This window comes from Condylostylus longicornis, unplaced genomic scaffold, assembly GCF_029603195.1.
Source record: "Condylostylus longicornis isolate FDR11 unplaced genomic scaffold, ASM2960319v2 ptg000049l, whole genome shotgun sequence".
Lineage (NCBI taxonomy): Eukaryota > Metazoa > Arthropoda > Insecta > Diptera > Dolichopodidae > Condylostylus > Condylostylus longicornis.
In genome coordinates, this window is record NW_026578018.1 from 5,985,375 (window position 1) to 6,129,553 (window position 144,179).

At 22.1% G+C, this 144,179-nt stretch overlaps 1 long non-coding RNA gene across 1 annotated transcript; it reads left to right on the forward strand.

The window, feature by feature from the left end:
* The first annotated feature begins 42,946 nt into the window (after positions 1 to 42,946).
* Positions 42,947 to 118,269, forward strand: LOC129611410 (uncharacterized). The gene is made up of 2 exons (XR_008697159.1): positions 42,947 to 43,085; positions 117,710 to 118,269. It is a non-coding gene; the product is annotated as an uncharacterized LOC129611410 (long non-coding RNA).
* The last annotated feature ends 25,910 nt before the right edge of the window (positions 118,270 to 144,179 follow it).

Here is a 144,179-nt window from a genome sequence, read left to right on the forward strand (position 1 = left end):
ATCATTCATATGCGACCAAGTTAGAAGAATGAGCAGTTGAACACGTTATTTATACTTATAATATATGTACATATGTATGTGTATATCGAGAAATATATGAAGCACACATACTCGTTCGCCTCACACTTTAAAAAAAAAAATATTGTTTTGTTATAATATACGTCGTACATAATATTTAATATGAAAAGACGATGGGAGTGAGTGGAAAAAAAAAATTATATATTAAAAGCTGTGCTGAATAGTCTGGCACAATGGCACAGTGGCCGCTTTATTATTGATAACTTTTTCCATGTTCTCTCAGTTTTTCTATTTTCTTTTTTTTTTTAATAAAAACCAATACGTGAATGAAAGAAAAGTGAGTAACTATATATAGAATAAAAAAAATTGGAGAGGGGAGAAAAGAGTGCAAAATAAATAAATTGGCAGAAAAGAAAGAAAGAAAGAAAGAAAGAAAAAAAAGGAGGGCAATAACTCAACTTAAAGGATTATAAAAATTATGATGACACAGTGCCTTACTTGGTGTTTGCATACCGCAATATAATATTTTTTTGCTAGATTTACAAAAAAAAATTAAATAGAAAAAAATTTTTTTTTTGTTTTTATTACTTTAAACATAGATTTTCGTTTTAGAAGAACAAAAAAAACGAAAAAACAAATAGAATAATATTAAAGAAAAAGTCAAACTAAGGTCAGAAAGCATTTACTTTTTAGGGTAGATGCGTTATTTATCTGTTTTCATGCATATACATACATATATAGTTATTTTTTAGTAAATCATAAAAAATTAAAATGTCGAAATAGATAAATAAAAAAAACAAAAAACCCTCTTACATAGGTACATTACGTGTCTATTTAAAAAGAAAAATCAAAGAGGTAAAAAAGAATATTTCTAGGCTCTTTATGATTTTTTTTCCCTCTTCCAATTTTATGTTCTTTTTTATTTTCAATTTTATTTTTTGTTATTTTAATGCGTTTAATTTTTTTTGTGTTTTCCTCAAAGTATTTAGTATTAAATTAAAGTTATGAATGGCACACATACATAAACGTACATTATATGTTTACATAATAAGTACAGTTTTATAATTATATTGAATTAGATTTTACTTAGATTGTAGATTATTGAGGAGAGGTATGGGCAAAGGAATCTTCGACTATCGCAGATGGTCATGATTTAATATAGCCCTCTATTTGAAATTATTTAGGTATTTGAACGCTAGCTCATTAAGAAAGCCTCATCCAAACCATTTACACCTTCTGGTGGCCAAAGCATTAAGGTCACAAAAATATTTTTGGCAGTCTCTTCATCGCCCTTGCAAAACCTACACAAAACACGAACAATATCCAATGAAGAAACCTGTAATAGCATGCTCTGACGAGAAATTCTTTGAGCAAGATAGAAGAAACAAGTTCACATGATAACAGTAGCCTCCCAGCGAAGATTCGATTCTTCCTCAAGCAGAGAACGAAGTCTGCTCCTAGTGGAAGATATTGACAGCCTACTAATGAAAACGGGTCAAACGAAAGGAATCTCAAATCCCCTCCGCAAAAACTCGCCAGAAATCTTGTTGCGTCAATGCACGTTGTGCTCGGGTACTTAAATGAGCGTCACTCTATTTGGCGGTTTTAATTAATAATAAATTAATTTTTTCCCGCTTTCTTTATAAAATAAGAAGATTATTATTAGAAGCTTTAAAAATAAATAATTATATATTGAATATTTTTAACAATTCTATAGGAATAAGTATTAAAGTGTGTGTGTATTAAAGAAACACACTCGTGTGTATAGGAATAAGTATTAGTGTGTATTAAAGAAACAAAATATAAATTGCAATATTATTATTTAAGGTCAAAAAAATTCAGGGCAATTTTTTATTTTTTAACTTGAACAGCTTTCAATTTATAAATTTTAATTGCATTGAGTTAATGCACATAAAATATACTCTAAATGCTATAAAAAAAATGTTCAGATTACTTCGTTTTGGATTTAGACCACCACTCGTTTGTCAATTTAAAAAAAAACGAATATAGTTTATAGACTGTTGAATAATACCGGCTAATTAATTTTTGTACCAGGTGGAATAGAAATGAGTAAATATATAATTTCATTCGTACAATGTTTTTTATATGCGCATATGTAAAATTAATAGAATTTGTTTTGCGAAATGAGCAGATAAAACTATATTTCAAAACTGCTATTTGATGCAAGAAATATTAGAAATGATAAATAGTATTACGAAATAAGAGAGAAATAAAATGTTGATCAGTACTTCTGTCTTACATTTTACAAATATAAAATCAAATTCACATAAAATATACAGAATGTCGATAAAGTAATGTTAAATGCATATACAGGATATTTTTAGCTTTCCATTAACAAGATTGCATTATGTTATTTGTTCAATTATTTGTGTAGGACATATGTGTATTTAGCATTTTTCCTTTAAACATTTAACTTTATTATCATTATAATAATGTTAACTAATATAAAACCAAAAAAATCAAAAGTAGGCTCCTTAATTAGAACAAAAACTCAAATAAATACTGAACACCAATAAAAAATGGAAAGGAAAATTGAAAATATTTCGAAAAATTCAAAGTGATTAAATATGGCACATAATAGCCGAAATAAGGCACAAAAAAAAACAAACAGCATAAAACAAATTGTCCTGTTTTTACTCTTATCATTTTTTTATCATTATTATATTGGACAAACATGGTAGTCAATTTTTCTTTTTTTCTTTTACTTATACCTAGCCTTATGTATTTATATATGAATTATATTTTTGTAAATATACATACATAATATACAAAAATTTAATGACAGATTATACACAAATATCATAGTCGAATGAATTTTTCATAAACGATAGCAATTTTTTTTTTAAATATATTTTTCGCTTCTATAAAATTAATGTAGCACATATATCTACCGCACATATAGAAAAAATCTTATAACGTTAATGACCGATAATTAACGACACGGTGCAAATTATTATTATTATAACGGTGAATGGAATTGTATAAAAATTTTACTTTTTGTTTTTGAGTTAATTTTTGCGCTTTCATTTCTTTTCTTCAGATTTCACACAGTTTATATTTTGAGTAATTGAGTAACCTCATTTGAAGTAACCATGATAATTGTAAATTTTTTTAGTAGAATCAAAAGGTTATAATATATGTTTGTGTATATAGTAATACAAAATTTGCTCTTATATAATCATTATTATTAAAAAGGACACATATTTCAAAATCAAAAAAAAAAAAAAAGAAAAAGAAAAATTAAAACGAAAATTGATGGTTATAATTTTTGTTTTTAAGAAAAAAAAGAAAAAAACACAAACGGTCACGTATGATATGAGCTGAGCTGATATTTCTGTGAACACTTAAATGGTGGTGGTGGTGTATGTCCAATTAGCGTGAAAGTCGATTTATATTTTGTTTTCCTTGTTTGTTTGTTTTTGGTATGTTTTTTTTTTTTTTGGATTTTTCATTATTATTTTTTGGTCAAACCATATTATTCTTTTTCATTTTGAAGAATTACTGTCACAAAAAAAATTATTTTAAGTTGTGTTTCTTCTTATATTTTTTATAATTTGTATTATTTTCGGGTAATCAGGAAATGCGTGAAGAAGTTTACGGAAATTCCGTATGTTATACTCGATTTATGGACACAAAAATTTTAATATTCAATTATATTGTTTTTGAGTAGCTATTCATTTAGCTACTCAGAAACATTATAATTATATCACTTTAAAAATATTATATTAATTTTAGCTCATCTTTTGCATTTTAGTTTTGCTATTATGAATGTATGATGATAATACTATTTAGTATCAGGATCATTTATGATAAACGCTGATAAATTTTTGAATCATAGATTTATTTAATGTTTTGTTTCAAAAACGAAATCAATTAAAAATATTATAAAGTTGGTATAAAAATTTGCCAATTTATTATTTTATTAAAACTTGATGAGTGGTTTGGAGCTTAATGAGAGTGTTTTGTATCTTAATATCGGTTAAGTGTCGGGTATTGAATTTCTCGACGATGCGTTATTCTGGGAGTGGTAAGGTTTGATTACAGGCTAAATAGACTGAATACTGAATAGGATTGATTAAATTTCTGATCTACATGTAATATTGGACTGTGGGCTCGATTTTAAAACCCGGTTCAATTTAATGGTTAATATGGTAAATTCTACTGTGAGATTTGTCATTAAATAGTGTAGAGAATTTAATAATCCTTTTGTGGTGAAACATCTTTGTATTGTTTTCGTGAATCATGTCTTTTAGTTCGCATGGCAAGTTTGGTTGCCTTTTCGCAATATTGATATAAATCGTATTGAGGCTGTGCAGATGGTTTTCTTTTGTTTTGCTCTTTGGCATAGATTGATCGTATCCGTTTAGATTGCCCCCTTATAAGAGTAGGCTTAATATTGAATTAATGCTACTAATATCATTTTTATATACCTCCTTCCCTTATTCTTTCTTTTCATCTATTAATGATGACGATTTTAGTCATAGTTATTGATAGCTACGTTTTTTTGCTCTTTATGTTGCTATTGTAGATTGTAGCTTGTACAGACGGGCTAACAGTGCACCGCGTCCAGAAAATATATAGATCTATTATGCTTCCTAACTAGGTGTTGGACAAAGCTCTACAATACTCTCTCGAGACCCACCCTCCTGATGAATAAGAGCCACCTTGAAGGCCCGGTAGAACGCAGCTCCGCTTGAGTAAGCACGTATTTATCCCAGTACTTCCCTTCTCATGTCGTCGAGGGCTCCGCATTCTCCTAAATCTGCAATTTACAATGTTGATATACTAAATTCTTGAACTAAGTAATCGTATGATATCTATAAAAATTATAATAATTTCAGAGAAACTAAAATTATGACTATTATTTGATATTTCTTTACATATATACGAAGTTGGTCATTCAATTGCCATATAAGAACAACCACATTTTATTTATTTCATGAATATCTAAATTTATTTTCCTTATTTTTCTACATTAATTTAGTTTAAAAATTTCTGAGATTGTCCTTTTTAAAATTCAAAAAATAATTTTATGTTTTTCTTTTTTTATTTCGTTTTAGTTTTTTTTTTTATTTTTTTTTTTGAAAGTATAAATCGGGACAACGTTGTTGGTCATAAACCATGGAGTAAAAATAAATGAAAATAAGGCATTAAAATGAAAAAAAAAAAAAAACAAAAAAAAAAATTTATGGTTAAAAATTTTGTTCTCGGCATGACACATTTTTGCTGATTTTTTATAAAATATATTATTTGTATGTATAGAATATATTATATAGATAGGTTCCATTTATGTATTTTGTTTTCGTCCTTTCTGTTCTTTATTTTTACTTTACTTTAGTACACTTAATATATAACTATATATTATGTATGTAATAACGGTGTGTCTCATATGTTCTGTTATTTTTATATTATGAATTTTTTGTTTTTTTTTTTTTTCACCCTTTCTGTTTTTTTTTTTCATTTCTGGTTGACTTTATTTTTTATTTACCATTTTTTAATAATTTAGTAGCAGTTGTGATCTTATTTTTAGTGCATCCGGTAATTTTTCTTCCTTTTTCTGCATAAAATTGGAGCGGTTTTCCCATTTCTTTCATTTTTTTCTACATTATATTTATTTTCTGATTATATTATATAAAAATCTTTTGAAATTGTTTGATTTTATTTTTTCTTTTCTTTCGTTATTATGTTTTATACAAGTCCTTATACATCTTTTAGATGCGATTGTTTGCACAAAAATTGTATATATTTATATACTATATTATGGTATTTGTATTTATACGTGCAAAGTCAATTTTTGTTATTTGCAATAAAATTTCAAAAATTCAAAAAGAAAACAAAAAACTGAAAAAAATTCAAGTAATTCAGGGTAATTTTTTGGTAAAGTAAAAAAAATAATATAAAAATTTTAGTAAGACACGATATTTTTTATTTGTTTTTTTTTTGTTTTTGTTCCTGAGAAAAGAAATGAAAAGGTATTGTGATACATTTTTAAATTTTTATTAAGGTACACGTACTCCAATAATATTATTATATAAATAGCATACAGAAACAAAAATACAATAAACAAAAATCAGAAAAAACAAATTACTAAAAATTAAAAAATAAAATAAACAAGAATATTACAAACACAAAACAAAAAATAACGGAAAAACAGGACATGTTCTTGAAAATATGACGTCGGAAGAAGTAGTGAAAATTTATTAAATGAAATTTTCTTTTTGATTTTATCGAAAATCTTCGTTTTTTATTTCTTGCTTAAAAAATTTTTATATAAAACTCAATTTGTTTTTTTGTTATACTTTTTGAAACCGCACAGATAGAATTGACTGTAAGCTTTTAAATTTATATTTTTTTGAAGTATTAAAATTGCAAAATTTTTTCATTATATTAAAAGTGCATTCTTAGTAAATGTTATATATTTTAGAATATTATTCTAAAATATATAACAAGATTCTCTCGGTAAAATTTATGATAGAAAATTATACTATTGTCGTATATAAAAATGATGTGGAATATACCATATATGCATATATATGTATATATTAACAAAATAAATAAGCTGCAGTATAAATATTATAATATATTTTAGTATAAGTTGTTGAGAAAACACCATATAACAAAAAAAATTAATGGAATTTTATAAATTTTTAATATCTTAAAATAATTTAATTACTATTTTCAGTTGCCTATATAAAAATTTTATTTAATATTTATTAAATATTTTAACTGCATTTTTAATCGTTCTATTCATTTAATTGTTTTTGGAAAGAAAAATGAAAATGTCTGATATAATATATAGTAATAAGAAAATATATAGTAATAAGAAAATTGCATATACGTAGGTGCAAAATAATATTATATTTTCATTGTGTATATGATAATAATTGATTTAAAGCTCGAAATCATATAAAATATAAATGTTATATTGGAAATTTAGTTTTTCAGTTTTCTTCTCTTAGAAAACGTACCTTCAATCTAAAATATTTTGTACATGCCATTGCATACTTTTAGGGATTTTACTAAAAATTTATAAATTGTGTTATTTTTGTTTCGAATTTTTTTAATTTACTTAAATGATTTAATATTATTTTATAATATATTACTTTTTTCGATGTGTTATAACCAGTACCCGCAGCGCATTGTTAATTAAATGTAATTGCTAGTACAAATTGCTAATAATAATTATTATCCGCTAATGGTAATGAAATTGTTTAACACTTTTAAATTTTTTTCAAATTATTTCAATTCTAAATTAATTTTTAGTTTATTTGTAAAAAAACTGGTCCTAAATAAATTTATAAAACTTAAGATTTATTTAAAAAGAATTATATAAAATTTTTGCATAATTTCTATGTAACAGAGAATGAAAAATTTCAATATTAACTATATTAAATATTTAAAAGTTATTTAGAAAAATCAATGTAAAAAAAGAATAACAAAAATTTAAAAAACACAGAAAATGAAATTATCAAAAAATTTTCATTTTACAATTGTAATTGCTTTGTATACGATATAATAGTAATAATATGACTGACTATGTTCATAGCAGTATAACAGAAATTGCAGTGATTTTTAAATTCTCATAAAAAAAAAATATAAAATTTCTATATCAAATTGTACAAACCTTCATATTATTTACATAAAATATTTTATATTATTTTTTTGCAAGGTGTTTTCTTTTTTAGTTTTCATTTTATTTTTATTGTTAAGTTTAAAGGATTTTCTAAATTGCTTGTAAAATATTAATGTATACATTATGCATGTATGTAATATATATATATATATTTTATTATTTTAATATAATCCACTAAAATTTTCGCTCTAGATAAAAAACGTATTTATTTTTGAAACTTTTTGAAAACTCTATTATAACTATGAAAAATACAAAAAAAGAAAACATGAAATAAAATAAATATTAAAACTTTTAATCTAATAATGCCAAATTACAGTTTTACTAACTGCTGTTTATATACTATTATAATAGAAATATACAAAATTTTATGAAGTTTATATAAATTATATAAAATTACAGGTATATTTTTTATATAAAATATTTAGATATACACCTGCTTATTTAATATATATGGATATATAGTAATTTAATATTTTTAAATTGTATATAAACTAAAAGAAATTGTAAATAAATTCAAGTTGAAAATATTAACAGTAATTTCTCGATATTTTGTATATAATTTAACTGTTTGTGGTTTTGGTTTTAATATAGAGTATATAAAAAAATTTTATAAAATTATAGACAAAAACTAGTAGTTTAAATTTTAAAAACAATTTGTAATTTTGCATTTTTGCAAGCACATTTGTTAATAATCCTAATAATAGTTGTTGGCTATTTCAATTAAACCCTTAATTTTTTTATTCTACTTCACTTTTGGGAAGAATAAGACTGGTGCATGATATCGTAGATAACTAAGAACCAATTTCTTGCAAAAAACTCATTATTTAATTATTCAGGATTAAATAGATAATTCAAGAATTTAACGAGTAAATTGTATTGTGTTTTAAAACTATTTTCAATTTTATATTGAATGGCAAGATATTTTAAATTTCACCTGATTTATTCCATTCTTCGACAGTTTACTGTTTTTAGTGTATCATTAGAAATTTAATTTAAAAAAAAATGATGCAATTATATTTATATTTAAAGAGGAATCATGCTTACATAAATGTATTTTTATATTTTAATAGCCAATTAATTAACACGAATTTAAGGGTATCTACTACAAATTAGTTTTTGTTTAAAAATATTTTATTATAAAAATGACCATGAGAAATAACTATACATTATTCTGTCTTATATTTTTGTATTATGATATTAATTTTAAAGTTCTTCACTGCCACTTAAATTATATTATTTAATAATATTTATAAAAAGCTATCATTGTATCTATAATCTGTTATATTATACCAGTTTACGAATGCATAAAGTTATATTTCAAATATTATACTAAAATATAATATAATTTTAATAGGATATACAAATCAGAAAGTAAAAATAATTAATTTGCTTAATATTTACTAGAATATAAGTATTTCACTTTAAAAGAATAAATTTAAAGATACAAAATTTTGAGAATAAACATGATTTATTTAGGCAATTTTGCTATTGCATAGTTGATTAAATTTCTTATATTATTTTCGTGCGTTAATAAACGAATATGTTAAAAGAGTATTTGAAAATTAAGATAGACAATTTAAAATATTTTAAATTTACCTAAAGCTAAGAATACTTTAAAATTAAGCAATTCAAGTGGGATATTGTTGTTCTAACGTTTTACACTTCAAGTATTGAATTCAGTCAACATTTTTAAATAATCGCCAAAAAGAAACCAGAAATGAATAACTTGAATTGAAACTGACAATATTTTTTCCAGTTTTTATTGATTTTAAAACCAAAAAGAGCAAAAAAAAATTTCAAAATAATAAAAAGGCAATCGGAAAAGGATTGTCTATGAATATTGGTTTACATACGTTAACATACATACATATATAGAAAGTTAATTAAAAAAAAACCTGATAAAAAAAATAACAAAAAAAAACTAAAAGGAAAACAGAAAAAAATTCAAGTCAAATTTGCTGAAATGAATTTTAATTCGCCATATAAAAAGAGAATCCTTTTTTTTTTCAATAATCATTTTCCTCTTATCTGGACTAACAAAACAAAAAAAAACACAAAACAACAATGAACAAAATTAAAATGCAATAAAAAATAATTTATATCTATGCAACAAAACAAAAAAATCATAATCCTTGTATTATCCTTTTTGTGATATTTTTCACAATTTTATATTTACTTTTTTTGCGTAATTATTTAAAATAAAAAAATGAATAATATTAAAATAAAAATTTATAATGTCCATGTTAACTTTAAGATATAAAATATTATTCTTTATTACGATGGGACTCTATAAACTATTATTACTAGGCACAAAATCTGTCCCCACGCAATAATCTTGTTATGTCAATATTCAGACCATATCTTTATTTGGCAGTAAACGTTTAAAATAATATTTTGGGTAAAATAATATTTTGAGAAATTTAATTTAAATTATTTAATATTAAATTTCTATTATGAATTTCCATGAAAATATTTTTAAATTTTGAAGTTGATGTATTTTGTGACAATAACTTGTAATAATTAAAATTCTATGATTTTAAAGAATATTTGCGTTCGAATTAATTCATAGTAAATTAAGTTTAATACTTAATCTTAGCTGTTTTTTTGGCAGAATTTTTAGAAGCCAAGTTTCCTTTTTTTTTATGATGTGAGTATGAGTTTTGATTTATTTCAACTGATATAATTTATAAGAAAGAAATTTTGAATTATTTCTTATTGATAATATTTTTTGCTATTTTTTGGACTGAATTTTACTGCGTATTTACACTATGTAGTAATAATAATAATAACGATACCCTATTAATTTGTTTCTTTAGTCCCTTAACAGAAATTACATTTAAACTTATTTTATATACTATAATATTTCCTATTCGTATATAAATCGAGATTTTTGACAAAATAGTTATAAACTTAAATACAATTAAATATTATGAGATATAATTAAATAAAAATCAAATATTGATGTATATACCTACAATTTATATTATACAAGTAAATTGTAATGCAGATTCGATAAAATAAAATTTTAAAAATAGTCCCATCACGATAATATTCACATTTACGTACAAACATGTATTATTTTTTGCTCAAAAAATAATATAGATATTAATATAGGTATATTATAATATTATTGAAAAGCAATTTTTCCCTCAATATATTATATAACAACGAAAAAGCGACAAAATATTGTGAATTGCCAAAAAAAAAAAAAAAACAAATTTTAATGAATTCAAGCGCAATAGTGAGATAAAAAAACTTTTTCCTTGTTTTATAATTGTTATTATCATGGCGTATAGTTCTTTTGTTTTTTAGTTTTTATATTCCATTTTAGTTTTAAAAAAATGGACATCATATTCTCCATATCATGTGTCTATACCTATTAAAAAAAAAAATAAAAAAAATTTTATTTTATATTTTATGCTACATTTATTTCTATAAAATAACTTCATTTATACAATACTGAGATACGCCTAAATTTAATCGTAAAATATAAATAAAAAAAATTTTGTCTATAGATTTTATTTAACAATTTTTTTTATTAATTTATAATTTATTAAGAGTTTAAAAAAAAAAATTTGCGAATTTTTCCATAGAAAATTTATTGCAGGACAAAAAATTGCTGCATACACGTCTATGGAATATAGTCAGCTATTCAGTTATAGCTATTATTTTATGATATACACAATGCCAGTTTTAGTTTCTCTTACCTTAAATAATTCGATATATAAATTTTATTTGATTTAATTAAAATCTCCTCCTTTAAATTTTTTCGATATTTTCTTCTAAATGTTATTAAATTTTATTTACTCTAATTGTAAAATGCAAATGATTTTATTTTGGAAAAAATTTTATAGATCATAATACGAAAATATTAAGAATAGAAATCAGAACCAAGATTTTAAATTTTGAAAAATATTTTTTATTATACGCAAACAATTTGAAAATAATTCAAAATAGTTTCCTTGAAATTATTCGTTCTTTTCGTCCTTCCAATTTCCTTACGCTTATTTGGAAGAGTTACTGATAAACCTTTTATGACAGAAAGCTGGAATTTCGTACACAAAATAAAGGAATGAATTTTTTATTACAATTACTATTATTTTTAAGAATTATATTGTATACTTCTTATATTTTTATAAAAAATTTTTATTTGTATAAGTACAAATAGCAATTTTATCAATATTAATTTAACAATATTGGAGAAAAGTTTTAACATTATAAACTTAATTTAAAACCATAAAATAAAAATATTAATTGACCTACTTTACTAGCATATTTTTTCCTCTAAGTCAATATTATTGAGATTAATACTAGCATAAATTTTCAAAATTATTTATAATGCTTATATTGTCTGAACTTCATATACATAAATTATTATAAAATTCTAATTTGAATTGCATTTTCAGTTTGGAAATAACCAATTTCATCTAATATTTCTAATTATTTGATTTTTATTTATTGTTAAAATTAAAATCGTAAATGTTCTTAAAAAATTATTTAAGTATATTTAAACTATACGTAAGTAAATTTTTTATTTTATCGTATATGAAGAAAATAATTCTATATTCTATAAATATAGAAATATATGGAAAATTCATTTTATTATGATAAATAAAATATCTTGACATATTTTATAGAATATTTTACCAAAATACTCAAAATGATCTTATGTTAGATATTTTAAATTTTATGTCCTCGCACACTGATTGAATTTGATTAATTTAATGTTTTTAGCATAAGTTACAAAATGCATAAACTAATATAATTATTCTTAAGATTGTATGTATATTGTATAATATGAAATAAAATAATCATATTTTACTAATACATTTTAATTTAAATATAGGTAAGGGAAGAAAAAGGATAGATTATTCAATATTAGATTGAACTTGACATACATTATATTATTATATTATATGGGTAACAAATGTTGAACAAAAATTTTTATATTGACAAATATAATTTCTTTATACTACATACAATAATAGAAAATTTTCGTACATAAAGATAATTTTCACATATTGTTACACACATGCAAAAAAAATATATAAATATTATAGATAATATCAATAATTCTAAAAAAAAATCAAAAAAATCTATTTTAACCTACCTTAACATATTCCAATTTATTTGTGAACCATATACTTATTCATTTATTTGTATATAAATGCAAGTAAATGATGTAAATTTAGATATTTATATATATATGAGCATACGTCATGTATTTTATAATATACTATATCAAAATAAAATAATATCAATAATAATAACAATAATAAAAATTAGAGTAGTTTAATATCAACAGAGAATATTTTCCAACTTTCTATTATTATACAATCTATACGTTATATTGTATTTTTATATTCTCTTTTTGTATAACTTTAAATAATATGTATAACATGTCTTACACATATATATATCCTGTACGAATTCATAACCTTACATAACCCTAAAAAAATTTGTATTATAATAACTGTATTTTATATTTCAAATAACGTTGACATTTTGCATACTTGTTTCCAATATGAAATTATTATAATGTAAAGCAGACGGAGAAGGGTAAAAATGTGGGACAATATAAAAATATAATATAAAAGGAAAAAAAAAATAACAATTTTGTTATATAAATACATATAGGAAAAACAAATAACAGTTAAACGACAGTGTAACATCTGCCTAATAATTTTATATTTCTGTACAATAATATCACTTTTATATATACTAATATTGTATAATTTTCAGTATTTACTATAGTATATAAAGAAAATATCTAAACAAATGTAACTACTTTTATTTTTATTTTCAACTTTACCTCGATTCTTTCCCCTTTATTCACTCAAAATAATATTTTGTTATTATACAAAAGTTTACAATACTAAATATTATGAACATGTATATACATAATGTAAAATATTATCATATGTTATTAAAATTATAATATGTGTATCCCTTAAGAGAATAAGTTTTTAATATATGGATATAATAATATTAAAACCAATAAACAGTAGAGCTTTTATTAAATGGAGTATCTTCATTTTGGGTATAACAATATTTGTAACCACATACGCTATAGGGAAAACAAAGCTATAATTTTTGAAATTTTGAAGAATATTTGATTCTGAAGTATAGAGATTAAAGTATAGAGATTAAATCAGAAAAAATTTTGTTGATTTAGTATTAGAAAATTCAGTTTTCTGCTCTTAGGTGTTCCAAATAACATATATGTTAGAAATGCGATTTAAATTTCATATTACTTGAAAAATAATATCAGACAAATTCACTATAAATTTGATTCACTATGATGACCATCAAACTAAAAAATAGTTGATTATGATTATATTTGTCCATTTTCAATAAAAGTAAGGAATCTATATGGCTTCCTCATTCTCAAATATGTTAGCTAGATCGCAAGTTAAAAGTACAATAATTATATAAATATTATTTTTATTTAAAAACAATGTTAGAATAACATAGTCGGTATAAATGTATTTTTCTGCACCAAATTCAAAATATTTTAAATAGGAAATAGAAAAATATGTAGATAACTTGATTTTTTTGTTTTTGTTTAATAGCTAGCTTTTATATTTTATATTCATTGATTTGTATAACATTTTTGTATTTTCGAATTCAAAATAGTTTATTTTGAAATTCAGATTGATATAAAGGATAAGGATCAAATTAATAATATACATAATATACAAAATGTAATATGTTCATATATATGTATGAAAATATAAATAGAAATATTTATTATTTCGATCTATCAAAAGAACATTTAGCAGTATGTATATATAATTATATGTGGCTATACAAATCATATATTGCATATTTCTTGGCGACATTTTTTAATAATATGATGACGTATGCATACATACACAAATACCGTATTATGTATATAGATATTCATTCAATGTGTTATTGATGTTTTCAAATAAGTATGTCGTACCAAAAGAATGACTCTAACACAATATCGTAAAAAATATGGGTAAAATATCGTATAACATATTATTACATCCAAACTTCATTAAATTGGAATATAAGATATATTATATCGATACGATATTGCATTATAATTTACGATATTGTAATATCGTAAAAATAGATAACGACAGCCAAGAGCTTCAATGTTCGCCTGTTTCATTTTAAGCTTGGTGAGATAATTTTTCATATGGAAAACTTTAATTTACGTTATTTTGATTTATTGAAATTTTCGTCTGTAATCTTAATTTAATCACAATTTCTTAATATTATAAGATTCTTGATAATTTAGAACTAAAAAATCTGGGTTCTTAAATTTTTGAAAAATGTCAGTGTTATTTTATACGTGTAATAATAGATATTTAGATTTTAAAAGATAAGCATTTGTATAATGATTTTGTTCATATTCTATATGTAGTTATTATTAATGTTATGCATACATAATTTTATGGGTTTTTTGTTGTCTTTTGAAATGTAAAGAAAATTTCTTTTTTTAATATTTTCCAATTGTTTTATTTGATTTTTTTTTTGGTTTAATAATTCGCAAAATTTTATTCAGTCGAATGAGGGTGTAAATATTTATACTTATTTTACAAATATAATGTTTTATATAAAAAGGAGGAAATCAACTAGGATTCAAACAATCAGGACTTTTTTCTTTGTTTTATATTTTTTTTATTTTAATTGAGTGTTAAATGGCAAATTTATATATGATTTGTGTATATGCATGAAACTTTAAATTTTAGGTCAATTAAATACAACTAGGGATTTGCAAATGAATGAAAAATTCTATAGAAATTTAATCTGAATATTCATATACGGTATACAAATATTATAATATGTTCTATACAAATACTAATCCTTGATTTATTGGTGTCAATATTAAGGTGCTGATTATCTAAATAATTAATAGTTTAATTAAATATTAATAATTTATTCATTCGAACAATAAACTTTCTCGAAAATAAAAAAAAATATCCAGGCTTACAATTTTTTAAAAAGCTTGTACATGGAAAGCCTACCCAACAAAAAACAAACTGGTAAATTTTTAACAATTTGAAGAAACACTGTTTTGAGCTGTATTAAATCCGTTATCAGTATAATTTTTGATTGAAATTTTAATCTGTTCCCTACTAGAACAATAAAATTTATAAAATACATTTTCTTCACCGAAATGTATCCTCTTAACATTTGGATTTTTATTTTGAAAGGAACCTAAGTCAATTTTAAATTTCAAAATTCTGTTATTTCCAAAGTCAATTATGAGTAGAAGAACTCTACAATTACAAGCACTTTATAAAATAGATTGTTTGAGTTGGTAATATTTAAACTAAATAAGTGAAACACTTGAAAATAGTCAATTGAAATTCGTCTTGCTGGCTCAACTCCTTTTATTAAAAAATATGAAACATTGTTTTCTTTGTAATAAATAATCATAGAATTAGCTTATTGATTCAATACGTAATATTTACAATTTAAAACTTACGTTAAGTTCTAAAGATTGTATTATTAGAAAATATATTATGTACCTATGTAAAATTGAATATTTTTTAAATTTAAAATCAGTTAAATTAATGTGTACCCATTTAGTGGACAAAGAGCTAAAATTTTAGAAAAAAACATAGGAATTCTTTTCATTGAAAAACACTTTATTAAATTTTTCGAATAAACCTTTCTGTTACAAACGAAAAGGATATTTTCATAGTGTGCCATTCGATTGAATTCGAAAAATTTTGTTCAGCCAAGCAATTTCCGATGTATGGATGTATGTATGTACGCATACCTCCATGAAATAAATAAAAAAAAAAAATTGAATAAGTTTGCTTCTGTTTTTTTTATGCTGTTTTTGTATTTTGTTGTTCGTTGAAAATTAGACTTTTTATACAAATAAATAAATTTGAAATAATAAAAAATATATTGGATAAGCAAACATATATGCATAAATAAATTGATTACACATATACATATGTGTAAGTTTTACATAAATAAATAAATAAATAAAAAAAAAAGTAAGAGAAGAGAACATGTTCAGTTTTATATTCAGTAAGATTTGCTAGTAAAATCCTAAAAAAAAAGTGAAAAAGAATGCAATGCAATAAGGGAATTCCAATTGAATAACGATATAATAATAAAATATACAAATGTACGTATGTATGTATTATGTGCTTGAATTTACTTACATTATGTGAATTATTCTCTTTTTCTATATGTATATGCAAGTAAGCTAAATTTGAATATACTTTTTTTTTTCAAATTATAGTTATATGTATTTGTGTATATTTACTTATGTGTATGCACTATCTATGTACATATATGTATTATATTAAAAAAAAAAAATATTGGATATTTTCAAAATCCTAGATTTTTAAGTACATTGGAAAATACAATATCTATGTACATAATAACTATATGAATAGAATATTGTGCCGATTTAAACCTATATTATTGCGTTTTGATTTCATATTTTTTATCGTATAATGAACCTTTTTTTATTAGAATGAAATAAATTTATTGTATGGCATGAACTGTAGAGTTACCAGTTTTGAAATTAGCTATACCTTATAAAAAAGTTTTAATTTTAATTAAGCGAAATGAAAAATTAAATTTAAATCGAAAAATCAATTTTTAGGCTATATAACAAATTTCATATTTTATCGAAAAAATTTTAAATTTCAAAATAAGAATTAAGTTTTCTGATTGCGAAAAACAATTTGTGGTACATTCAAAATCACATGCCGTTGGAATTTTCGTCAAAAACGAAATTTGTATTGCAAATCAATTATTTTGGGAATTTACAACAAATTTAGAAATTTCTGCCAATTTTTTAATTATTTTAATAATTTTAAATATAAAAATTTCTGAAATTTGTTAAACTCGAAAAATTTTTGATTTAATTTCATCTCATGTCACTCATTTTCATTCAGTTTTTTTCATAAGCAGCTCAAATTTTCATTAAGTTTTATACATTATTTTTTAATCTCTTATCTTCATTTTAGATATATTGGTAAGCCTTGCCTTTAAAAAAAATTTATTGATATAAAAAAAAAGTTTATGTATAACCACCTTTATATCTTTATTTGTACCTGCCTATATATAAATATATCTAAATTTTTTTATGATATATTTTTATTTTAATGTGTTCCTATGCAAAAAAATACATACATATTACTCCTATATATTATACAAGTGTATATCAAATTATTGAATCTCTTGAATTTAAATTTGAATATTGAGGTCATGAAAATAAAAATTCAGATTATTTATTAAAATATAATATGTCAATATTACTACTTGAATTTAAAAAATTACAACAAAACCAAAAAAAATTAATTTTTATTTATTTCATTTTTATAATTTTTTTGTTTCCTACTTGAATTTTTATTGAGAAAATTTTATATTTATTTTTATTTAAAAATAAATTTTAATATATGTAGTTATCCTTATATTAATATGTAAAAAATATTATTTAAAGTTATAGAAGAAAATATAATGCACATACTAGTATACATTGTTCTATTTAATTTTGTTCGTTTGGAATCCTATATTTTGGACTTATTTCTATAAATAACGCATATTTAATTTATAATAAATTCGAATAGAAATTATCCTAATAAAATAATAATAAATAAATGTGAATATCTTAATTCTATATCGGATTAAGGTGGATTTGATATTAATTTATTTGCTGAGAAAACATAAAAATTGCATAGGTATTCATTATATTTTCTAAATATTGTATTCAAATATGTGTAAAGTAAAGTATGTATGTGTATTATTGTTAAAAGCAATATAATTATATGATAGTTAATATATGATATATGAACGTATATTACTTATTATTACTTTAATTTTAAATTTATAGATTTAAAAAAATGTATTTCGTTTAAATGCTAAAAAAATATAAAATAAAATAAAAAAAATTTTTCTTTTATCGGAAAATTTATTTAGATTTTTTTTTATATTTTAATTTTATTGTCAAACACATAAAAGTTATTCGGAAACTAATTAAATTTGAATAAAAATGAAGATAAAATAAAAAATAAAACTTCTAAAATTATTGGAAAGAAAATTATTATTGAACTATTTAGAAAATCATACGGTAGTATGTGCTTGTCCCATATTTGCGGTTAATAGCTTCATGATATAACAAATTTCTCGACTGTTCATTAAATATCTAATCCAGTCAAATACTCTTCACTTCACTCAATCTACCTTTCACTTTTTTTCAATTAAATTCATCAAATTTCTTATTTCGTCTTTTTAAAACTAATATTTTTAATATTTCAATATTATTTTGATTTTTCATCTTAACTAATACAATTAAGGTATAAATTTTTAAGATATTTATGTATGACTGATGATTTGAAATTTTGTTCCTAATTTAGAAAATTAGAAAAGTTGATTTAGAAGAGCAAGATTTTAGATTTACATTAATAATTTGATTTTTTTACAAATTCCCAAAATTTTTATTAATTTTCAGTACAAACTAATTCTATCAACAATATCAGAATTGAATTTTGTTGCTGTATTCACTCTCTTGAATAATAATACTGAAAATTTTGTTATAGACAAGATATCAGTAAATAAATTTATTATTCTTACATAAGTAAATAGATTTTTTTAATAACAAATATTATGGTGAGTGAAAATATCACGCACAAAGAAATATATAAGTTTTAATTTAATAATATTTTTTATTTAAGTATATAAGTAGTTATTAACCACTTTGTTTGGTTACTGTCGCTGTTTCATTTTATAATTTCCAAGCCGCATTTTGAATTTAATAAAAAGAGGTACAAAAAAAAGAAGAAATTAATATTATCCTTTCTTATATTATTTGAATTTAAATTCTTCATTCAAACAGGGTTAAGAAAGTGCAAAAAGATTTAAAAACTTAAAAATTTTCCATACTTTATATTTTTTATATAAAAGATTTGTTTCTGATTTAAATTAAAAGATGAAAAAATAAGCAAAAAATTTTATTAATAAAAGATTTATGCCTCATTCCGCTTTAATATAAATATGAATAACCAAAAAAAAAAAGACAAAGGACATAGGAGTTTGAGTTTTCATAAGGATAAAATAAATTGTGTTTCTTATTCTTGTTTCTTTTTTTTTGCTCTTTCCAAAATATTAAAGTGAAAAAAAAATATCTTGACCCCTAAAAGAAAATTACGAAAGAGAAAATGTAAAGAAAAGAATTTTTGGGAATTTTTTTTTTCTTTCAAAATTTTAAACAAAAGAAGAGACCAATTTTCCTTTTGTTTCCTTAAAATGTTTTTTTCTTTTTAAAACAGAAGTAAAAGTGGCATACTATAACAGTGTTATCTAAAACATTTTATTTAAGTATATAACAGAAGTTAAAATATGTATAAAATGAGTAGCTATAAATGTTATATAAGAATAACATCTGACTTATGACTGGTCCTTTTTTTTTATTTTTTTCTTTATTTTAAACTTTTCATTAAGTTTTCACCAAAGATAGAATTGTTATCCTGTTTTTTTCGTTTTTGTTCATTTTCCTTTCTTATTCATTATTATTAGCTATATATGATCTTTTTTTCTTACCGTTCTTTTTTTTTTTTGTTCTTTCATTTTTGGAAATGGTTAAAAGTATGAAATTGAAATTTATGAAAAAAAAAAGAGAAAACAATTTTGTTTTCTCATTAATTTTTCGTTTTTTTTTTTAAGTTTTTGGTTATTCAAAATTAAAAATAGAATTGTAAGTGAACCTTAATGTTAAGAATAAAACTTTAAAAATAATGTGGATTTATTTAATATAAATTTAAATTTTCAAGCGTACTTTATGATTTAAAAAAATAAATTGTATTTCAATTAATTTTCACTTGAAAATTTATAGTTTGAAAGTTTAAGTGAAAGATAAAGGAAATAAAAATTTATATTCATAATTTTCTGCAACTGCAATCACATATTCCGACCATTTTTTGGGAAATTCTTGTACCAATATATTTCAAACTAAATCAGGACTTATTGTACTGCGTTGGTGCTAAAAATTTTAATAAACCTCTCAGAAATTGTTCTGAAAATAGTATAAAAAGAATAACTTAAAATTTGTGCATTTGGTTGATTGGGACAAAAATCAGAATTTTTATAAAAAAAAACTTTAATAACTGCTATCCAAAAAAAATATAAATTGCATGTATATTAAGTTATTTTCTGTGTAAAGGATGTTTTATATGTTATACTAAATAGCAGTTCTATTAAATTTAAGATTTGAGCACGTAAAAGTTTATGGTGCCAATAAATACGGTATGTGAAGGAAATATATATATTATTAACATGATCAAAGGTTTATTAAAGGTTTGATAATAAACGAAGGTTTTATCAAAGATTCGAGCTGTTTGGCTGGCTTCTGCTTTAAGAATTATATCAGAGTTCAAAAGAATGTATCTAAAATCTTTCGTTTTTCTTATATTCGCCAAATTTTTCTTTTTATACTAAATATGTTAACTAGCATTTAAACAGATAGTGCACACATTTAAATATTTGAAATAATTTTCGCTTTAATATTTTCAGAAACATAAAAAAGCTTTTCTTGTTTTGGTATTTGAAATCCATTTTTATCATTTTGTGCTCTTCATTCATCCAAAATGTAATCTAATGATAAATTTTGTCAAAAATCAAATAAAAAATAAAAAGTGAATATTCTAGAAGAAAAATTTATAATATATAATACCTATACATATAAGGCACACCCATCTATATATACATAAGCAACTGATTGTATTTTAGAGAACTTAATAAAATTTACAAATACCAACACTGTTACAAAAAAAAAAACACAATATATACCCAATAAAGTGGCTAACATAAATGAATGATTTGAAAATCAAAATAACTAGAACATAAGAAAGAAGTCAAACAAAAATTAAAACTTAAAAGGACCTTAATAACCCCAGAAATGAATGTTTTTTTTCCCCATTTTTTTCTTGTTGTAGTGTGTGTGTGTGCCTGTGTGTATTAAATAATATACACCCTTCATCATGTCGTATGTTTCAGTATATTTTCCTTCTTTGACGAATTAAGTAAAAAAAAAATAAAAAAGAGCATAGAAAAGGCCAACAAGAATTGTAACAATATCCAAATGATTTTCAACAATAACAAAAATAACAATAAAAATTAAAACATAAAATGAAAAAAAAAAGATCCCTAAAGTTAAAGCAAATAATGCCGATTCATTTATTCAGAGGATTTTCCATTATTTTCTCGTTAGAAAAATGAAAATTGTTAAACACAACAACAATAACAATGGTAATGCAATGAAACAAAACAAAAGAAAGACCTTAGTTATACACAAACTAAGAACAAAAATAAACAAACTAACTGTTCAAAAAAAAAAAAAAAACAAAAAATATGACTAATTTTTTTACACAAAAAAGACAAATAAAGAAAATTAAGTGGAAAAAAAAGTGAAAAAGTTAAAAAAATAGATTTTCAGACTGGAAAATGAAATGAAATGAAATGAAATGAAAATAAAATAAAAAAAAGTAATAATTTTTTAACAAACAGAAAAAGAATTTTTGAAGTTTTTTCTTTTCGGTAAATGAATTTCCAATTTCACTTATAGAAATATAGAAAAAAAAAAAATAAAAACCCTAAAAATCTTTATTACTTGGGGGAGGACTAGCTATCTTCATTTATTTTGGTCCTCTATATATTATGGTACAGTTGCTGACTAAACAATGTGTCCTTGTGAAAACTTAATAAAAGTAGATTTTGGTTGCATAAAGCAGTAAAAAAATTTTTTTTTTTTGGAAAATTTATCAAAATTTTGAATTTTTATATTTGAAGAAAATGTTATTTTTGTTATACAAGGCATCTAAAAAAATCTGGTAACTGTTTTTTCAACAGACTGCACCTCGAAAACGAGTATATATCTGCAATCCCTCCGTTCCACTCATTCATCAAAGAATCATCCGTGAAATTATTTGCAACTAACATACACAGACTGCATACACACACTGGAATATTAAATTCAGAAAGAACACTATATTTTATAATATATACAATTTTTAAGAATTTGGAGGCCGTAAGTATGAAAGTAAAATTTTAGAATGAGTCAAAAAATGCTTTGAAAATAAAAAAATCATTAAGCAATCCTTATATATTATAATTATCACTTAAATTAGATATTAGAGTAAAGTTATAAAATATAATTGGTGATATAGAACAATGAATATTAATCAAGTTCTGCCCAACACATATTTGACTCATTCGAGTAGCAAATTAATTTCAGTCTAAGCATCATTTTAATAGCCAGTAATCACAGTATTGGTATATTTCTTTCCAATGTGGCACCAAATTTTGGATGTTGAGTTTTCAGTGGCAACTCAATCCTCTATAGTAGGGAAGCGTAAATGTTTTTAAAAAGATGCTGGTTTGTCTGCCTCTAAGCGTGCACACGTGTGCATATGCCTTAAACAATCACCTAAATAAATGCTCTTCAACTGAACAAATGAAAATAGAATTCTTTGTTAGTTTCTTGAATGCTAGAAAATTTTACGATTTTACGCAGGCAAAAATAAATTAATATCGTCTAAACCTTTTGGTCCGGTGCACAGTGTTTTCTAATTTGTTGTAGTATGGCTTGTTCACGCATTGTTATACATAAATTTTTGGATATATATATACATAATATGTTAGAAAAGGATAATAATAAAAAAAAGAATATTTCATGCCAAATACTGCAAAATTATTACAATTTATGATGAGGGTTTTTTTTTTGTTTTTCTAACAAATATTTCGGAAAGGAAAATATTTAATATAAGTTTTGTCTGTTTTTTGTTATTAAGAAATTTTAATTAACGGTACTATTATTGTAAATCCATTTCTTTTATTTTCAGCTAAAATTTATGGAGAAAACACTTTGTTTCCTGAAATTGTTTTTTCCTTTTTCTTTTTCATAACTATTTTCGCATTCACTTTTAAGAATTTTCTGTACAAACTACAAAATAGTTACAACTATATAAAAAGCTAACAGTATAAGGACATCTTTTACTAAAATTAATTAAAGTATAAGTGAAATAAATTTTCTTTTATTTTTGAAACTTTTTTAACAAAATTATTTTTTGTTTTTGAATGAGATTTCAAATAGTTGTCAATCACGTACTGCAAGAAATGTAAAAATTTTTTAATGACTTAAGTTTTTATTTATTAATTGTTTTTCATTTTGCTTTTTGTTATTCTTTTGTTAATGGAAAACTTATTTCAAATTAAATTTTTGAAAATTCTTTGGTTTATAAAGTATTGAGAAATTTTTTCTGTAAAAAAAAATTTTATGCATTTTTGCTTTCATTTAAATATTTTTTAAGTTTAACATTAATTTTTAATGCTTAACACTTTCATTGCCAGCTCAATCAAAAAGGCCTTAATGTTATATTACTGTTAATAGTTTCTGCAAAGAAAATTATTAAAATTTTTCGTCCTACCGCGACCATTTTTTGTAATTGGCGATAATGTATGAAAAAAAAAAATTTATAAGGTAAAAATAATCTAAAAATCAGAAAAAGCCCATTCCAACGTTCAAAATTTTTCTTGATTTATCTATAATGACTGCGAGCCTATCGTAGTAATAATTCATATTTTCCAATAGCTCTGTGTCAGGTTGAAATGTGCGTTAAAACAATATATATTGCAGTTTTTTTTGTCGGGAATTTTTGACTGAAGCTTAAAAGGCTTAAAAATGTCGTCGCAGTAAGAGTGTTTTAATGTGAAAATTTAAATACTATTTATAAAAATTAAGAGCATTTAATTATACCATAAAATTTTGATTATAAGAATGGAATCTATTTTTGTCTATTTAATTGAATAATTTTATAATTTAATCGAAAACTAAATGGGAAAAAATATTTAATTTTCTACATTGTATGAGAAAAGGATTTTAAAAACATTTGATTATCCATTAGAAAAAGTTAATATTGTATATACTATACCCGATTACTCATAATACCTACTTATACAAATTTTATAACATTCTAAAAATATTTTGTAAAAATTCTATTCTTATTATTCTGCAGGACATTACTATAAACGTATATACATTAAAATATCCTTTGTATAATAAAATAATAGCACAATATTTTCAATATCACTTTAAAAATCTTTTAACAAAACTCTTAATTTACTTAATATTAAATTAATTTTGAACTTAATAACACTCTCAAAGCTTGTTACAAGAACATGTATATATAACATAATATTATATATACACTCAATATGTATAGATTATAAATACAATATTAATAAAATAAATTTATGTAAACCTAAAAATTATCTTGAAAATTTAACCTGAGCTATAAAATTAAAACCACTTTCAGTTCGTTTGTATTATAATTTTTTTTCTTTCACCTCAATTTTTTATTCTTTTTTTTTTTTGAAAAAAAGGAAAATTTCCTTTTAAAATTTTTTACTTTATACGAATATTGTGGGCTTGAGTAAAATATTTTGTTTTTTTTTTTTTACCTTTTTCAAATGATGAAAATGAAAATTCATAATATTCCTGGAAAATTGTTTTTTGTTTTATACCGAAAAATAAGCATATAAAAATGTTGAAATAACTTTAATTCCTTAAATGTACCAAAAAAGCAAAAGTAAAAGAACTTGAACTATCTTAATGTATTATGTAGTGAGTTTATATGGAATATAGTGTTAACACCTACCAAAAATATAAAAGTCATTTGAAAAATATTCTCTTATATACCTTAATAACGCAAAATATTATTATTGTTATACTTAATATACTTTTTTGTTATATTATGATATACAAGGACATAATTTGTATGTGTGTATATTTATGTTATATAATAAATCTCAAAAAAAAAAAAAAATCAAAGTAAATCTATAATATCAAATCAATTTGTTGGAGGTAATCAATCTGACTAGCAATATTTTTTTTTTCTTTAGTCTCTGCTTTTATGCTATTGTTAAGTGATATATAAAAACAAAATAGAAAATTTATGGTTTTAGTAAAATTTTTATGATAAATTTACAGTAGTGGAAGTTTAAATGAATACCTTGTTTCATGCTATAAAAAAAAGTTTTGTTAATTGGATGGTTATTGTTTATATTTTCATATTTAAGCGATTGTGTTGATCGGGGAGAACAACAGTTGATTATTATTAAATCAGAAATTTTACAGATTATGGAAGTTTTACCGAGTATTACTAACGCGATATTTTGTTTTTTTTTTTATTCCCATTTCGCTCATTGGAGGAGCATAGGGTTGTTGCAAGATATTGTAGATAGCCATGAACCATTTTCTTATGTCATTGAGTTTTCGAGGTAGGTGACGAGAGCAATTAGTAATTAGTTATTATATTTTATGAAATATTTTATTATGTTAAAGCTCTGTTACTATAACTATATTAGAAATGCAAACGAACAGCACTGCAGTCACATAATCCTTCTAACAATATACAGGCTTTCATAATTGCTTTAATTTTGTATGTTTTAAATGTTGTATTTACTCGACTTTTTACACAATAAGGAACATTCTGTTTACAAATCACATTTCCAATTTACTCTTTGATTTTTAAATTCAAAATTAAGATTCAATTTTTGTAAGAAGTTTTGGCAACTTTTGTTTTTGTAAGTTCAGGGTAAATTTTTCGTAATATAAATTAAGCAATGGAAAATTAGTAGTAGAATTAAGAATATTATTAAACTTATGATTCAGGAATTTGTTTCTTGAAACTACAAAAATAATATTATTCTTCATGGGTCCTTGATTAAATGAATTCCTTTTTTTTGATTTCTGTATTAAATTTTTTTTATCCTAATGCAAAAATAGGTTTATTTTAAATTGGATTTATAAATTGTGTGCATTATAATTTTCCTTGACTGTATTAAAATTGAAATTTATTCAATACATTCATACTTTTTTTATTGAAAAAACAAACAATATTAAAAATCTTTTTTCTCTTTATTTTATACTCTTACGCTCTCTCTATACACGTATATCTATACATATATTAGATATTTATATTTTGAGACGACAAGTGGCTTCTGTTAAATATTTGTAAATGTTTCAGCCCTCCCATTAAGCACAAAAAAAAATCAGAAGAAGAAAAAATAAGACGATAATAGAAAATGAAACAGAAATGAATAAAATTACAAAGACACAAAATATAACGTACATTTTATTTATAACGATTCTCGAAAAGAAAAATAAGCAAAAACAAAAAAAAAAATAAACAAACAAAAAAGAAAACGAAAAGTCAAAAACAATAAAGTAAAAAAAAGAAACAAGAAAAATAATTTTCATAACAGCGTGTATATTTAGTGGCATTAAAAAAATAAAGCTTTGAAGTTATTTTGTACACATTTCTAAGTATGTTTGTGTATTTGTTCTATCATACATTTTGTAACCAATACAGTGTGTCTTAGAATTTTGTAGTAAAAAAAAAATACTTTCATGTTTAAGAATAATAGAATAATCAAACGAAAGAACCGGAAGATCTTCTCAAAACGTATAATATAGGTTCAGGAATTCAGGTGTTTCCTCTTAGCAATCCAAGAAATATGACTATTAATTCTAAAAATTAGAACTAGTTCATTTAATCAGTCTAACTCTCATTAAGTCATTTATTTTCATTTAAAATTTTATTAATTTAAACAAAAAACAAAGCCATTTTGCCAATTTCGTGACTCAAAAGATGGTGACGCTTTGATCACAGCCTAATTGTCATCCTTTAACTTCTTATTTGCAGTAGCGTAATGTGAAATTTTTCGATGATATTTTTAGATTTTTTTTAATTTAAATATGGGCAGAAAATTATTTTATAAATTTTGCTTTGCCATTCTTCTGCTTCATTAACCGTGAATTTCTCATTATTTGCCATTCGTCTGCTATATTAACCGTGAAATGAAGTTTGCCAAGACTGAGGTTTATATTCTTAGAAGTAGTATTTAGTATTTTAAATAATGAAATAAATTTATGGGGAAGAGTTGTGTTTTTGCGTTTTAAAGCCTAAAACTTGTATATATTAAACTTAATTATTGAAATAAACAAATAGAGTAAAACCAAATGTTCGGATTTTAGGTGATACATAACTGAGGGGCTCAGAAGCAAAGTGGAAATGTATATAAAATTAGGTGCCTAATTTTTTTCTTTCAGCCTAATTTGAAAAAACTTAATATTCTCTAGTGCAAAAGTAGCCTAACCCGCATATTATGGCAAAAATTTTTGGAGTAAGAGTTAGGCACCTTTACTTCTGAGCCCTTCACGCCTCAATTACATATAATTACTTTTACTTGATTTATATATAAATTTGTTTATACCGTCTAAATGCTTGTAACATCCTGTACTATTTTAATGTACGTATACAGAAGGAAAAAAAAAATATAATAAGCATACTGGGTACTATTTAACTATTATGAGTATTATCGGTGCTATTCTTTCCAAGAAATAAAACACAAACATTTTCACATTTAATATCAATAAATTTAGGATCGTTGTTTTCGTTTTTTGTTTTTGGTAGTTACTTGATCGATTTTTGATGGTTTGTGATTCGATAAAATAATATTGTTTGTTTTTTTTTTTTTCTCGATTCCTTTTGATTTTTATTATTCTATTTTTATTCTATTGTTATTATAATATTATGTTTTTCTTTTTCTTATTTATTTTCATATCGTATTTATATACACAAACGTTTATACACGACCTATTGCACATTTTGATTTTTCTTTCAGACATAATAGCATAAGATGATAGTGAGATGACTTTCATTTTTATTACAATTTTTATAAGATTAAAGTAGAATATTCTTAGTTTCAATTGTAGGTATAATAAGTTGAAAAATTCATAGAATCCTCGAAAAATATCAAATATAATAATTTAAATGGATTTAAGCTATTTAATATAAATTCATAATGGGAATACTTACAATTACAATATTCTCTATACAATCTTTTATTAAGGTGAAATAAAAATGCTTATGTAGGATTAAAATTGGGGAAAAAGAAATTCTAAAGAATCAATGGTGCTTTGCTGGCCGCTTTTTTATATTATTCATTAGTTAACAGTAAGATTTGTAGAAAGTAAATTGAAAATTATGGTATTTAAATGTATACAAAAGAGAAAAACTTTAATATTGGAAAAACTTTAATATTTTTTAGCAAAAAAAAATACATAGGAACATTTTGGTTTACTGTAAAATTTAGGAAAAACTGCGTTTACAAAAAAAAAATTAGTAGAAAATGAGAAAAGTTTATTTGGTTGCTATTTTTAGCACTTTTCCAAAAAAATGTTGAAAAAACGTTTAATTTCAAAGATCCTAAAAGTATGCAATTTTTGAAGTTTTTTCGTATGTGAATGAAAATAATTTTAATAACGTAGTACACAGCTAATTTGCTTTTAAAAGCAGTATTTTCTCTTGTTGAAGGGAATAGTGCTACATTACAAACCATTAGTTGGACCCAATTTTATTAATTAAAGAATTTGCATTATTCAGAGCATTCCAAATCCGGGTTTCCTTTTTAGAATTTTATTTCCTTCATAATTAAAAAATTCAATGCCCAAAATTTCGCTTGAGCTAATTATAATAGCAAATGTAATTTTGGAACATAAACGGAGAACTTTTCTCTATGAAAATTCTAATATAGAAGAGTTGAAAATTAAATTATTAGTTTTCTACATTAAGAGTTTGGAATTTATTTTGCATATGAAAGACTTAATGTTCGGCTGTTACAAGCTTTTACAAAATATTTGGAAAAATAAAAAAGCTATATTAATAGCTTGGAATTTATTTTGCATATGAAAGACTTAATGTTCGCCTGTTACAAGCTTTTACAAAATATTTGGAAAAATAAAAAATTTAAGGGTGAAAAATTTAAAATCAAGAGGGAAATATAATTTTTATTGCATAAAATAGAAAAATTGATAATTTTTTCTCTCAATTTTCATATCGAACTGTTATGTTCGATTGAATCAAGGCGTCTTCTTTCTCCTTTCAACTACTGTTCAATATTAAACTGTTATATCAAGATGTTCAATTAGCACATTTAGCAGTGTTAAGTAATGATTATCAGAATTCCATAATTCACTCAATATATTTTAAGATAATCTTTAATTTTCACTTCCTCTCAATTTAATTTTCACTATTTTTGATTTCAATGAATCTTATTCGATTTTTCTTGTTTATGAACCGTTGACCTCAAAGATTTGTTGCTTAATAAATTTAAGACCATTTGAATACAATTTTTTTTATTTAGTTTTATTATGATTGTACAAAATGTTTTATTTAATTTTTTCATTCATATTATTATTGAAAATAATTTCTTAAGAAATTTTCATAAGAGTTTTTTTTTTATTTTCCTCTTTATTTGCTATTTTTTTTGTATTCTTGCGAAAAACTTTTTTCTTTTACTACGTAAAGAAAATTTTGTGTTTTCATGCAACTTTTTCTTCTTTTTTTTTGGCGGGAATATGATTTTTATTTATTTTGCTTACAATATTAACTTTGCTTCTATTTTGCGTATACTATTTGTATATTTTGATAGTATGAATGTTTTTATGTAAGTAGTATGTAAATAAAATTATATTATTCGCTTTACATTAAAAATTACATAGTTTCAGTTAAGATGAAAAACGCTTCTTTAGTCGGCGCTTTTCATTGTTATTATTATTTTTCATTAGTTTTTTTTTTCTCTACTTCGTCAGCTTCTTCTTATATAGGAAAATAAAAGAAAAGAATGATGCAGGGAAAAAGAAAATGTTGTCGATGGTATTAATATTTTTTTTGTTAAATGTTGTTTTTCTTATCTTTTTTTTTTGTTTGCCGAAAAAATATTGATAGAAAGTTTCAAAGATAACACAGAAAAAAGAAACATAGTATAAGAAGGAAGTAAAAATTAAAGAAACGATTTAAGAAATTTAAGAAAAAGTTTAATTAAATTTATTAAAAAAAATTTGACCTATTTTATAAATTGAATTTTTTTTTTATTAATTTTATCTTGAAATAAGAAGCGGAATAAAATGAAATTTTTAATATTTAAAAGTTTTAATAACTGCAGAATAAAAATTACAATGAAAAATTTAGTATACAGTTGGCTAGTTATTACTAATATTTTATTATCGCAATAAATCACACTTACTACTGAATTAAGCGATAATTTCAGTAACCAATGAGTATTTTTAATTATTCCAGTGATTTTCTATTGCTTTATGAAGTTAATAGCGCTATTATACAACGGCTCTAATAATAAAAATTTTTGACTATTTTGAAGCATGTTATGATTATAAACTTTTAACTATAATGTTTTGCAAAAAAAGTCAAAAGTCATTTAATAGAAAACTTTAAAATTGTGACAGTGAACTTTAATAATCACAATGAGTGTTCTTATTATGATACTTTTTACATGTAAGAATGTGTGCCTATAATATATTGTATGTTTTTTGTAATAATTTTATTGTAATTGTATTAGTTGATTTAATTTAAGAATTGAGCAAAATATGCGGCTTCTGGAAAATAGCAAAATATTTTTTCTATTAGAAAATTTTATTATACACAGACATGACAGTAAGTTTAATTTATAATTTAATATTCCGAATTATTTTAAGATTACCAAAAATTTAGTCCTTATTTGCAATGTTGTCGAATTATTTTTCTATTCAAATTATTGCAAATTAGTTAAGAGTTTTGTAAAAATTCAAATATTTTCATTATATGCAAATAATTTTATAAAATAATTTGAACTATCACATAATTACTTTCGTTTTAGTATTATAACAAATTTATTCAAAATTAAAATAGACTGCCCTCAACACTATGTTATTGTAAGGAATCAAAACCAAAAAAAAAACACTTAAATTCTTTCTCTTTAAATTCTACTTTAAATTTATATTAAGACCTACATTTTTTAAAATTAAATTAATTAAAAATCTACTCAAAAATATATTCTTAAACATAGGAAACTATATTAAATATGAAAAAAAAATTTATTTTATATACATACAGCAAAATAAAGAGAAAACTCCTTAAGAAAACCAAATTTTCTAAAAATCCTTAAACAAAAAAAATTTTCAATACGTTCTATTGCTCTACTATATCTACATATTATTCCTTGAAGAAAAAAACGTATAATGAAAGAAGAAAATTATAACACTAATTAATATTCTACTCTCGTGAAGTGGAAAATAAAAACAAAAAAGAAAAAAAGCAAAAAATTTAAGCGACACCTAAAATATTTAAAATTTATTTTTCACTTTAAAATATTAAAAAAATTCAAAAACAAAAAATTTATTAATAAAGTGCTGATGGTATTTAATAAAGTCAAAGTAAATACCATCATCAAATCACTTTTTGTATAACAAGCATAAAGCCATGTCAAAAATATTTTATTATATATAAATAAAGTCAAAATAACTGAAGAAAAGAAGCGTTAAAAAATTTTCTTGTTCTTGCTTTTTTTGTTCTGTTTTTGTTTTTTTGGTAGAAGCAAAAAATAACAAAACAAGAATGAATGAACATTCCCAAATATTAAACATCGAAAATCTAGTTCGTCTTACTGTTGTACCTCTTCTCCTTAACTTTTTTTTTTTTATTTATTTTTTTTTTTATCTTTATGATTTTTTGTTTTCCTGTTTTTTTTTTCCTTTCACCCACTTTATTCTGATAATCCGTGAATTTTAAATATAAGCTTCATCATTATCATAATAAACATAGCACTCTCAAAGATAAAAGATTAACCATAAAGAATAATAATGTTTAAGAGGAGAATATTTTTACATTCACATACAATATACACAAATATATAATATTTAAATATATATTGTACAGAATATAATATAATTGAATATAAAAATAAAAAGGATATATGTATTATATTACAAAAAAAACAAAAACAGAATACAAAATAAAATAAAAATCAACAAGAAAAACTGAATCCCTGTGATGTGTATACGCTCCAGATTATCTGGTAATTTTCCGTTTATGGTAAAATAAAACAAAAAAAAAAATCCCACCAATTTTTCTGTTTCTTCTCCATGCGTCCCCTTCTTAAAATGTCTGATAATTTTTCTGCTTTGTTACCTTATCCATCATTGATTCATTTCTTCACAGTTTTGCTTTTTGTTTTTTTTTTTTTCGTTGTTTATTTTGAAAATGTAAAAATTACAGAGCATAATAATATCTATATACATTTTCATACATATATTTATATATAGCCAGGATTTAATGGAATAAAATAGGAATAAAATATAATTTTCCCACAAGAATCTATACTTTCATCTCACCATATACTAGCCTCAAACCATTGCTTTATAAATATGTATATAGTATATATTGTATATGAATTTTCATAAAATTATATAAATATAAAGGTAAAATATACAGATTTTACGTATCCTATATTATAGCTTGTATTTAAAATATTATAAATATTTTATATTTAAAAGAAAATAAAAAGAAAAAAACAAGAACCTTTGAACTTACTTAAAATATATGGTGCCTTAGTGTATCCATGTTTTTATATACATATATATATATATATATATATATATATTGTATAATGAAAGTGTGATGAAAATAATGTGAAAATACCATATAAAATTACAAAATGAAGAGATGACAAATTTAAAAGGATTAAGGGTATAAAAATAATAATAAAAAAAAAATATTATTTCTATTTTGGTTTTTCTTTTATAATAATAAGCTTATAATATACATATAAATTTTAAATCATAGAAGTTGGGATATTTATTTACAGTTTATAACACCTTTAACCCATAACACTTAGTCTAGAGAATAATGATATATATATAATATAATTTATTTATTTGGCTGATATGGTCTTATCCTATGTATTTATATTTGATCAAATTGAGAAAGAACATTAAAAATTTATTAGAACGTAAGCATGTTCAGATTATTAAAAGTCTTCTATCAGTAACGGAATTTCAACTCTGAAACTTACAGTAACTGGCACAAAAATGTTCAAAATGTTCCATACCAATTTTAAAAATATTGGGGAAATTAAGGAATATTATTAATCATTGTTAAATTTATTGTTTATATTGTTTTCATTAATATTTCACTTTCAGTTGGTTGAGCCTCAGCCTAGAAAGCAATAATGTTAACTGGTTCGAGTAAAGTTTTGGGAGAATTATTTTTCAAATCTTCCTGCCTTTAACTCGTTTCTTTGATTACAACACCCATTTGTTGTCCATGAGTTCTATGAAAAAATTTCCATCAAATATTCTTATAAGAATTAATAATAAAGATAAAAAACAAAAAGTTATATTGGTATTTAGTAATAATATATGAATATAGATAGCTATACTCACTTCTTTCATTTATTTCGATTAATATTTTACAATTTTAAATATTTGAAATTAATTCAATTAAAACCCTTTTATTCTTTAATAGTTATTCCATTGTAACAGCTATTAAAGAATGAAATTTTATAGAATAATAAAATTCTTACTATTATCCTTATCTTACAACCCAATTCTAATTCACAAAAAAATTCACTTTTCTATTCATTTAAAGTAAAATAATAAAATGACATTGACATTTATTTATGTACATATATTTAATAAGTATAAGAACAATATTATAATTTCTCTAATATTATAAAAGTGTCTCAATATGCTATCCTATAGATATGCTGAATCATTATAAATATCATTAACCATTTTATTTTATATTTTGATTATTTATTTAACTTACAAATCATTTTGGATTATGTATTAAAATAATAACAAACCAAAATAATAACAAACCCAAAAAAAAAAAAAAAAATAATAAAAAAGAAAATCCGAATTACGATAAAAATAGCTTTACTCCTCATACCATCATTCTATTTTTATATTCTTTCTTTAAAAATTGTTACATATGTTAATACAAAATATACATTATACCATATAATATTATATATAATATATACACATACATTCATAATAATATATATATACAAAAATAATCATATAAAAATGATAAAGGGTTATTATTACTGTTAAACAAAGCTATAAATAAAAAACATTCTTACATATCTACAAATATAATACTGTACATACTTAAATATATTGTAAATATACCTTAAAGACTTAAAATAGGTACTTGAAGAAAACCTTTATTTCATTTTCTATATATGTAAGTATAATATTGTTGTTATATAATAATAATATGTGCTTTACTATGCGAAATAAACGTTTTAAACAGGATAATTTTTATGTAATGCGAATTTTTCTTTTTTCCTTTCACTTTATGTTATTTGTATTATTTTTTTTTTCCTTGATATGTACACATATTAATATACAGGAATTTCTGTACATACATATATTTATGTATGTTATATATCATCATGTAAGTATTATACGTTTTTTACTTTTGCTGTAAAGTTTGACTTCCTTTAAAAATTCTTGCACGTTAAAACTGGAATTTTTTAATATAAAAAAATTGTATATGCTATTTTGATTCTAACACATACATATATACATACATATACATTTAAAATATGCAAAAAAAATATGTATATGTATGTATAATGCGGTTATATGAATATGTATTATAATATCATATACCGGTTGTAACAGTTTCTTTTGACAAACGATAGAAATCATAAATTGTGGCAAAGGATATTTATAATATTGTTTCATTCATACAAAAAGAAAATGAAAATAAGAAAAAAACCAAACCGAGAAAAAAAATGAATAAAAAATTAAAAATATAAAAGAGAATAAAAAGTGTTAAATTCAAAAATCAAAAGAAATCAAAAGAACAACATAAAAAAAAATTTTTCTGAAAGATTAATGAAATATTTGTCAGTGAAGACTCAATACATAAAAATAATAATGTTGTTACTTTAAATTTGGAGGAAACTGTTTTTGTTAGCGAATGAGAATAGTTTCTACTTTAATATTAATGTAGAAATCTTTAAAAGATATTCTTTATCTGAAATTGTTTAAAAATATAAAACGATTGCCGCTATTCAACTAAATCTAAATCAATCTGACTATTCAACTCATTTAAATTACGTGAATCCACTTTAGAAAATTACGAAATTTTAAATATCGATAATATTGTTATCGTATTTTAAATTATTGAGTATATTCATATATTAGTAGTACATATTGAGTATTTTCTCAAACATGTTGTGTACAAACATGTATGAACACCACATATAATTAAAAATGTTTGAATACAAATTTCATCATTTTATAAATTAGTGATTTCCATGTTTTATATAACTTAAATTACTGATTATAAAATTATACTTCTTATTTTATTGTATTTTACAATTAACAATTAAATTTCATCCCTAAAAAAAATGATACAACACTGGCCTTTGAATTTTATTCTCTATTTTATTATCATATATTTATGGACACGTTTTTAATATCATTTATATACACATGTACTCTCATACACTTAAAATTGTATTTAATTTCTTTTTTTGAATAATTTCACCTGTACAATGTGTTTAGCTGTTATGTATAACAAAAAACGAAAAAAGAATATTTATTATTCCTTAGAAATTGTTACAAATTATGAAAAAAACATAAGTATGGAAATGTTTTTGCATATTCAATCCGTATGTACTTATATCTTAAGGGCAATAACGTAAAATTGCAGAAATGGACTTAGCAAATAATTTGTGTAATTCTTCAATTTATTTGGAAAATTCTCAATTAATATTCGAGAAAATTAATTCTTTAATTATAAAACTTGGTTCGAAATTAGTTTATAACAAAACTGAGCACTAAAATAATATAAACTATTAAACAAAATCATTAGGTAAAATTTAACAAGCTCGATTCGCTTTAGTGCCTTGTAAAATGTAAAATCTTTAAACTTAATTAACACAAAATCACTAATTTCGATTTAGACAGTTTTATTTTTATTACGACAAAGATGTTATATATTTGTATATTAAATAGATTTGGTCACACAAAAACAATACCAAATACATGCTGACATACTTACATTCAATACAGAAAATTGTTTGTGGATATAACAGACATATTTGGAAGGGTTTATATATATGCGTATATTAACGTATGTGTGAATAACGAAAATCACATGAAAAATAGGAACACTTTATATAAAGTATGACAATATGTTTTTTTCGTTTTTTTTTGCTTTATTTTGTGATAAAAATTGTGAGAAAATATTGTGCGACCATAATGTCGGTTCCTTAAAGACAATAGATAAAATGGTTCACAATATATTGTATTGTACATATGTTTAGGGGAATATTTGTATACAATATGTATACATACAATATGTATATAATATAATACAAATATATTTCATATTATGTTCGAGATTTGTATAAATGTAACATAAACACATAAAAATAAATAGTATGTCTATAGATGAAATTAATCTTAGGAGAAAAATACTGTACGACGAAAAGAAAAACATAATGAAAAGAAAACAAAAAAAATTGTATAGGATAAAAAAGTATGATGAAAAAAAAGGTAAGCTAGAAGCTATTTACCCAAATAAAAATTGGTACTATAAGAATCTATTGTAAAATATTATAATATGGGTATATATGTAGCCTAGCCATACATAAATATGTTTATTTATACAGGGTGTGTCATAAGGTGGTAAATAATTTCACAGATGATTCTTTGATCAATTTCTAGTAAAAAATCGCATTACAATAGAGTGGTGCAAATATACTCATTTTCAAGCTTGAAAGATGTTGGTCTGTTGATCTGGGCGTGCATATGTGTATCTTAAGTTTTGTATGTTAGGCCTCAGCAACTGAAACTTTTACCAGTTTTTTCCGTATTTAACCAAAAGCTTATTATCTCCCCTCCTCTCAACCATACAATTTTTTGTTGGAAATCGACTAAAGAAATCATCACTGAAATTATATGCGAAAGACCCTGTATAACAATTTACATATAATACGTATGTAAGTATGACAAATAGTTGTATAATAACTATATGTGTATTCGTTTTTATTTAAAACTTTTTGTTTAGGTTGCTGATTAGTATATGCAATGTCTTAGAAATTAGAAAAACTAAAAATAAGACAGAGTCATATAAGTAAGAAAATAAAAATAAAAAGGGGGTAACAAAAAAATTTTTGTTTTTACCACCTTAAAATACCTTTATAGGATACTTTAAACACTTGTAATGTTAAAAGGATAATGGAAATTTGTTTGTGTTTCTTTTATTGTTTTATAGTTGTATTTTTTTACTTAAGAATCTTTATTGTTAATTTTTTGTTTTTTTTTTTTCATTTTTTTTTTGTTTTCATAGTGTTTTCCTTGTATATACCTTAAGGTTTGTTTGTATATATATATATATTCTAAAACTTATAAGATTTTTTAGTTGTATAACACAGTCATTTCGTATGAAAAGAGGAACTCATTGTTTTTGTTCTTTGTTATTACTATTTTTTTTATTTATATTATTGTGAAAGTTGAAATCTTGTTTGGGTTTCCCATTTATTATCTTGGTTTTTTTTTTGCATTTTTTTTTTATTTTCTTCTTACTGTTATAGTTTGCTACTATTTATGGTGAATGTTTTTTACTGTCAACTTAGATTTTCACATTCTAAATTCAAAATAAAAAATATAAAAAAAAAACAAAAAAGACCTGAAAGACAAGATTCGGAAGGGTGTATTTCAGTATTCATTTAATCGAATGGATAAAAGCTGAAGAATAAAAAAATTCCGATACGGTCAGCACATAACCGACCCGCAAAGTGTATACAAAATTGCAGGCGAAAGTGTTGCAATATATTAAGGCAATAAGAATTGCCTTAATAAATAAATTTAATAAATAATTTAAAGGCAATAAGAATTGCCTTTAAATACTTCTTTCATATTTTAAGGATTCTAATAAGATTTTAATTGGCATAATTAGAAAATATTAATTGCTTAGTACGAACGCTACCCAAACCCTTCGGAAAGTACACTATTTTTACCGGTAACAAACTGAAATCTACTATTAAGTTTCAAGAAATTTTATAAATTCTTGTTTGTTTAATATAATAGTATGATAGGAAGTTAATGTGTTAAATATTTTCATAAAAAGAATCAGAAATTTAAAATCAGCCTATAGTGGAAGTTCAGCTCTTAAAATTTGACCTGTCTTAGAAGTTGATTAAATGTTAGCTAAAGTAAACACAGATATAAATTTTCGTTTCAGTTCACCCGAAATTTGAGACGCATGAGTTCACACACTCACAAACGGAGCGACATCTTGCCAAAAATAATTTATTTACGTTCCGCTACTATATAGAAAAGTGCATTTACATTCGAAATTAGGTTCCAATACATAACCTCCCTTATTGCAGAGAATGCGGTCAGTAAAAAACAAACCCAGTAAAAAATTAGCATTAAAATATTTTGCTATAAACAAAAAGAAGAAAAAATTTGTAATAAGACAATGACACTAAACAAAACTAATAATAATAAATAGAGAATGAAAAACTCCGCGGGTAATTTAGTAATTTATGGTCGTATATCTAATAAAGGTGTCACCACTTGAATATTTTTCATTAAGTTTTCAGACAAAAATAGAAGTATTATAATACAAAAAATAAAATAAAATTATATAGATGTCTTACTTTTGTAAAGGAAACAGAAAATCAAGTAATTTAACAATTTTTACAGTTATCTATGGACATTGTTATATTTTATTATTATTTTTCAGTATTTTTAAAAATCTATGAGGACCAGGCATATAGTAGATTTATTTTTAGTTTTAACAATTTTTTTTTTTTCGAAATGTTGTTTAAATATTTTAGTTCTTCGCTTGATATATCAATAATTTAATTAATAAGATTACCCAAGTATGGGGCTTGTAGTTCGAAAAATTGTTAAATTTTGGCTTATAATAAAAAATTAATTTGGACAATTTTCACAATTAAAAGTTTAACAATTTTATAGTTACGATAAAGAACGAAAATGCAAAGTAAAAAAATTAAAGTGATTTGATGTAAACAAAGGGGCTATTGTGACTCTTAATTTATTTTCCAAATCAAAATAATTTAATATTGATTTGGCGTAATTAAGCTCCAATTTAAATTTATGATTGGAGACAATTAAACTTTTGATTTTTGAGCTTTTTATTAAATTTAATAATAACCATTTAAGAATTAATTTGTTTCCAAAGATAGACAAATAATTGATTGAAATGCAAATTATTCCCTTCTAATGAAAATTTAAATAAATTTTTGCAAAAAAAAAAAACAACTTTATATGACTACCTTAATCGATGATCAATCGTTGTTGGGTAATTAATTTCATGGAATCCAAATAAAATGAAATTTTTGACGAAATTCTGGATATCGAATATTAAGATATTCTATTAGTTTAATCGAAGCCTTAAATAGATTTAAAAATTCTTTCTCATTAGCACGATACAGTCAACATGACTTCGGCATAACATAAAAAATAAAACCTGTACATCTGGAACTGAGTTAAGATTAAAATAAAAATATGAAATTTAAACGGGATTATTTTCTAAAATACTATTATACCATTTACTGTTACTATTAACAGTATTATTAACATTATACTGTTATTAATAAAATTTGTCTCCATATAGTAAAAAATTTTCAATACGCTTCTACACAAATCAAATAGGCGTTTTGAAAACAGCACATATATAACAGACAATTGAATAGAATTAATATACAAAATGGCATTTAATATTATTAAATTAAATTTTTATTTTACTAATATAAATATATCGTCTTTTATGTATTTTAATATTATTAATTTTTTATAAAATAAAAATTATATTTTTTATATCATTTTATGTAAATTTTTTTTTTTATTCAACTTAAATATTATCATATATGCGGTATAATCATAATAATGTAAGTACATAGGTACTAAACCGCAATAAATGACATACGCAACCACTGTATATTAATTTAGATGAAAAGCTCAACGTAAAATGAGCATATAACGTACAATATACTTAGGAAAAATTGTTGGAAATCTTTCAAAAGACGTGCGTATACATACATACATATATTTAAGAAAATTTATATTATATATTATTATAGGTATATAGGTATAATGATATTATTATGACGACAAAATTGTGTAATAACAATAATAATAATAATATTGATGTTGATTATAAATAATAATGATAATCTTACACCATCATCATCATCATTATCATCATCGTCGTCATGGATTTTTTGTATATAGGTAGATATTATATAATATATTTATATATATATACGAGTATATATTTTTTTTTATTTAAAATTTTATAAAAATAAACGCATTTAAATATTTTATGCTTCTTAATTTTTTTTTTTCTTTTTACTATTCAAATACATACCTTTAGGCTTTATGTGATGGGGTCAATATTCTGCCCTAATACGTAGAAAAGGCAAAAAAAAAAATGCTAAAAGAAATTTGTCGTTCTTTACCTATATTTACATATTTTATGCAATTTTTTTTTTCCCTACGTTTAACTTATGTTTATGTATTTAGATACAATTTATGCCTATGTATTAATAAGAATAAATTTGTTTATGTGTGTGTATATTTGTACAAATGTTGTAAATTCATAGTGTATACGAATATTTTTCTTATATGAAATGTAAATGATATAAAATAATTTTTTTTTTTTAAAGTTATTTTTGTAAGTAAGTTTTTCAGTTTTTTACTTGAGGATGTGAGTTTTCTTTTTTAAATATTTTATTTGTTTTCTGTTATACTTGTTTTTCTATTCTCATTAATTTTATATTTTTTTTCCCTGTGCAAGATTTTAATATTTTTTGAATATATTTTTTTTTTATTTTTCATATAAGGCGGTAAAATTTAATACACTAAACATTTATTTAGATTTTTTTTAAAGAAACTGAAAAAATATTATTTAGAGTAGACATATATGTGTATAACAGTATTAAACGAATTTTTTATTTTATGATTATTTTATTTTTTTTTGTTTTCTTAATATGAATTTTATTGCATTTTTATATCAGCATAAAATATATAAATTTTTAATAGGGAAATTTTCTGTTATTCTATTTTTATTTTTCTTCTTCATTTTTTTTTTAGTGTTTAAAGGTCTGCAATATTTTCATCTATATACCATTATTATATTTTTCATCTTAACCTATCTATATTATATGTATTATGAGTATGTCATATGACTTTAAGAAATTTAGTCGGTATGAAGTATGAAGATAATATTTTTAAAAAACTATTTTAGTTAAAATGTACGTACCTATAGGTATAAATGGGCATAAGACTATTTTATTAAGTATATAACGTATATAAAATAGTTAAAGGGTTAGAAAAGTTCTTATTTTTAAAATGAAGTCAAGGTGTTTATTATAATAAATATGATGCAGTATAGTAGATACATAAATACTTTACCTATACCTAAATTTTTTTATTATATTTTATTTTGTTTTTTTTTTTTATGAATATGAAATAATGTAAAAGTAAAATGGATATAATATTGCAGAAAATTTTAATTTTTAATTTTTCGAAATTTTTTTTCGAAAATAGAAAAATGAAATTTATAAAATTAAAATTGATCCGCACATAACCGACCACAAGATTGCCTGGTTTAGCGAAATGGCCTATAAACACTTTTTTCAAATTTTAAGGATGCTAGTAAGCTTTTAGTAAACATATCTATAAGAAAATTTGAATTTGGCTCTTGGTAGTAGAGTTACTTTGTATGCCATCTCAATTATTGGAAATGTAACTTTTAGTAGCAAATTGAACTCATCGGTGAATTTCAGTATTAAACTGATCTCAAATATTGAATTTCAACAAATTCTGTCAATTAATTCCTTAGGTATGGTAAAAAGTGTAAAATTTCCAGTTCGGTTTTCTGACTCTGATATTTCCAAAAAATTTACAAGTTAATATTGAATTTCAAGGAAATCAGTTTGTTATTTTTTTTTTCTATAAAAAAAAATAACAAACGTATGTGAACTGCTTAATTTTTTCAAAAAATTAGGCAATTTTTCAAACGAAGCTTATATATAAAATTTCATGTTAATCTGTTGAATATTTTTCTTCAAAATGAACAAAAATGTAAAACCGTCCGGTTTCCAAGGCCTGACATATTTCAAAAATTGATCAATCCATGCCATAGCCATAATAAATTCACAGATAAAATGTTATCAAAACTTGAGATACGCGCATCAGCCACACCAACAGACTGACATCTTCCGAAATATACTTTATTTATACTCCGCTACTAAGACTCGTAAATAGACATATTATAGTCAATCTACTTATATTCAAATTGTAATTTCAAATATGATGAATAAAATTTTTTAAATTTACTTTATTAAAATTTTCATTTTTTTTTCTTTTACAGCTTTATATATCATTCAGAGAACTCGAATAACACATATGAAGTCATGAATTAAAATTATTAATTTTAAAATTAATTGATGTTAATGGTCGAAGGAATTTTCATATTACATATGTAATAAATAGTCACCATTATAATAAAAAGTGAGTACTTATTTTATATACATATTATATTAAATTTTTTAATATAAATAAATTTAAAAATTATAATACATTTTTATATAGGTTAATATTGTAAATTCATTAAAAAATTTCATAAGCTTACTACAAGCCCGTCTTTTAAATACAATTCTATTTTTAAGAAAAGTAAGCAAATTTCTCAGCTCTTCCATACGTTGTGACTTGCTACTGTGTAAGAAATTTTAAAATTGTTTGTAATACTTTAATAAACACTATTATTAAGAAATTCGGTAATTGAGACAATTACACGAAGTTATTTCAGTTTTTGTAATTAACTCTTAAAATATTCATTATAATAGAGTATAAAAATGATTTCTTTATTTTAGGAAAATATTCCTAATATCGTCCAGTTTCGAATTAACATTATACGTAAAATATACAATAAAATTTAAGCAGTTCACATACGTAAATATTATTGTAGAAGATAATTATTTTTAAAATCAATTTCAATGTAAAATTTATTTTATGCCCATATTCGCTAATTAAGGTTCATTTTTAATACAAATTCTTTATTCATAAAATTACATAATCGTACAAAATATAATCGAACAAATATTTTGTATATTTCATATTTTTTATGTTTGTACAAATTCGAATAATAACAAAGTGTCCTTCGCGCGTATGGCGATCTTTTATTATTTTTCATTCAATATAAATAAAGTAATATTAAAAAATCACGCTCCAATATTATTTTCAATGTTATCTGTATATCTATATTACTTAAAAAAGCCAAAATGATAAAAATTAAAAAAAATATTTTCCTCTAAAAATATAAAATCTATTAAATTTTTCATAAAACATACAAATATACAAATATCGACACAATATTTACTAGATCTATAATAATAATAGTAAAATAATCTAAGATAAAAAAGAAAAAGTATATATAGAATATTATCCTTACGAAAATTAAATATTATTACAATTTTATGTATAATAAGAATATAACTATGTATATAATAAGAAATCCCTTTTCAAAACATGCTTAATACTCATAACGAACATTGAAACGATTAAATTTAATAACGGTTTTATTATAATGACAATAGAATAGATTATATGACGTTTTTTTATTATACACACATACATATACGTTTTAATATTATAACAGCTATGTATAAATGAAAATATACATTAAAATATCTTTATATTTCGTATATAATATTGATATGAAGTGTACGTGTGTAATAAAATGCACTGTAAAATCTGTAGGGGCGAAAATTTTATTATAATATTATGTTTAAGTTTATATTATTTAAGTAATTCATGTACAAACACATATTATATAATAAATATTAAGTAATATAGAATAGAATATACGTTCCTTTTTATAGATTTTTTTTTTATATTAAAGTAAAAGATAATAATAAAATGTATTTTAAGAGGTTTTGGAACAATTAAATATAAAATTTATTTTAGTATGATCAAGATATTTTTTATGTACAATAGTTTTATAATGATATAATATTGATAGAATATCAAGGTCCCCTTCTTATGTGTATAAAATTAGTGCATAAAAGGTAAACAAAGGCACTTTTGAATATTATTAAAATATTGACAATAATTTAATAAATCTTATATAATATTTCTATGAAATAAAAATTAACTAGCTAGCTATATGTCAGCTAGCTATATGTCAGGAAATTTTCAATTCAATTTTAAACAGTGTATTCTGAAGATTAAAATTGCTTTTGTTAAATTATTTTTTTAAGAATTAATTTTATTAAAATTTCACAAGTCATGTAATAATAAGAGTGCGAAGCGAAGTAACGCATAATTCATTCATATATCTGCTCTATTTTGTAAGATAGTTTACTATGAGTGATTTAAAATCAAAATATTTCAAAAGGAACTGTATTCGAAAGGTAACAATGGGAGCTAATGGGTTAAGAGTAAAAAATATAGATTTTCTTTTTGAGTCATAATGCAACTAACTACCCGAATTTGTGTCTTAAACGTTTTATTATTCAAACCAGTTATTATGCACATTTTAATATAATTTTTTTGGAAAAATCATCTAAAATTTCATTGAAAATACCAGATGCGTTAAATAAAGTTTTTAATATTTTATTATTAATTTACAATAATTTCAATATGAGTTTAATAGAAAATTGATACTATTATGAAGTAAGCATGTAGGTAGATATAATGTAGGAGGATTCTATTGTTTCTTTATATTATTTACAGCAAATATACACCACCTACACAATGCACACAAAAATTTTTTTTTAAATTTTTCGATAATTTTGTTTAAAAACGCGAATTTCTATCATATAATATTGCGTGTATATCAGTATGTAGATATTTAAAATTATATTCGTGTTATCTGGTACAAATTTCGCATAATGTTATGTTTTTATATTAAAAAAAAAACTGTACATATGTGTGTACTTAAAAATATGCAGCATCTGTTAACTCGAATGTATCTGTATTTAAATTTTACAAATAATAGATATTATATACATGGTATGTTCATTATAACTATGCTGCATATATAATATATAACCGTATTTGAAATAATTTTAGAACATAATATTTAATATATAGATACTAAAATCGCTTCTATGTATAAGTAAAATAGTGCATAATATTATGTAAATTTACCACAAAATGACATACTTACACATATTAAGTCATGTTTTATTATATACGAAGGAAGCGTGAAATCTATTTTATAAATTGAATACAAAGGTGCATATATTGAAAAGGTAAAAATATTGAAATAAACGTTATATGAACATTAAAATATACCAATTATGGAGTAGATATTCCTAGGCAGCTAGTGGAATTTGTACTGTGTATTTGCGTAATAATTATGATAAAACGAATAATAAGGGTAATTGTTGTATAAAAAACTATAATAATTGATTATGCAAAACGTGAAATCTTACTAGACAAATGCCATTGAGTAAGTGGTCTTCTTCGGTATTAGAATCATTATTACCATTGATACTAAATCAATATTAACGAGTTTTACAAATAATAACATGTATATTATTTAAAATAACATGAAATCAGGATATTAGTACCAAACCAGATTTGGTACAAGATAATAGAAATAAAAGTTGCATAAGGTATGAAATGAAAGATTATTTTAAGATTAAACAACCATAACAAATTCTTTTGAGATTTTCATGCTATATTGAAAATCTCTTAAGGTCACTATAATATTTTTTTTTAATATAGTATCACACTTTGACCGAATTAAAAAATTTTAGAATTTAATTTAAAATTTATGAAATATTAGCGTATATATTTAAGTGTAGGGTATAATATAACACAATTGATTTATAATCAACCAAAATATTTCCACTATAAAGTTATATTTAGGTACTTGCTTCACACATTTTTATATTATATATACATACACATATTATGTTGTTTTAATTTTTTCTATTATGTACTCATATCTCGTTAATATAGTATTTCATCTTTTTCATATTTATGTCGTTATTATATGAGTTTTAGGAACCACAAAATATCACTTCACTTCATTATAATGATAATGTGTTTAACTGTGGTCTCTCATACAGAAAAATAAATAGAAAAACAAAAACAAAAAAAAAAAATATAAAATTTTCTAAAGTGAAATTAAACCGATCCTATAAAATATTTTATTAGTTTCATAAAGTGTATTTATATTGGGAAATTCTTCTGCAAAAGGGAGTTTTTTTTATTATGTACATAAATAATAATTATTATACATACCATTATTTGGTTTTACACCATAACATAATATGCATATAATAAATAAATGTATACATTATGTAGAAAATTATACAGAGTGACAATTAAAATAATGTAAAGCTTGGAATATAATTACAACATTTGAATTTTTTTAATAGAATAAATAGATTTTTGAAATTATTATAAAATATATTTTTTTCGATTTTCTATTAATACTAGATGTAATATTGAATTTATCAAGAGTGTACTTAGTATCTATTAAGTTTCAATTTTAATAAAAGATTTCAATTAAAAATTATGAAAATATGCAAAGAATTACTAAAGTACTCTTTTTCTTCATCAAGTAAGTGAAATTAAAATATTTCTCTTAAAAATATATCTAATTTTTTGCCTTTGCCCCTCGCAATTTATTGAAAGAGAATTTTTAATTAGAGAGAAATTAATTGAAATGAAAGAGAATCTGTCGCATTTCAGTAAAGAGAATTTTATTTTTTATAATAAAGTTAATTAAAGAGAATTTTATTATTAAGATCGCAAATTATGATAGGAAATAACTTATTTTTTTTATATTTGAATGAAAATAATTTTTGAAACAATCACAACGTATTGCACCTCAAATATTAAACTGGTACATTCCAAAATTTGAAATTTTGAGATTTTTAAGGTTAAATATTTACAAAATTTTGTATGGAAACAGAAAACTAATACTCTTCTGTGCTATAGCTCTATTTTACAAAAAAAATTATTTATAGGCATTATAGGATTTTATTTCACCAAAATAACAGTAATTAGGGATTAAATTTTAAAAATATAATACGCCTCTTGGAATAAGTTGTCTTGGAAAGCAAATAAAAAGTTTACTTTTATCTTTAATCAATCGACTATAGTCCAAAACGCTCCTTTTAAAGAGAATTACCCTGTTTGCGTAAATAATACATACACCTACACAACAAAATTTAGGTATATGTATGACATAGTTAATCTAATACGTGAGTATATCCACAATAAATTGTAGAATAACAAAAAAGTGAAAAAAAAATGAATGAATAATCATTTAAATGATTTTAGTTTTATATAATCAGCAGTATCTAAACATATATTAAAAGTCAGTTATAAAAAAAATTTATAACTATCATTAAATTTTTCTCTCTTTATTTTTTTTTTTTTAAATACATAGATAGTAAATATATTATGTGATCTAGGTTATATTCCATTTAAATATAAATAAATATATTATATAAAATATATTTATAGTATACTATTTTTATGTCACACATATTTATTATAATTCCCTGCGGGTTAATTTAGCCACCATATATAATTAACTAATTATTATCAGAAAAAAAAGAAAAAAACTATATATTCAAAAATAGAATAGACTTGAATTATATATTAAAGAGAATAGATTTTGTTTTAAAAATAGAAAACAAAAAAAAAATGGAAGAGTATAGGAGAAAATTTATAATTTGCATTTTGTTAGTAAAATTACATATTGTGTTTGTAATAATACAGATCTAAATAAGTATGTAATTCTGTTTAGAATTTTTCTATAATTCAATGATCTAAAAATACTAATTAATATAGTAGAAAACATATTATAATATTGTATAAAGTGAAAAAAGCAAGGCGAATGAATAAGATATTTTTCAAAAAGAACTAAAAATACAATTATCACGTCACTGAGCATAATATGAAATGTGTTATACTGTGAGCAAAATATTTAAGGTTTCGTTTTAAATTCCATGCTTATTTTGTAGTTGAAAATTGAATAATAGAGGAAAATATTTGGTGATTTTTCAATTTATCATCAAATTTCAATTTTATGATTAATGTATATCAAAAGTTAAATATTAATTAATAAATATTTTGCACAAGAATAGTTAAGTTATAAGATTTCTATTAAATTTACACGCAACACACACAGTTTTTGAGAATTTAATTTAATTCCATAATTATCTGACACTCAAATTTCAAAATTTTACCTTGAGTGAGCATTAATATAAAAGGATATACTTTTTAAATAAAAATATAGAAATATCCTATAAATTTAATGTACAAATTCACTATAATTTTTTGAATGAAAATCTTTTAAATAAATATTTACATTAATATTATTTAATTTTAAAACATTTTCTTTGAATTTTAATTTTCTTTGTAAAGAATTAAAAACTACTATATGAAACAAATCAAAAATTGTAATAATATTACAAATCAAAAGAAAGTTATAACAAGAATTCCAATTTTCTCTTTTGTTATTATTATAATCCTGCATGCATAACTTAAACAAGGATACCATTCGATAACATTATTGAAACTGAAAGATTTCATTTTTTTTTCAGAACATATAAGAGAAAACTATATAAGTGATTCATTACTTACTATTCAAGTCAGCTATCCATAGTGAACAAATTTCATTTTCATTTAATATCATAGAGGAAAAAATGTAATAATAACAAGGCAAAACTAAAAAAAAACAAAGGACATGTTATAAAAAAAAAATAACAGTCATATACCGGCATGATAATATGAAATACTATTATGTATGTACACAATATAAATAAATAGATATATATTGGAACTTAGATATGGACTCATGTAATGACGGGACAGAGGGCAAATAATATAAAATTTTTATAAAAAATGTAACCAGAATCACAATAACATTTAAGGTACCACCAACATTCTGTAATATCTATATACACATTTCAATACATTGTTATTTTACATTTTATAAAAGTGGAATTATTGAAGCGTTTTTAATGTCTTTTTACACAATCACACTTTGAGAAAAAAAAAAGAAAAAAAAATTATAATCGGATTTAATTAGCAAGGCAAATTAAATTTTCTGTATGAGTTAACATTTTACATGCAATTATTGTGATGATTTTTTTTTTTTTTATAATTTTCATTTATTTTTCTGCAGTTTTTATAATATGAACGGGTAATGTAAAAGTAAAATGATCGGTCTCTATGATATTACGTTCGTATTTGCGTGGATTTCTACCCATATGAAATGAAATCGAAATTTTAGCAAAAGGTAGTGATAATGGGAAAAAAAATAATGATATTGTTTCAGGAAATAAAGATTAGTATGTTCCAGATGAAAATGATCGGCTGTACGTGATAGTTCTGAAATCGAACAGGAAAATGTAAATAAAATGAATAAATCGTTCAATGTCATGTATGTTTTTCAAAAGAAGATGTTGTTTGGTACCTAACCAAAATCTTTTCACCATCAAGGTGGCGAAATCTCAAGAAAAAATATAATTATTTTTCCTGGTAATTTCACGACATGCTTAAGTACACTCTAAAATTTAAAGGAAACATTGTTGTTAAATATGTAGAAAACTATGCTAAATAATGTCGAAAACTTGTAACTTATCATGAACTTTTATTTTTTAAATTTGATTTATTCTATACACAAAATGGTTCACCGATATTATTAATCTTAAAAAACAATTTAATTACCAAACTCGAGCTACAGGGTTTCGCCATTGTGTGGAACAAGAGGTAACACAAATTGTTTTATTAATATATAATATTATCTCTTCCTCTTATGTTAATATAATCACTTATATTTCACTTATATTTTTATTCTATTATATTGGGATAGATGGAGTCTTAAACAGTACAAAGTAAAATTTCAATTTAAAATTAAAAACTTTTTAATTTATTTTGCATACATTGTGGGGCATTTTATTGTTTTTTAGTAAATGAAATAATTGTATACAAAATAAATAATTTTACATAAAATTAATATTAAAATAAAATACAATTAAATATTTAATTTTGTAAATAAAATTAAAAGTAAAAAAAACTCACAATGTCATCATTATGTTTAACTACATAATTCTGATTTGAACATTTAATTTAAAATAATGAAGAAAACAATTAAAAATTATTCGGATTACGCAACTTAGTTAAAATTTTATATCGTAAACATTGTTGATAATACCACATACCTACCAAGGACTGTTATTGAGCAAGTCAAAAACTGAGAAAATTTAGTATATTTTTTAGATTAATATTCGGACAACGTAAACTTCAATGATAGTTATAATATACCATATCTTTCATCTGAGTTTTTATTAACATTAACATAGCGTATATTTTAATATAAGGTGTCACAATATAAAGTGTCATGATATAAGATGTCATATCATTATTGATTAAGTTTTATTGCATATGTCTTAATTTTGAAACCTTTTCTAATTGTGCCTTAAGTTTTAAATTTAACAAAGAAATTCTAAATCTATATTAGTACTCAACTGCTTTATTATCCTGCATTATGACCGCGTGTCTTATAAACTCGATAGTATAACAATTGATCTTAAAAATAATAAGTATGTTCTTCAAATAAAATATTTATTTCTTCATAATCTTGTGATGTGCTTTCAAACATATAATTCTTAAAAATGGTACAAACAGTTAAAACATAATATAAGATTAATATAATTGAACCCAACAAAAATCTTCGTCTTCATTTCAAGAAAAACAATAAAATATTTTTATTATCCCGATATTAAGACTAACGCTCTAAAAAATAAGTAATTGGTGATTAAAAGGAGTCGAAATTAACTTTTAGTAGTATAACAAAGACAGCCGAAAGGATATATGTAAAATAAACAAATCCACGTTTATTTTCGTATCTCAGTTTTTGCTTCATAGGATATTTTACCTACCTCAATAAAAATAAATTCCAGTATTCGCCTATCTAGTTTATTTTTATGCTTCCAATATTGTTATATTGTACTTTATTCTTCTTTTATAAAAATAATTTGCTATACAAATAAAATCGAAGAGTTTTTCTCAATTTCGATTTATAGAAAAAAAATACAATATTTTTTTGTTTATTATTGTAACATTTTCTTTTCGAATTTATTCTTTAAAAACAAAAAAAAAAGGAATCAAATAGGAAGAACAAAAAATTGGATATAAGGAGAAAAGTGATAAGAAAAATTACCACTTCAAGGATTATAACTCAGGGCATTAATTTATATATTGTATACATAGTGTTAAACGAACGTTTTAGGTTTAGATTTTTGCCCTCTTTCCTTTTCGTTTTTTTTTTATTTTCATCTATTGTTTCTCATATTTCACGATTTTTTTTTTTGTATTTTGCAGATATTTCGGTGAAATTTTTATATTTTATTTGTAGAATTGTAAAAAAAAAACTTGTATATTGCTAGAACAAAGTGATTGCAATTAGATATTATTCTTTTATGCCTGTTATATTTTATATTCGTATACGGGAGGGAATAGTGTATTCATCTTTAAAAAAAGTTTTGCATATTTTTTAATAAAATAAATTATTGAACACAACGATTTGTGTGGATATTTTGGTATTTAAGTAATTTAAAGTAAAGGTTGAAATAAAATTTTTGAATCCTCGTGGAGGCCTTATAATTTGTATTGTTCCTAGTTTTAGAGAAAATATATATTTATAGTATAACAATATATAGTATAAAAAGAAAAAGGTATAATTTTGTAGAATACACGATAACTAGAGCCATTAGATATGCAATATAATTTTAAAAATATTGAGCTCCGAATTTTGGGTAAAATGGTTGATTTTATAGAAACAAAGAATATTTTTTGAAAACGAAAACCGCATTGAAACTTTGTAAAAGTTTATAGAATTTTCAAAAAATCCAACTCAAACTTAATTGCAAAAACATAAGTGATGATGACACTTTTAAAAAAATCTAATTTAAAATATTTTATTTTTATTATATTTTACACATATACATACATATGTACATGATAACAATTATCTTATTGTTAAAACCTCAATTCTATGTCTTTTTTCCCATTTTGTAAAAAAAATTTTTCTTTTTCAGGAGTTAAATGTAAAAATCCTTTTTTTTTTTTAATCTGAACAATTTGTTATACACACATAAATACATTTCTATATAAATACCTCCGTATATATGTATTTTATTGTAATATTTTATTGTATTCCAGTTTTCCTTTTGTTTTTATATATTCGTTCTCTTTACTGTAGTTTTAATGTATATACTATGTATATATACACGATATATGGGTACTATGTATGATGGTTACTTACCAGGTAAAGGTGAACTACCCTATATATAATATGAATAAATTATATATATGTTTTATTTATACATTTTTGTACATACTTGTATGATACAAGGTAGTAAGGTGAAAATTTATTATTTTATATTTTAGTAGGTCAAATCGTTATGATCCAGTACACATGTATGTATAATATATTATTTTGTTAGGATATTCATTATATACTAACAAAATTTAGTGTTATATATTATGTATACATTTATAATGTATGAAAATATAATGGTGGATTTTTACTTCTTGTACTATTTTTCGTTCAACTTTTTTTTCTCCTTTTTTTTCCATTTTACATTTTATAGACATATAACAATTGTTTGGAAATGAGTGAATGGGCTTGAAAGAGAGCGTGAATTGTAAAATTGAAAATTATATATATATGGGAAAAAAGAATAAAGAAAATAAATAAAGAATAGTTCGAAAATAAAATATAACTATATACAATATAAAATTCTTTATATGTATACCATAATATGAATTTTTAAGAACAAAAAGGGGTAAGTTAGAAGGGTGATTCATCCAGTTCAGAGCAGGTGGGAATGTAAGCAAAAAGTGTGTTAATTGAAAACATTATTGTGAAAAGCGAAAAATTTCAAAAACAGAAAATGAATTGCAAGAGTTACACGTGAAAATCCATTAAAAGTGTAGTTTAGTTCTAATTTAAATAAAAATAAAATAAATTGAAAATATGTATATAGTTGTATAAATTTAACCGTCAATCGAAATAAAAATATTTTTTTTTTGTACATTTGTGATTTATACTTATGTACGTAGTATGAAACCAATTTTATTATATGGGAACAACTCATATAATAACTGAGTTTTTAATAAAAAAAAAAATATAAAAGAAAATTAAAGGATTTCATTCCTTTGATGTTCAGTATTATTATTCCTTTTTTGATTGCGCTGAATTTTATGGTTCAAAAAAACACAAACGAAAAAATAAGAACTTAGTAAGCTAATTTTATAGCTGAAGAGTGTCTGAGCTGGTAATTAACTGATTTGATTATTGTTCTACCACAAATCTTAAATGAAAAAATATCATATTATTTAATCTGGATTTAGATGACAATTGGATATTATTTGTAGTTATTTAAGGGTAGCCAATTCACAATTTAGTTTTATAGAATATGTCTATTCGGAAGCGTTTGATCTGTAGAATTTATTATGAAATATTTGATCTACATGAGCAGCTCATAAAATATTTAAAATATCAAAAGAACTGACAGTATATTGAATAATAAATGGGATTAAATTGAAAATATTCACATTTTATAAGGATTTTTGTAAGATCATTTTACGAATTTTGACTCAATTTAAAATTTTATAATACTTGTTCTATATACATATGTGATTGTGAAAGAAACTAAATCTTAATTTGATATATCTGGAGTTTTTAGTCACTCTAAAAGATTCTAATAAAACTAGAAATTAAATTATTCGAATTTTATATAATTTTTATGCAATATTTTATTATTATTGATTAAAATTTTTAATTGTGTGTTTCTTCTAAGAAAAATATTCTACGAATATTTTTAAAATATTTAAAATAGTTCAAGTAGATAAGATTTATAGGCTTGATATTACTAATATAATAAACATCAGATTCCATTCTAATTGATATGTGCATTAATGAAACAGTATAACAATGAAGTACTTTTTATATTAAAAAAATTTTTTTCTATAATTACTTATTTCCGAAACTGTAAAATGGAAACATTTGAACCCTTTTTAAAGAATAAATCAATTAAGAAACATTAACTTAATATTTAACAGAAAAATAGAGCCATATATTGTCGAAGGGTGACAATATTTTTTTTCCACGTCTTAAAGCAATGACCTATTCTAAAAGTGTTATGAAAAAAAATCAAAAATGCACAAATATACCATATATTATATGCGGTTGTAATTATAACAAGTAGGTAGCTATACCATAAAAATAATTCGAGTTAACAAGGATTTTTTTTCCTACATTCCTATATGTATATGAAAGAATGCGTGACACATTTTAATAAAATTATTATAATTTTTTTTTACACTGTAACATAAAAAATTGTTGGGGAAATGTTATTTTTTATTTATAAAATTTTTCTTTCGTATTTTTTTTTTTAATCTTTAGATTAATATTAAGTAATTAACACCTGCTTACAAGCGCTAACAAGCTGTTAACACTTTGGTGTTATAATTTATATACTTATTTACAATTTTTAATTAATCCATATGGTCATTTATAATTTACCCTTTTTACAATTTAAAAATATTAAAATTTTAATAAAAAAATTGTGACTTAAGATTAAATTAATATTAATTTATAATGAATGTTATAATATTGTTATAATTTTGCTACAGGTTTTTATATTAAAAAAAATAGTGAAATATTAGAGTTCAACAATTTTTAAAGGATATTTAAATAAATAAGGATATTGAACTACAAAATTAGCATAAAATCTTCCATTTGAAAAAAAATTAATTGATTGAAAATTTATAAGAATTTAGAGTAAAATTTCGAAATATTTCTGATATATTTACACGATTTCATTGAAAACGTATGGATTAATAATAATTTATCATGGATGAGTCAAAAAATTACTGTGATAGTTTGCATTCAATTGATTTTTTTAGAAAACAATTCCTTATCTACCTGAATTTATAAAAATTGCTTCATCAATTTTAAATGTTTTCGAAATTCTGATATTTTCTGAATTCTGTTAAATATTTTCAATGTATATTTTCTATGACTTTCAGAAGGGAAATGTTTTTGGAGTATCAGAACTCTATTATGATAATGTAGTGATGATATTTTCCATCAACATATGAAAAAATTTCAAATAAAAAGTTTTTAAAATTTAAATTTTCAAAAGCAAATTATTCGAGAAAAATTATTTTTTAGTACATTTATGATTGGATTAAATTTCTTTCAAACTTATTAGATTGGACTTAATTATTATTTTATTTCGGACTATGGTTAGCTAATTTTTTATCATACCACAAAATTTTAATTATAATTAATTTTATTAATTGCATAAAAAGCCTGTGTCAAAAATTTTAAATTTTACGAATTTAGAAAACTTTAAGAGTTTTTTTTAGTACAAAGCTCAAATAAAATGAAGAATTCGCTCCACAAAAATTTGTTTTGAAATTGGTTATTTACCAGAAATTTAAGACAAATCCAGTTCCGGCCACAAGAATAACTTAATCTACCGCAAATTGACTTATATTGCAAATTTAAAAATAGGGAATTTAATTTTTTTTTTCAGACTAATAGAGAAAATGATTGATACTAATAAAACAAAACATGACATAAAAAAGCAATATAATCAAAATCTCCCATTCACAAAATAATTTTACCATTAAGAAATTTGTATGTATGTAGTATATGTACATCTACTTCCTGAATGAATTTATATAAATTTTGTATTTCTAATTTTTCTGCTGAGTATGAGATTTTCCGTTTATTTACTTTTTTTTGTTTTTTTGAATAATATTTATGTTCTTGTCGCGAAATAATGACCCGGAAATATTTTTTAATAATAAAAGTTAACAATAAAATACTCGCTTTATAAGATTTATATTCCCATCACAAAATAACATATGGTTTCCGATTTCTTTACTACATAAAGCCAACAACAAAGCAAAGAAAAACCGAGGAAAAAAAATAACAAGAAAAGTAAATATCTACATTGAATTTATTATTTTTTATTTCGTCTTACAAAAGTTTACTAAAATCGCCTAGCAAAACAAAAAAAAAACAAAAATAATAAATTTATTAACTTGTTTAAGTATTCCTATACACATACATACATAATTGTAAATATTTGCTTTTTCTGCATATTTGTGATATTTACAATAATTTCTAATATAAATAGTTCTAATATTTAAGTATAACAATGTTCCCGTAAAATTTACGGGAGAAAAACATGAAAAATCAAAAAAATTAAAGGACCACAAAAACTGTTGAATTAATTTGCTGAATAATGAAAATTTGTTAACTTTATTTCCTTGTTTCCTTATTCTTATCCATTCTCTATTGTTTGAGAGACAAAATATTAAGAAAAAAAATAATATACGATAATAATAACAAGGAAAATGAAAAAAAAAAATAGTTTTTAAGTCTATTTTTAGGCGATTTTTAAAAGTTAATTTATATTGTCTTTATGCAGTTTTATAAAAGTTTTTATAGTTATCATTTATTTTATTTTTTTTTTTTGGTATAATTTATTAGGAGCACTCCCTTCCCATTTTCTACTATTTCTATGTCTATTATGTAGTTCGAATCAAAACAAAAAATTTGTATTTATCTCTTTTTTTGTATTTGTAAATATCTCTTGTGATTTCGGTCTATTACAAAGGCATAAATATTAAGTAGACAAAAAAAACAAGATATATTATTAAATTTTGTTTTTGTTGCCTTTTATCTATGTAATGATTCCGGAAACTATGAGAAATTTCTTATAAAATTATTGCAAATTATTGCAAAAGCTTGACAACAATATTCTTGTATAGGTATTCTAATTATTAGTACAATATAATGTGAATTACGAGTATATTTTAATTGAGATCATGTACTTGCAAAAGTAGCGTTAAATTTTTCGTTTTATTTAGACCTATAATTAATATTAATCCAAATTTAATTTTATTTTAGTAATACTGAAATTTTAAATACAATTTATTTCGAAAATTTTAATATTTGTTAATTATTTCAAATAGAAATCATCATAATCATCAGCGTCAGAACCGCAGATGAGCTTTAGCTTGATTAATCTTTCGTCTCCATTGTTATCGACCAACGGCTTTGTTTTGCCAAATATTTACGTCATTTTTCTTAAATTGCTTATATGACATCATCCTTCCATCTTTACCTTTCTACGCTTCTCTATGCAAATGGTCTAGCTTCAAAAATTCATTTTGATCGTATTTCGTACTCATTATTTTTATTCAATTTCGAACCAAAAATTCTTTTTAATATTTTTCTTTTAAATACTTGTAAATTATTTATGTCATATTGCGTTAATGTCCAAGATTCAAAACTATAGCTCAATATAAGCCGTAAGAGCTGGAGTTTAAATGATCTTGTCAGAATTCTTGATTTAGATAGATGTACCATTGAAAAATGTGTCCTATTTGTGATTAAAATTTTATTATTTTATTTTTATATTTTTTTTAATTTCGGAAAAATTCTATGCGGTAATTTTTTAAAAATTGAAAACTTTTTCTTACCATGTTTATAATGTTTGCTCCAAAACTTCTGATTTTATTTTCACACTATCAAAAGTTAATATACTATCACATAATTTGTAACTTCATTATAATTGTATACATTATAATATTTAAATTTTGTAGTAAGCAAGAAAATTTACGCGTCATATTCTCTGAATTTTTTCCAATTTTCACTACATAAATCATATTATTATGTAAAATAAAATGACCAAAACAAGAAGACAAAAAACTAAGACGTTTCTATACTAGATTTTCTCTTAATTTTTTTATATTAAATTTTAAGTATACACCACACAATAAAACAACATATAATATTACTCAAAATACAAAAGTCTATGTATGTATGCATGTGTTTTATTTGTTTATCACCATAATTAGTATTTTTATTTACTCTTTTTTTTGTCTTTTTTTTATAAGAATAAATAAATTTTTTGAATCCTTTTCTCTTTTCCTAATTCTTCTTCTTCTAATTCTCTTCTCTTTCCTAATTCTTCTTCTTCTATTATAATCGTAAATCTTTTAAAAACCGCATTGTAAGCACCGTTTCTTGAATTTTAATTTCTTTCACGTTTGAAAGGCAACCAAGACAAAAAAAAAGAGGACATTAATAATAGCGTATTTTTTTTTGTTTACCGATCTTGCGGTATATTATGTTTTTCCAATTGTTATTTTTATAATAAAACCGTATATATGTATAAATTTAATCTTTTTATACAAAATATGTCTACATAAACAAAATGTGTATTTACATAATGTATAGTATATTCAACTAGAATACCAACATATTTCTGTATACATATAGTAAGGATATGTTTAGAATCAAAGTCATTTTATTGAAGAAAGACAAAATAATAGTAAATAAAATAAAAATAAAACTGGAGAAATCCAAAATGAATCTTAAATTCATATACAAAATGAAGAAGAAAGAAAAAGCAAAAAATAAGCAAAAAAAATATTTTTTTTTATGCCAAATTTTCCGGTATTTTAGCCTTTTTGGTAGTCGTTGAGCCGCCATAACTAAACAATACAATAATTGTTTAAAAAACTCACATATGTGTGGATTGTTCACATTTATTTGAATGTATAATCGGAAAAAAAAAATACGTAGGTTTAAATAAATGATTATATAAAAAATAAAATATTTTTTACAATTTATTTATTTTGTATATTTTAAGCACAAAAGTGTACCTTAAATATTGCTGTGAATGAATTTATGTATGAACGTGTAGTTTGTATGCGACTACCATTGAAGAATATTAATAGTAGAGTTATGAAAAATTTGCTTTTGTATGCAATGTGCAATTTTGACCTTAAAGTTCTGCTGATCTACGAAACGCACAATATGTAGCATCTTATTTAAAACTATGTGGAGTTGTAAAAGAATATACAAATTATTATTCAAGCTTGGTTGGTGTATTAAAAGTAATCATATTTGAGTTTCCTCCTTAAACTATTTAGAGATTCTAAGAAGAGAATAAGCGATATTCATTTATTAGAATAACTAAAAATTTGTATTTGCCCCTACGTATATGCAAAAAAAAAAATAAAAATCAAATTTTTGGTTAAAAAAAAACCAAGAAAAATTTTGTCTTCAGTGTAGATTTCGGATCATTAATTTTGTTTCGTGTTCAGCAGTTCTTTTTTTTTCCAAGAAATATTACTTTCTGTAAACATTATTTCGGTTTTAGTATTTTTACTTCTAGAATAATGAATACTCTTGTTTGGTTGACTGAACGAGTTTCAAATTTTATTTATATGGTGTCAAATACATACAATATGTATTTAGAATCAATTATGTCTCAAATTTTTCCAAATAAATTCTGTTATTTTACTGTAAAATGATTGACATGTTTAATAGGTTTAAATTGCAATAAAACAAATTGAGCAAAAAAATGCTTAAATCTCATTCGAATTTTATTTTTAATACAAAAATTAAGTTATTTTAAATTAAAATCAATTTATTTGTATATGAAATTTAAAAGTCCTTGTTCAAAACAGTTTCTTTTTGATAAATTAAACTTGAAAAATTCATTCCACGGAATTTCTCAACACAGAAATTCTGTCATTTCTTAAATAATAAATTTAAAATGCTTGTGTTTGTGAGTGGGTAGCAATTTTCGGAGGTCATTCTTAATTTCATTCAATATACCACTTATACACATATTATGTGCAATTGCATATCTGTACAAACAAACATATGAAAATTCATTTATAACAAATAAAATCACCGAAATTACCGCCATCTTTAAATGTGAAATTTTATTTATATATTATTTCCTTTATTGTTTGTTTTTTCTTCCTGTTCTTTTTATTTTCTGTTATTTTCCTACTTCTTTTATTCTACTTTTATTTTCTTATAAAATTTTTTTTTTTTATTCATAAATACAATAATATTGTATATTGGTATATAAAATATAAATATAGTTTTTCTTTTTTATAAACTTCATGATAAATGACGTTTCATTCACTATGGATAATAATAGAGAGACACTGGCACAAAAAAAAGTAAAATAAAAATAAAAAATGAAAAGAGAAGAAAATGTCCTGGAACAATAGAAAGTAATTTTTCTGCTTATTTTTATGTTCTTTTTTCTTTTATTTATTATTTATTTTAGTTTATTGTACGAAAAAAAACTTAAGAAACTTAAAGTTAGTAAAAGTCTTATATGTTATATGAACTGTGGTATTAAAAATAGAAAATATGAAAAATGAATTGAAATATAGAAGAAAATAAAAAAGTATGAATTCAAGTAATATTTTTATTTTTTGTCATTAGAGTGATGGTGGAAGTTTACCTTACATTTCATTAAAAAATTAAATTTATTTCAAATGTTGAAGTAAACGTCTTAAACTTTAAGTTAAAGTGATGAAATAAAATCTGCTATATAATAATTATATTTAATAAGCTTAAATTTTGTATATATTTCCTGTTACCTTTCATTCTTAATTTGAAAATTACTATATTCTGTTTCTGATGGGCGACGCGTGAGCAATAATAAATTGTTTTATAGGTCGCTTCACCATTTTCATGGGTGTTCATCACAGTTTTATAGGTCGCTTCACCACATTCCTTGGGAAGACTATGTTGTTCTCCCACCATATAAGAATAGGCTTAAACAGATTAACTTATCAACGTAAAGTAATATGCAGATCATGAATTTGATGTTCATCTAACAGCTTATGAAAGCGAATATAATCTCTCCCAATATTTTTAATGAAATCATCATGAAAATTAATGTTAGATCTTGTTCTCCTGATCATTTTGTTGTCCCTTTCCATACAACTAATTATGGGAAATTTGAGTCAGTCAGCAGAAGCCCAAATCTGTGTAACAAATTTAAGAACACACTCGATTTTATAATGAAAAAAAAACGATGAAAAAGTCTTTGATTGCTTATACATACAGTTCCTTATAAAATGTTTAATAGAAGTACTATCCGGAATTTAATTATTATTGAATTTATCAACACTCTCATTTAATATCATTTTAAATTTTAAAAATATAACATAAGCATTAAATTACTTGTAAGAGCAGTCTAAAATTTTATGTAAAATATTGTGTTTATGTAGTTTGAATGGTTTATAAGAAAAAATTTTTTTAAGCTAATCAAAAATGAGACCTAAAATTAAACAGTAAAATTTGCTCTTTAATATTATATAAGATTTTAAATCAATTTTTTTAATCCCATTTTATTTTATTCCGCATTTTTAAATAAAACAAGTCACTATATTAAAATTTTATTAACAGCATACATATATCCTTTATGTTTTGTACACACGTCCTTTTCAAAAAAAAAAATTCCTTATATTTGCAAAATTTTCAATAGTTTTATAAAAGCCTAATAAATCTTTTTTTTCTATACATATGTATATATGTATATCTACACGACATAATAATATATGAACCTACCCACACATCCTGCAATATTGAATCCTTGTGTATATTATGTGTTTAAATTACCAATCTTTTTCGTATTTCAAAAGTATTATGCAAAAAATTCAGAATTTAAAGGTATAAGAAATTTGTTTGTAAAAGACAAAAAAAAAAAAGCAAAAAGAAATTTACATCCTACATACGCCATAAGTAGGATGTAAATATTGTGCACCGTATAATTTTTAGTGTAGGTTTTTTTTATGGTAGTGGGAATATATACGAGATGCATCGTTCCGGCTATCAAATTCATAATTTGAAACAAAATAAGGTATTCAGTTGTGTAAAAGCTTTTTTAAATAAAGCTGTAAATAAAAAGTGAAAGATTTTTATTAAAATTTTATTTAAATTTTATTCAAAAATTTCGAAATTAAGATTTCCATTTCAAAGGAAACTAGTCAAGACAGAAAAATTAACAAATTTTTCTAATAGAATTGCACTCGAACCAGTAACCTAACACTTTCTAGGCAGATGCTGTAAGAAATAAGCTACTGAGGTATGAAGTAATTACAGGAAAATTGTTCTTACTTTGTTGAAATTACTGTTTGTTTAGATGAGTATTTATTAGCAATTGTATGTGGCATGATATTGCTACAAACAATTTTCTATTCTTTGAAGGAATTTTCATTAGTCATTCTCACAAGAAATTAATAATAAAATTAAATAGCTACATGTTGTACTGTTAATAAATTAGTAATATAAAAAATAATATTTCTTGCTCCTGAGTTTAATAAATATTTTAAATAATTTAGCTAGAAAAATGAATGTGTTAAAAACTTTCAATATTTCTTGATAAAAATAACATAAATGTTGACATTTTATTTATTTAGGTAAATTGTATAAGAAAGATTTTACTTAAACTTGATAGTAAGTGATTATTACTCAATATTACTCACTTAAATTAGTTTTGAAATTAGCAATTGATAATTTAATTATTAAATAAATAAAATTTTCCTAGTTTAAGTTTTAATTCAAAAATTTTTATTAAAGTTCTTAAACATACTTTTATTGTACTGTGAAATATTTTGTACCTAAGTTGGTTAATTTTCCATATAACGTAAATGCCATATATTTTTTTTAATTTTTCTTTTTTAATATAAACATTCCTTTAAATAATTCTTCTTTTTTTCATTTGTTTAATAAACATACACAGAAAAAAATTCTCAATTTATATTGTTAAAGGTACCATTTCCGTTTTCCTGTTTATTAACTTTTAGTTATCCTTTAAAAAAATTCTTTTACTTACTTAATTTTCGATTCGTTTTCCCTTTATGATTTTTTAACACTTTTATATTGTACACATGTTTAAATCATATGAAAAAGCAAAAGAAGCAAAAAAAGGGAAAAGGGAATTTAAATATATTTAGCTGAGAAAGAAAGAAAGAAAGAAAAGAATATCATTAGATATACTATACACACTGATACAAAAAAAAAAAAAAAAAACAACCCGAAAAGAAAAGGAAAAATCGAATAATAATAAAAATAATTTCTTACATCCTTTTTTTATATACGAGTATATATAGAATTTCCAAATTTGAATTCAGAAAAGGCAAAATCATAAATATACGTAACTTTAATCCAATTTTAAGAATCTCTGAATCCCATAATTCAAAAAAGAAGAAAAAACAAATATTGCGGATACATGATACAGTTGAACCCAGATAAGAGAGATATCTTTATAAATTGAAATATTTTCAGAATTTTGAATTTTTGGAATCTTGAATCTAATAACGAATCGGTAAAAGTGTGAGTAAGCCTTCTAAAATAGAAGCAATGTCAACATGTATAAAATTTAATTGAATCTAAATAATTACATTCTCATAGCTTATTTTCAACAAAATCGGAAAATAAAAATAATTAATTTCATTCAGTGTCAGTGTGTTCATTTGTCTATGCGTCCACCCGCCAGTCCGTCCGCCAGTCCGTTCGTCCATCTATCAATCTATCTGTTCATCAGTCTGTCCGTCCTTCCATTTGTTCGTCCATGCTTCCTCTTAAGTTATTTTCTCTGAAAATTTCTAAAATTAGTTTCCGAAACTGCAAGCTTTTCCAATTAACCCTTAAATTTTTAGAAATACAGAAAGCGTTAATGTCATGACATTAAAAAAATATTATAATTACATATAATATAATACACGCAGTTAACCCTTGAATTCGAGCTTTATGTTAGCGCCTCCTTTAATTTTTTTTTTTGCTTCATCCTAAAAGTATGCAATATTTACAATACCTTTACCATGAATGAATAGTAAGTGTAAGTAATTAAAATAATGTAGTGAATTGTTTTTAACAGCAATTGTTGAAGATAAAGGTGCTCCTTACAAATCACTTGATACAACTTTATCATTTTTCATTAACAAAAGTATTAATGTAGAAAATCAGAATGAAACAAGAGTAGAATACGATGCTAAAACTGAATAAATGAAAAGGACATGTAAAAGACATAAATATTTCTGTTTCTAGAAATTCTCTTCTCCAACTTCTACTGTATTCACAATACTAAAGATGTTTTTATATTACTTGAATATTTTAAGAAAACTCAGTCAATTTTATACCGATTTTACGCTCTTTTATACTCATTTTATACCAATCGATTGTATATTCGGAAATTATTTAAGTATGTTGAAAAATTTCTATACAAAAAAAAAAAATATATAAATAAATATTTTTTTTTTTGTTTAAAAATTAACGCATGACTTAACGTAAAATAAGAGAGGAAAAAAGAACAAAAACAAGAAAAGAAAACCCTTTTAAACAAATTCACTAAAAGGATAACAAGGAACCAAAAAAAAAATAGAAATACAAATACGTAAATACGAAACAAAAATATACTTCAAAATAATTTTTAAGAGAAATGCCAGGGATATGAAAACAAGAAACAGAAAAAACCAAAAAAATAAGGGAAAAAGAAGTTCAAGAGGTGTCTAAATGTTGTTTTCACTTCACCAAATTTTGTATTGATGTTATCCGTTTTATTTAATTTTTTTTTTTGTTTCAATTCTGATTCGTATCCTTGTATAAAATATAAATGTCATTTCTTTTTTTTTTGTCTCCGTTATTTTTTCATTTTATTTTCTTATTTAGTACAGTAGTATCTACTTGTATAATATGATTGGTTGGTAAATAATCAGTAAGTTACTTATATTAATACTTACAAAGTTAAAATGTTAGAAATCAAAAAGTATGTGTATATATATTGCATATATTACGGCGCTTCGAATTTTTTTTATATTACTGCAGATCAAGATTTTTAGTATCTGAATAGCGTACAAATGATCTAATTAAAATAAAAAAGGTTTTGTTTTTTTTTTTTTCCTTCACATACAAATAAATTTTTTCACGTATGTTATAAAAGCTCGATGAGGAAATTTTATTCAGTGTTAGAGATCTAATTTTAGAAATGATATTGTTAAAGATTTTTTTTGTTTTTCATCTCAAGTAAATTTTCATGTGATTTTTATTAGGAATTTTCTTATTTTTTATTACGTTTTTTCTTAAATTGAGAATTGTTGTTTTTTTTTTCTGGTACTGAAATCGTATGAGAATTACAAAAAAAAAAAAAATTGATTTTGATTCAGTAATACAATAGTTTATTTGAAGAAAAAAAAAGAGAACAACAAGGATTACAATAACGATGCATTAAACTAGAAAGGACAATTCAATGAGTTAGAAAAATATTTTAGTAATCTAATTGTATTTGAAGGACAACTGAAAAATAGAAAACTATTTTATATGCATGCTTTAACTGTGTAAAAATTTGTACTGTTTGTTAATAAATTTTGTACGTATTCCTTATTATTCCAGTTAAAATCAACTCATAAGATTATATTATAAGAATGTTAGAGTTCTTTTATCGAATACAATATTTTATATCGGAGCTATATATGCTATCAGGTTATCTAAAATCGGTTTTTTTCAAATTTTTGATACCGCGTTTCTCCTACACGATTGACTGCGTAGGTGTCTGAAATTTTACAACCTCTTAGATAATGATAAGCAGTGCATTTTGTTGAAAGAAATTTTTTTTCTTACTTGATTCAGTCTTAAGTTATTAGATGGTTTGTGTTTTTAAAACTGCAAGTATTTCGAAATTTCTATAAATGCAGAATGCTGACGGTAAATATCTTGCTAACAAAAAATATAATTATGTTTTTTTAACTCATTTGCTTATCCATTCAATTCAACCATTATTTTGAACTTCCTTTAATTTTTTTTTTGCTCATCCTTGTATGCAAAAATTTTATATATCAATTAAACTAATTTAAGTAATGTAACAGATTGCTTTTGCAAGCAGTATTTTCAATTTTTAAAGGGAAAAGTGCTTCCCAACAAACCATTGGCTTGACCCAACTTTATTACAATTAAGTACCATTAGTTTGTTACAAATTATTGAGCTGCGTGAACAAATAAATGCGAAATCTTACTTTTATAGTTCGTTTTATAATTGGAGGAAAACCTGAGCTATTTTTACAGGGAAAATAGGATATCTGATATATAAATATAATATTTAAAAATTTTATTCTCGGAAATTAGTTAATTTTCACTTGTCAAGCGTAAAATTAAATTACTCTTTTCACATAATATTAACATAGTGTCGGTAGTGCTCTACCTTCAGTTTTCTTTAAAATTTTATTGAATTTTGGTTTTCCATTGTTACTAGGAAAGGTTAATTCAATATTATAAATGTTATACTTTTATTTTATACCGTAATTATATGTTTTATATACATAATATATATATATTGAAATGTACAGCAGATTATTATATACCTAATATCTATTTTACATTAATAGGGCATTTTATATAATGACAAAAAGGTCTGAACTGTAATCAAAATATAACAAAAACACTTATATAAAATTCATAATTACTTTTCTATTAATCAACAAGAATATAAAATTGTATCCAAGTTCTTAAGAATCTTGAACACATAAAGTAAAAAGTTTTCAAAATTTTATTCTTTATTAAAATTAAAAAGAATTTTTTTTTTAAATTTTTGGAAATATATTTGGGCCTTTAAATTTTTTGTCCCTCAGTGAATTCTAATATTATTTTTAGTTCCAAATACGAACTCTCAACGAGGTTTATGGATCACAGTAAAAATATGAGTTTTGTAGTTGAAATAAAGAAATTTTTTAAACGAAATAAATTGCTGTTAACTCAGCACATTTAATATTAATTGAAAATTAATGAAAACTCAATAAAAAGTATTCTCAGGAGCCACATTAAGTGACATAATTAATAACAATAAATTATTTAAATATTTTGACCAAAATTTGAATATATAAAATGTATCGTAATTTCCAATTTTTTTGAAATCTTAATATCCTCACAATTTGTTTCAAAATCAGTATAACATTAATATACAATCAGTTTAAAATTCAAACTTATTTCTCTTCAAAATTTAGAAATTTTTACGAAACACGCTGCTGTTCCTAAAACATTTTATTATAAATAAAAGAAGAGAAAAGATTTTTCTGTTATCATATTAACGGTGGAAAATTTTTAACTACTTTAATATTTAATTTTATAATGACAATGTAATTGTAACAAAAGGGTAATTATATAATAATTAAACGAAAAAAATAACAAAGAAAAAAAAAGGAACCATATTGATTTTCATCTACCCCATATTATTCGCTTTTCTTGTATTTTTTTCTTTGTGGTTTTCATCTTTTGTATAATAAAAAAAAAATAAAAATTAAAAGAGCTCCTTCCCGCATTATTTAATATTTTTTTAAAATTTTCTCTTCTATATTTCGCAGAGACCGTCGAAGTCGACATTCTGATATTGTTCATTTTTTATTTTGCCATCTTCTTTTGCTAACTCTTTTTTTGTATTCTTTATTTGTTCTGTATTATTTGAATAGCCCTAATGAGCCTAAAACATTCACAGTATAACTGTATTGCTACAAAACCGTGTATATCCAACAAATTTATATGCTAAGAAAATATTTAAAACCATATATATTATATATAACTCAATGATAAGTTTCTCTTCCCATCCCATATTTATGAATATTTTGAAAACAAAAGGAAGCTAACCTTTATTAATAATAAAAAAAATACAAAAAAAATAAAGGGCATTCGTGTAATTAACTTCAACAATCTTAAAGTTAGAAAGGGAAAACAAGAGAGAAAGAGTTCGGTTCTATGAAAATCTATTTGGCTTTTTAAAATTTTGTTTTGATTTTTTTTTTCCTTCTACTTATATATAGTTTAATTATTTTCTTTTGTTTTTTTCTCCTCAGATGATTTTAGAGTTCTTATAAATTAATTAGGGTTTGAGAATATTCCCAAAAGACATTGAATTGTCTTCGTATTTGTTTTTTTTTTTTGCACTGTTTTCATGTTGAATTTGGTGGTATTGGGCTTGTTTTAATTTTTTAAAAAATTAAAATTACATACTTAGCTACTAAAATATGCTCTTTTATTAAAAGGACATTATTAATATATTAAGAAAATAGTAAAATTAATTGAATATTTGTAATTTCGTTTGTAATAGTATCAATAACTATAAAATAATTTATAAAGAAATTATGAATACTTTTTAAGAATTTTAATAATTTGAGTATTAAGGATATGAAACGAAATTTAAATCAAACAATTTAATGTGTATAATCTTAGTTTAAAGGTCTTATTAATTTCTTTGTAAAAAAATATTTGATTGGTAATTCCTGTCTTAAATTTTATTCCGTATGAAGGGATTTTGAGAGTTTTGCATTTCCAGGACCTTTATTAACTCGTGGTTTTCTATGTTCTTAAATAAATTCTAAGAAAACTCCACAAACATTTATGCAAAACTAAAATGAAATTTTAATTAAATATTGCATTTCTTTAGTTCAAGTGTTTTTCAAAGCAATCTCAAAGTCATAATTTTATTATTCATATTAAATTATTGAATTTTTATTTTATTGAATGCTATGTTTAATTTTCCATATGACTAGCATAATCTAACAATTATTTGTTGTAATCCTTAAATTATATAAAATATGTTATGAAGCTTTAACTAAATTTGGATTTAAAAATATAAAACTATAAATATAATATTCTTCCTTGTTTTTATAGCCAATGAAAGCCAACTCTGATTTCAAATGTGTATATGTATATATAGATAATATTAAATTATATTAAAATAGTCTTTGTTATAAATCATAAGATCATAGGATTGTTAAAATGTCTAAAAATAATTGAATATAAAATTATCGCATCATTTACATTTCACTAAATTCGAATTTATCCTTATTATTATTATTTTAGATAATTTTCATTCTCTTATAAATTTAATAATATATAGATGCTCTGCAAGCAAAAAATATAGAACAATAAAAAAATAATAAAAAAAAAATTACCAAATGTGCGTCATCGTTTTCTTTTCTCTTTTCTCTTTCCACTTTCTTTTCTCCATATTTTACTTAATTTCTTTTAATTCTTTTGTAAAAACCACTATAAAAAGTAGAAGAACAGTGTGAGAGAAAATTTAAGTAATTTTTTTTTTTGTATTGATTTTTATTTTGTTTTATTTTTCTTTTATATTTTTGTTTTTTTTTTTTATTTTTTTGTAAATATTTTGACAAAGTAATTAAACACTCTTTAAGCTTTAGTTATCATCCTTGGTCTATTGGTTAAGTCTTTTTATGAGGGTATAAGAATGGTAAAGAAAAACACAAAAAAAAAATTAATGTAGAAAAATATTTATAAAAAAAAAAGAAAGAAAAACACAAATCCCAAAGGATTTTTATAAAAATTTTCGGATTCTCAAAAAAAAAGTCCATTTCATTGTTTTCTTTTATTTTTAAATACATTATAATAAACAAAACGCGGATAATACCAGCTCTTCTTATATTTCAACCAAACCATTATTTTAACAGTGTTCTCTTTTCTTTTGTGGATTTCCTGCCTATCATACGCTATTCTTGTATAATGTAAATGAAAAAAAAAATATGCGAAAAAAAAAGATCTTACTGCCTCTTCTAAATACACCACTCCCTTATTTTGCCCATTCCAAAGTTTTCGTTGTTAAAAGTGTTATCAAAACTGTAAATTCGATGTTATTTTAAATAACTGTTTTGTAGACGAGAAAAATTAAATGATGAGATGGGATTTCACTTATTTTATCTTTTTTCTAATTTTGTTTTTTTTTTCTCTTCATTTCGTCCTTTCTATAATATAAACTCTCTAATCTCGAGGGTATTTTTTGTCTGATATTTATCACAGCACAGTACACACAATACAAATACTAAAAGTAAAAAAAGATAAAAATGAGAAAAAAAAAACGATGAACAACCAAAATATTTAAATACTTGGAAAAGCAGTTTTCGTTTTTTTTTTTTGTGTTTGCTTTTGACTTGTTTTTGTTTTTGTAAATATCTTTCCTCCTCGCTATCTACTTCTTATATTTTATATTATTGAAATTTAAATACAAGAAATATATTATTATATAAGAAATTAAAGAATATAAGAAAGAGACAAGAATAGCTGATATAAAATTTTCGTCTGGAAAATTAGATTCACTTTATCATTCTCAAATTGATCATCATCATAGCCCATTAAGATGTTACAAAAGATTTTGCTTGAAAAAAAAAACAAAAAAAAAGAAATCTAAGCTACCATCCCTTGTGTAACATTTTGTGACGTTGAAAACATTCAAATTTCTTCTACAAGTTTTATGAAATACAATTTAAATTGAATTGAATTCAATTTCATATTTTAGTTGAAAATTAGCTAAAATACAGTTTGGATACCGTTTTACATGGATTTTTTGCTTATTGATGTAAGTCAAATATGCTTCCATAGCTGCCAAGTGTTTATAAGATAAAACTTGAAATTAAAAAATTCTATTCCAAAAAAACTATTTGTTTTATTGGCATTCAAAGTTTGAACGTGTAATCCATAACAGCAAGGTCCACTCTATTCCATTCATATCGAAACCTGAAAGCTAATTAAACCAAACTAATTTGGAAGGTTTAATGATGCATTTTTATAATTCTGTTAAATACAGAGTGTGATTTTCAGAAAATTATTAAAGCACAAAGCGAACGTGTCTTAGAGTTTACCGCAATTGAAAAGAAATTGGTACACCACGGAATTTTCCGTAAAATTATTTTGTAAACCAAAACACCTTCTAACAATGTTACGACTCTGGTTGAAATACTATATAGTTCCTACAAAAAATTCTCAGATTTCTGTGTTACAAAATTTATATGAATAATATTGTTAACATCCATGATATTTTTCTATTTAATTATTAATGTTTTAAACTACAGCCCCTAAAAGTAGGAAAATTTTATTTAACTTATTGGGAATACTGAAATTTAAATAATAGCTAGCACTACACTTTAATAAAATTTTCATGCGTAAAAGTGAGTCAAATGTTGCGGTAATATTATAAACGAATTATTGATTATAATTTTGATTTAACCGTTATTAATTAGTTTGAAATTTTGCCATTATTCTAGTTTTGGAATTTGTAATATAATTTGTGTAATAGACACAATACCTACTTTTATAATGTTCTTGTGACAGTGTGTTTCAAATAGACGATTGTATGTAGCAATTTCATACAAATGATACTCGGTAATTGCGTAGATTAGTGTATAAAGCAATGTGAAGAACGATTTGCCGGGAATTTTTTTATATCTCTAGTAACTCAATTGGTAGAGCGTCCGTCTACAAAGGGGTAGAAAAGCGAAATTGAAATTTAATTTTTATTAATTTTCTACCCAAAAATTGTATGGTGTTTAATCGCCATTAAAAGTTGATAACGTTATTCCCGCTAAAGTAATGCGTTGTGTTTCATTTTTCTTTCATTTATTTTTTTTCTGTTCACTTATTGTTTGTTTTGTGTATTATTTCTCTTATTGTTGTTATTTACTGTTCCTTTTGCGCTATTTCGCGGTTATTTGATACATTTTGTTTAAAAAAGAAAAAAAAATCAGTTGTTTTCCTTTCAAAGTCAAACGGAAGAAAAAATTTTTTTTTGGACTTTTTTTACCAAATATTTTTCTTCCCTTCAGTTTTCCTTCTTTGTGTTTCCAAAAACTTTCTTTTGTTGTTTGCATTTTTTTTTGTGTAGGTTTGTCTTTTCTTCTCCTTCCTCTCGAATTTATTTTGTTAATTCAGGAAGAGCGCGTTATTCTATAAGATTAATTTATTTTTTATTTTTTTTTTTATCAAAAAGAAACCAAAATAAAAAGAAAACGAGAAAAAAAAGGCTGACTAAAAGATAAACTGAAAAACTTAAAGATGAAAAACAGAGCGCAAACAGAAACGAAAACAAAACGAAAAAAAAAAATAGCAACCAAAAATCCGATTAAGTTTTGTGCACCAAAAAAAAAAAAAGTTTTTTTTCTTTTCATTTTTTTTGTTCCTTTTTACTAGGAAATTCGATTAATTTTCTTTTCAATTTGTGGGGAAAAAATAAACTGACTGAATTGAAAATTGAAAAAAAAAGTAGGTACTGTTAGTTTGTACAAAAGTAAATAATTTACTAGTATTTTTATAGTGGCGACCTACATATTTTGATTGGGAAATCTTGAAATTTCAATTTCACAATTTTTTTTTAGTACACTATACAACCACAATTTAGTTGGTTGACTGAAATTCTAGGTTAATTTTATTATGTGCACAATGACCTATAAGATCAATTTCTCCTGTTTTTTTTTGTTTCGTTTTTGATTGCTAATTGCCATTTTATTTGAAATGTGAAAGCCAATAAAAAAAAAAATAATAATCAATTGCAATAATTTGGATTAAAAAATTCAATTTAATTATTAAGGGGAAAAAAAAAATGGAGGAAAAAAAAGGACAACAAAATATAACCGAATAATAAAAAGGTTTATTTAATTTATTAAATTTTTTCCTGATTTTGTCAGTATTCTCGGAAATTGAGATTCAATTTTTTTAAATTTATTAACAATAAAGAATAAAAATATCTAAATTTATTCATATAGAATTATTTTGGAAAGAGATACAATGACTTTAGTTGTGCAAAATTTCCGTATTGTCTTAACATTTTCACTCATTATTTTTGACTTCATTTAGAATCAAAAAGAAAATTGCAATGATACATAAATATTTTGCGACCCTTTTTTTTTATTTTTTGACTCTATAACTTTATCCTCAATTTACTTTCAAAAGAAGCATAGAAGTGCTTAAAAGAGTTTAGCTGGAAAGTGAATTGATGTAATCAAACGAACCAGTTAAGGCAGAAAAATTAAAAAAAAAATTTCCTCGAACTAGACTCGAATTAATGACCTACAGCTTTCTAGGCAGACGCTCTACCAACTGAGTTACAGCGGTATGAATCTCATGTAAACAAGTATTTGAACAATTTGCCGGCAATTTTTTCATACCTATGTAGCTCAAAATAAATTCGGCCTTTATTTTGTATTCTATAGTTTCGTTAAAACTATTAAGCACACTTTATAAAAATAAGAGGAATACCAAAATTCAAAAACAAAATTTATGAACCCGGAATTGACGTCATTGTATCGATTGAAAAAATTTTTATCAGCTATCAAAAATTTAAGAAAAAGTATTTTTTCCTATTATACTTTCATTACACATTATATAACTGTTATTCAGACTTATAACTACATAAGTATTCAAAAAATTTACAAAATTTGAAAATTTTCTATTAATAGAATGCAATAAAAAAAAAAGAATTACTTTTTTAATAATAATGAAAAAAAGAAAATTGAAAAATTCCTTTTAAAAATCTTAATGAAAAATGAAAACATGAAAATAATTTTATTCCAAATTTTCTAGTTTAATGTCATCAAAAACAATTTTTCTCTTACCCTCTTCTCAAAATAATATAATATAGTATTAAATGCTTTAAATGAATACTAAAAAAATTATTTTCAATAAAGAAAAATAGAGCTTTAATAAGTAAAAAAGAAAATCGACAGGTGGAAATTATTATTATTTTATTACACGTGATTTAATTTTGTCATTTTCTCATTCTTACGCTCGGATGCAAAAATTTTATTCCCATCTTGCTTAAATATCATCCATTACGTATTTTCTTCTCTCTAATAGTGTAATTAAGTGTTAAAATTTAATTTTTTCACAAGGATATTTTAAAATAAGAATTTCCGTTTTTGTTTTTTTTTTGTTTTAAATGAAAAGTCGTAAGATAAATTTAACAGGTAATTAAATATTTCTATTGAGAAATTGTACGATAGGAAAGAATGAGAAAACTAAATTTAGAATAAGAGAGAAATTTTTAAATTGCTTTGATTTAATTGTATTTAAAATGACATTTAAAATTAATGACCGTTCCGTTCTTTTTTTGATTTTTAACATTTTAAAATGAAATTTAAATTTAAATTAAAAAATTCATAAAATTTTTAATATTTTTTTTTTAAAAAATGCAATTAAAACTTTTTTATTACTTATACTGAAATTATTTCGTTTCGTTGCTCTAAAATATTACTAGAATATTTGCATATGTTACTGTTTTAGAATTTTCTCTCTTTATATAATTAAAGAAAATTAGAGAACACGTACAAAGATGTTCGGTAATACATGTAAGCTATTTGAACCATATATTATAAATATTATGTATATGCATTAATTATTGTTATAATTGTTGTCAAGGTACATATATAAAACTATTATTACAGTCTGGTCCACAAAAATATTAATGTTTTAAAATTCAAAAATTAATAAATTTATTTTTTTTTAAGTAATGTACACTTAAAAAAAAATAAATTTATATCAAATACTTATTGAAGCAACATATACATTCACCACAGAATTTCAACAACTACAATATAATTAATTATCCTTTAAAGCACTTTTTCAGAAAAAATAAAAAAAAAATTGTTTATTAGTTTTCCTCTGTCCGTCCGTTTGTCCTTCCTGGGAAACGTTTACAAAACTTCTACAACCTTGAAGATAGGAAGCTGAAATTTCATACGCACTAAGATTTTTAGTAAAAACCTATCTCCCTCAAAACCGTAAAAATGCCATTTTTTGACTATTTATTGTAAGGAACCCAAAGGCATTTTTGAAATTTTGGCAAAGGCAGAAAAGTAGTTTCTGGTTTCTTGTACGCGGATTAGCATAGTCGAACTTTATAAAAACAAAATGTCGTGAAAATTGTTAATACCGTTTTTCTCCTAGAGCTAATGAGCTGTATTAATCCAAATTTTAACAACTTTTAGATATTAATATTAGTTTATTTTTTCAAAAGAACTTTTTTTTCACCTTCACCCCAGCTCAAGTTATCGCCTCACAAGATTTGTAAAATTTGAATTTTCGGTATCTTATATTTCCAAAACTGCAAGTTTTTCAAAAATTTTTCAAAGGCAGAAAACTGGAGATATTATGGTTATGCCTTAGAAAAATTTAATTATTTTTCTTAACACACCCAATTAACATTTAAATTCGAGCATTATGTTCTTTAATTTTTTTTTTGGTCATCCTATATGTATGCAATTTTTGTAATTTTTTGGCTTTTTTTAAAAGCAAATGCTACTTTGCAAACCATAGGTTTGACCCAACTTTATTAGTATATTGTCTTCAAAATGATATTATACTAGAACCAATGGTCTTCTCATAAATTTTATAAATGTATACAGGATTCGATTAATTGTTATAAAATCAAATTTGCTTCATTAAAATAACATTTATATGTTACTGCAATAAAATTTAATTTTCTAATTTAATATCATATTTTCAAAATCCAAGAAAGAAAAAACAAGAAATATTTTCTAATATCACAACACTAAATTTACTCAAGAGCACATTATTTTTCAATCAAGAAAAATATCATTTATTTAAAATTAATTAAAATTTTCGCAATAAAAGTTAAATATTTGTCTGGGTAATAAAAAAAATAATAATTTTGTATTCGTATAAAACTTAATAAAATTCATTTTTCAATTTATTTGATTTTAATTTCTTTTCAGTTTTCACAATTTTCTTCAAATAATATAATAACGTATTAATGTACACAATATTATACATAAAATAAAATTGGATTATTTTTATTTACTTATTGAAATCATATGAGGCCCTTGATTAAATAAATTATAACAAATGAGAATTATTACTTTAAAATTACATAAAAACTTCAATATTTTTTGCCCTTTTATTGATTTTATTAATATCATAAAAATCATATCTTACGTATTTGCTCTGGAAATTGCACTAGACATCTAAAATCTAATCTTAAATATGAAAATTTATTGAAAATATTGTCATAAAATTTTATTAATTTCACAATGATTATATAAAATTGTTTTATAATTTAATATTAAAGTTCATTGTACAATTTTGTAAAGAAATTTGAAATATTTTCAAAAATTTTATATAAAATGTTGAATTTAAGCACACAAAAACATAGAATGCTAATGTTAAAATGATATTCATTTGATTAAGCTATACGCATATAAAAATTACATTAAAATTAATGCAGTATATACAGTTAAACCTTCATCAAGTACATTGTATTTTGGTACCATTTACTAGTATACATTCCATGCATAAAATATTGAAGACTGAAACTTATGGCCTCATTCTGTACCTCACCTATTCAATCAACGAGTAAAAAAAGTAGTGAGTATTCATCGTCGGATCTACCATATATGCAAAATAAGAATATGTGATGAGCAACGGAAAACAGAGGCACAAAAATTATGCGCCATGTGCAATATTTATTGCATATTTTTTATTCCTTTGAAATCGGCAGTATTTTTAAAAGCCGTAAAGGCCGCCGAATAAGTTGCATCCAGGTCTGTAACATTGAAATTTTAAAATTTTTATGCAAGAAATATTGGAAGAAAAAAAATGGGAAATTCGCATTAAAAAGCTAATTCAAAATTTTTGCTATTTATATTAAATTTTCAAGAAAGTTATATTAAATTTAGTTTTTAATTATGCTGGAATATGTATACTAAAGAAGGAGATGGTAGCCCATCTCTTTTGCTCATTTCCGGTTTTGGTGAGGAACAGTCGAAGATGCGTTCGTTATTTTGCTTTTTACAGGCTACGGACCAGGTAAATGTAAATTTTGTTGGTTTTTAAAAAGATCGGGCTGGTTCTTTTGAAGTTGGGAAATTTTGTGGAACCCCAGGGCATATTTGGCCTGTGTGTACCTTACGGTAGCCGCATCAAATTAACCTTTTCTGTATGTAGCTGTATATGTAATATGATTTGAATTTAAAGAATTCATTTAATACTTGAAAAGGAATTTAAAAGAATTTCTTAATAAAATAAATATCTATACTATATCGATGCAGATCTATTTAATATTTGCATATGTACGTATATGCATATAACTAATTATCTATCATATTCTATAAATACATTTATAATAGGAAATATCGTAATTTATGTATTAAAAAACACATACTAACATTATAATTTTGCTTTCATATAATTTTTAATAAAATACACATCTTGTGTCCGTAAACATCTTACGTAATTAAGATAAAATTTATTTTTTAATACCATTCGCATATATAATAAAATCTCTATGTACACCTAGTGAAAAAGATAAAAATAATAAAAAAATGATGAATCAAAAATTTAAATAAAAAAAAAAATTTAAAATAAATAGAGTGATTCCAAGAAATTAAGGCAATGTGGAATTTTTCAAAGGATTTTATAATTAAAACATAAGAATTTTATTTGATCTTTACGAAATTAATAAAAAATTTGTACCGTATATATTGTATAATACTTTGTAGTTTATATATTAAAATGTTTATATTTTGTGTCACTATTACGTGCGCGACTCTTTTTATACAAATTCAATAAAAGTAAATCAAATCGTATAATTAAATCTTTTGATAATAATAATGTTAAAGAGTTCTATATAATATTATTAAGTATATGAATAAATTTAATTTAGAACAGACAGAAATTCATAAATTTTTTCACATAATAGCGTGTTATAAAATAGACAAGTTCGCATGATTTGCTTCATAAAATAATAATACATATGTCTTTCTTGTACAATATTATAATATTATACTCGTAAGAGAAATAATATTTAAATTTGATATATTTTTAGTATACATTCCAATATTACATGTTTCGTTTAATATTCTTACAAAATAGTTATACGGTCTGAAAAAAAATATAAGTAAATTCTTTAACATAAACAAAGTTAAATACCGCTTTAGATTTATATTGTTTATGCTTACTATGTATTTAAACAACTCGATGAATTAATATTAAGCACAAAAATTAAATTCTTTTGAATTAATTTAATTAAAAGAAAATTTTTATTAGTTTAATAGTTGTATAATATTCGACCAAATACAAAATGTAGTATCGTACGTCAATCATCTCTACAGTAATAATAATAATATTTTAATCGTGCAAATACTCTCTTTTTACTTTTACTCAAATTAAATTTTTTTAAAGAAATTCGTAGTTCGAAATCGATGTACCATGTACCGTACATAAAGAGAGATTTATCATACTCTATTACGATTAACTAATACATTAAATTATTTACATTCTGCTCGAAAAGAGAGAAAATTTTGGTTCAATATAGTGCGTATAATAATAATGCTTGGGAATCTTTAATTTTCAATTTATGACGAATGTGTGACATCAAAATTATGACTTACATAAAAAATGTTGCACTTATATAATAAAGTTTGTGTGGTTTATTATAAAAAATAAATTTTTTAATTTTCATCTTCATATTTTTTTCTTAATTTTAACTTTTGTATTCTATTTAATTTCAAGTGTTTAAAGTCTTTTTTATTTTTTTTATGAAATATTATGAGTTTTCTTATACTAAACCTAAATACTAGAAGAGTATTATTCAAAATTATATATAACAAATTTATTTAACATTCTTTCGGTTTATGAATTTCTATAATAGTAAGTTTATCAAAATTTCAAGGATATAAATTTTATTAAATTTTATTTTGTTTTTGTATTTTAGAGTGTCTATATACAAGCACATATAAATTTTGTGAAAAGAGTATAAAATAGCAGCTTTTGTGTTTAGCCGAGTCGTATTTACTATACATAGTAAATACAAGATTCTTCCAGAAAAACAATTTTGTGTCTCTTAGTATAAACCTTGATTCAAAGTGCTAGAAAAAATAGTTCTGCATAAGAATATAAAAATATAAAGAAAAGAAGAAGGAATTTCAATATGGTCAGCTGGAAGTATTGGACATCAGGTGAAAATTCTTGAACTAAATGTTATTTTTATTTGTGTCCGGGATAAATTAATTCTAATGATTATTGTCCATGCTTTTACCATTTTTCTCTTTAAATTTTTGATAGTAAACACTCAATTTTCGGGACCTTTTGAGAGTAAAATAATTTTTGTATTTTGTGTCCATAAAAAATTATTTTCTTTAATTAAATTTAAAATTCCAAACAAATTTTAAATGAATATCTTTATTTTATTTTTTTATAATAGAAATTTTCCAAGGACTATTGAAATTTAGATAATTCTGTAAAGAAATATTGGAAACAAATGTGTGAACAAGTGCATTTTTCTCGTGAATCAGTCAAGTCTATCTATAAAATTTGATATTGCACATTGAGTCCTATAAAACAAAATTCCACGGGTGATTTTTTATAACTATATTTTTTTTTTCTTCATATCTGAATAAATAAGTATGTCAAATGAATCTATATAATTTATTTTGTAAATAAGTATATAAAATTATTTTTTTTTTCTTGATAAAAATTAATTTCTGACCCATATTTTATTATCGGATTTTTTTTCTCTTTTCAAATTAATTGTGCATTTATTATAAAAATTTAATATTGCGATTACGGTTATACACTTATGTATAACAATATTAACAGAAAGTGTTATAAATTTGAAATTCCATTACTATATTATTGATTTGGTTTAATGAAAATTACTATTATTGATCCATGATTTGATTAATGGTAATACAAAACGCCTGCCTTCTTTTGCTTTATTCTGAGACTTTAAATAAAGAGTTATTGCCCAAATATGGTGCAGAAGTAAAAATTTTTTAAGTATATACGAGAACAATGCCAAAATTTTATGCTATCGCTCTTGATTTTTATAATTTAATTTATTAAAAGAATTATATCTGGTTTCGACTTACAGACCAATTGGACTTACAGAAATTCAAATGAAAAATTTTTATTTTTTGTCATATTTTGTGTTATAAACAGAATACATAAATTAATATAATTAAATGTCGTTTATGTTATATAAAAATTTTGAAACCTTGTTATTTAATGGAAATAAATTTAATATAAATTGTTTAGATTATACTTAATATTCATAAATTTTAGTTTCTCTTTATTTTACAATATTGTAACCTTGTTTCTATTTTATGTACTATACGTATATGTATGTATGTGATAAATTCTTCATATGGAAATTAGTTTGACACAAATATAAATATAAAAAAAATTTAAAGTTTATTAAACCGAATTTATTTTAATAGCAAAAAATTTTTAACTCCTAGTTCTAGTTTTCATAATTAATTGTAATTTGAGGCTCCTGTTTTATTTGAAAAATAAAATTCCCGCGATTTATTCAAAATAAATATATGTATACAATATTTACTATCTATATGAGTATTGGGGTCAAATAAAAAAAAATTTTTTTTTAGTTTCATTAATTGATAAAAAATTTTTTCACTTTTTCTAAATATTATTTTCCACGATAGTTATTTAATTCCCAGCTAGAATACGGTATAAGGGTTTAGAAATTATGAAAATATTATTTAAGTTGAAAGTATTAAATTATGTTAGAGAAGTTTTTTTTTTAATATTTTGACAGCTTGAACATATTATTAAAATATTTTATACTCGGAAATAGTATTTATAAGAGTAATACGGGCAAATTTAATTTTCAATATTATATATACCTATGGGAATTGTTAATGATATAATATTATGCATTATACCTACTTATATATGATGGAACACATGAAAATCAAAAATTCACATAATAATCAAATAAAATTTTAAATTAGAAATATTGTAGCCAAGAATTTTTAATTAATGATTTTATAAAATAATTATAATAACAATTTCAAAATTTCAACCAAAATTTAAGAAGAATATAAACAGGGGCTATTGAATTACCAAAAATATTTGAATATTTAACTGTTATATTGAAATATAGAAATAATTTTTTTTGACTTAGTAATTGAATTAAAGTAATTGTGTATTAATAGACATTTTTAAATATAAGATTGTCTATTAACATAGTCTATTTTGTGCATGTACACAAAATTGCCTCTATATATATATTGTTGCCTCCTTAATACTTTTGTTATATAGAAAGTGAAATATTCACCTATATTCTGGTAGCCGCACCATTAAACATGTTGGGTTGCTCTGGAGAAAGCTTGTAATTTGTTGGTTAAAATAAACTGCGAAAATTCGAAAATCTTTTCAGAAAAACAGAGTTCTTTTCCATAATATCTTACCATATCAAGTAGTACGGTTTTTTGAATATGAGCGAAGTGAATCTTGCATTCGCTATCAGCAGGCAATTTTTTTGCAAATAGCCGCTATCAGCGTTTGAAATTTTAATTTTACGCTCAATAACCCTTCCTTTATAATTTTGAAATCTTAAAATTTTTATACCACAAAGTGGTGATGCAATCTTTATGATTCTCACTCATTGCTATGAATTCCATGAATAAGAGTAGTTGCCAACAATAAACTCAATATTTGAATTCAATATTAATTTAATCTTTGTGTAATAAAGTTTATTCTAAAAACTTTATAAAATATTTCAGCTGTCAAAAAACCAATCTATCAAAAGAACGTCAGATTCATATTTACCATTTTTGGACCCAGAAATCAAATTGGTAATAAAAAAAACAGTCATAATATTTATTTTTTTTTCCGTTCTTCCGGCATTTTATTAATTTAAATCTAATAAAAATTCATTAAGATTCCGGAACATAGAAAAAAGAAAATCGAAGAAATAGAACAAAAATAGGCTTAATATAAACAAAATTCATGTACGTGCTTTAAAAAACCGTAAATAAAATTGGTTTTTGTAGAAAAAATTTACAAGAAAATTTACGAAAAAAATTCATAACAAATATCGTAAACTAAAAATTATTATAAGTTCTAAAGAACGAAACAGAGACAAGAATAATAATAACAACAATAACAGAGTCTTTAAGAAAATCTTTTAACCTTTCCAGGAAATGAAAATTATAGGAATACAAACGAGAGAAAAAAAAAGGTCCGAATATATTATGCTCTTTTGAGAAAACAAATTTAAGAAAAGAAAGGTTAATACTAGATTTTCTTACTATATTCAAAGCAATTTCTTAACATTGTTATGGTACGAAAAAAAAAATAAACGATCAGATTTAACCTTAAAGAAGACAAAGGTAACAGCATAGAAGTAGCTTATATAAAATCTTTGAATATTTACATATACACTCATATCTTTATAATATCTACTTTGTTATATACCTAATTTATATAGTATAAAAATTCGATTTAAATCTCGTCCTCTAGACACTCAAGGTTTTCAATTTTTCATTTTTTTTTCTCTATTTTTTTTTGTATTTGTTGTATTTGTGTGATACCGGTAGAAAATTTTCCTTTAAAAATATTAAAAGGTTACATCAACGCTTTTTTAACAATAATTTTGTTTTTTCCTACCTTTAATAGTTAAGATTTATACAAACAAAATAATATCCTATTTTAGTCCTTTTTCATATAAATTGTTAAAATCTTCCATTTTTTGTATTTTTTCTTGCAGTTTTTGTTTTTTGGTAAGCGAAAATTATGAAATATTATGAAACGACAAGAAGACGAAGAAGAAAAAACAAAATTCGATATACGACTATAAATCTTTGCACATATTTTTATTAGATTATTTTTTTTTTTGAGTCAATGTTAAAATGTCCTTTACAATAGTAAGAAAATATTTTTAATCTATTCTTGGTAATTTGAAAAATTTAGGTTTAGGTATAAATATTTATAATACCGGCGGGTATAGGACAGAGATAATTTTATTAGCGAAATGGTTTTGAAGGTATAACTATGATACATAGATACCCATACAAATATGGGTAAGAGAAGGCATTAAAATTTTTTGTAAAATTTTCAAAAAGTACAGGTGAAATTAAACACAAAAAAAAAAACTCGAACTGAGAATATTTTTAGAATAAAATCTTTTTTAAAAATATCTTATGTAAAACATATTTTTTTATTAGATTACATAGCTTATGATTAAGGATGCAGCTATAATGGCTGTGCTATAAAATGCAATGTTTATTATGGTCACTAGAAATTTTTAATAAGATAGATAATATAAGAGAGCTAATATATTATTTTTACAGAATAACTTTTATTACCCAACTTAAATGGCTTTTTTTTTTTTGTTCTGTTTCCTCCTCCTTGTGATGATGATGAATTGTCGTCTAGACAAGTTATGCGTTATAATTCTTAGGAATGTTATATCTTATATGTTTACTCACTACATCTATGTACATTCTTCATATCTTCTTTTTAAGTTGAAATCTAAATTTAGGACAGCAATTTATTTTTAGAATAAAATGTTATAAAATTTATAATATTATGAATATGTGCTTAAGAAAAACAAAAAAAAATAAAGGAGGCTTAATATTTTTATATGAATTTTTTTTTTGTTTCAAAATGTAGCTTTATGTACCTATATACATATATATATTTTTATTTATAAATATGTATTTGTTTACTGTGTATATTAAGAAAACAGAATAAAATTATTTTTGTTTAAATAATTATTTGTAAAAGGAAGAAAAAAAGACACAGTTTCTGGGCCGTTCATCTTTACTGAAAGAATATGTATGTACTTAAAATTTAAAATAAGATTAGGAATGTTTTTTATTATATTTTTTTTCTTTTGTATATTGTTCAAAAAATATGAAAATAAAATATGTTAATTCAAACATTTTGTATCTAGGAAAAACAGTTTTTCTGAAAATTTCTTTCATTTCTCATAAATTTTACTGAAAGGATTCCAGTAATATTGTGGAAAATTTTTGAATTATTAATATCCGATTTTGAAAATTTACTATGAATTTTAATTGATAATAACTCACATTTCATAGCTTGTGTCTGTCTTTACAGTCTGACTCATCATAACCATAGCAAAATCAATTCAGTATTTACCTTGTATTAATTTTAATCCCAAACGCTTCTATAATATTTTTGAAATACAAAATCCATTATTTTGAAATCAAGCTGTTTATTATTATACTTATAACTTTTAAAAACGAACTTCCCACACTTTATACTTTGTTGTGACATTTCCTATTCTATTACCGTAATGTATCTTTACATATATCCAAATATTTGAACATCTTATAATTCTACTACATAGAATTAACTACCTATATAAATTTTTTCATTTAATAATATTCTTAATATCAAGGATCCTCTTTTTCACCTTTCTAATAATCTCTATTTATAAAATAATGATTATATATATTCAAGGATAGTTAACAAAATTTAATGTTAAAAAAAGTATTAAAGGATAATCTTAAAAATATCCTATTGTGTGATGTATTCAACGATTTAAATATTAAATAAATAATATTTTGTCATACCGCAGAGCAACAAGAAAAAAAACAAAAAATTTCCTTCCTCTTATTTATTGTATTCTTGTTTTCGGATTATAAATGTAATATACAAAAAAAAAATATACAAAACATTTCACCTGTGTTTATAAATTTGTGTATGCTTGTAGAAGCAAAACAATTTTGCTATATTATACGTATACGTATGTATATACATTTTTTTAACTTAATTTTTATATATTAGATTCATTTTGAGATATGTAAAATAGACAAAAAAATCTTACCTTACAATTACTACCATAAAATATTTTTCGTCCTTTTGTTAAGACTTTACTTACCTATATAATATTATATATATACATACATATTTACAAGAGTAAACAATGTTATCTTTTTAATCTTTGCAAGAACCTTCTGCACAAAAAAAAAGAAATGTAAGAATTTTGTTTTATATTTTTGTTAAATTTAAAAAGTAGGAAAATTAAGAATTTAAGATGAAACAAACTAACACTAAATTTTGGCAATATTTTGTATACAACAATTAATACAATATATGAACATGATTGTAAAGAAATTAATTGAATTCTGCTTGATTCAATTTTCAAAGAATTTTCGTACTTAAAGAGAAATTTTAAAAATATTATATTTCAAATCAATAAATTTTGCATAAGATAAACAATTAGCTAATTAATTTATTGCTTATATTGCTGAAATTGTCCTTACCTTTAAGGAAAACGCAAATTGTTATAAAAAATGCAGGAAACTAGTAGGAATGTTAATTGTTTAAAAAAATCTATATTGCATAATTTTAGGGTCACAAATTCAATAGGAATACATCTCAATTGTGTTACAATAACTCGGATATTTAAACTTGAACTCTTTCAGATTTAGCATAGTAGTTCTCAGTTTAGCAGTTTTTTTTTAGGGAAGAAGATAGAAAAAATATTTGCCTTCAATTTTTTTTCTAAAGGTAGACTTAATTTATTTCAAAACAAGATTTTTGAAAATTACTTATTTCAGTTTTACACTATTTAAATTGGATATTATCGAGGTACTGGTACGGATAACTGCCATACAACTTCAAAATTTATTTAGCTATATTTCAGAAATTATAGATGCTATAGTATTGAATTTATTATTAGGGCTATTGTGTTTGTTAAAGGTAGTGGAAATTGGTTAGCTTCTTTTGGAAATCATTTTTGAAAATTTTGGTAAGCTTAGTTCAACTAGTTTTTAGGTTATTGTTTGGACTGGCGGGCAGACATTTTTGAATCTTATATGTTTTATACACTTATGTCTATATGACAAAACTTTATTTCGTAGGGTTATAAATTTATTAACCTTCGTACATACGTTCATACGGGTATGAACAGCTCCAATTTTTCTTCATTAATGAAAATTAAATTATCATTCTTTAAAATCTAATTTTAAACTTACAACATATTTGATCAACAGTAAGAAGATATAAAAGAACTATCGCTACCCCTGCGATAAAATTAATAATAAGGGTTTGAAGGTTAAAAAAAAGAAATTTAAAAAATATTTTAAATTAATTTCCAAATTTAATTAGTTTTTTTTTGTCTGCCTCCACCAATAATAATTTAACAACTGAATTTAATAAAAATAAAAACCAAATCCGATTTAATTAAAAATTTTTCAATAATATTTTTTAAAATAATTCTCATTAATTTTTAATATATAAAATATGCTGATATAATAAGAATTTTCGATTTTTTTTTTAATGAAATATTTTGTGAATTTTACCTGAGTTTTTTTTTTATTCATATCCTTAACACTTACACAAAATATCCTTGTAATTTAAGTAGTTTTACATATTTTTTTTTTTTTGCACGAGTAAATTATTGTATAATTATTTTAATTCTATTTTAATTAAAGAATTTAAGAAAAAAAAAATCAAACTTTTTTTTCAAGTTTTTAATAAAAATATCAATAAGTTTTTATAAGTGCAGATATCCTTTTTAATTTAATGTACTCGAACTCATTTTTTATTTTAAAAAAAAAATTCTCTTTATTTTTGCTGTTTTTTTTTTTTTGTTCTGATCTTTAATAATAATTGTCATTCATTCACTTTTTAAATATTTCCTCTTTTTCTTTTAAGTGTACATAATATACTAATACCATATAAAAGATACACAATATACAGGATATGTTTCATTATTCCCATTTATTAAATTGAATAAGAAAAATGACAAGAAAACAAGAAAAAAATAAAATGAGAAATAAAAGAAATGACGGAAATCATGTTCACTATTTATTATTATTGCTTTTTATCATTCACACATTTTTTTTTTTTGTTTTGCTTTTTTGTGCCTTGCTGCTCCTTCTCATATTATACACAATATATCATTGGTATACAATGTATGTAAGTATAGTGAAATTTATTAAGTCCTTAAAATTAGAACGATTTTTTTTTTGTTTTTCTGTTCACACTTTCTCTTAAAATTTTTTTATAACATTTTTTTTTTATTGAATTATATATATAAATAGCTAGCTGGAGCTATGCACATATAAGAAAATAATAATAATAATGATAGAGGAAATTCTTTGAACTTATAAAGATATTCATGAAAAAAAAATATGATAGTATTGTCAATAAAATGAAATATTATGTCGAAAGTTTTTAAAATTTTTATTAAAATAATAATATAGCTAGCTTCTGTAAAACATAGTTGATCATAAATCTATAGCTTCTTAAGAAATTTTCTTCTTTTGTCAAATTTCGAACTTAAATTTGTACATAATTGTGTTGTTTTATAAGTCCAAACAATAAAAGTAATTAAAATTGTTCTATTAATAGCTTTAGTAAGAAAATGAAATTTTGCATATTTTTAGGATGAAAATCTAGGAGCATAATAAGGAAAGTGTTTTGAATACTTTTTAATAGAAGTGAAATAAATCTAGACTATATGTTGACCATAGTTTTTAACAAAAACACTCAAAAAAGCATGGCAATAACGAAATCAAATTTTCGTATAACAGATTTTAATCTTATCAATTATCAATATCAAAAAATCATATTATACGTACATGATTTTCAATAATCAGGATAATAACAACTTTTATAATAATGCACTTCAACTTTAATATCTTTCTGTTTTTTTTCTTTTGCTGTACTTATTTGTACTTCTTCAATTTCTTTAATATTTTAAATTAGAGCTCAAAAGAGAAGAAAATAAAATAAATATAAAAGTGAAAAGTGAAGAAAAAAAGGCAAAAATAAAAGAAAATAATAAAAAATTATAACATTATTTTATGTGTCAGTATTAGTCAGTTTAAGAAGGATAACAATAAAAATAAGAAAAAAAGGATAATATAAAAATAAAAATCATCATAGCATGCATATAAAAATCAATCTTCAAATACTTTTTTTTTTCTTTTTTCATAAAAATGTGAACACTTAATGATCAGAAGGAATATGAAATCCAATATACATACATATATTACAAAGGATACCCATACATGCAGTATATGTATATATATAATTATTACAAACAAAAAAAGGAGGAAAATAAAAGAACAAAAAGGACATAAAATGACATGAATAGCAGAAATAATAGCTAAAAAATTATTTTCTATTTTACGAGTTAAACACGAGTTTATTGTGTGATTTTCATAGGAACACATTTATATATACATACTTATTTGACTATCTACACACATTATTATAATACAAATGCATATACATAATATGCTTATATACAAAAATAAGTAAAAGAAAATTTTTTGTTTTCATTATTCTATTTCAGTTTTATCAATCAGAAGATATTCACTTAAAATTTTTAAAATGATGAAAATGTCAGGATTAAAAGAAAATAAAGAAAGATTACCTCCTCTTTGTCTTCGTTTTGAGAACTTGTTTTTTTCTATTTTCTCCAATATATTATTTCTATATATTATGTATAATGTAAATAATATGTATTATAGATGTTTTTCAATGATTAAAGGAATAATGTAAAAATCATAAATATTGCGAAATAAAAAAAAATATGATAACTTTCAAATAAAATAAACAAAGTCCTTTTGTTTTCGCATAATAAACTTATAATATTTCAAAAAATGGCAAAAATTTCATAAATAAATCTGAAAATATTTCTTCTTCTCAAGATACATCAAATTAATTTGTGCAAAATTATTCAAACTTTGTCAATAATTCTACGCGAATTTTTATGTTTAAACGAATGATCTGGAATAAATGATGAACACTTTCTGTAAAACAAAGAAAATATGGTTTGTATTATTTTGCAATGTACAATATTTAGCGAATTTATTGAAGAATTCCTAGCGAATTTCCTAAGAAATTGGTTATTAGAAAATATAAAAAAAATTCTGATAATTTTTTTTTTAAATTATTGACGATTGTCATCTTTACTACACGCTAATTCGAAAAAATTCAAAATTAAAACAAAATCTGCTTCTATGCTACAATTTGCTTAACTGAGAACTTTTTTTTTAAAATTATTACTTGAAAATTTCTCCTAAATATATGCAATATTATATGTAATGAGAAGAAAATTATTTCAATAGTTCAGACTTACTAGCCAAACGTTAACGATTTTTTTCTTGTCGCCATGCTCTGATGAAAATTAATAAATAAATGCACAAATTTAGACCCTTACTAAGATTTAGAAATATATTTTGTTTCAGATTAAATTGTTAAGAGAAAATGTGCTAGTTCACAAGCCATGTACTGCTAAAAATCTATTCAAAAATATTAAAAATTTTTTCAAAATTTAGTTATTATTAAAGTAGCTATCAATTGATAATAGTTGATTAAAATTTAGACAAATTTTTAAATATTAATGTGCATACAAATTTTAAAATTAAGATTAAAATATTTTATATGTGTATACACACCCAATAAGAATTCTATCTTTTCAATTTTGTGCTATGTATATAAGAATTAAGGTAGGCATGTATATATAGGGCATAGTTTAAAGTAGAATTTGATCTAGTTTGATATAAAATGTCCTACATAATTTGTAATATCTATAACTCAATTTTTAATCAAAAGATTTTCATTTAAAATAAAAGAAAACTTAGAAAGATCGTCTATATATGTGCACACCTGATTACCTGATATGTACATATATTTGAGCATACATATTTATGTCTAATTTATATACTCAAATATATTAGAGAAAAAAAACTATGAAATTGACACATTTTAAATACCCTGTGATTTTCATCTTCTTAGAGAAATATTCAATTTCATTTGAGAATAAGTATTTTTTTTTTTTGTTAAAAAAGCATAAACAAAAACAAGAAACAGGATACAAAGGACTTTATGTTCTCATTTTAAAATACGACAATATAATCAAACCTAACATTAGTTCTTATAGTTCAAAAGCTTAGAGTAATTAATCATAAGATTTGTAAGCAAATTACAAAGCTAATGCAAAAAAAAAAAGATAAAATAATTTCTTTCTAGTTAAAAAAAAAATATCCTTTAAGATTTGAGCTTTGTACATAATTTTGTATATATATATATATATCTAAATATTTAATAAAAAAAAAATGATTGTCTTTCTAGTTGAAATATAAGTATATTTAAATAATTATATATGTATATAGTAAAAGTTATGCATTATATTGTATATGGAAGAAGCTAGATGAATGTTGATAAAATTTTCTTCGCAAACTTAAGAAGATGTGCAGATTGTATGAATAGGGTTACAGGATACCACCACCAAACCACAGATGATCTTTTAATTATACCACTTCTAATTAAGAATGCTTAAATGTCCAAGTGAACTGGGAAAATGCAAGCTAATTAATTTCCTTAAAAAATAATACATTTATTTATTTAAAATTGATCCAAAATTTACTCAATAGAAGTCGATTCAGATCCAACGTGTCCTCTCTTTTCTAATCATTTACTTACAAGTTTTGTAATAAAACTTTTTATTTATTTTAATTGAAAATTTTAATATAATCTTCTTCTAAAATTAATTTACCAAATTAAATACAGAAAACTTGCATTTATTGTAAAAAATATAGTGATAAGTAAAATTTTAGAAAATGACTTTGGTATTTCTGTAACTGCTAACAAAACCTAAGTCATGTTTTTTAGCAAAGAATTTAGGAATCGAAACATAAAAGTTTGCATTTTCTTTTTTTTTTATCGAAACATAAAAGTTTGCAATTTTGAATTTAATTTATTGACACTTACTACGTTTGTTCGATTTAATGCTTGTTTTTAAAATCTTTAATGTGTAAGAAGAAATTCAATTTAAAAAGATGTGTCTCGGAAATACGAAATTATTTTGTACCACTAATTTATACTTAATTAAATTGGTTTAAAACGCTATGGTTTGCGTCCTACATGTTCAAGAAAGAAATAAGCTTAAAAGTTATTTTAAACTTTAATATACTAATTGGATAGAGATAATTTTTTGCATGAATTCGTACATACGTTAACCTCAATATACAATTTATCATATTTTGAGTGTAATAGTAAAATTTCTCACAAATTTTACGAATTAACTTCGTTCTGGGAATAAAATGTCTGCCGTAATTTTTGATAATACTTTTAAACATTTTTTAAATTATAACATATTTTTCTTATTATAAAAATGAAAATAGAAAAAAATATATAAAAAATTATAAAAGAAAATGATTTAGCATAACTCTCTACTCAGACTACTTCAATTTTTATTCAAATATCACGTATTATACATGTCCTGTATGACGTATATGTGTACACGTTATAATTTTTAATCAAAAAAGCAAAAAAAAATAAAATTTTCCTGTTTTTTTTTTTGTGATACAGTAGTTATAAAAGTATTTTTTGCAGTTAGTTGAACTAGAAAGAAAAAAAAAAGAAGCTAACGTTATCACAAATTAAGGATTCCTTTTCTCTTTATCAAAAAAGAAAAACAAAATAGGCGAACAAATATTCTAATTATTTGGATGACTTTTTATTTTTTTTTTCTAAATCTTCTTACGTCAATCACAAGGGATTGATCATCAGCACTCTCCATTCTTCTGTATAAAATTACAACTTCAGTATAATTTAAAAGTAGCATCCATTTTTATTAAAAGTGATTTTATCATTTAAACTGTGAGTAATGGTAGCATAAAAATATCATAAATTTAGTATTAAAACTGTAATATTAATTTCTAATGAAAATGAACGGACAATATAAAATAGTATTTTTAAATTTTAAAGCACATATTTAGTGTGGAAACTTAAAGCATTCCATAAAGTACGATCAAGCATAACAATGGAGAAAGAAAGTTGAAAAATATTATTATTAAATTTTTAGTGATTACCCTTAAATTTATATCAAATTCACTATAATATTAAATTAGAAAATTCTGGCACATTCACATTTGTTTCGTCATACAACATTTCGATTTTTGTATAAGGAATTAATATTAAAATTAACTTTAAAAAACTACAATAATTGATTTAAAAAAATTGCTTTAAAATTTCATTAAAATTGGAGTAGATGCAGTGGTTTGTGAAGTAGCATTTTTACCTTCAACAAGTGAATAAATTGATTTTAAATAATAGCTAATATCTTATTAAAATTACTTTCATTTATACTTATATAAAATATTTAAAAAATTGCATACTTTAAGGATGAGTTAAAAAAAAAAAGATTGAAAGAGGCATTAATATAATGCTCGAATTAAAGGTTAAAAATAAAATTTTTTTTTGTTAATTTGACAAAGATAACATTATTTTAAAACCCTATATAATATAATTAAACTTAAAATTTTATATTATTGATTTGTACTGACAGGGATTGCAGGGATAATGAGGGAGCAATAATGTTTTTGATTATGAAAATTTTCTTTTTTTAAATCATCTTTTGCAATATCATCAATAATATGATCAAGGGCTAAAAAATCGAAAAAAGTTTCTTGCATTTGAATTTTAGCATTTACATATTTTGATAATAAAAAATTGTTTAATCGAGAAACATAGGGTTGCTTTCAATTTCGAAATTCAAATAATTCAAATTTCAAATTCTTCAGTTCAGTACCAACCCGATTAACTCTTAATGAATAATTTTCAATTACTCTTAATGAACAATTAAGAATGTTGGACAGTTGAAAGTATATTTATCATATAATTAATTATTACTGAATTCATTCAAGCAAATCTTGTAATCTTTTAGTTTACATATTTTTTTGTTATTAAAATTTACAAATGGTTTTTATCCATTGTATGTATTAATGACCTTTTATTTAAGAAAAAGAAAACGTGTATCTTTAAAACCTTATACCCTCATAAAGCTTTAATTTATTTTTTTATCATATTTTTTTAACCACCATTTTATTAAATAAATTTTTGTTACCGTTTCTCATTCTTGCTTTAATCAATTATTGCTTGGGTTGATGTCTTTGCTATTTTAGAAAATCAGCAAATTATATGTAAATTATTTTTTGTTTTGTTTATGATATTTTTAATGAACAAAAAATTCACATATTACACAATTTGTTTATGTTTTAATATTAGTATAAAGAATATACCTAGATTATAATATTATTATAGCCGATTTTAACTAAAAAGGTTATTATTATATTTATAATATAAAAAATGTTTAACAAAGCAGTTTTTCGTCTTTTATTTATTCACTTTTTTTTAATAGTTAATTTTCTTATATTTTCTTTTTTGCTTTTATTAAATTTGTTTATACCAATTTCTGTATAGGAATGTCGCAAATTATATAAGAAGAATAGGGAAAAAAAACTATAAGAAAGAACAAAAGAGCAACACCAAAAAAAAATTTTTTTTTTTTCTCTGATTTTGAACTTTTTCTAATACATTAAATACGTTAAAAATAGATATTTTTATCAGTGACAGAAATTTTTAACGCTTTTTCGATATTATTATATACTAATATTTTTATAACTTCAATATACATACATATTATACTATTATTATTATATTATGTATTATAATACACTAAAATACCTACAAATATATGTGCAGTGCTATATGATATACCAATGCGGGTTTTATAATAAGTTTACATATTATATACGTGTATACATATTAAAAATTGTGACCGCAAAAAGTGGCTAGCCGAGAAAATTGAGAAAAATTTTTTTTTCTATATTAAAAGATATTTTCTAGGTTCCAATTATTTATTTGTACATATAGAACACATGTAGTGTTATATAAGAAGTAAACACGCTTAAGGAATAAAATAGCAAAAAAAAAAAAAACAAAAAAAATAAAAAAAAATATCAGCATGGTAAACCATAAATAAGTTTGAAAAACAAAAAAAAAAAAATTTATATTCATTTTCTTCTGATTTTTCTAAAGATTTTTCAATAAACATTCACACATCTACATTAATTTTTTTTTCCTGTTAGTGTTAATACACATATAAATTTTATATCGCAGTAAAATGAAAATTTTATTTTCTTTTGGTTTATTTTTTTTTTTTTGTTACCACAAAATAACTACCAATATCTTTTTAACAGGATATCGAATAATAAGCTCTAAAATTTCATTTTTAATTTGAATACACAGTGGTGTGCTGTAGATCAAAAACAAAGTAGTAATAAATATTTTTATGTTGGTGTACCTTTTCTTCCGAATAAATTTTATACAATAATTAAATTTAAGGAGTAAGTTAAGATTATGCATTGGAGATTTTACGATTTATTTGTCGTAGAATACAAGTTTTCGCAGTTAAAATTAAACTAAAACACATTCAATAACAAGTTAATATGTTTTATATATTGCTTAAATTATTAATTAAATATTGAACATAAAACGAAAATTATGAATGATTTGCTTAATAACATTTTGTATAACATAAATTAGAATAATTTCGGAACAATTTTATTAGAAATCCTAACATAAAAAACCATTTGCTATAGTAAATTTACTCTTAATTTCTACTCCTAGGCTACCATTCCATAGAATTCATGGTAGTTTATGATTTTTGAAATTGAAAATTTTGAACGTCTGGCATCTAAAATAATTAGTTGACTTCTATCTCTAAAATGCTGTCTAAATTAGCTGTAAACGGGCAGATACAATCAAATCTGAACTACTTAGACTGCAGCCGCCTACTTAAATTAAAACTAAAGTTTTGATTTCATTTCAAGATCTTGTCAAAATTACAGTATTCTTGAACAATTCTCTTAAATATTCTACTGTATGTTCAAATCGTAATGGAAGTTGATGATGTAAAATTTAAGATGGCACACATAGATTTATATGTTCAGAAGTAAATACAGAAGTAAAGTGAATATAAAAAGAATAAAAACGTTGAAACTTAATCGGAAGACAAAAACATTAATTTTGTTGTCGTTTTTTGGCTTTATTGGTAAAAGCTTAAAAAATTAAATATTAAATTAAGATTTTTTTTTTATTTCTTTTCTTTTATATTCTTTTTAGTCTTGTCAGTCTGGGAATTGAATTAATTCTTTTGACAGCAATTTAATTTGAAAAATTGTTTTGCTTATTTTTTTTTTATTTTTGGTCCGTTAATATCAAAATAAAATTGTTAAAAATAGTATAAAAAAAATAACAGTAATATTTTTGTTTTCTTGGTTTTTTTTAGTTTGCGTAAAGCTAGCTAGTTTATTAATTAAATATAAAAGAGAGAGAGAGAGAGAGAAATGATACTTTAAAATATAAATTTTTTATAATAGAAAATTTAAAAGAAAATCTGTATAAACCTTGGTATGGTAGCTAGTAATATTTATAATTTAAAAATAATTAGAAAATATGTAATATTTTTAGAGAAGCTATAGTTTTTCGGTGAATGTCAAATTTCTGGTCGCATATTTGTGAAAGTGTCTGCCACTGTTAAATTTTGCAAGCAACTTGCCTATATACGGAAAATATTTGAGAATATTAAATTAATTATTTATCTAGGACACCAACCTTCTATGGTCGCAAATTCAAATTCGATCTAATCCAATCCAAATCTATATCATTAAGAGTCTATATAAAAATAGATAGCATCAAATCAATCAAATCAAATGAGATTCAATAATTATAAAGTAAATTTACGGATTGCAAATCCACCCATAATTCAAGGAATTTATTATTCTCTTTTCTATTCAAAAGAAACCGTATATACATGAAGTATATTTATTAACGCTTATGAAGTATCGAAGAGTTCCATAAATCATAGCATTCTGCCATTCTCCTCTGATAGAATAACCCTAATTATTATGAATAAAATTTTACATAATTAGTTTTTGTTCCTATATTTTTATTTACTCCTAATGCAAATTTTTCCTATTAAAATTTGTGTTCTCCCATAAAATTCAAAATTTTAGCTTAAACCATTCTTACTTTAAAGTGAAAAATTTAAAAAATTCTTTTCCAATATACTTACATATTACTTAATTACTAAGTTATTTATTACTGTAAACACTCTCGTTAATTTTATTACTGAATTTAACTTTAAAAAACGAAAACATGAACAATATTAGTAACATTCAAAAAATAAATTAAGCGAAAAACTTAAACTGTTATAACCTTTAAATTAATTCTAAGATTCGTTAACTTTTATTTTATCCCCACATACATACACAATTATAATATTATGTAAGCATTCGTATGTGATACAATATATTATAATATTTTTTTTTATTTGACATGAGATTAAGAATAGTTTAAAAAGACAATATAGCAGAGAAGAGGGAAGATGAAAATAAGGAAAATCTGAGTGTTGTAAAAAAATAAGTAAAATAAAAAAAAAAAATTAAAAATGTCTTGTTTTCTTTTAAGTTTTTTCTGTTTTTTTTTTTTATCATATTTTATTCTTTTGCTAAAAAAGTTTTGCTCCCTCTCCCGCATAATAAAATTATTCTTATTAAAACTAATTGAAAGCTAATAAAGCCTATGTGTTCGTTAAATGTAAAGTGTACAAGTAATTTTTCTTTATTTTAAACAAACTAAAGTAGTCTTAAGCAGACGTTTTTTATTTTTTTTCTTCACATTTTTCCTTTATCATTATTTTTTAGTTCTTATTCTATATTGTTACTATATTATTATTATTATTCCTTGAATATGGTGGAGGCTTAACACATCATTTGTTTTTTTTTCTACTTTTCGTATATTATTATCCTGGCACTGTTTTCTAGAAAATGAAAAAGAGAAAACAGAAAATTATTCTAACATTTTATTGTTACTTTTGTTGTTGTTGCTGTTGCCGTCATTTCTCTACTATCCTATTTATAATCCAATGTTCACAACCATACACTTTATAAATGCTATAAAATTATTTTACGTTTTATAATTTTTTTTTTTTGTTAACAAAAAATAAAAATTTTTTAGTTTATTTTTTCAATTTTTTTGTTTATTTTTTTTTTCTTGTTTTAACGTTTCCCTCTTCATAGTTTAAGTATATAGAAAAACTTCTTGAGCCGCGCATAATTTTTAAAGTGGGATCCACTTCAAAATGCCATACTGACAAAAAAAACCGAAGCATATAGTAAGTATAGTAAAAGCAACGAAGACTACAATGAATTAAAAAAAAAAAGCAGAAAAAAAAGAATGCAAAAATAAAATAAATTTTTTTTTTTAGTTTTTCTTTAAGATTTAAAGAAAAACTAAACTAAAACAATCTCGGCCAGAAACAGAATCAAGCTAACAAAACAAAAAAAAATTCCTAGATATTTTTCCTTTTTTTTATAATTTTTATTCTCTTTCTTATTGTTTTAATTTTAATGCATCACATTACATTACAACATGTGAGATTGTACGGGTATAATGTAACACAGAGAGAGAGAGAGAGAGAAAGGGAAGAAAAAGAAAAGGAAAAGTTATGGTAAATTGATGGTTTATATTGTGTTAGGGAGAAAGAAAAAGTGAAATATACCGAGTATTCTTAGTTCATCAACCTGAAAAAATTTTTTTTTTCTTGTAACATACATTAGGCGATATTGGTATATAAAAAGACATTGTGTATCATTTTAAAAATTTAAGAGAAAACGAATTTTATTAATTATTGTCATTTTTAAATAATTTATTATAATTGGCGAAGCCTGATTAATGTAACTGATTTTTTATAATATTAAGAGACGTTCATTAAGAGAAAAATATTTAATATTAGAAAATGGCAAGAACGTTTAAAGTTATTAAATAATAATATTATTGGAGACACAAACCAATTCATGCGCATGGTTCATGTACATAATAAATTTTGATCAAAATATGTCCTAATATTGATAAGATCACAGAGAAGGGAAAATTACTCCGAATTCTGAAACTAATCAGAAGAAATTTTTTAATTATGTTGATCTTAGCAGACTGCAGCAAATAAATCTACTTGAGCGTGTACATATTTTAAGCGTAAGGAAGAAAGATTGGCTACCATGAAAATTAAAGTGAATTTTACTAAAAAATTCCAAAAATAGAGAAATATAATCCAAAAACCAGAAACTGGTAAAAAAAAATTCAACTCTATAAACGTTTGACAGCTGCAAAATATTTAAAAATTCAAATGATGTAATTTCTTAGTAAGATGAAGTAAATTCATATCAGGAATTTTTTGCTCCGTCTTGGAAATCAAATTTTTGCATTTCAAATGGAAAACTTAGCTATAATATTGTCGAACAATTTCCTTTTGCTTCAAAAAGTTTTCCGTCTCGTTTGTAATTTTACGGGATCTCTTATTCGTTGTATATAGCCCAATAATGAAAGGTACGAACACAATACTTAGGTGATTTTTTAGTGTTATTTATTCTGATTTACGATTTATACCTTTTTTATGATTCGAACTTTAATTATAGGAATTAAGGAATTTCTAGTTATAATAACTTTTCTTCAATCGAGAAATATTACGTATATTACATAATGTCCTTGTCTTTACATAGTTTGCATTTATTCAATATAAATTTACCTTAAGGTTATAACTACTTTGGCATACCAAAAAAATTTTAACTTTCAAGAACATTAATTTTGAATAAATTTTTATTTTATTATGAAGAAAACAAGAAGAAAAAAAAATTGTACCATTTTTATTAAAAAGTTTTCCCGTAAAATTTTCAACAAAATTCTATTTTAATAATCTTGCATACTTTGTACATATAGTAAGTAAAAATGTAATTGTTACACCATGTAGATATATCTATAATATATTTACCTATATACCTACATAATTTTTATATAATATTATGTTGTATACATATTGTAGGTATGTAAATGCATAATAATTTTTGTACTTAAAATTCTTTTTTATATTCTGTTATATTACAATATTACAATATTACATTGCTTTTCCGTGAAAATCCCCATTTCTTCTTCTTCTCCTTCTTATTTTTCTTTTTTGTCCATTTATGTGGTTTTTTTTTCTTTCTGTGTGTATACATGTGCACTTATTATAATAGTAAGGATGGTAATATGGGAAGGCGGTAACAATAATAGCGACGGTAACAACGATAACTATAACTATGAACAAAAAAAAATATTAATTTTTTTTTTTTAACAATCTAGTTATACGTATAGATTTTTTTTTCGGTTTTTTGTTTCTGTCTTTATTATTGTTACTGGCTTTGTTTTTGCTGTTTTATTGCGAAAAGAAAAAAACGCAGTAGAAATTAAAGAAAACATTGCAAAAAATAAAAAAACAAAATAATAAGAAGAGGAAAAAAGCAAAAAAGTTGTGTTATGTATTACGAAAATAGTGTAAATAAAAAAAAAAATAGTGTCGAGACAAAATATCTTATAATAGGGCACATTGTATTCCTTAGCATAAATTTTAAGATCCTTTTTTTTTACACTAAATAATAATAATAATAATTCTTGTCAGGAAGAATAAAAAAATATTAAAAATATTATTATATGAGAAATATTGTAAGAGTGTGTATAAGAAATTATTATAATTACTTTTAGATAAAATGTTAAAGATTATAAAGTTCATTTTTTATGAAAATTTTATTTTTCATGTAATTTGTTTTTAAAAATAATGTTGTTGTAGGGCTGCAAATTTTTAAATTTTCGCTGAATGAGCTTAGGTTGCATTTATTGAGCTTATTTGGTAATAAAATTATCGCTGGTCTTCTATGGCTTTTGTATTTTCAGTGAATTTAAATTTAGCCCTTGTGTAATGTCTATATTTTTTCCAAATTGATTATAATTTAAAAATTATACGATAAACTTAAAAAATGAGTGACAGACAGTCATTAGTAGGTAGTATATTAGTGAACTTTCAATTCAAAAGTAGAACTTGAACACGGTAATGAACATCTATGATAAACGATTTTTTTGGTTTTTTGTTAAAATATTACATAGACAAAACTCTAATTATAATTCCTAATTTTCCCATTTTCTATTTGGGAAATTAATTTTGCAAATTTCTAAAATATACATTTAATACTTTACACACTTTGTATTTTACCTTGAACTTTAACGTAGACTTGTGTATTACATGTTAAGCAATTATTTTTTTTTTTGGCAAAATTATTAGCTGCAAGTCCGAAATCTTAAATTTAATACGGACCGAAAACGTAATTTTTTATTTCGGTAAGAAGCTTTCCTAAAAAGGAACTTGGAAGTTTTTCCATAAATTCATTCTATAATAGGGTAATTCGCACAACGCCAATCAATCGCCCAATCTTGAAATTTTGAATAATTTGCTTTATACTGAATTTCACTCAAAAATGCAATCATAAAAATTTTTGGATATCTGAATACTAAAGCCATTCTTTAAAAACTAAATTTTTGTTAATATAGAATTAATATTGTATTGGTACTTTTAAAATAAAGAAAATAATTTGTTATCATGTCCATTGCCTCAATTGTTTTACACATTTTATGTTAATTTACGATTACACTCAGAATAAGCCTTGTTTTTTAAACCTATTCCGAAGAAAAAATAAAAATATTCGAGCTGTTTATTATAAAATATTGCAGCTCTTCTATTATAAAATATTTTAAATCACACCGTTTTTAAGTCGAAAATAATGAACTTGCCGTAAAGATCATTTCGTTGTTATTGTTCTGCGTTTGCTAGTTTTTTTTTTAAATATTTTCGTACAATCATCAGTTTTATATGTATAATATTATATGATATTATAGTTATACGCCATATTAAAATAAATAACAATTTTTTTTTCTAAAGTTACTTTTCATTTTTTATGCATTCATACTTCATAATAATAATATTAAATTATTGGAGCGCTATACAAGTATTTATGATTTTCATTAACAAAAATCATATTATCTCAATGTAATAAAGGATAATCAACCAAAGAAAAACAAAAGAAAATGAAAAAAAAAAAATAAAATTAAAAATTATTATGGCGATTGCGTACATAAATACAAAATTTTTGCATATTTACTTGAATAATGCTACAATCTTAAAAAAAAACTTATGTATTTATAAAAAAAGAGGCCCAAAAAATTTTGAATGGTCTCTAAACTCATTCAAAAGCAAAAAAAATTGATGTTAAACAAAAACATACCGGTAAATACACAAGAAAAAAAAAAATTGCAATTTTTTTTTTATTTACCGTTATTTTATTTTTTTCCTTTAACTAATTCTTGTTTTCTTTTTTTCGTCTTCTTCATTTTCTTTTACATTTATTTTATTTAGTGTTGTTTTATTTTGGTTTTCTTTTTTTAAACTCTGATATAAATTTACTAGAGTATGCTGAATTATTTTCATCACTGATTATCCTTAATTACAAAACGTTTTCTTTATGAAAATTTTTTTTTAAGTTTGTTTGTGTATATAATACCTATATAATATAAGCTTATATATAATTTGCATTTATATTGAAATTATATACGTTTATGTAGATATTATGATTATGTGGTAAAATGATAAAACTTTGTAAGGTAATTTTTGAGAAAATGGGGATAATACACTATAATATTTAAGTTTTCCTCATTAAAATTTTTGGGCAAAATTAAATTCATTTCCGACCATTTTTAGATGTTAAAATTAGTGTATAAATAAAATAATTTAAATAAATTTGCTTAAATTATTAAAGTTTTAGGTATTGCTTGTAAAAAGATAACTAATGGAAATTTCTTCATACAACTACAGATCAAAGGTTACGAGTTTGGACAGAAAAATTTATCTCGTCGAATTGGATTCGAACTAGTGACATACCGATTACTAGACAAACGCTCTACCAACTGAGCGATAGAGGTACGAAGAAATTTCCGGGAAATTGTTCTTCAGATTGTTTTATACTAATTATTATTTACCAGGGGCACCATTACAAGAACATATAAATTGGTATTGTTCTATTACACTATTTTTCTAACCATAATCAATAAATCAATGATTAAAAGTTTCGAATTATGTTTCTGAAATAGTTGTGTTCAAATTGGCTTTAATAGAAAGACAGTCATGTGTTTTTAACCATTTTAACTTGTTGCGTTCATTATTAGAGGTACCAGTTGAAGAATATACATTCTCTTTTTGCAGCATACATTCAATTATATATTAATACAAGCATACATTCATTAACATACAAGCATACATTTATTATGTTCTATATTAATTTTGCATATTAATTTTAATGAACATTTGTTTAAAAAACTTAGATAGGAATATCTAAACTTAATTTCTCTCGAATCTACTTATTCTGACTTAAGCAGTTTTTGTTTTTATAATGTATTTGAGGTTATAATAATGTATGTGTGTCATTCTAATTTTGTTTTTTTTTTTAATATTTTACAGTTTTATTTTGTTAAATTTTTTTTTCACTAAAATTTTTAGTGCGGTTGTTGCTTTTACTTTTTTTTACATTTTTTTACTTAATATTATGAAAGATGGTATTCTATATGATTTTATGCAAAAATTTTTACCGGGTAGCCGGTAATATACATAAAAATATAGGTAGGAACTGTTGTGGCACTAAAAAAAAAATTTATATTTTGTTTTTTAATAATAATCACACAGTACAACACTCTGTTTATTGTTCGTTGTTTTAAAGTAGTAAAGAGGAAAAAGAGGCCAGTTGTTTCGACTTATTTGTTTTTCTTTTAATATTCTCTTTTTTTTCTTAACTGTATTTGTTACATTTTTTTTTTGTTTTTTGCATTGTTTTGGTTTCTATTTAACTTTTATTTTATTGTAACTTCTAATTTTGTTTTTGTGTTTCTTATTCTACTTTATTATTTTTGTTAAATGTGGTATTGAAGAAAAAGAAAGAATCTTCATAATTCTTAATTTTTTATATTTTTTTTTGTGTTTCTTTTTTTTTTTTTTGTACGTATAGTTGTAACTAACATCCTTAATTTTCTCGCTGTTATAATGTTATGTTTTTGTTTTGGCTTTTATATGTATTTGTATATTTGCATGAAATTGCAATCTAAAAATAAGGACTACCTATGTATAAAGTAAAGAGATGAAGAAAATTTTATTTGAGCATAGAAGAAGAAAAATAAATGAAAACTCATAGTACCATATAATTAAAAATAAATTATGTTTCTCTTAAAAAACATTTTATAAAATTAATATTATAAAAATATATTATAGTTATAGAATGTTTATACAAATTATAGTAGAAATTAGGTAATTTAAATATTTTATTAAAAAAAAATTTTACATTAAAATATAGTATAAAGTGAAATCATTTTATTATGATATTATTAAAAAATTTTATAATAATTATTATAATTATATTTATTTTAGAAAGTGAATAATGTTAACTATTTGGCAAAATTATATAATATACATATTTTGGGTATATATATGTAGAATCTTAATATCATTATAAAAATTATTTAAAACCTAAATAACAGTTACCATAATATAGGTTAGTAGCCTACATTTATGAATTTTCTTTATACGCATACATAAAAATTTATAATAATATGAAATTAGAGTCAACTTTAATTTTTTCATTTCTAAATAAAAATTAATATTTACTAGATTATTTTCATATATAAATTTCAAGTTTATTAAACAAAATATGCATTATAATTGTATGGGGCGGGATATTTCAAATTTATATTAAAACTTTAATTATTTTCAATTTTATTAAATACAATAAAGTTTGAAGTACAAGTGTTTCTGCTTTTACTGTAGACAGTGTTAACAATTAAGACTGTTTTTTGTGCTATAAATTATAGAAATTTATGTTAGGCAAGTTAAGGAGGATTTTCCCTAAGAGTTTTGTTAATAATATGAATCATTTACTTTTTTAATAGAATTCGATTTTATAGCTATTGATGCTAGTTAATAAATCCGAAATCATTTATTCGTTACCAATCAAAATCACCACTAAGAGATATGGCATATATGTTAACACGCCATTTATCAGAACTTCAACAATAAAAATATCAAAATGATACTTGCCTTCAAATTTTTCGATTCTCGCCTGTTCATTACTGTCATATTTTTCATGAATACTAAAAATAACTTGCAGCATAAGAGGTTTTTTCTCATAATTTTGATACGAGTACACATATATACTTTTATATGAAAAACTAACTATACATATAAACTTGTACATAAAAAATATATTGTAGTAAAAGTAAATAATAATAGATATAAAAATTTTAGCAAGATAAATGAAAACTACAAAATAAACTGTGCAGTAAAATAATGATATATGAATGAATATAAAAGAAAGGCACAAAAAAAGAAGCAGCAGAAAAACTAGAATTTGCAATTTTTTTTTGCCTTACCTTTTTTTGTTTTAATAAACAAAATAATATATCGTACGGATAGAAAACAAAATAATGCACAAGAAATATTACACAAGAAACAACAACAACAAAAACAATCAACAATCAAAAATTAACAAAAAAAAACAAAGAACAATCCAGCCGCAATTCTCCTTTTCTTTCACATCAGAAAAAAAAAACAAAATGGAAAACAAGTGAAAAACATTTTTTGCATACCTTAAAAAAAAAAGAGAAAAAAAAAGGAGAAAATTTCTTTACACTTGCATTAATTTAGTTTTAGATTTTCGTTTTTGTTTTTTTTTTTTTTTCATATATTAATTTTATTCTTTTTCTTGTGGTTTGCGTTTAAATGTATGTGACTGACTTCAACTTATTTTAGTTTTTTAATTTTTCCTTTTTTTTTTTAAATTTTCATAATTTGTTTTTGTTTATTTTTATATACCTAGAGCTCTCTTTAGTTTTAAAACATAACAATATTTTTATCTCGTAATAAAACAAAGCAAAAAACAGAGAAAAAAAAAAGAAGAAAACAAATGAACTTTTTGTTAAAACAAAATGAGAGAGAAGAGAAAATGAAATGTACGAGAAACAGAAGAAAAAAAAAAAACGCTTCCGTAATGAAATTTTTTTTCTCATTTTTTGTTTTGTTCTGTTTTATTTTTCAAAAGCTTGTTATGGCCATGTCACTTTTTTGTTCTCTTTGTTTATACTTTTATTATTTAAAATTGTAGGTAATTTTATGCTATTCTCGAGCGAAGCAATTCTAATGAGTTATTCATTTTAATTTTATTTTTTTTTTTTTTTCGGTCTCTTTTCTTATTTTGCATGTACAATAAATTTTCTTCTTTATGATAATCATCTTAATTATTATGATGATAAAAACATGATTATTATAATATGATGACTTTAAGAAGAGAAAAGATGGACATGATTTTTTGTTTTGTGCAAATACACACACACATACATATATTATATAGGAATGTAAATTATATTTTGTGCACTTAGAGAATTGTGATCCATAATAAAGTTAAAGTTTTTATTACATTTTATAAATTAATATAAATTTTAGTTAATAATTTTTAATGAAATAAAAGCATAAATGAGAAAAGAGAATGAACATGGAATAGAGGACGTACTTTTTTTTTTTTAATAAAAATTTCCAACTGGTAAGGCAACATTTTGCATACACGCAAATTAAAATTTTGTAGCGGTTATTTTTTTCTATTTTTTCCCCCTATATTTATAATTGTAATTGGGAACGAAAAAAGGTACCATTTTTTACATCTTTTTAAGTAAAAAAAAAAAAAGAGTTAAAAAAAAATTCATGATTAAATGTTTTGCACTCTGCCACCTATTTTAAAATAAACGTGATGTCACTTTTGATGCATGCATATTTTTTTTATAAATTAATTTTATTAAAAAACTAAAAGAGAGAGAAGAAAAAAAATATTATTTACTGACACATACGAACATACTTGAATTTGAATATTTTTGCCCACTTTTAATATATTCACACACTCAAATAACGTGATACAAAAAAACAAAAAAAGATAAGAAAAATAAAATTGGTGTCAGTGTCCTTTTTTTTTTCTCTTCTCATTTCTATTGCAGTATAATATTTATTATACATATACATTATTATATTGCGCCTACATATATGCAATATATTATTGCAGAACACCTTATTATATTATTATATTGTGCATAATTTAAATGTTTATTTACCTGTATAAGATATAAGTAAATAATTTTTTTGATATTATTTATAATATAGATATACATGTAAACATACAGACACACCTTTACCAGATGAATATAATATAATATATTATACCTTCCGGTCTTATATCTCATACGATTTTTATGCATATACATAAAAATATGAATATTAAATAAAAATATTCTGAAAATTACTAGGCCAATGCGCCACTAATTGGAAAAATACTATGACAAATTAAAAATTTAATGAAATAAAGTTCATGTATTTGCGAATTTTTTTTTTTTTAAACATCATCGTGTTATACGTGTTATGTAGCAAAAAGAATTTTTATTCAAGTCTTTTTTGTTTTTCGTTTACCGAGAAAATTTATTTATATGTATGTATATTTCTAAGTCAATTATCATTACAGACGACAAAAAAAGAAAAAAAAAGGAAAAAATTTTATCTATTTTTTTTTTGTTTTTTTTTTTTAGTTTAAGTATAATTATAGTCGATCCATATGAATTTATATGGGTACCATTTCTAGATGGTTATATACTGTAAATAAATTTAAATATATATGTTTGTGCGTTTGAACATATGTATATTATATATGTGAATTAAATATTAAAAAAAAAGAATTTTTAATTATATTCACTCCATTTTTTTTTGCTCCTATACAATATATACTTCTATATATCATAATACATACACATATACATAGCCATGTTGAATATTTAAAAATAGATTTAAAAAAAATGTAGAATATGCAAGCACATTTTTTTTTTTTGTAAATGAAAGCATATTTTAAGGGGAAATTTAATTTAGGTTGAAATGATAACGAAAAAAAAAAAAAAATAGAAAAACTTAATTTTGACTTTTTCTTTTTTTTTTTAATATTTGGTTTTTTTGATCTTAATTTTTTACGTTTAATTTTTTTTTTTGTGTGATATATGCATATATTTGCCTGGGTTTTATCTATATATCAATTAAATTTAAATTAGAAAGAGAAAAATATTAAAAAAATTTTTTAAATAGTAAATGATTTTCTTTTCCCCCGATTATTTTTTTGCCAGACTATTAATTTTTATTTGATTTTAAATTATCGATGTGCAAACCATTGTGAATAATTTTAATTCAATGACAACAAATTTGTGATATTATGTATATATAATATGTAATATAGGTCAGAGAAATGATCATCATAAATATTTGCAAATAACATTATATATATATATATATAAGATAGAAATTAGAGTGAATCTAATTAGAAAAAAAAAAAATTTCGCAAGGACTTTAAATTTTAATGAATTATCAAAATGGTATGTGGGATGTGAAAACTGTTGCAAAATATTAAATAGATTATATATGAGATAATGTAGAAAAGAAGATGTTTTTTATTGAAAATCATTATCGTAGCTTTTTTTTATTGTAATATTTTCGTTTATATTGTTTCGTAGTAGAAAAGAAAGTCTTACAGTTTCTTATTGCGATATTTAAAATTATTTTTTATAATTTTGATAAAATTGTCAAATAATTACATTTTAGGACTATGAGAGACCATATTTTTTACAGTAGGAAGAACGGTGAAAATTTCTTTCTTGAGATATATTTAAATTACTCCCATAGTACCTAGGTATATGTATATATTTGTAAATAAAATATCAGGTTTCAATCTTCAAAAAATGTAAAACATTTGTAATTTGAAAGAAATGTTATCGCAACTATTTGCAAATAATAAATCTATTTGAAATCTCATAAAACTAAAAATTATAATTTTAATTATTACAGAAATATTTTTTTAATAATTATAACAAACATTAATTCATAAAAACTATATTTATAGTAATTTCATTGATAATTTTATTTTTATTCAGAAAAGTCATAAACCTTTAATAATCTTATTAAATGTTGATGCAATTTATATAAAACAAACTTTATAAAAATATAGTTTTTGTTTTTTAATCTAAAATAGACTACATATAGACGTGTAATTTTATTATATAAACATTATATACCTACCCTTTTGTAAGCCAACAATTATGCTTAAGATCATTATAGTTTATTTTTAACATTCTAAAAATTTGTAACATTAAAAATCTTAAAAATTATATTATGTACTATTTTGTAGAAGCACTATGTTATAATTTTATTAATGCTTGTAAAATATTATTATAATATTACATGTTCACAATTATACATATGTACATATTATGTACATAATGTAACTACAAGTATTTTTCATATTATGAGACAAACGATTACCTTCAACATAATACTATATCCTTGTATATCCTTTTGCATTTAAATTATATTTTATTTTTTTTAACTTTTTTAATAAGGTAAATTGGTTGGAAAGACAAAAATTAATTACCGCACTTAAATATGGTACAAAAAACAAAAAAATTAAATGAAAAGAGAAATATTTTTGTGTGTATATAATAAAAGTCATGAATTATCTCTAATTTTTTGTAAAGTAAATATGTATATAAAAATTTTAAAAATATTATTTATATAGTTTTGTATGAAATACAATTATTATATTCATTAATTTAAGTTAAATAATAATTATTATAAAAATTTTAAATATTTCAGTGTGGTAATAGTGAATAGTAGATACTTAACACAGATTTTGTGTAGAAATGCTTTGAAAACAGGTCAAAATTCCAAATTTTATTTCAGATTACAAAAACGAAATTGTAATCGAGAAAGTAAGAGCAGTATTTGGGAGAATATTTTAAGTGTATGCGATTTAAAAACAACGTGTATCTAATTTAATTTAATATAAATTCAATTATAAATTATTAAGATTTAATTTATAACTCTAAATTCCAACTTATTCTTTCCAGCTTTCCAGCTTCAACTAATTCAATAAATTATAATTTTTTCATAATTGTACATGATTGAAACTAAAGTTTCTGCACATGATACTGTACAGAAAATAAGGATCATACTGGCCTATATAAGTTTTTATAGAATATATATTTTTTACAGTAGTTCAAACTAAAATTAAACTAATCATCATAGTCAAAACAGTTGTAAGAAAATTTTGCGTTTATTAAATATTAAATTTTAAATGTTGAAGAATATAAAATTTTGTTACAAGTTGAAATTTGTTACACAAAAGCCATAATAAAATTGTAACAAATAATCTTCCACTGATAGAGCAATTATATATTTTTATTATTAAATTTAACACTCTTCCAAAATCTCGAGTTGAAATTAAAAAAAATATTTCAAAAGCTAGTATCCCTTACGTGTAATTTGGCTAGTCATACTTTTGATTTAAGCAATTTCTCGATAAAATTTTACTGTTAGAATTTACATATTAATTTTCATTAATAATTTTAATAATATCTAACTATGTTTTAGCTATGATATTCGAATTAATTAAATGATACCAGCAAATAGACCTCTATAACTTCAAAGTATTTAAGTTTACTATGTATAACCTACAATATTATAATATATGTATATGCATATTTATATACTCGTAAAATTTTTAAAAAATATGGATGATAAGCCTATATGTAGAATATACATTATATAGTATTATATAGATACGTGCGTATGAATACGCACTTCTATTAAATATCGTAAAAATTTTTGTTTTTTAACATTTTAATTAATTATTTTTTTTTTTAGTTCTAAAATTTCTCACACAATAATAATGTAGCTATAAAATGTATATTGCACTTATATTGTGCATAAAAACCTAATAAAATTAATTAAAAGAGAAGAAGTACAAATAGATAAGAAAACTCTATATATGTATGTTATATACACAATATGTAAAATTTATACGATATATGAAATTAACAAATAAACAAACATATAATAATAAAATGACAAACAAACAATATAATGAATATTATTATATAGAGTATATTATTATAGTATGTAGGTACATAATACATAAACAAGGATATATATAATATTTATATTATACGTTTATATATATATACATATATACTTATTGCGAAGATATGTATTTAAGTGAAAACTATATGTATGTTTTTTTTTCATATAATATAATATTATGAAAAGAAGAGGAAAATTTCAAGAAGGATCTCTTAAACTAAATAGGCCATTCAAATGATATGAAAACCCTCTTTTAACCTCTAAAAGGGTGAATATACAAAAAAAAATATAGAAAAATAAAATTGAGAAAAAAAACCATTAACGGTGGCAATTCCATTGTGTTTTTTGTATATTATAGGGGTACCTAGATACATTATAAATTCGACAATATGCATAAGTATATTTAAATAGTTATACTATACTTATATGCCAATTTATCAAGTAACAAGTATTATATATTTATATATATACTATATTTATATGCCAATTTATTTTATGTCCCAAGTAAAAATATTGTATTTATTCTCAATTATTATTCTGTTATAATTTCCACAGCCTATTAATCTGTTTCTATTTCTAAACACTAATTCGGCTTATGATGGCTTATATATCAGTTTAATATGAATATAACTATCATATACAACTACCTAAATTCTCTACAAATAGCAATATTCATACAATTCTAAGAATTTTATGAATAGTCAAACTATTCGAACCATTTCGTCCAAAATATAATGAGGGAACACAAGTATCATTGCTATAATAGTAATAATTGAGGCATTAAACTCTTAAGTATTAAACGATAAATAAATTCATAAAGAGTTTTTAGATAGAGTTTTATTTCTAGTTACGGAATTTTCATCTTAATAATGAATTTTTTATTGTGATTATAGAGTTAAAAAAACGATTATTTAACTAATTTATACGAAATTTTTAAATGCCAAAATTTAGTTTGCACTTAAATTAACAAATTAAAGTTGAGACGACTCTAAAAAGCAAGTTTTTCTCTTTTTTAAATTCTAATTGCTATATATCGCGAGGACCGCAATATTTAGTTTGATTTTTTTACTTGGGATACACGTACATAAGTTCATATATTTATTTATATATATTTTTTATATAAATATGCACAAAATAGGTAAAAAAAAATTAAAAAATATATTTAAATATTTATTTACTTTTATTTTTTACACACACATAGCTATAAACATTTTTTTTTGTTTTGTTTTTATTTTTTTTATTATAATAATATTGCAGGAATTATTTGAATAATGTAAGAAAGAATTAACATCAAAGATTTTTGCCTTTACTTTAAAAAAAATCAAATTTATTTTTTTTTTATTTTATTCTTTCATTTCTTGCATATATATACTTTTATATTTTGTAATGTTAAAAGGGGTTAACAAGTAAGGATTACCTACATAATAATAATATAGTACATATAAACAATATTTTATACATGTATAATAAATCCATAAAGGTACACATGTTTTTTAAGGATATTATAAAGAATTTTTGATAAAGTGCATCATCTACTTTGCAAAACTAGCTATATATGTAGTTACATAAATAATTGTATATATTATTTTTAAGCGGCACATATAACTATTATTTTATATGATATGAATATTTTAATTTGAAAAGGATACTCTATCTATATATACATAGAACTTTATTATTTTAATATTTTATTATCTCTGTCATCTTTACATTTTCTTATTTTTATTATATGAAAACTGAACGCATTTTATGCACAAAATTATGCTGCAGATGAACTTCTTTTTTTGCGGCATCACTCTGTATAAAATTCACACATATAAATATAATAAAAACTTATTTTACTTATTTCTATATCTTTAGGTTTATTATTCAAATTTTTTTTTTCCTTTCTAGTACAGATCAAGAATTACCTAAAGCAGTGACATTAATGTTGTTGAAAATTTAAATCAAAAAATAAAGAAAAAAAAAGCTAAGAGGTGGAAACGACAATTCCATTTTTTATTTATTTTCAGGTCTATATCATATTCTGTCCATCACATTACATACATAATATCCTTTAAGAATCTATCACAATATTCATAATATTTTCATATACTTATAACACAAGTAGAATATTATTTTAAATAAAATATAACTAATTTTGAATACATTTGTATGTGTGTATATGAACCGGTATATGATATGTACATCAATTACCATAAATCAAAATAAGGGCACTATATAAGACGCTTTTATATTTTAGAGATAACATTATATTGTACTATAATATTTTAGACATATCATGTTAAGGCTATTTAAAGTTTGTTCATCAAAAGATTTGGATTATTTCTTTTTTCTATTTGGTTTTTTCGTTTAATTAAAATTTATATATTAAAAGAAAATAAATTTATTAAAATTTTTTTAATAAAAACTTTTGTAAAGTAACCCTATTTATTCAGTGTGAGACAAAAGCAAATATGTATATGGAAAAATTTTGAAAAATTATAAAGTTTTTTAAATTTTTACATGTTATTAAAGGTCATTAACCTTTTTAGACAACATAGTAAAACAAAATGTCAGTATTATTTCTTCCTGTTGTACATATTGCAATTATATGTACTCTTCTGTTTGTATTTCGCTGTATGAATATCATCTGTATTTTAAATTTAATTCCTATATTCCAATTTAATCTTAGTATGAAGAAAAATTGTAGTATTAATTCTCATTGCAATATTTGCTAAGACAATAGAAAGCATTACACGAAATAATTCTAAAAACAAGGATTAAAGTTACAATTAACAATTATTATAATTATGATATTTAAATCTTAATTAACTTAAATCAATAAGTACTTATATTACACTGATAACGTATATTTTAGTTATTCGTTCATTTTGAGAGAACAAATATAGTTATTCACTAATAGAAAATTTACTAACAAGATTGCTGTAATTGGTGTATTTTGCATAAATTCAATGAAAATTTGCAAGAAATGTGTAAAATAAAAATTTTTTCCTTATCATTGAATTTAAGAAATAAATAATTTTTCTCAAAATAATGAGAAAAAATTGAAATTTAATAAATAAACTGTTATATGAATTTTATAATACTGAATTTTAAAATAAATATCGGAAATTTTAATTTTCTTCTACTTTGTTTTATTATTCTTTATTAAATAGTTGCAAAATGTACTATAGGACACTTAAAGAATAACAAAAAAATTGATATATTTTTATTATTATACACATTATAGCAAAAAATTTACTGTACCCTAAAAGTATGCAATGTGAGAAAAAAAATATTACATGAAAATTAAATAAAATAAAATTTAATAAAATAAAAGTAATTATTGATAACAGCTACATGTACATAAAAATTTATATTTTTATTGCTATATACACTCATCATATATATATGTATATGGAAATCATATATCAGTATATATGCATATATTCAATGTACATATAAAACCCCATAATTTATAAGTACAAATTAATATGTCAATATAAATTTATGAATATGTATACAAGTATGTATAATGTATAAAAATTATAAAAGTTGCCCTTAGATCATATTACATATGGAGGTATGTACTTATATATATATATATATGTAGTATATATATACTACATATATACATAATATATTATTCATATGTATTTTTGAAGTATATATTATATTGTATACCTGTATACATAGCCATTTGTATAAAAAAGAAATATTTTATTATACATGTATATTAATATGACAGTATATTATAGTCAAAGATTTCCTTCACGGCATATTCATATCTCAATCTTCCGTTCCTTAAAATATTATAAAAAGAAAGTGGAACAGCAGAGTAAAAACAAAAATAAAAAAATAAAAAATAAAATAAGTTTTTTTTTTTTTTTTAATTGCAATATTCCCTTCTTGCAATCAAAACAGAGGCTACACAATTCAGGCATATTATATAGTATATATAGTGAGCAAATGGCAACAACGACACCCAGCAACAATAATAACAAGAAATTATTATAGAAGCTTAAAAAAAAAAATAAAATTATAAAAAAATTGAAAAAAAAAAAAAACTGATTGCAAAAATTTAATATGACAAGTATAAAAAGAAGCACAAAAGCATACAAAACACAAAAACAGAAAAAAAAAACCATATGAAAATACTTTTGATTGTAGATATAACACGTCAAAGAGCATTACCACTAACATATTTAAACAAAAAACGAAAAAAATATGAAATAAAAATTTTAAGGGGAAGGCAAAAATTTATTTTTTTTTCTTTCCTCTTTTTTCTCTATGTATACCTAGATATCTATTTAATTCAAAAAAAAAAAAAATTATGTACATTTGTACTTACATACATATTTATAGGGTATCTTAAGTTATATTATATACTTACCCATCTATGGATATAACTGCATAATAATAATGTATGTATGTATATATCTAAATATGCATATATAATATCGCACATATAAAATATATTTTATAAGAAGTTCATGACACAATTACGTCGAATAACCCACTTGAACTCAATTTTATAAAAAAAATTTTCTTTTTTTTTTTTATATTTTCCTTTTTTTTTTAAATTTTCCAGTTTTTTTTTTCTATTTATGTTCTATATAATATGTACTGTATTTGAAACTCTTCTTTTATATATCTACAATATTATGTATTATCGGTTCATATACAATATAATAAGAAAAATATACTTTTGATTATTATTTTATATAAAAAAAAAAAATTTTTTTTTTATGCATCAGTAGTGAATCGAAAATTCGGTTCGCACTATATAGAATTAAATTTATATAATATGGGTATAAATAAACATACACTATATGCATATGTATGTAAAAATTTTCAATCATTAAGAAAATAATAATATGTATATGTAGATAGCAAGAAATTTTTTATAATATTATTTTCCTGGTAATAGATCCTCATGCAAAATATTATATAGAGAATTTTTCGTTTGGACTGTAAGTGTATGTTATGTAAAGGCTAATGATTTAATTTATGTTCACCTAAATTGACAATAGGCATGTGAAATATTCATTCTAATTCATTGTAATACAATCATTTAATATAAATTTAAGTTTTAATAAGTTTTCAATTTACATTCCAGGAATATATCAGACGATTGCTAAGTATAAGCAATTCGTAGCAAAAAAAAAAAAAACATTACTTAACTAACAACTGTGGCTATCGTAATAATTATAACTAAAAGTGTTATCATTTATAAAAGGAAATCGATGAGAAAGGGAAAGGTGGGAGGAAAAAATAAGTTAATTAAAAATTTAAATAGTTAAAACCAAACGTATACAATTACTGCTAGGACAAGTTAATAAAAAGCATCACATAAACCAGGAATAAATTGAACAAAATCAATGCTATTGTATAGTCCGGCCAGAGCAGATAAATATAAGTTAAAATCATATTGTTTCACTTATTCGTGCATCTCATAGTCCGTGCTATAAGGCGAAATATTGAAAAGCTTGACCAATCTTAAGTTTTCGGGACTCTTTTTGTAAAAAACGTAATCCAATAAAACTGAGGTAACCACATGACCCACCACAAGTTGATGAATGAAAACTACATAATATTATATCAAAATCCATTCTACGACAATAAAACGTTATTAAGTCCAAAAGCCTAATCTCATAAGTTGCAATCTAAACGGATTCGACTAATCCATACCACATAAAGCGAAGAGAAAACGGCGCATAATAAAACATAATGAAAGGTATTTTGTTTCAAATCTTTTCCGTCTGAGAATTTCTATGAGGAAAGTATCATAGAGTTATGAGATTTTAAAACAATATGAAATTTCAAAGCCAAAAAAATATTTTCTGATATATAAAATACAAATGAAACATTATTTTTGCGGCTCATTCCTTCATTTATTCTTCATTTATTCGTGCTTTAAATAATGAATATTACCTATATATTTGATATGTTGCTTTTTTTTCTGTGATGATCAAAATAAATTTGATATCTCACCACTGTGAAATGCATACAACACAGAAATATTACAAATAAATAATATTCTTGAATAGCGTTGTATTCACTCTCATTTTCTGACTCCATTTTTTTTTTTTTGGTTTTCTTTATTTTTCATTTTTTACTGCTTCATCTCTTCTGAATTTAATGAAACATTTTGCAATTTGCATACATAAAATTCATTTATGAGTATAATAAAAAACAAAAATTTTTTTTACGTACTCGTATATACAATAAAACTTTAAGTATAGTTATGTACATACATACTTATTTTAATAAAACACATACATATAAACAGTTGTATATATACAGAGTTATGCATGAGTATGTATTAATCCCAATAAAAATGCCATAAATAATTGCATATATATGATGATTTTATACATAAACATGTAACCTTATTCAATTTAAATAATTCGCTAAACAAAAAAAAAAAAGAAGAAAAATTTAAAAAATTAAAATAAAAAAAAACGAAAACACAAACTTGAATATTAAATTTAAATGACAGTTTGCTCCTGTTTTTATTTTTTCTTGTTGTGTTTGGTTTTCATTTCTTTGTTTCTCTTCGTTTTTTGTTTTTTTTTGTTTTTGTATTGTGAGAAACAATAAATCGTTTACCAATATTTTATTTTCTAATTTAAAATTTTTCATTTTATAAGTAAAACTTTCATTCACTTATATAATATAATATACATTTATATATTTGTGCTTGAATATTGAAATATGAACGAATTTCCGCAAAAGAACGCCACGAAAAAAAAGAAACCATGTTTAAAAAGGAAAATGTTATTTAAAACAACATTTTGAATTCTGATATAAAATATAATATTATATACGCGGATGTAGGTTTGTGTAGCTATTTTACTACTATACTATACAATACTTATTCTTTAATTCTGCCATATGCTACTGTTAATTCAAGTTGGTGATTGAAACGAACGACACGAATACTATAGCGCTAAGTACATATGAAATGTTGAATTAAATTTAATTGAATATAATTATAATAAAATTGAATATAAAATTTTTTGAATAATATTTAGTTTTGCGAATAATTTATTATTATTATTGCATTTTAAAATTTATTTTAAAAATATGGAAGTTGCTTATTAAAGTGCATTATTTAAAAAAATCGATACGTTTAATTAAAATTTATATAAAAGCAGTTTTTTAATAAAAGTACCGTTAAGACTACTACTCCAAGTCAATACAAGATGTATGGACTACTAGTCCATACATCTTGAAGCAAATCTTAGAATTTGATGTAAAATCGCTACGTTTTATAGAAAATAGTAAGGACAATAATTTTATTGTTTTAACTACCACAATAGTTACCACACTTAATATAGGTTAAGCTTTGTTTAAGCTTAACAGAAAAATGAATTTTCGGAAATATATGCAAATTGTAATTTTACTGCAAATGTATATACAACAATGCATATTGAAAATGAACAGATTATGTCCAACCGTAATCTAAAAATTTTTTAACTAGAAATTTTACTGTATCACTTCTGGGGATTTTTCTTATGAAATACCACAAAAATTAAAGCGTTCGAAGTTGCTTCCTCTGTATAAGATATTTATCACAAATTCATTAATGAAAAACATAATCTCATTGAAATCAGCTGTGAATAACGGAACTACTGAATTCGTAGTTTAACACTAACGTATTATAATTTTGAGTGTTCATTTGAATTTAATTACAATATCGAAACCCAAATTTTATAATAGCATAATATTTTTTTTTATGTTATAGTAAATTTTTTATAAAGATACTTATGTATAAATAAGCAAATGAAGAAAAATTAAAAAGAATATTTTGAATCCATGTGAATACTAGGAGTTTATTTAAAAGTATTTGCAATATTAACCAACAAAATTAAACAACATTTTAAATTTTCCTAAAATATTCATTGAGTAGCTTTATTGAATTATATATGAATACTATATATATACCATTTTGCATTAATTTTTATTAATTTAATATATTTTTTTTTTATTTTCTGTTTCTAGGAAGAAGCGCACATCATTTTTATATACTCTATATACAAATTTTATTTAAATATATATATACAAAATGGATATAAGTATTGAAAAGGATATTTTAATTGTGGCGATATGAAACAGCAGTAACGAAGTGGAAAATAAGCAATAAAATAAAAAAAAAAACAAGAAAAGAAAAGTAAAAAAAAATAAAACCAAAAACAAAATGACCACAACGATATCATAGTAACAAAAATTACAAAAACATATGTACATACAATATATATTCACAAATTTGAAATAAAAAGAAAAATAATTCGAAAAACGGCAAAAGGAAAAAGAAAAACTAACAAAGAAAAAATACACAAAATTTATTTCTTTTAATTAATTTTTCTTTTCTATTATTTTTTTTCTTTTCGAATTTTCAAATTTCCACAAATGTACATTTTTTCAAATCAGCAGCGACGGCGCTTCAATATCAGAAGAACAAAATAAATAAAATTCAAAAATTAAAAAATAAATAGACACTAAAATACAGTTATAATATAAAATATTTAAACATAAACAATAATAATAAAAATAAGAGAACGGACTTATAATATTTATTTTAAAAATTAATATTCATTATAAAAAATTTAATTATATTATATTTATAAAAAATGGATAATATTTGGAAATATTCAAGGCACATATGGAGCACGTTTTTAAGTGCTAATTTTATGTGGTTACCTATTTGAGAATCAATTTCGTTGTGGACATATCTGAAAATAAATTATATATACATATACATATAATTTGTAATTAAAATCCATGTATATATTATATACAACATCGGTAAGCTGATTATATACATTTATATATATTTAATATATTTAATATATATTTTAAATTTAATTTTATTCTAATAAATAATATTTAGAAGAGAAACAAAAAAAAAAATAAGCAAACAACTACAGAAATTTTTTTCGCAAAAATACAAAAACAAAATATAAAAACAAAAATTCCATTATTATATTATATACTCTCTTATATAGCAAAACGAAATAAATACTTCACATATGTAGATATATATATAATGTATATATTACAAGAAGAGGAAATATATTGAGGAAGCAGCATTAAAATTTTTGTAAAATAAACATCAAGGAAAACTAAGTAAAATTAATAAAATTATTATTTAAAAAAAAAATAAACAATCGAAAAGGAAAACCACGAAAAATTAAATATTACGATATTTATATAAAATATATTTATATTATATAAATTATGTATATTATATATTAATAAATTTTCAAGAACACTTTATACAAATAAGGACAAATAAATAAAATAATAAATTCTAATAAATATAATAATTCAAAAAAAAAAAAACAATTAACGATATATCGTTTAACATATAATTATACAAATAAAAATATTCGTAGTTTAAATAATATATGTATACTTATACATATATATATATATATAGACATAAAGAAGAAAGTATCAACTTAAAAAAAATAATAAAACGAACAATATTATATTAATATAAATATAATTAAAATATAAAATAAAAACTTCATTTATAAATCACACGCATACGCATACAACACACACACATATATATAAATAAATACATTAAAATATTATATAAATATATTTATGTATATAATATATACATAATAATAATTTATTAAATAAATTTTCTAACAAAACACTCGCAAAATAAAATAATTATAATAATAAAAATAAAAAAAACATTCTCTCTCTTTGTACATAATATACATTATAAAATTTAATAAATAATTAATAAATAAAAAAATATAATTACTAATTTGTATATTGTAGTTAATTTATATACAAAAAAGAAAAATAATAAGAAAATTAATTAGAATCGACAAAAAAAAACCAAATATCTTTTAATCTCCCTCTATTTCTTTTCCAAACGAAAATCATCAATATATATAATATATATATATATATATATATATATATATATATATACGAAGTAGTTAGTAGGAAAAACAAACAAACATATTTAATTAAATAATACTACAAAAGAAAAACAAAATCCCGGAAAACGATCCAAGTTTTTTTCAAATATAACACAATAATATATGCAAATCAGAAATCGCTAAAATCCTAAATCAAATATTTAGAATATTAAAAATTTCATCATCAACACACAAAAACCAAATAAAATCAAGCATTATTGCATTTAATAATAATTATCGATAAAAAAAACGCCATTTTTTTTTTTTTTTGATACGAAAAACGAATTATATAAGTATATAAATATAAGTAAATTAATAAATTAAATTATCTATCTCGCTCGATCTCCATATTGATTAGTTTATAGTAAACAAAACAAAAAAAAAAAACACAATAAAAATTTATTCATTAAAAAAACCAGAAAGTTACTCAACTTAATATTTAAGGCAGAAAAAAATTCTCATTCTCATTATACTCAACAAAAAAAAAATAAATATATAATTAATATAGAATTAACAAAAATAAAATTAATAAAAAACAAAACAAAAAAAAAACATTACAAACAAAAATAAAATCAGAAAAACACTTAAACTTTGTATACTATTTTACCACTATTACAAAATATATATACAATATCTCATTATAAATACATACATACACACACACATTAATAATAAAATTAATATAGTCTATTAATAAATAGTAAACGAAAAAAAAAGAAAACAATTACCAAAATCCGTTAGTTTTTATTAAAACACCATCTCTAAAAAAATTAATAATAAACAATTAAAACTCACACAAAACCAACAACAAAAAGAAAAATCATAATTAATTAAATTAATATAATTAAATTAACTATATATATATATATATACATAATTAAAAAATTAAAAACAAAACAACAAAAAAATAATTATTAATAATTTAAAGTAAAATTAAAATTTAATATAAAAGTAAAACAAAAAAAAAAATCCGAATTAAAACACATCAAAACTGCGACTGAATTTCATTAAAAATAAATAAATAAATAAATTATTTAATTAAAACAAATAAACACACATATATATATATTATATAAAAACAAAATAATAATTATTGTAAATTGATTAAAACAAAATAACAAAAAAAAAACAACTACAAATATAAATAATTAATTAATAAATAAATAAAAATTTAAACATAAATGCACGCTAATATTTATAACAAATAAATAAAAAAAAAAAAAATAATTTTACAATAATATATATAGAAAGCGGAAAAATTATAAATAGAAATAAATTACTTATTATATAACAAAAAAAAAAAACAAAAAAATAATATTTACAATAATATATTATTATATATAGAAGAAAACAAAAATAAGTAAATATATAAATATAATATACATATATACATTAAATAATATATAACAGAAACCAAAAATTACCAATATAGCGAAAAAAAAATAAATAAAAAATATAATAATTAATAAAACAAAACAAAATAATAGTTTAATATAACAATAAAATTAAGTATAAAAAACAAGAAACCAAACAAAATAAGCAAACAAACAAATAAATCAAAAATGGTTGTGATGTGCAAAAGGACTTGAGGAATCTATTACAAATTAACATACATATAAAATAACAAGTGTAATTATAATTTTATTTTATTCTTAATTGTTATACTAAAATATATTTTTTGTTTTTGTAGATTTTTTTTTTTAATTTCAATATGCTTGCTATTATATTTTGACTTTTTTGATTTCTATAATATATTTCTGTTACCCTTGTTTAATTTAAAATACCCTAATTCTGTATCAAGGACTTTATCTTAAAATTTCATAATTATTTAATTTATATCAGTCTACAATTTTGACTGACAAATTCAAATATAATTTCATTGGCAAAAATTTATTTTTTTAAATATTAAGTAAATTTATTAACAAAAGTGAATGTTGACTTTTTTAAAATAATATGATATTATTTTATTCTAAACTCTTAATTGTCTGAGATCATTAAAGTTTTAGAAGAGTCAGTTAAAAACGCTTTCAGGCTTAAAATAATTTCATATGAAATTCATTTATTTTTATGAAAATAAATAAATTTAACAGCATGATGGTGTATCTCGCTTTTTTACTCACTTTTTATTCACTTTCAAATCAGAATTCTCAGTCTTTTCTAATGGATGTTTAATTTTTCCGATAAAATTGTATACCAAATAATTCTTCTCACTTGAAAATTACATATGATAGTTACTCAGTTTTTTCTCTCACTTTCCGAGTAAAATAGCAAGATAGACGATCAGGCCATAAATTTTTAAATAATTTTTTTAGATTTTATTGGTCGTTCGTCAACTATTGTCCTGTGGGCCAAAGAACGTGTATAGCAATTTCAGCTTTATTTGCTATTTAATATTTTTTATTTGCTATTTTTTAATAATAGCAAATAAATTGTTATAATAGTTTTATAAAGATTGAAATATAGAATTATTATTAATAATATTAAATCATGAATGTAATACTGATCATTTCAAGACTGCTAATAATATTAAAATAATTTTCCCAAATTTTATTAATCTATAATCTAAGATTTGGTCCTTGTTTCAAATAAATCCCTTTCATTTGTTATACTTCAACCAATTTGTTATATTTTTGCATTTTATAATATCATTATATTTTATTAATAATTTTTATGATATTGTTATTTTTATTTCAAAAATTAATATATATATTTTTTTTAAATTTAATAATGTAGATTTTTAATTTTAAATAAATTTTCTAAAACAAATAAAACTTAATTTAATAAAATTTATGTAAAAAATTACAATTTAAATACCAATAATATAATATAACAAAATTTAATTAGAATATTTTTTTTTAAATATAAAAGAAACTACACAGGTAATTAAAATATTGCACGGTTAAAAAAGAATTATGCAAAAACAAAAAAAAAAATTCTTTTTTTATAATCGCATAAATAAACGTTTATATAAACTTAAATAGGTAAGCAATCGTAAATTATACAATTACCTAAAATTAGAACGAAAGTAATATTTAAATGAGTTTTCCTTTTATATTTTCAAGAACAAACGCTATGTTTGAATTTAAAATGAAATATAATTAAAAATTTTAATGAATATCTATATATAACACATAATATTCTTTACGTACACATATTTGTAAATATTTGTAATATCATTGTATAATTTTTTTTTTGCAATATACGTGCAAAATGCATTCATTTATAAAAATACAGCGAATAATTATTGCAGCATAAATGAATGGAAACATTTTTCTATTATCATATAAAAAATTAAATGTGGTATTATACACATGGGTATTATTATTATAATATGTATATGAGAATGGTTGTTATTACCCTTGTATCTAAATATTATTATTTATATTTAAATAATATGTCTATGTATAATGTACGATATAACTTGTGAAAAAAAATGTAAAACAAAAATGGGGTCGTTGCATTTAAAAACAAAGAAAAACTGGAAAAAATTACAACGGTATAATTATAATATAAACGCATAATAGATATGTTACGCATATTGTATAACAAAAAAAGAAAAAATTGCATATTATATTGTTTTATTAATGGAGCGTTTGTATATATGCAATCACACGTTAAATAACAAAGTGACCTTAAAATGTTATAATTTACAAGAACAAAAAATACTATGGTGGTATTTTTTTTAATACTAAAATATTAAAATGAATTATATTTTTAAAGTCTATATATTTTTATAATTGTCTATGACTTTTTTTTTTCATAAACAATGCTTTTATAAATTTTAATATTATGCTGAAACATATAGTGTAAAATAAGAATATACAAGAGAACTCATTTCATATATAATGAAGTTCAAACGATATTATGTTCCTCTTATTAGAAATAAAAGTTTATTATTTTGAAATTTTTAAATTAAATCAGAATTTTTTTCCTTTCTCTAGCCTAATACATTAAAATTTACTTATACAGTCACAATATTTAAATATTTCGAGGAAATACACCGTTTCGTATGGCAAAACTTATTAGAAATCTGCTTAATTTGGATATTTTGTTCCACAATTATTATTTTTTAATTTTAATTTCGATATGCTGATAGTTTTTATAAAGAGTTTGAAAATTAAAGTTTTCCAATATTTACCTTAAAAAGGAAGGAATAAGTCCTTGAGGAATAATTTGAAAAGGTTGTCTTATAAAATTAATTAAAAACCAGTGCTCTCTTGTAAAACCTAACAAGAATTATGTGTTTTAAATATTTTTTTTTACTTTACCGTGTTTAAAGTTAAATGACCTTTGCTTATATATAAAAGTACACATAAATTTTTTCATTCAATTAAATTTAAAATTAATAAAGTAAATTAAAATTCCACATTTTAAAATTACTATAATTAATTTGCGGTTGATTGAATTATTTTTGTTTACTATTTAAACAATTAACAAGGCAGCAGAAAAAATTATAACAAAAATAGGAAATTATTTTCGAATTTAAATATAATTGAGTGATTATTAATAATTTTAAATTTTTTACTTTTGAAATTATATTCAATTAATTCAGTGGGTTTTCTTTTTTCAATTGAAGATTAATTTTCAACCAATTCCTTACATTATACAGTTCGTTAGAGCGTTTAACATGATTTATAAAAATTTACTAGAATTTTCGCAAAATAATGTGACTGTTTTGAATTAGGCATTCAATCTAAAAGAATTCAGTTTGTATAATTTTTCTAACTTTAAAACAGAAAAAAAACTTACAGGTTATTATAAAATAAATGAATAAAAAGCAAAAAGAAACATTGTTAACTAACATTTGTTTTTCATAAAAATGGACTAAATTTATAGAAAGACTTCTAATATAAACCATTTTGTCTTATTAATCATTTATATTCATCATATATTGCGTAATATGTATATTTACAGGAATATCTAGATCCATGATGATGATTATAAAATGCGAGAACGACATTATTCTGCTTGTTACCATTGAATATTCTGTTATACTTTTTTATTTAAAATAGTAGACATACTTATACTATACTCATATGTAGAATCATTTTCAATATTATACCATAAATTTTCTAACAAAAAAACAGACTTCTGTTTAATGGTGGAAAAAAATGAGTTAATTTTAATAATAGTAATAAAAAAAAACACAACAAAAAGAGACACAACATTGAATGTTTTATTTTCTTATGACATGAAAAATTGTTTTTTATGTAAATTTTAATGGGTCAGCCTTTGTATAATAATATTACAAACGGTCTTTTATTGTATAATACACGTTTTTATGAACGTGTTTGATTAAAAATTAGTTGAGAACGCGCTATTGAGAGTAAGAAAAAAGAAAGTGACATGTTTTAATCATGCGTTGCAGATGAAATATAAAAGAGACAAACATAAAAGATTTTACTTTTATTTATAATAGACACAATAAATGTTAAAGAAAAAACAAAACTGGAAAATTCATGGTATATGCTTACTTTTATATTAATTATACATAAATATTACTAGCAACATATTAATATGTATAATAGTCTCAACAAAGTAAGAAATAATATTATAATATTCTAGAAAAAAGGATTTTATACAAACCCAACTTAAAATTAATTGATGCACACGTACAGAAAAATCATTATTACAATTGCATTAACAAGGGCAGTATAGGGGTTCCCAAATTTATGAAATTTTTTTTTTTCTTAAATTTTATATATTTTTAATTGTAGAGCTTTTTATTATTAATTATTTATTGAAAAATATTAGGAATATAATTATCTACCCTAGCATAACAAAAATAAAATTCCTAGTATTCATTTTATCCACGCCAATTGAATAATTTTTAAAATTAATATGGTTAAAATTGAATTTTTTTTAAAAAATTTCAGAAAAAACCAAATCATTGTTATCGAATTTTTAATATAATCCAATATACATATACACATATATTATAATATAAACCAAGTTGGAGGGAATGAAAAATAAAATCTGGTTTTTAAGTGAAATATTATTAAAATTCGAGATAAAAAAATTAGGTCACATAATATTATAAAACAAAACTTAACATTATACTTTATAAAATTATATATAAAGTTCGAGTATGAACATTATTGTTATGTACACAAAATGAAAATAAATATATATATATACTACTTATTATATATATTGGTATATATAGATATATATAAAGTCAATTAAGTGTATTGCTCCTTATATATAAATCGAAATCCCAGTTATATTATTATATTTTTGTTTTTTTGTTTTTATACATTTTTTGTTAAAATCCAATTAAATCAGGATTTATGTATTTTAATTAACCCCATGTCCTATTTATTATATTAATAAAACTATTTATCAACCGCGCAGCAATATGTATAAATATACTTATATATACATATATATATACATATATATATGTATATATATAGTATTATATTTTTATATTTGAAAGTGATTCAACAACAAAAAAAAAATTAAATAAAAAAAAACCAAACCACTTCGATTAATTACTATATATATAATCATATAAAATTATATATATATATATATGTATATATAAAATTGTTCAGTAAAATGCATATAAATTACTTAAACATTTACATACCATAATATAAATTATTATAATACAATATACAAGTTCTGTGTATATAATAATAATAAGTACATAAATTGATTGAAAAGTAATATACAAAATAAAATTAAAAAAAAAATTAAGTAAATATAATGGATTTTTTTGTTTTTGATTTGTTGTTTTTTAATAATGAAAGAGAACAAAAAGCCGCATCAATAACTATATAAATTATATAATGTAATTATAAAAATGAATTATTACACGTAAAATGTAAAAGGCCCCTACTAAAAATCGAAGGCAAGGAATTAAATTAAGTAAATGTGTGAAATTATAAAATTAAGTAAAAAATATTATTTCTATTTACGATATAAGTTGATATTTCAATAACATCAAGCCGTATTATTTTAGTTTTATAAAGTACTATTTCAGTATATATCCTAGATAGATTATCGGCAACAAACACTAAGCCTATAAAATGTTTTTAAATTCAAAAACATTTGTTGCAACTTAATAATCACGATTCTGAATGAATATCTTCAAATTATTTAGTAATGGTCATACTTTAAATTTTGGTAAATAAGAAAAAAACTTAATAAAAATTCAATGAAGCAAAATATCATTCCCAAATTTTAATATAAATAACTGTGATATTTTTTTTTTTTTTAAATTTATTAAACAATTTGAAAAATTAGTTAGAGAAAATTCATTCCATTGTCCATGAAACACGTTTTCTTAATTACGTATCTAGTTTAACTTACCTTGCGAATTTATGTTTAAGAAAAACTTTTCTCTACAATCTTCATAAAAAATTGCATATGTTAAGGCGAATTATTAAAATTTCATATTTTATGCTTTGCTACTTAATATAAAAGTAATTACAATATTTTTTAAAAATAGTTAAGTAAATAAATTTAATGTTAGAACTCAGTATAATTAAATAACTAAAAAATAAATGGAAAATTGTTATTTTTTTTTATTTGAAAATTATGTTCAGATATTTGGTATTATTTAAATTATTACAGCTTAAATTATGTTAAAAATTACAATATATTAATAAAACATAAAACAAGTGGGATTATTTTGATTGTAATTTTAGTTTGCTTTTTGTACAGGCTGGTCAATATAGAAATAAAATGTTTACATATTTAACAATATTGAAAATAGCTACGTTAACTATAATTTATAATGTTCAATCGTTCTTTTCCTAAATTCAAAAGTATTATTTATTTTTAAAAATGAAAATTAAATATTATACAGTAAAATAAATCATATTTATAAAAAAATTAATTCTCTAAAGTTATTTTTAATTTATTTTTTATTTTTTAATTGTTTTTTAATACAAATATTCTATATTTATAATTGTATTCATTAATTTGTTTCAATTGGAATTAAATAATTTATGCAGTTCGATTTGATGAGCTGAAAAAATTCTCTACGATCAGTTAATATTTCCACATCCCAGATTTATTTATGAAGAAGAAAATAGTTTGAAAAACAGGAAGAAGAAAATTATATTAGGCATTAAATTTCAAACTCAAAGCAATGGAATATGTTGTTCTATACCATTCAGAATCAGCCTGTATGTATACTTATTTATAATAAAATTCTATTGTTTTCATAATGCGCATAATTGATAAAAATTAATGATCGTACGATATATTTAATATGTCTATACGCATATTTTAATTTGAGAATTTTAGATTATATTATATTTTATATAATATAATAATATACTATATAATATTTTCAATATAACCGTATAATATATAAGCATATACATATGTTATGATTCTATTTTGTATAGGTAATATTCTTTTTTATCAACATAAATACATAACTATGCCAAGTATACACGAAGTGTATTAATACATTTTATATTATGGTACAGTAAATAACCAATTATCCGAAATAATTGAAATCGATTTTAATTTATATCTATGTATATAAATATTATATATATATATATATACATATTCATAAACTTTATATGTGTACAATTTTCAATTTATTCGTATAATATATTCAATTTTTTTTTTATTTGCTTTTATATTTTCTTATATTTTATATCTTCGTTTTGTGACTCAAATAATTATGATATCTATACTTTTCTTTTTTTGTATATCAATAAAATCTTAAGACTTAAAACCTATATCCATAACCTAAACTAAACTAAAAATTATTATATTGTAACTTAAAATACAAATAAATAAATTTTTTTTATATAAATATGTATATTATTCTTTAGAATTAGGCGTATGTCAATACATATAGGGATATTCTTACAATAAATTTTATATAGACAATAACTGTAATGACTATATAGATTGTATAATATGTGTGTGCACATGTGAATGATCACTATACAATTTAATAGTCATAAATTCAATCTCTCAATCTGTTAGTAAGTAAATTACGAATTATTGAAGCAAAGACTTTTTCAATTTGTAAAAATACGGTAAAATTTTGTGCCGTTATTTTTCTTCTTAATTTTCTTTTTCTTTCTCTTTTTGATAGTTATTTCTTCTTCTATTTGTTTTCTTATTTATTTATTTTTTTTGCTCTCCCACATTTTTCTATTACATTTTCTATTCTTTAGTGTGTTGTATATTATGGTTTTATTTTTTGCTTGACAAATCTAAATATTGATTTGAGATTTATTACTATGAATTCAGAGATAAGTATGAAAAATAAAATGAGTACACATATACATATATTATAATGTATAACAATAATATATGCACATTTATTTATATGTATTTCTTTTATATAAGAAATAAAAGGACATTTTTATTACTATATGAAAATGTAAAAGAATATACAAAAAACACATACATAATACATACATATATAACGTGTTTGTATAAAAATGAAAATAGTAATAATTTCTAGATCAGTGATTGTGAACCCATGACTCAAGATGATTATAAATAACAGTGAGGTTAACTACTTTAATTTAACGAATGATAGTCTGATAATTGTCTCATTTATTTGTCTGTATTTACGGGTATTTTTTTTTTCCTAATATTTTTTCATTGACATAAATAAGATAGATTTGGTAATATATTAAAAGAAGCTTTTTTTTTTGTGGGTACTATAAATTTGTTTTTTGCTTGGTGAATACAATTGTTAGCTGGAATTTTTAAAATTAATTTCGTTATTAAATTATTTTAATTTCGACTAAATTGGTGTTTTTTTTCTTTGTTTTGGAATAATTTAAGGAAAATTCATTAAAAATTTTAGTTATTGATTGGAATTTAAAATTTATTCGATAAAAATTAAGAGCGCAGTAGTTACAATTTGTAAATGTGAAATCTAGGACTCCCATTCTGTTAAATATTCTAATAAATTTTACAAAATGTAAGATATTTTCCTTTTACTACTCTTATCAATATTTATCATAGTATTTATATTAAAATAGTACTTTAACCGATAATTTTTTTACTTACATTCATTTTTAGCTTGTATTTTATTCGAAATGCTATAATAAACCTCAAATGAAAAGAAATCCGATCTATTTTTGAAATTTACATGTATGAATGCAATTAAAATGCAAAGGAATCAATTTTCTGCAATATTTAAGAAAAAATATTCTAGAATATCCTTTTTTTGATTGAACTTCTCCTAAAATGCAATAATCTCTTCTTTAATTATGCCTCTTTCTCGCAAAACTCATTTTAACAAAACAAGATTTTGGACAGTGTTTGATCTATAGTAATCGTGGTTTCTGGATTCTATCACCAACTCGCTATATACACGATGAGCATAAAGTTGATTTATGATTTTAATTCTCAAAATTTAATTATTTTAAAAGTAAACTCCGGAACAAGTATGAAAAACAAATATCTGTCTTTCAAAAAAAATTTTTAGAATAACCAAACCAAAAGTGTTTCGCACTACTGTTTTTTGGACAAAAAATTAAGTTACTCGTGTACTCATAACAAATACATATATATATATATATATAAATATTTAGTTGAAAAAACAGATGAGAAATATAAAAAATATTAATATCTGATATATTTAAATCACAATATTGATTTTGAATTCGTCTACATTTTTCTATAGTATCCTTTGAAATTATTTGATTTATGAACATAATACACATACAATATCATCTAGATATAAAGGATTGTTATGTTTTGAAAATGGAGTAAACAATTTTTATATACTTCTACTTATGATAAATATAAAAAAAATATAACAATGTATAAATATAAGCAATGTTTTAATATAATATCGCGGAAATTAAAAGAAATAACAAAAAAAGAATAAATTTATTATTGATTATGTAAGACTATATAGAGACTATAAACTGAAATTCAATTTACTTTTTACTATATTTAATCCAAAAAAGAATTTTTTTATTAATATACATTATATAGATAAATTATAGCTTAAATATGTTACTCGTTTTCGTTTAAATTCTTCTCCTTATGTAAGAAAACAAAATATTTTAAGAATAGTTGGAGATTTGGAAATTTGAGGCTCATATTTTTTTGTAATGTTAAGGGGCATTGTTGTCATTTTTAATTAATAAAACACGTGTTTTCAATATATTTTAGTAATGAAGAATCTATTTAATATCTATAAAATTGTAAAATTTTGAACTCCCAAAAAATATGAACAACTTCTGACAATAAATTGACATTATTAATTCATGAAATATTTTTCAAGTATTTAATCTAAAATTCGGTTAAATAATAATTGTAAAAATCGCTGTTTACAACTGTTCATCTTCAAAAATTAGTGTATAGAAGAACCACTTACATAATTCGGCTTTGAATTTTTATCTAAAATTCATTATATTCTTTAAGTGTAACACACTCAAAATTCTATATTCTAATTGATCAATATTTAATTTAGGTGTTTTAAATATGTTTTTTTTTTGGTCTATGTGACCAACAAATATTTATTGTTCGGTAATCACTTGTGTGTATAATCTCTCCGTATTGGACTATTTTTGGGGTGATAATTTTGATATGTCAGATATTTCACTTTTAACCTGATTTAACTGATTTTTTTGAGTATCAACTTCTCAATTTTTAATTAGATTTTCCAATAATATACGCGGAGATCTAAAAAATCGTATAGTATTTCAATTCTGTTAACTTAATATTTAAGTCATATATAAGTGAATTTTCGTAGATGAAATTTTTTGTTTGAATTGAGTTTGTGATTTATAATACTGAATAATTTTTGAACTGCTAAACGTACAGCTCTGAAAATTTTTTAACATAAAATTTAAAATTTTAACATTAATTTTATATCTAAATTATTTTAGCCAAAAAAAAAAGGACTTAGTGAGTCTTCATTTATCGACTGCGTTATGTATACCTACTCGCTTTAAATTGAATATATAATAGTATATACAATTTTTATTTTAACCATCTTATAATTTCAAATAAAGAGAAAATTCAAAAACATGATAGCTTTTATAATTTTAAATTATAAATATTAATTTATGGATTTACATTTTCTTATATTTTATTTTTCAAAACCGAAATTATTTTATTAATAAATATATACGTACATATAGTAGATATTGCAGATATCCTTATAACAATATAAATGTTTATTTAAAAAATATTGATTGTGTTAATTTAATTTAAATATATGTACAAAATATTTTCAATTTTATTAAATTTTCTATTCACTTTTCAATAAAATTATTGACAATTATTCCACTCAATTTCAATTCTAACACAATATTTTCTATTATAAAATTTATTTAATTTGTTTATTTATTTGAAATGAAAAGAAAACCATAAAGATTTACAAAAATAAAATCAACATTTACTTTATTATAATATGTGTATACATGCATATATATATATATAATATATTAAAATATTAAGAAATAATAAACATATGTAAATATGAAATATATTGCATATGTATTCTACAAAATATTATAATATTATGTAAGTGGTAAATGTGTTATACGATATAATAGAGTCTTATGGTTTTATAATATTGAATATAATATATAAAGGCATATATACATTATTAGAAGAGTTTTGTAAGGGAAAAATTTTTATTTAATTTTAAATTAAAATATAAGATTTTAAAATATAATTATTGTATATAAATTATTGTGCATACATTTTTAATAGATAAATAATGTGGAAAAGATGTGAAACAATGGAAATATAAAAGAGAAGGAATTATTTTTAATTGTATTTTGACACAATAATCTTAAAATATAATATTCAAATATTCTTTTAATAATTCATTTGTTTCATTTTGAGCCCTTTAATTTTGAGTGTTAATTTCGTACATAGATTTTATTTTTTCATAACAGTATATAAAAATTGCGAATATTGTTATATTTTATAGTATTGTAATATAGAAATGATATTATAAAGGAAATAAAATTTTAAATACAAGTTTCTAATAGAAGGTTTCAGATAGAGGTTTTCAAGTTTTAGTTACTCTGCAAAAATTATAAAAATTTTAACAAATTATAGATGTTTTATTAATAAACTTTTCATAAATCTCACTTGTGGATATCAGTATTTTTACAAAATTTTTTATTAATCTAAAACTGCGCGAGACTATACCAAGCCCAGCTTTTGTTTTGTTGTCAGACGATGAATATTAATGTTATATTTGAGTGTGATTAAATTATTTAAAGTTTTTCATTCTAAACAATATTATTTTAAGATAAATCTTCTTTCTTACACCAAATTTTCTACTTTTGTACACCTATCCGAAAGTAAATCGTAATATTATAATAATAATAAAATCGTAATATTAAGTAATATTATCAAATATAAGCCTCGAGGCTCCCAAATTGTTGAATTTTTTGCTTCCTTTTCAAAAATAAAGTTGAATTGTAAGAAGTTTTTAATTACATTGAGGTTAGATAACGCGGCTACAATTTCATGCGAAAAAAATACACTTTTTTCAATTGCTGTACAGCGAGCCCCAACCTATTTAGACAACATATCTAAATAAATTATGCATTTTATATTGTTAATATTGAGTAAATATTTTGAAATTTTTGTTAAGTAAAACTTCCTAATTTATTTTCTCTTATTGAACAGCATAATATTTAAAACTTATAATGAAAATCTTAAATCAAAGAATATTTAATATCAGCCCCCTTATTTTATACATATATAAAAATACAACACTATAATCTATGGATACTGTATGTAGAATGTATGTATGTATAAAGAACTATAATGAATATAAGTCAAATTTCACAAAATTAAATTTTCGTTTCATATTAAAAACATCTTAAAGGATCATTCAACTTTTAAAATTAATTCAACAAATTCAACAAATTCAACATAAAAAAAATAAAAATTTTATTTGCAAATTTAATTTTTCAAATTTCTGTTTTCTTGTTTTTTTTTTTAAGAATAATGAATTTTTTTTTTTCTTCATATAAAAATGTCAATAACATTTAATATGTTATACTGTTTGTTATACACATAATATTCTGAAGAAAATAAAGATGTTTAATAATAATATATTATGCAAAATTTAATTTATTTTTGAATTCTTAAATTTGGAATACATTAACAGTATTAATACTTAACAGTTTATATTATATATGTATGATACCCTGTACACCTATACCCTTCGAATAATTTCAGTTTTATTTTTATATTTTCTTTTCATAATGCATAAATATTTTCTCACCTTTAGGCAACCATAATAATATATGAAGGCAAATAAAAGAGAATCTCTTTTTAATATGAAATCAAAACAACAATACATAATACATATATATACTCGTATATATAATAATAATAAAAACCATGAAAATTGAAATTCACAATCATTGACTCACTGAACCTTAAATTATTACATATAATCTTGTATATCTCTAGTTAGTGCATGATATAAAATGCTTAAGAAGAAAAATTAATAATTTTAATGGTTTCTTAAATTCATATTTCATATTTGCATCATTTTATGTATCAAGTATATATGCATTTAAATATATAAGTAAAATAAATTATATTTTATGCTGGTATTTAATATAGACTTGCTAAGAGACATGGATTACAATATAATATATGCATAACTATGTTGTATATAATTTTCAATTGTAATATACATATACAAATAGGTATCTACAATGAATTATTATTGAAAATGCACATACAAAATTTTATAACTCTTAATGTAACATACACATATAAATTTATTCGATAGATACGTATAATTTAATGGTATAAAATAAAGTTTAACATAAATATAACACTAAACTGTTAAGAATTATAAAATAATATTCATTATAAATATATAGAGGTGATATAAAATTGGATTAGAGGAGAAAATTTTAATCTTTGAATACAAAATTTTATATATACTCGTTAGCTTGTTAAGGATACAATAAGTTATACACACTTAACCTTCTTTATTATTTTTTAAACACTAATATATATTATTATATTATATAGTGTTAACTTCATATACATATAATTATTAAACTATTATAATGTAAAGAGTTCATATATGTATACTATTATATTTCAAATAACATGAACAATGAAGTCATTGTTAAATTAAGAAAGTTTTATATTTTATTCGTTAAATCCATCTTCATTTAAAATAGTTCATATTTTATGCATTCCATTTATGTATATACACATGTTATATGTATTATAATAATATAATATTATGTTTGTCATAGAAATGAAAATTTAGGGGTATTAGTGTTTCCAGGTAACAAGACTTATTTAGGAATACCTGAATATAGTACTTCAATATTTTCAGAAATAATATTATTCAATACTAGAAACATAAAAAGGAAAAATTATACTATGATCTTTACAAATTGTCGAAAAATGCAATGATCTTTACAAATTATTAAATTTGAATTGGGCTGATATTATAATATTATTTAATTCCAACTAATTTCAAATTAATTATTGCCCTAATTTCAAATTAATTATTGAACAAAATTGGAGCGAAAATTCAAACGAATGGAAAGATATTGACACAAAGAATTTATCTGTGATCTAATATTATATTTTCAGAGCGAGCTACAAATTGATTGAAAAACCTAATATAGCAAGAACATTTTAAAATAATCTTGTCACATATTATCTATGAGAGCGTATATTTTGAATGCCTTGTTTAAATTAGTTCAATTTTCACATTTGATTGTTGAAGTTTTCGGTTATGTTAACTTTAATTTTTTAACATTGTTCTTTTAATATAACAAGAAAATTTTTACTTCTATTCAATCATTTTAATGGTTTTGGAATCTTTTCTTTAAAAAGGTCGTATTACCGTCAAGTACTCTACTATATTCAATGTAATTGGTAGTAACTTATGCTATATACTACTTTGTTTACTTTTAAGAGATTTTAAATTCACAAAGAACTTCGTTATTATTACAATTATCATTATTATTACAAATAATAATGTTATGGAATAAGTTTGTAACACCTTAATCTATTTATACGATAATAATTTTATAACTTTTACTTTAAACTTTTTTGAATGTTTTTTTTTTTATTGCAAAAATATTTTATTAACATTTTATATTTTTTCTTTTCTTTCTGTTTTCATTTTATTAATTTGCTCGTCAAGGTCACACTTTCATAATTATTTTACATACAAACATACATCAATAAGCATTTAAACGAGAATGTATGTTAAGAATAATTGCAGTCAACAATAATTTGAGTGAATTTTTCTTGAAATGAGTAAAAATACATAATAAAATACGCATACAATATTACATAAAAAAATTTTAAGAACATTATATCAAATTATCACAATATTTAATACATTTTTTCCATATAAAAAGCATAAAAATTAATTATCACACAAATTAAACATAAATCACATAATTATCTTGTAAAACATACATACATAAAATAAACACAATTAAAACAAAAATAACAAAACAAGTAGAAATTAAAAACAAAAAAAAACTCATTAAATTCTAATAAAATTTTAATCATAAAATATAAATTGACACAAAAACATAATCATAAACATATTAGTATAACAATTATAATTCGTAACAAAAAACTCATATATTTTATTAAAAAAAAATTAATAAATAAAACTTATTTTAATTCACAAACATTTATAAAATAATATTATCAAAATAAATGTATAAAGATACACAAACAACCCGCGGTAGTTTGAGATCCCTTCGGAGTGCCCCATTATTAAGTGCTGTTTTAGAATCAACATTATCATTAACACGTATTCATCCGATAACATCATTAGAATTACCTGGTGTTGAAATTGATGTTGTTGAACAAGAACAACAAGAGGAACATCGAGCCTCATTACGTCGTACCCCAACATTACAAAGTGTTTCTGGTATTGGTATTATTGGTAGTAGTGGTGGTGGTGACGGCGGTGGCGTTGGTATAGGTGTTGGTGGTATCGGTGTTGATAATAATAATTTTATACGTGATCAACAATCATCTTCTCATCATTTTACTAGAGTTGGTCATTCACCAACTTCATTAAGACAATCTTCAGAATATTTAAAACGTAGTATACAACATAAACGGTATGTATGAATGGATTTGTTGTGGATTATTTTCTATGAATGATTGATTGCAATTTGATTTGATTTGAAAATTTTCTTATAAAATATCACGTGTGTAAATTTTAGTGATTATTTTTTTGCCAATATCATAACACATTTTCATCTATACATGATATCATTAACTAAAAAAATTCATTTCATGAACTATTAAATTAACTTTCATTCTATTCATTCTAGCATCAATTCTAATTCTTATTAACATTTCATAACAAAAATTCTTCATCTAAGCGTTGAGTGTTATATTCATTTATTGTGTATTCAAAATTTTTGAGTGAATTTTTCATGATGTTTTTGCGATTTTTTTTAGCAAAATGAGTGAACCCATAATATTGTTAAAATGTGTGATTTCCAGTTAGGTTTTTCATAACACTTTTCATATGTAAACCTTATAGTCTTAGGCTTTCCATACTTTTTAATCAAGTGATTTTATTCCTAATAGCTTATAATTATGTTTTGTTGAATTTTTATAACCAATTTTACTGAGTATTCCCACTGATATGTGAGCCCATATTGTGAATTATTGTTATACAGAGTAATCCAAATGATCCAAAAATCCGACTTTTTATATACTTGTATTTAGGTCTTTTATCTCAGACCTAATGTTTACTTTTATTTTCAATAATTTTTTCTATTAAACGATTCACCATATTTTAATATTACATTTAAAAACACAATTCCTTTATAGTTAAGAATAATCCAAACCCAAAATTCGTGTGATTTCCATTTCATACATAATTATATAGAATATTCAAAATTTAAATTGAATACGAATAAATTTGTATTTTGTCATTTTTATTCTGAGTTCAGCAGGTGAGTTTTATTAATTACATAATTAATATATATTATTAATAAGTTAAAATTTTTTTATAAATTGATATTTCTTATAATTAAATATATTTTTGTGAATTCTGTTATCAATGAAATTATACTGAAATATTATGGATCGATAATGTACAATTTGCACAATTATATGCTTAATTCTTGACATAAGGGTTTCATAATAGGTTATGAAACCCTTTGAACATGAGTAAGTTAGAAACCATCTAAGATGCAGCCAATGTACTTTAAATACCCTAATGTCAACTCAAATTTATTAGATACCTACGTTATTCCAAGTGATTATTTCCAAAAAAGCTTTTCGTTTACAATTATACGTCAGACTTAAAGAGTTCAAAAAAAAAAGAAATATGTCTTTAAAACATCTTGAGAATTTTATAAGCATATTTTCATAGTTTGATGATTCAATTTCATTATAAAATTTATTATATGAACAAAAACTTTTTTAAGACATTTTCTAAAAACAAACAAAAATTCTTCCTTTTTTTGTTATAATGTTTTTTTTTTTTGTTTATAATTCTACACACCATTATTAATTCTATAAATAACACCAAAATTCATAAATACATACTTATGCAATACCTACATTCACAGTTGCATATATATATATATACACGAAAAATACGTTCATAAAAATATGAATATCTTCTATTACAACTAAGCAAAACCAAAAAAAAAAATATAAAATAGAAAAACAGCTTTTATAACCATCATCAGGAAGTATAAAGCGGAACCCTTAGGCAATAGAATTCTTCATTTGTCGTTACTTTCCTTCAAATTATAAAAAAAAATCTATTTCTTTCTCTTTCTATTTTTTTTTATGCTTATATTTTGTACCACATATTTAAATCACTGAACTGTAAACACATTCTTTATATCCTTAAACAAAAAGGAAAAAAAAACAAAATGTAACAATTTTTTTTTTTTCTCCATACATTTTCGACGGGTAATTTAAAGGATATAAGGAACCTAACAAACGGTATAACAGTACAAAATGACAACAAGAATTTGTAATATAATAATAATAAGTGTAACAAAAGTAACAAAAATCAAAGACTGCGAAGGAAAAATATAAAAATTTCTAAAATGATAAATTTGGCATAAAATATGAAAAAATGGAAAACCAAAACAAAAAAAAAAGAAAGCAAAATCGTAATAATAACAATAATGATAAAAGCAACTAGAAAAATTATTACATATTCGCACAATATTATTACAAAAAGAAAAAAATATTCTATAGACAAGGATAACGACATTAAAATAACTCTTACACGTATATGTACAAGATTATCCAAAATAATTTCACGGATTTTCTCATTAAAATTCAATTTATGAGTATATGAAGATCAATGATTATCAAGAGTGATGACAGATATTTTTGTTCTCCTTACCCACTAATATGAATTAAGACTCAGAAGTTTTATTATTTTGAATCATTTTTTCGATGTTATAAAATTGATTTTTAACTTGGTCTTCCTTTATGAATTGTTTAAAATTTTAATGAACGAAATTTGATCATTTCTTTTATAATTTTCTAATATTTTAAATTTAAAGTTAAATTCTTTTTAGGATTCCACAATATTAAACCAATAATATCAAGTTATATGCTCACATATTTTAAACTTCGAAATTTTATTTCATAAAAATTACACTTGAAAAACCCTATAACTAGAGAATTCATAAGAATATCGAAAAAATTAAAAAAAAAAAAACAATGCCACTCTATACAATTCATGAGGTATAATACATGTTATGTATATAAGCTACCAATATTATATAACATGAGATTAGCACATGTAAGTTTAATATGAGAAAATTGCATGTATTATATTATTACACTTATAAGAATATGTGTGTAACATATAAGCATTTAATAATAAGTCAAGTAAATAAAAAATCTGTTTTTAACCCTTTTTCTCACTTTACATCTCTTCTCCCACAAAAAACAACATTATTACATATACATACACATATTTTGTTTCTTTAATATTAAAAATTTTTTTTACAATGAATGAATTTACGTATGTATATGACATTAATAATGAAACCGTTACAAAAAAATTGGAGAAAATGAGTTTATTTGAAAATGTTTTTAATAAGGAGGGTGGTAAAAAAAAACCATCTAAATTCTAGAATAAATTAAATTTTTACTTTTTTTATGTACATATAGCTGTACATATTATATAGATATTGTTATATAAAATTGTAATGTTTTTATACTACACTTATGCAGAGAAATGTTTTATAACTATATGATATGAAAAAAATAGGAAGTGATTCACGTGACAAGTAGAAAAAAATATTGTTAAATTACTAAAATCTTAACAAATTTTAAATAGTATCCGTAACAACAGAGCAATCATATTACCACAAAAAAAATTACCAAAGAATATTATTGTTCACGTGAAAAATGTAATTCTGTTCTGCTCAGTAATAATTGATGATGCATTCTCTCTCTTATGATATTTTTATATTAATCATATTATTTTATATAAAATTATATCAAAATACAATTTTTGTTAATTTTATGGCATACACAAATCTTAAAACGAAATAAATTAAAATTTTGGTTGATTTTCATTAAAAAAATATTCAACTGTATTGGAAAATTCAGATACAAATTCAAATCGGAAAATGAAAAGACTCTTACGATTTCATGTATAATTCAATCACAAAGAAAAGTAGAAATTTTATAATAATTTAAGCCTTTCTTGTAAATCATAACCGTTTCTAAAGCAATAAATTTTTCACACTGAATTTTTTAATGTTATAAATTTTTTTAATGTAATGTTATAAACAAAATGTTGGACATATTAATTTTGTTATACAAAATAATAATTAAAATTTGTGTAAATATTTTACTTGTAACAAATTTATATTTTTATAATGACTATTAATACAAACAACTTTTCGATTGCAAGATAAAACTGAATAACAAAAATTTTGAAACTTTTCAAAGTGTTTCACACCGAATTCACTATATAATTTAAACTCCTCCCGAAATGTGTTTAATTTACAGCAATATTATATGCAAAAAAAAGTTAAAGAAATTTGTTTCCAATATAATATTTACTAAAATTTTGAATTTTAAATACAATTTCTTAAATTATCTAAGAATTTTTTTTGAAAATTATATCGAATGTGCAATTAAAGCTACAAAATTAACACATTTTTTCAACTCAATACTTTATATATTCTCATTGTTACCTCACATACATATATTTCAAACTTAGAATGAATTTTAAAATGAATTTCATCTTAAAAAGACATGGCTAACACTTTGATATTATAAGCTGCTTCAAAAATATCTTATTAATTTTTTAATATATGAGCTATAAATTCGTAATTTTCCTCGAAAATTGTATAATGACATAATAAATAGCATACTTTTTTTACATCCATATTTACATGTAAATAATATACATATTGTCTAGATATATAGACATAAAAAGTATACAAATTATTTACAATTTTAGAATTTTTTCATTCACATGTAATATTTTTAATTTTTGGTTAACACAAAAAATTGTAATATATTTATCTTCATATATAAAATATTTCAAGGACATTAATGTATGGATTTAACTATAATGAATAAATATTTATTAAAAATATTATTTATGTATTTTGTACTTTTATTATTATATTTGTTTTTTAAAAATAAAATTGGTACCATTACTCAAAATTAAATGTACTATATTTTAATATATTCCCATTTTATACATGGTAATATTATATATGTATGTATATATTGTGGGTTATATGCATTATATCTTGTTTTGTATTTATTAATATGTAAACCTTGTTTGTATTCTACAAACGTTATTTATTTATACTAGAATACTAGATCTTTATACTTTTACAGCATTCAAAATATTTTTAAGAAATATAATGAAGAAGAAAATAGAAAACTAAAGGAAAAATTAATATTGCATATAAGTCTAAAGATTTTTCATATACTTTCAAGTAGGCAAAAAGTGGTATTTAATATAACTATCAAAGCACTTTACATATATAATTTCAAGACCTATATTTACATACATATTACTTTAGATGTATATATATATATACACATAGCCATATATTTTTTTTTTCTTCTTTAAAATTTAATTAAAAATGTTTCTTACCTACACAAGAAATGTATGAAAAATCATATTCCTTATATAATATGGTTGTGCATAAATGAACATTAGAAACTTTCTATTTTGTGGGTGATCATATAGGTATGTATGATATGTAGAATTATAATACGTATAGAAAAAAAAAAATATTAACAAAAGGAAGAAAATCTTAAAGGATTTTCCATGTTCAAATAAATAGTTTTGACCTAAATTTAAATAAAGATCTCGAATTTTTGTTCTTTTTTTTTATATTTTGTCTTTTATGAGTATTTTTGTCTATTGTTAAAGAGTCAAAAAAATAAAGAACAGAAACAAAAAATGAGAATTCATATAGAAAAACAAAAATTATTTCTATAATTTTTTTTTCTCTTTTACTCTCTCCTTGTTTTCATTTAATTTTGCTTTTCTATTTAATAAATCTTTAATAAATGTTTGCTTCTTTTTTTTCTTTTCTTTCTCACTTCTTGAAAATTTTAATTCCTCCCTAGCTTTATACATTCAAAGAGAATAGGAAAATTGTTGTTTTATTCTTTTCTCATACTTTATTGCATAAATTTGCATAGTTTTAGGCAAAATTTTAATTTCTTTGAATATTACTATGAGAATTTATTTTTTAAATATTTTAATTAAATTTATTATTACTTTTTGTCTTGTTTAATTTTTGTTGTTGTTCAGAATTTTATCATTAAAAGGAACTTTTTATATGAAAATATTTTTAAGTTAAAGATTAAATTTTTAGAAAATTACATTCTAATATTGAATATAAAAGAAGAACTTAAAAAAAATTCAATTGAAGTATATTAAAAAAAATATTTAAGATTAACAAATAAATTAAAATTTTTTCTTTTCATTAAGAATTGCATTTGAACAATAGAAACTTTATGCCTAAATATAAAAAGAAGTTCTGTGCCCAAAGTAAATTTTATGTAATTTCTTACCATTGAGTGTAACAGAAATACTTTTAAAGGTAAAAAAAATTAAAAATTTAACCAGAATTTTATTAAAATCTAATAAGCAAATACTTTATAAATTTGGCGAATATATTTTATTTCTCAGGTAAATTTGGCGAATATATTTAACTCAGTAAATTAAAGTAAGAAATTATGCATATTTAAGTTCCATACAAATGTGATCACAATAAAATAAACATGAGCAATTGATCGGCCGATTCCACGAAAATTTTGCCAATGATTTTAAAAAATTTAATATTAAATTTAGTGACATTGCTACTAACAAACCCACTTCGTAAATCAGTAACAAAATCCTAAACAAATCTATTGTCTCAATTATAAGTTTTCCAATGTTTAACTGCATGAAAATATCTATATTAGCCTAAAATTATCCTATTATTACATTTAAAAAACCGGACAGAAATTTAAATATTGCTAGAGAAAACATTAACACAAGCCAAATTTGTATATAATTTTCAAAAAAATTTCGAATTAAATGCAATCGTGCAGAAATTACTACAATATTAATTTGTATTTATTTCATTTTTAAAACAGAGCGACAATGTTTAAAATCTATTTTAAATAACATCATCAATTTTTTCGAATTAAAGCGAAAATATTAAGCGGGATTTATTTTAAACATTCCGAGTGAAATTTTAATACAGTATAAGTATAGTTATAACAAACTGTGTAATTTTATTTCATGAAATTTAAAGAAAAACGATCTTATATTACTATGATTACCAAATAAAACTTATATTTTCTAAGGCAGCACATATAAAGAAGGCTATCACACCTCAAAACATTTAAATTCTTCAATTTTTTAAAAAAATTAAAAATTCCACCAATTAAAATATCCTATATAATAATATATTCACCTATTATACAATATTCTATAATTGTTAATGAACTATGATAAAATGCTATGTAATATAATCAATAGTATTCAAATATTCTAAATTATTCTTAATTTTCATATCAAGACAAAATCAGATATTATTAATTAAAAATTTAAATTAAAAAATTTTAAACAGAAATATTCAATTTTTTTCATACAATTTACTTAACAAACAGTCAGACTACAAAATTGAAAATTTCGAAAAAGGCAAATAAGGAATTAATGTAAAATTATTGTCATATTTTTCTTTCTAAAAAATCAAAAAGAGAATCCTTGAAAACTTTTTGAAAAAAAAATGTTTTTAATTTTTTAAGGTTTTTTTTTAAGGTTGAAGGGTTCCTATACACAGTAATAGTAATCATTAAGAAGAAAAATACAAACAAATATAAAAGGAAAATAATATCAACAAAAAAAAAAAGATGAATAAAAATTAATAAAAAAGAAATAATACACAATAGTAAAAAAAAAAAAAAAAACTATTTAAACAATTTGTTTTTAAAAGTTCTTAAAATAAAGGATATCCTCTTTAAAAATGAAATTCAAGGACAATGATAACATCATTTTAGCAAAAAAAAAAAAGGTACTAATACTCTCTTTCTCTCATTCTAATATAGTTGTGACATCA